Here is a 144179-nt window from a genome sequence, read left to right as displayed (position 1 = left end):
CACTCTAGGAGGTGGCTACAGAATCAATTTAATCATGGATGGAGACTGCATAACTCAGACAACAAGGTCAAAAGTCTTGTGTCCACAGCAAAAGTGCACTCGTTTGACTCCAGGCAGTTTTTAAATCAACATCATTAAAGCTTGGTTAAATGATTCGGTAAGTAGATAAATACCACTTCTAATTTAATTTAGAGCTAAGCTAATTTAAGACAAACTAATCACTGTTCTTTTATGCTGAAATTAATATATTCCCACAGGAGTTCTCACTGATTTCCCTAAATCAATTAAATTTATAACCTAGGACAAAGCAGTGCAGCTTCCCCATGTAACTAAGCCTTAAAAAGAGTTTTTAAAGTCAGCTCTCTCAGTTAAACACTTAGGCTGCAGTGTGAATCCTCTCAAAGTCAATGCTCTGTGCTGCTCCAAAGCTCCTCTGGGTAATAGCTCATCTCTTCCACCCTCAGTCCTGTGCCTGAGCTGGGTCCTTATCTTTCCACAAGCTCATAAGAATTGTATTTAAAACCAGAGCAGTACCACTGCTGCTCCCGGCAATCCTATTTGGGATTTTCACCTCTTCCCCACGACAGCAGGCCAGCTCTTGCTGGGTGTTTGGGAATTCTGGTGCCCAGCTCCTCCACAAAGCACTGACAAAATGTTTTCACCCACTGCAGGCCTCCTGGTCAGCCACTGAGAACTTTTTGTGTTCAAAAGGAGCAGGAAGGGTTGGGCGCTTTGGAAGTGGTGCTTAATTCATACAAACCCCACAGCTCTGGGTATAGGAATCAGACCTTGGCAGCCCAGAGGTGAAAAAGTAACTTTTTCTTTTTTCTATTTAGTGCAGGGAGAAGTACTCCAAACAGCATCAGGGACTGTCAAAGTGCAGATGAGCTTGTGGTGCCTTCACACCTGCAGCTCTTTACACTTCCCTGGGGAGTGAGGCCACTGCACAATGAGGAGAAATAGATTCCCTCACCAGCTGGATGGCAAATGTTGGAACCCTGGAAACTGGGAATTTCAGACTTTCTGTGCTGGCAGGCACTGACCCCCAGGAGAAAACCGCATTTCACCTGAGGCTGTGGAGAAGATTCCAAAATGGAATGACAGAACTCGGATTGTGGGTGTGCAGTTTGAATAGAAGTGTGTGATATCACAGGGTGGGAAACTCAGAGTTTAAGGGTTTAGAATATAGTAATATATATAAAGCAAGATGGAGGTTTTAGGGCAGTTGCTGGTCCTTCTTCTTCACCTTCTTCTCCTTGGGTTTGGGTGATGTTGTATGGTTGGATAAAAAAGTCCACACTGTGGGGCATGGGTGGTTGGTCATTGTGTTAAAAGGAAAAATAATTTAGTTGTCATTTCTTAATTGGACAGTTTATCCTTAAACGGCCTTGTAGAGAGAGAGATGGGGCTCCATTTTTATTTTGTCAGAGTGAAGTGCTGTAGAACTCAGGGTTTGTGAGACTGTAACAGATAAGAACTAACAAACCCCTGAGTCTGAACAAGAAATTCCATCTCGCGCATTTAACCCCAACCTTGGCGAAAAAGAAGCAACAAATCCACAGGCAAGCTGCTGGCAGGCTGCTGTGCCTGGGTGGCTGTGTCCGTGTGCATGGGCAGCTCTGCTCTGAGGCGCTGCTGAACCATTTTCCATCAGCTTTTTCTTGGTGCAGTGGCTGCTCCCAGGCAGGGGAGCCTGCAGGGATTTAGCCCTGCTCTCCTGCACCCTCTTGTCCACTTCTGCACTGTTTTGCCCAGGTTTGTGTGGGCTCCTCGTGTCTTGCTGCTTGCCAGGACTCAGGTAAATGTCACCTGGATCACTTTTAGCTGCACAAGACCTGAGCTCATCACACAGCACATTTCCAGAAATGTTTTTTTGTGTGTTCATAAAAATCAAAATCAGCTGTGTTTCAGTTCATTTGGATCACTCTCTGGGTGTTCCTTGGCAGAAATAGATATGAATTTTAAGCAAATACTGAAAATGTGCCAGGCTGTGATTTTTCAGTTGTTAAATGTGAGTTCTTGCATTGAAAACATGCTTCTGCTTTCAACTGTATTACTGGGGTTCTAGCAATCCCTCTTAAATTATGGATCTCAACTATCAGCAAAATACAGCTTACAAACAGTTTACTGGCTGCCCATCAAATCAAAGACAATAAAATCACAAAAGTAAGACAGAACTTGGTGAAGAAAGCAACAATGTGCAAATTATTCACCCAGCTCAAAATGACACAAACATTACCTTCTTTTGAACTGGGTATATTTATATTGGTGTAAAACAGTTATAGAAAACCTCACCATTAATGAAATAAACCTCTGCATGATTCAAAGGAATGGAGCTATGAAATGTAATCTGTAGCACATAAGTTTAGGTAACTCCTGGGGAGTGGACAAATAAATAAATTTATTTTCAATAAGAATGCAAAGTACAGACATAGCTGGCAATGAATTTGGTAAGATTATTCACTCTTTTGGGGAAAAAAATGATTCTTGAATCTGGTCTCCCTTGTACTCAGATTATCCAAGTGAGAACATGATTAGTCCCACCCATTCTGCCTTTTAAAAATTATTTATTTTGCTAGGACTAAATGCTGAAAGCAGCATACTGGGTGAGTTAGGGGTTTTTGCAGTGTAGGTGACAAGTTAAAAATGTGTAATGAGCATATATGTCCAGACGGTAGGAGAATACCTCTAATTCTATCCCAGGGAAGTCAAGCTATACCTAATCTGGTTTTCTGCAATGAAACTGAATTCCCAGTGATGGAATCTCCAGTTTCATGTACAGATCTCTCAATAATGTAAAGAAAAAAAATAAGAGGTTGTTTGTTTAAATTTCTAAAACCAGGCTTGGAGATCTTATTAATTTTTATTAATTAGTTTTTATTATTTTTTTTGGTCAAACATCTTTGCTTGTATCCACTACTCCTTAAGGCTTTGATCATCTCTTCAGAATGATGAACAATTCTACTTAGGCAAAATTAGATCTGGAGAAGGAAAAACCCTGAAGAGAGCTTTTCAGTACCCTAAGTATGGCACTTTATCTGCCAGAAATGTTGGCCCTGATGGCAAAATAAAATAAAGACCTTGCAGGTGGTATTGACACTTTCCCCCTTCAGGTTGCCAATATTTCATAGAGAATAAAAGATGAGGAAAGTTAAAAAATTCTCTGGGGTCAAAGCAAACTGACTGGGTTATGAAGGTAAATATGTGGGGAGACTAAAGGCAGGATGGGGAAATTTTGTCTTATAATTTCAAGGTTTTTTTTCTCATGGGAAAAGTAACACTTCACTTTAATAAAAGAAAATAACTGGTTACAAGCACAACCCATTTGCTGTTTGATGTAACAATGTTATCTGCTCTCTGGACTTTTGTTTTGTTGTTGTTTCTGTTCAAGGCATAAAATAATTATTGTAGAGGGCCATTTCATCTTGGTGGAGGAGAAAAGTCCCCTTGCTAATTGTCACATCAAATGACCAGGGTCCCCAATGGAAACCTTCAAATGACTGTGAAAAAATTCAGGCTGTCACTAAACGTTGGGCACTTGGGAGGTTTTTTTGGGTTTTTTTTTAAAGTTTTTTTTGTGTGTGTGTGATTTCCCATTGCAGATTAGGTTACTTGGGTGTGGGTTTATCACACAGGAAAGGCCCAGCACAGATTAGTTCTGCACCATTGCAGGGCTGTTATGCCAGCTCCATCCTTGACCAAAGCAGTGGCCAGCACCTTTATTGTATCTGGGGACACGGAAGAACACTGCCCTGTCCAGGCAACAAAGGCAGCAGCAGAAGGCCCACTGTGTCTCTAAAGTGTTACTTCTCCACTTTTTGTCATGCACCAGTGACATGAGTGCCAGGTCCCAGACTTCAACCCCACACAGAGGCAGAAAAAAGCTGTCAGTCTCGGCTTGTTCAAAGACAAACCCTTTGTGCACATCAGACTGAAGTGGCATGGTCCATATACTCACTAAAGCATGCCAAGGAGTCAGAAAGTCATAATCTGCCTTTGTACTTCTGGCCAGTCCCATTTTCCCCCCGTAGCTGGTGCCCAATTACCAGCTCTGTAATTTTTCCCCATTGTTAGGGAGCCATAAGGGTTTAGCTACCACTTATCCAATGGGGGTCGTGACCTCATGTATTTAGGCTCTGCAAATATAAGTAACAGTTCCCTTATCAGTGTCACCAGGACTCTTTAACACTTAGCAGGCAGAAAGATAAATATGCTTGGCAGATACAATTTGATCCATTGCTAAGCCTTCCATTTTACCACTGACCCATGGCACTCTGCTATTCAGGGGGATGCTAACTGGGATCACCCTATAACCCTCAGCCTGGCTCCCAAACCTCCTCACTTGGGCTTACAGGAAGGACTTACAGGTGACAGCTTGTCAGCCTGATCTAGAGCACTGGGAAACCTGGGATGTGTCTGACCTGGCTCCCACCAGTGCTGCTTTTAGAAGAATTAGGCTCTGTCTCTGTCCAGTTTGCTTGCAGGAAAAAAGCCAAAGCCAAACCTCATTTATGCATTACTATTGTTTGAAGCATTGCTTTTTACTCGTTGACTTTCTTTGTTTAACTGGCTAATTTAAATGTTGCTTTATATAATTTTACAATTCAAGTTTGTCCTGAAAAGTTCTGATTACTTTCCTTGCCTCTTTCAGATCCTTTCTAAGACCTCTGCCAGTCACAAGGTTGGCCAGCCAAGGGTCTGGCTTCAGAAGCTGCAGAGTGCAGATTGTCCTGTTCATCTCCCCCTCCAGCAGGCACTGAATTAAGTTTTCTGGGCAGGGTTATGTTTAACAGGCACTTATTTAAGAAGGGTTAAAGATGCAACATCAGATCTAGAGAAGCATCTCTTTCAAGTAGAATAGGGCAAGAATTCAAGTGTGAACCACAAGTGTGAAGATCCTATAATAAATAGGCTGGAGCTTTCTGCTATCTCAAAAATGCATCTTGATTGACTCGAGGTCTAAAACTTTGAGGCATTTGGTTGTTGCCTCTTCAACAGCACTGACTCCAATCATGAATAAATTCAATAAAGTGCTGTTGTCAGTGAGATTTGATTAGACATAGAACAACACTGGTGAATACCACGAGTACTTGCACTAACCATGGAGATTTTACACCTTAGATGCCCCTTTAAAAATTGCAAATTCACAAGCTGTTTTTATTTAATTCCACCATGTGGGAAAGTTTTATGACCACTACAAATATCTTCTGTCAAAGTATCCTACTCCATTAGTTGTGATCTTCTTTAATTCTCTGAAGTGTTTCAATGCTAGCTAACTGAGATAAGACAGAAGATAACTTCTTTTAGAACAACCTAGTACTTACAGGAGAATCTTATCCAATCTAGAAGGGCGATTAAGATGCATTATTATTAAAGTGGCTTGGTCAGAATTATTGGCCGGGTAGCAGCACCAGCTCCTTCCAGCGCAGAATCAGAGAATGGTTTGGGTTGGAAGGGACCTTAAGGATGATTTAATTCCAATCCCCTGCCATGGGCAGGAGCACCTTCCACCAGCCCAGGCTGCTCATGTTTGCAATTGGATCATGACTGTCATCATTTCAGACATGATTAAAACACAGAGCCTGACTTCCCACTTGAATACGTATCTGTGCACATAAACAAAATTTCCTTTAATCTCATTAGAGTTCATGTCTTTTGGAAGTGCTTTATGGAAACTTTCTTTTAAAGTGGCAGCTCTATGGGACTTTAAACAATGATATATTTCAGGCTATGAGCCTTATCTGATCTGAGACACCCAGGAGAGCAGGAGATTCTTTTTTGTTGTTGTTGTTTTTTAATGATGTGTCAGGGCATGGGGTTTCCTGAGCATTTAGCAAAGGGGTGTCAGGGTGAAACAGCTGCACATGTTAAACCAGCAGTGAAACCCAACTCCTTTTCATCTCCTGGGTTATACAGCTCTTTGTGAAATTATTCCACGGGGCAATGTGTGAATAACTGCTAACTAATGTATGAGCAGCTCCATGTTAAGGTGGTGCAAATGGGGCTGGCTGCATGGGGCTGAAGAAGCACTGAGAAAACACCTTGTTGTAAACTGATCCAGGTTAAACGGCCTGATTCTGGGCTAATTATTTTATAGTTCCTTGACATCCAGCAAATGTGAGAACTGCAGACCTTGCAGCCATGAGGTGCCATGAGAAGCTGTAAACAGAAGGGCTTTGATGAGACAAATGGCTTGTAGGGGCACTTCCATGCAGGCATCCCAACACAAAGGCTCCCTCGCAGGGCTGCTGCCAAAATAAAAAATAAATCAAGCCAGAACAGCTATTCCAATCCTGCCTGAAAAGCTCATGTGAAGGAATCTGAGGCACTGACCTTACCTTTCCGTCACCAGCTCCTTGTCTCCACTCTATTTACCCTTTACAAGGTGTTCCCAGAAAGCGTGAAAACTCTTCGTTTACATCAGCATAAAAGTTCAGCACTCCTGGAAACAGACATTGTAATCAAACATCACCTTTTCATTTAAAAGAAATATTAAAAACTTTCAAATGTCTTGCAGAAGCAAGAACACAGCTTGTTTATACACACACTTCATTCTCCTTCAGCAGCAGACCGGGTGTCCCAATTGGCAGCATACTAACAAGGTGGACTGATGATAACAGTTGATTTTAACGAGGTTTAAAATCAAAAGAAAGATTCTTCACCACATACAGAATTTGTATGAAAGACTCTGATCTTTTTTTTGTGTTTGTTCTTCATCGTTTTCCCGTTCAAAAAGGCTGTTCCCTCAATAAAGCCTCCTTCTCCTTTTTGTTTATCAGAAAGATTCCCTGTGTCTCAAAACATTTATTTCAATTTGCACTGCCTACTGTGTATTACTCATGCACTACTCAGGTCTATCAAGCTGCACTTAGATGAGATTTTGAAACCAAATAAAACACTCAATATTTTACCAAAATTCTTCTCTAAATACAAGTAAGAAAAAGACATTGTTTTACCAAGATAGGGTGTTGACAGATTCTCAGATAAAGAAGCACTTTATCTCTATGTTTTAAACTTAAGTGATTGGGTTTTGATCACTGTAGAGCAGAATTTGAGATTTATTATGTACCATTTCTCACAGTCTCACTTTATTCAGGGCTGGGAGTGGAAGACAAACTTCCAGCCCCTGAGGAGCTTCTGAAGTGAGAATCAAGTGGTCATTGTACCAGATTAATCAAATACACCTAGATGAAAAAGTTTAATGGTGCAACAAACTCTGTTTAAAGAAGCTCACCCAGCAACCAGGTCAAGGTTTTGGCTTTTGTTTGAAAGTCAGCAGCATTAATTCAGCTGCCAGAGAAGCTGACAAAATATCACAGTGCTGATCACTGATCAGAGGGCCTGATTGTGGAGATTTAAAAATATCAGGACCCATTTGTATTATTATTTTTATCAAAATCCAGTACAAGCCCAAGAATTTTATATCTTTCCTCCTACCAAGCGAGAACTGCTTGAGATTATTTTGTGATGTGGTTTAGAACTTCCTGAGGGTCAAGGTGTAGGAAATTCACCCACTGCCAGCACTTAAAAAACCCGTGAGTATGAAGTGGTTCACTGTTAGAGATTTCAAAATGTCAACCAGACATTTTTTTCTCTGGGACCACTGAGGTCTCTGCAGGCTCTTTTTGCTTTTTGGGCCACCCATAGAGGTCAGATCTGAGTTCCCACATCTCTGTTCACATTCACATCAGTGTGGTCACTCATATCTAGAACCTGGAGCAGAAATGGTGCTAAAAATGCATTAAATTGCCAATGATGATCATTCAAGCACAGTAATGGGGGAAAAGATTTCACATTTTGCTACAATGGTTAGGCCAGGATTGAATATCCACACGAAATGGGATTTGTTGAGGAATAAACATGTATTTCTTAGACAACTCCATGTGCCAAAACCCACTAGCAAATACAAAAAATTCCTAGATATTTCTCTTTTTTTGCTCCTTTTGTTTTCCTCAGTTTTTCCTTGCTGAAAAATTATGAAGTGTGAGAAAGAAGTGGAAAATGCTTACATTAAAGTGCAAAATTTTGGGAAAAGCCCAACACATCTTTACAGGATTTTCAGCCCTGTCTTCTAAACAAACCCCAAAAATGGTGAAAGGAAGTTGGGAAGGATGGAAGGAAATTTACTTTCCCCTGCTCCTGATTTGAGTTTCCTCATTTGCTTTGCAGCAAATCCACTTGGACTGAACACTATTTCAAAATTGAAGCTATCAGCTTTGTAAAAGGATTTGCCCAACCCATTTAGCCGAAAATATTTGTATTTGACTTGGTGAATGATGCTTTCCAACTAATAAAATAAAACCAGCTGTGCTAGAAATGTGTGTGCTGATTCTACTCCCAGCTCTGCTCATGGATAAATATTTCAGAGGTTCCTGTGTTTGAGTGCTTCATCTAAATTAACTTTCTGAGAACCCTGGTGGGTAACAGTATCAACACAGAGGGGCAATTAATTAGAATAATCTTTATTTCCCAGTATTAAAATGCTCATTATTGTAGGTCAACCACACATTTCTCTCTTATAAAGAAATCACTCAATCACTTAAAAGGAAGCTTCCTTGCTTCCTTTTAAAAACATATTAGCAATAAACAGATATCTGGAAATTATAAATAAATATTACTTGCTAGTCTTATGCTTGTTGGCCAAAAAAAAAAAAAAAACCAAAAACAAACAACCTAAAAATAATGTTTTAAGCAGAAAAGCAAGTGACAAAAATTAGTATTTGACTCTTAGTAACCTTCTTGCAAAATGAATATTCATTCCCACAGGTCATGAGTCAGTAGAAAACATTTCAGACTATTAAGGAGTGGGAAGTCAGTGTTGCTCTTGATCCCTTCAGTGGGGCACAGGTCTTACAGAATTTGGGCTGTCAGTCTATTGGCAAGAATTTGGCAGAGGAGCCCAGGCATCAGTCATGAAGGGCTTCTGCAGTTTAGATATAAATAGCTGAGGTGAAGCTTTAGGGTTGTTTATAAAGAATCCGTGAAATCTTCTTTTAATCTGTTACTGACAGATGGAAATACCACAGCCTGTTTTCAGGCCAAATTCAATGCATGCAGCCTGAGCCTCTTTGGAATATAAAGTGCCAGTTAACTGGCAAAAATACAGGAGAAGAGCACTTTTCCATGGTCCTGATGTGGGAGGGAAGTTGTTTGAGGACCTGGATGAGACAAACTTGGTTGAGGACCTGGGTGCCTGGAACACGGGCTCACTGAGCTGGGTCTCCCTGTGTAACTCTACAATATAAGCAGCTTCTGTGCCTCAGCTTCTGAATTACTTCAAAATTAACCAACTTTCCCTTTTGTCCACTTTATCACCTCATTTTCATGGGGAGTTCCTCAGAGCAAGAGGCTGTACTCTGTACATATGTGGTGGGCTGACTGGCCATTGTCCAGCTGCTCACCCTGCTCAGGGACATGGGGAGAGGGGAAAAATGGGATGGAATAGCTCGTGGGTTGAGATGGGGACAGGGAAATCACTCAGCCTTTCCCAGACTCAGCTCCACTCTGGCTCCTCTGCCTGCCCATCCTCAAATGTGTCCCCTCTGCACTGTGGTCACTTTGAGGGCAATCCCTGCTACAGCCAGCACCTGGAGCACCTCTTGTCCTCCTCCTTCTTCCCTGACCTGGGTGCTCCAGGGCTGTTCCTTGGCTTTTACCCTTTTCCCCTGCCTGTCCAGCATTTTTGCCCTTTACTGCACTCCTTTCCTGGAGGTGCTGCCAGCCCAGGCGAGGGGCTGAGCTGTGCCTGGGTGGCTGGAGCAGCCCTGTCCTGCTCAGGGCAGCCCCAGGCTCTCCTCACAGAGCCCCCCAGCAGACAGAGCCCCCCAAAATGTCTCCCTGTCCTTCTAAGTCCTTCTAAGCCTTCTGATGTTAACGTTCTTGTAACAACACATTCTCACGCGCTTTCCTCTAAATAATTATTGTTCAGCATTCTTTTATGGAGGAGGAGAAATTTGATGGGCTGCTGGTTTGTCCAGTGTCATTGGAGAGGTGGCACTGTCATCCTCCAATCCACTGTCACTTTTGCAAATCTATAAATGTTGGAGTTAGAAATTAAACGTCCTTCTTTTCACCTGGGAGATTCTGGTGTCCGTGTGGTTTTATTTCGTGTCCTATAGTGACACCAAAACAGGATTTGGCAATAAATGGGAAAGGGGACCCCACAGTAGCTGTTACCACCTAGGACAGGCAGCAGACAGGGAGCCCTGACCCCCAAGAGCAGCTCCATGAAGGGCTGGGGTGGCATCTTGAGCCTAAGGAAGGAATTTTACAGCAAGACAATTGATTTTCATCAGTTTCTTGCTGTGCCCTGTCGCTCCTAAGGCAGCTTTGAGGGATCTGGTAGGAATACAGGGTGAGGTCTGGGATTGTTCCAGTTTCAGAGGTGCCCTTATTTGCTGCAGATCACAGCAAATAAGGAGTCACACAGGTTCCCATGTCTTGGGGTTGCCATCAGTGCCAGGGCCAGGATGTGCCATGGTCCTGGGCAGAGTTATTCGTGGGAATAACTAGAATAGTAATTCTAGTTTTAGAATTTAGAATTTAGGTTTTATTCTAGGGAATAATAGCACAAGAGGGAGGCCTGGGCAGGGAGCCTTCCCGGGGGTCTGGGATGCCATTTTGGAAACCTCAATTGTATGTTTTGTTCAGCAGAATGTTGCTCTGTGCTAAAGGATTGGCCCCAAATAAAAACCCCACACAATGTTATCTCATTGGCAAATGCAGGGTATTTCATACTCCCAGTAATCACATGAATATTCTGTCACTATTGGTGGTACCTTGCTTGTTCTTCTGAAAGGCAGGAGTCAATTTTTTATTCAATTCAATTTATTCTGATAAAAAATTGACTCAAAATACTGCTTGGTAGATAACTTTCATGTTTGCATTTGACCTTTCCTGAACCTTTTTCCAAGCCCTTTTCTTCACACACATGATGAAGAAACTCACTTTGCAAAAGCCAGGAGAGCTGCCTTTCTATCTGACCCGTGCCAGCACAGAAACCTCAGTTTATGAAAAATAGCACTACAATTGTCATGCTGCTCTACTTTTACACCCAAACAATGGAAAATCAATTCCACTGGCACCCTCTGCCTGGCAGGGTGAGGCTGTGTGAGCTTTCTCAACAGTGCATGTGTTTCCTCAAAACCCAGTTCTGAAGCCTGCCACTTTAGCTAAGTAAATAAGTAAATAAATTCACAGATATTATGTCTTTATCTCCTCAGTTACAGCTCACAGATCATTGTGCATTTTATCACTGGGACACCTGCTAAATGCTGCACTAAAAGCACATATTCCTGGGGTCTGGGCCTTGAGGAAGTCCACAGATGGTGACACTTGCCAGCAACCTCTGCAGATCAAGGCTGCACAGAGTTAAAAATGTCTGCCCCATTCCTTTCCCCATCACCCTCTCCATTCTTCATTTTCACATCTTGAGAGAAATATGGTATTTGGTATTAGGGCTCACTTCTGTAAAGGATTTTAGCAGTCCCCATTTTTAGAGATGGAGTCTCCCAGGTCAGGGAAGGCCTTATTTTCTGAATGCCTAAGGCATAGTTAAAGGCTGATAATAGCATGGGATAGCTCCAAGAATGTTATATAACTTACTGAGTGTCTACTAAAAAATAGAGAGACTTTGTCATCTCAAAAAAAAAAAACAAAAAAAAAAAAAAAAAAAAAAAAAAAAAAAAAAAAAAAAACAGGAGCCTGTGAGATTCCCACCATCTGGATGGAGTCTTTTTTCTTCCCAGATGAATTAGTTGTCAGGGGAGGAATTATTTTAGGCATCAAGTAACCCCTGATTGTGAGTGACAGGCTAACACAGGAGCAGATGCAGGGTTAGTGCAGCCTGCCCATTATGTGGAAAGGAGAGCCCTGCATGTCCCACTCACTCTGCACAGGGCCCTGGGTTATTAAAGGGGTAACTGGAGGTGGGTCAGGCCTGGGAGATGTCTCACACTTCTCACACAAAGCCAACCTTTTCACTCAAACAGCCATCACTGTGAGAAGCTTCCTCAGAACCTGAATTCTACAGAAATCCAGTCCCCGTGTAACACCCTTATTTGAGAGTATGCTGACAACATCTTGGTGAATCCAGATAAACAGAGCCAACGAGGAACATTCTCAATACATCTTAAGATAAAATCAGTTGTCACCAGCTCCTGTTTCAGCTAATGGAAATGTCTTCTTTTTTTTTTTTTTTTTTTTTTTTTTTTTTTTTTTTTTTCCCAGAAATATAGATATCAGTAAATCCCTTGTTTTTGTAGACAGTACAAGTCAGATATGAGAACATTTACCTACTCAGCAATGTCATATTTATAAGTTTATGCAGCAAAACCTTATCCTGATGTCCAATCTAAAAAAAGCTTTACTGTAGTAGAAGTGTGTTAAATGCTGCCTAGAAACTTGTGTGCCTGAATTTCATTAGGAATTTAAAACTCAAAGCCTTCAAAGCCTTGACAGGACCCCCCAGATTTAGCAGAATATCTGGATTAGTCCTACATCTAAAACATTTTTCTTATTTAGTGGACCCAAAGTAAGCCTGATCTGGCTTGAGAATGAAAATTCAAAAGTGAAGTGGTGGGCTGTGAAACATTTTACAGTCTGAAAGGAAAAGAATATTTGCAATCAATAAACACTGAAAGCCAAAAAACCAGCAGATTTTCACATCTAGCATAAAGACAGCAGATGGTCAAAACAAACAGGTACACAAAATATTCGCGTTTGTGAGATCTGATCGTTTTCCATTTAGAGAGCATTGTGGAACTCAAGAGGACTGGACAGTGTCAGATGGGAGGAAAGAAATAAAAAACAGTGACATCTTGTGGTAAGGAAAACGCCTTGGAAAAAGAAACTCAAATTTCTTTACACCCTCAAAAATCTAGATGTTAGACTGCAGCTACTTAGAGCTTGCAGCGGTGACTTTGCAAGTCTGAGTTGTTTTTTGGGGTTTTTTTCTAGTTTTGGTGAGCCCCTAAGTGCTGCTGTTAGAGAAGGAGCTCTTTCCACCACGGAACAAGCAGCAGCTATATTGAACTTAAATAAAGACATTCATGTCTAGATATTCATGTCTATCTAAAAACAGATATTCATGTCTGTGTTTATCACAAATCACTGGTCTCTGCATCTGTGTTACTGAAGCAGAAGGTGAGTAATCCTTGGCCCCAATGTCTCCCTGCTGAAATATGGGGAATGTCATGACAAAGAAAAAGGGAGAATTTTCTTAGAAAAGACTCCTAAAGTGACCCATTCTGCCCAGGCAAGCATCTGCTGTGGGGAATGGAGATGGGAGTACCAGAAAAAGAACTCCTTGCTCTAATTTCTGATACCACAGTTTGATTAAAAATAAACCCAAAGCTTTATCAGGCAGATTGACTCCGGCAAAACAGTTCTTAAACCCCACCAAGACTACTGAAATCAGCAGGAATTCTTGTCTTTGACCTAATGGGAACAAGACTTCAACCTTTTATTATTATCCATCATTTTCTGTCTTACTCCAGAGTTTCGTCTTAAGTCATGTGATTTCTTTGCCAGGGCAAGTGGCAGTAATAATATAATAAAAGCTTGATAATTATTTTAGGTGCCATGGACTGTCTGGTACAGTATCTCCCAGTGAGTAATAAATGCTCTGAAGTTACTCCATTAGTTTGTTCCTTTTGATTGCTTTTGAGATAAGAGAAGAATGTTACGGGATTGGGTTTTTTGTAATTAAAAATTAATTTCGGGAAACCTGTAAATAAAAACTTTCAGATTTCTTGAGATCTGCCAACCTTATTTCTTGACAATAAAAGAATGATGTGAAGAAGGAGGCATTTTATGGGATATTTCAAAGATCTAATTAAGAATTCTTGGAAACTTAAAATGGACCTTAAGGTTAACACAATTCCTGGTTCTCATTCAAGGGTATTATTAGAATTAAAAATATTTGTGTGCCTTTATCTGCAGTGTGTTCTTCATCCTGAGCAATAAACACAAGCCTTTGCCGTAAATGGTAAGCCTACAGTATTCTGAATGTTGCCAAGAGGAAAGAGGAAAACCTTTTACATCAGGAAAAAGTTACAGGTAACTTCTGGCAAAACCATGACTAACCCGATATCCATTCAGATTCAAGTCTTAAATATACAAATATTTGCTTTATAGTAAAATTGAAACTCTTTATTTTTAACAAAAGCACATGTTTAAAACCAGCAGACTGTAATTTCTATTTTACTGCTTCTTTGTCACTGAAAATCTTGGCAGTACACAAATTCAACACCTGTCAATCATGTCCATGCTTGGACCTAAAAATAGAAGTTACACAAAATTATGATTTTTTTTCTGAAAACAAAGGGCAAAATATTTGTTATCTTCTGTTGTTATTCTACATAGAAAAACAAATATTCTACATAGAAAATCTTTTTTTTTTCTTTGTAGGTGACTGGGAGAGAAGCAGTTCAGTGTAACTCATAATATTCGTGTTTTCCTGTTTTTGCAGAGTCAATTCTTTTCTAATGCAGCCAGTGAAAAGCAACAGGTTGCAATTCCAGGCTTCTGTAAGACAGTGGCCACCTTGTGGAGAGGCTGCTGGATCCCTATAACATTTTGAATATTAAGGATCAGGCTTTGCATTTGACAAAGAGCGTTGGAGTTTATTGGAACCTGCACTGGAAATTTATTGGAACCTCCAATAAACTTTATTGTTTATTGTTTATTGTTGAAGTTCATTGGAACCTCCATCAATTCTGGTGCTCAGAACATCACAACAACCATTCCAGTGATGGAGAGAAGACCCCAAATCTCCCTCGTGTCCCTTCCTATGCACTCTCTTAGTGACTAACCAAGATCCAGCTGTGCTCCCCATCAGCTCCATAAAAACCCCCATGGTCAGCACTGCTGGAATTCAAAGTGTAGAGAATTCTCAGCCGTTTAAGCCTGTAAACCAAAGCTTAGAATGAAACATAAGATTTAATTTAAAACCTTAGAAAAAACTTCCAAACGTAAGTACTAGAAAGAAAAATATAAATTTATAGTTTAAAATCAAAACACATAAAGTTAAACAAAAGTTTAAAATATAAAATATAAAAGTGATAACAGAAATAAAAAATGTAAATACAATACTATAAGTTTATATATCATAACATAATTAACTAAAAAAGGACACTGTAACAGAAATCCATAAAACAAAATATTAAAAAATTAGATCAAAATCACTATTAGCAATATTTAATTAATCAATAAATCCTTAAAAAAATCTTATAACTAAAAACCTTATTACCTTCTAAATCACACAATAAAAATATAAACCAAACTCACCCTTCCTATCTATATAAAAATAAAAACAATAAATCACATCATCTAGCAAACTCATACATCCCATCTCTAAATCGTTCAACATTCCTTCAAAAATCTCCACTAAGCATGCGACCTCAGGGTGCATACAAACCTCCTAATGGAGGAGAAATGAGGAGTATGTTGAGGTGTGGCAATGCTCAGCAGCTCCTGGTCTTTATTCAGCAAGCGCTCCCCAAGTACTTGGGACTGCTTCAGGTGAAGATCAAATTGCTTTAATCTGGATTTTTGGGAAAGGTGCTGTTGTAGCCTCTGAAGGATGCAATAAATGATACAATAATCCAGTGCATAAAAATAAATGTACCAGTCTGTGTTTAAAAGCAGACCCTATTTCTTAGGATGATGTGCAAGTTTTAGTTTGGACTGAGTAGAAACATTAATTTTGTGTAGTGGTTTTGCTTTGCTAATTTCAGATTTTTTGGGCTGTGTACTAATGAGTGTGGTGGGTTTCAGTGTTGGTTAATTACTAGTGTGCTTACTTTTTGTTGTGAGGTAGGATTAGCAGAAAGGTAAAGTGGTTTAAAACTTTAAAAGGGTATAAAGAAAAATTTATTAACAGTAATTAAAAGAAGGAGTAATAAAAAATCAGAATAAAACATTTAGAACACTTCTCTTTTTCCTATAACTTTTTCTTCTTGCTGATAATGTAAAGAAACAAAATATAGCATTTTAGTCAGTTTACTACTTCTAAAACAGTTTTTCTTGAGTTTACTTAGGGACAGAAGTTCATCTTGCTAATGTCATGGAGACTTCCCAATAAGGAAAAAAATAATTCTTTAATGGTTTTCTTATGAATAGCAGCCACTCAGGAAAATCCGTGATTGTGAAATTTCTCTTATTTTCTGTAAGTTTTTCTTACAGGTTGGTAAAATGCTGTTTGGCCAGAAATTGTTCACCCCTTAAGCTGTTGCCTCTCTTGGCTGCCTGCTCTATGTTGAACGTGCCTTACACCATTAAAGGTGAGAGAACTGTTTAATTGTCTCATTGTAACCAACCTGCCTTTTCCTTGTCCTGTTAGGAACATGGTGGTGTTTCCCAAACAGCTAAAATGAGCCATGTTTTTCTCCTAAGCACTTCCCCAGGGACTGAAATAAGAAGATGTCATGCTCTTTGCTGATGGGAATAAAATCACACATCGAGAATCAGAGCTCAGCTGGAAGAGCATCAGGCTGCTAAAAGAGCAGAAATGAATCATTATTTTACTATTTCTAACCTTGGTGCTGGGAAAATATTCTTCAGGCCCAAACCACAGGGGCCTTTAGACTTTGGTGGATATTTATTCACTTGAACACCAGGAAATATTTGATCATGACATCACTAGGGGAACTGATGTCAGCCTGTGACCACAGCAGGTAAATGGGCATTTTACCAGTGTACACAGGCCACTGCAAAGATTAGCAGCATTTAAGTCACATTTAGGTCATAATTGTCCAGAAGGCAATGGTCTGAGTCACAGGAGCTTTCTTAGGAAAGCTAAAGTGACCTGTTTGCCTTCCAAACTGAGATTCTGCCCAAATCCATGTGCAAGGCGTGAAACAGACCTTTGTCACCTCTGACTGATTTAGTCTTGGTTTTATTTCTAAAAACAGAAAGCAAACCTTAAGGAAATGTTTCAAGTCAGGCTTGCACAAATCTGGGGACGTGTTCTCATAAAGTCTCCTGTAGGAAGTGCCAGGATCTGCAAACAAAATACAAAATCACGGGGGACAATTGAGGATCTATGAAGAGGTGAGAGATGCCTGGGACGAACGAGAGCAAATGGGCTCCCAGTGCAAGCACAAGCAGATTTATGGCTTCTCTAACCTGCTTTTGGAACCCAGAGCTCCACAGGGCACTATCCTGCAGGCTGCAGTTGCCAGATCACATCACACTTTGGCCCCAATCCCATTTTATAGCTGTAACAAGCACTGGGGAGGTGGGCAGTGGCCTCGCAGAGGATTTGCATTTCAGTGCTCTGTGAAACACTTGCAAGGAGGCTGAGGGTCAGTGACAGGCTGGAAGGACCATCCTCACTGTGGCAGCTGGGACACTTCCATACTGAAATGGGGTGTTAGCACAATGCCTGAGTGGATGGAAGACCTGGATTAGAGTTTTCCCTCTTTGAGGGATGCTCCAGGCCCTGTGGCTTGCTCTGTATGCTCTCTGTTTTCCACTAACATTATTCTATTCTTAAAAAAAACAACCCCTCAAGAACTGCCAAGCCAAGGAAACTGCTTTTGTGTGGTTGCTTCCTCTAGTTAGCAGACAGAAAAGGAGAGCCTTGAAAACTGTCCCTTCCTTGGCCTATTTTGCATTAGCCTTGTTAAATGCAAGCCCCCTCCCCCCATTTTTAAGCCCCCTTCCAACCCAAACCATTCAATGATTCTTTGATTCTATGAAAACATCCTGTCCACTGGTGGAGGGGAGACCAGAATCCGCATTTTTCACACCTTCAATGAGTTCCTTAACCATGATTTAACAGCACAGGACAACAATTCTCATCCTGAGAATTTTGAATTCTTTCCTGAATGCTGGCACAGCTTTACCCTTAGCTCTAGTAGATGGGGTACTTTACATGAAAACCAGACATGAGAGCTGATCTCTCCTGTGGTGACAAAAAAAAAAAAGCTAAAGTTGGGCTTTGTGTCCAGGATTCTCCTTCTTCCTTCCAAAGGTCTGAGAAAAGCTCTGAATTTTAACAAAGAAAAACAAAACAAAGACACAAAAAAACCCCAAACCACCCTTGCAGCCAGTTATCTACAATTTCTTGACTTTCATTTTGATCTGGAAGCTCAGAGGAGCCAGGTTCTCTGCAGATAAATTTGCAGCTGCTGTTGACAAGCTGAAGTAAACAATGCAGACTCTGCAGGTACATAAACTGACTTCCAAGTCAGTGGAAATTCTTCCAAGTTCCTCCATCTCAGAGGAGGGGCATGGCCCTCATGGATGAGCTTCATGCATGGACTGACAAGCCCATCAATTAGTTAAACTGGAAATATTTTATCAATCAAGTTTAAACAAATGGTGTTTCGGGGAGTTTTTTAGGTACAGTTGCTGTACATGCAGAATATGGACCACAGACAAGCAGCAGGTTATATCCTAAACACATTTCTTATCCCTGAATGTTGCAAGACTGGAATCAAGGTAGAACCTACCCTAGGAAAAGCAATCAAAAAGATGACCTTTTATGTAGGCAAGGAGTACAGAGTTGCGTGGGTTTTATTCCTTAATTGCTTTTTCTGGAACATTACCCAGGCACTGTGTTTTCCTAGGCATGTCTCCTTCAGCCTGTTAAGAAGAAGCAAAGTCATCCTGCTGACTTCCTGCTCATTAAAAGAGGAATTCCAACAGATAAGCCAGTCATAGAAAAAAAATAATTGTTCAAAACAAAACAATTGATGAAATAATCATCAATGATAAACTTCTAATTGTAGGGTTTATCTCCTCTCTGCCTTTCACCACCTGTTACAGATTTGATGGCTTATCATCCTTTTCCTTTTATTACTGATATCCCAGGTGAGTAATACGTGGGAGGGCGTATTCCAGGAGTACAATGCAGAGGAATTGTGTGAGCAACCATTTATTGGGATTAATGAGTGCAAGGACAGTAATAGCAGCATGGGAGGGTAGCAGCAGTGTTGGCAACACTCATGGAGAGAAGGACATCTGACACAATGATTTGATTAAGCAGAAAAAAATGATAATTTATAAATGTACATCCACATTTGGGGCTAAACATGATTGTCTCTGAGCCCCTCTCTCCCCTTGGTGTATGTGTCTCACACTTTGTAAAATCAGCAACAGTAGAATTTCCATTCATCCAAATTTGCTTGAAATGCAGCAATTATTAGCTAGTAAAAAATTCCCAGCTCCAGAGAGGAATAGCTCAATCAATCCAGGTAGTGAAGCTCTTCAGTGTAGTTTGGTTTTGTAAGTGTTTCTTAGGCAAAAAAATCCCCAAAACTAAAAAATCTCAAGTGTCTTTAGATTGTGTCTTTAGCACCTGTGAATTTCTATGTAGGTCAGGGGTGGATTCTGGATTTTTGCAGTGGTGAGGGATGGCTGAAAACCATCCAAGAATTTTTTTTTCACTGTGTGTATCTTTCTTGATCTCTAAAAAATCAGGAATCCTGTACTAAATGGTAAAATATCTTAATTCATACTAAATCACAAAAGATCTCAACTCTAAAATTAGCTGCTGACAGCCACACCAAAGCAAACAAAGTGATTTCAATACTCCAGACCATTTCTTCAGGAAAGTAAATCCTCCTAAATGTGTGTGGTCCAATATGTGATATTTTTAATGATTAAAGTTTTTAAAATATTTTCTTCCCTTGTAAATTCTTGTATCATTCCGTAGAATTACTCATAGATGGTTACATTATTATACATCTAGAGTGCTCATGTGACAACACTTCAATTTTAAATCACAAGTGACATCTTCTGGGAATTGAATGCCTCCTCCACAAGGACTTCTTTTAAGACCTAGCTTTTGTCTGTAAAAATGTGATTTCCAGTACTTTGCAAAGAGAGATACATAGCACATACAAGTTTTCTTTAATAAATAAACAAAAATTATATATAAAAAGCACCTATGACTCGAAATATTTGCCATGTGATGTTTCAAAAGACTTTCTGAAAGAGAAAATGAGCTTGCAGCTAAGACAGAATGCTTGTTCCCAGTCCCAGATTGCTGCCACTCTGGGTGCCTGGAAGAACCTGCTTCCATTCTCCAACAGCCAGACTTTCAGGCTGGGAAGTTCCCAGGGAGTTTTGACCCAGGGTGGAAGCAGATGAAAGCGTGGAAGTGAGGAACTGATATCTTGGCATCACACCAAAGCAGAGCACCAGCACAGCACAATTTGTGGAATGGCCTCAAAAATGTTGGCATTTTCTTCCTGCAATTGTTTCATTCTCTCTCGCTCTGGGCACCTTTCTCTGCAATCCAAACAAAAGTGCCAGGATTAGGCTAAATCCACTCGCTGCTAATATTTTAATCCTTTTGCAGCTCATTGCCCATAGCTGAACTAAGCGCTGGTCAAGTGCCATGTCAGTAGTTCAATGGAATTCAGACTTTGGCACTCTGAAAAAGGCAACAGATGTGCTTTAATGATTATCTAATAACTTGTATTTTGTTTTTCTTCAGTTTGCTGTGCTAATGAAATCTAATCTCGTTGACCCAACAGACAAAACCGTAACAGTAGGGACATTAATGGCAAGACAAGGGACGTGAACAATACCACACTTTGGAAAAGGTCCAAAATCCAAGCCCTGCAAAATGTACTGGGATCAACAGGCAGGTTGACTTCCATTTCCATGAGCTGCTGCAAAAATTACCTCTGCAATCTGTGAATTAAGGATGGGAAAATGAATTCAACACGCCTCCAAATAAATGTTCTGAAAAATCACCACTTTTCCTGGGATGGGGAAAGACCAGAGCAAAATTTCTATTAGGAATGAGTAATCATTTGAAATGTCCAGATCACAGGCTTAACCCTGGACTTCTTCACTAAAAGTTTCATTCTGTTCATGATACCTGGTTTTGGACATGAAATTAAAACACTGCAGGCAGTGGTGCATTTTGAGAGTCTTGACTTGTGGTCTCCAGTTCATGCTCAAAGACTGCCAGGCCGTGTGCTACACAGCCTAGAAAAGTAATTAACAAAATGTCATTTAAACAAAACTGGGGCTACTGTTGGAGGCATAAAGCTAGGGATTTGCAAATCAACTGGACTGAAAATTTGTTGTCCTTTCCCAGATGCAGCTGTAGCAGCAGGGTTCACTGTTTATCACCAGTGCTGCTCCAGTGGTGTGATTGGGAGCAAGTGCTGAACTCCTGCTGATTTCTTCAGGGATTTTAATGGGATGAAGCATCTAAATGTTTTTGTGGACCTGGTGTGTTTTTTTAAAAATACCAGGACTTGACAGGAAATATTTGCAGCAGCATATAGAACTGTAAACCAGCACTGATTCAGAATTGTCCCCTTAGCTCCTGCTGTCACTGCTGTGCTGGTCTTTGTACAATACAGTAAGTCTTGTTTATGAAAAGCTTAAAAAGGCCTTGAGAAGGGAGAAAACAAGCAGCACTCTAAAGTACAGCTTTTACTTGAGTGCTGATATTTGTAATATTTTAATATTGCTTTATGATTTCTTTTTTATTTCTAATGTTCTTTATTTGTCTCAAAATGTGCTGTAGAGCCTCTCTGTTCCCTCAGAGATTCCTGGTTTTCTTCAGATATGATATTGCACTTTTATAAATATGTTGCTAATCAAGGTGATGAAATGTTTTCTTCAGCCTTGTGCAGCTGGAGTGACTAAACTGTGGTGGACTGTGTGGCATTAAGGAATAACAACAAGCTGAGAATCAAATCTAAGCACACAGATCTGGCCTAAAGGATCAGAGGCCCTTTTCTGAATTAAAAAAAAAAAAAAAAAAAAAAAGTCTTTTGAGTTAAAGGGCTTGTTCTCTCTGTACATTTACTTCCACAAGGGCCATTTTCCTGGTGATCCCTCCCTTCTGGCTGTTTTCCTTTTGCCTTATCCAGGTTGAATTTGATCTGGCTATCTCTGTCTGCAAACCACCCTTCTGTAGGCATTGCAATATCCTATTTATATCAGTGGGACATTAATGGCAAATGGGGCACATTCATAGCATCACAGGAGAGTTGTCAGATGTTGAGGCCATGACTTCTCTTTATCTGTCCAGATGACAGCAAGTAAATATTTTGATGTAAGGGACTTAGATAGAAGTCTTTGATCTTCATGTGTGCCCTGAAGAAGCTTCTGGACTCCAGCAGACATCAGTCATGCTAATAGACAGCTGTCAGAAGAAGCTGTGGCACCTTTAATTGGCAAATTCTTTGACTGCTGAAATTTGGGTAGGAAGGTGGAAATTGTTGTTCTGTCTTCCGCAGGCTTCAAGCCCAGGAAAGGAATAGAGAGGGGGATTCAGCTCGCTTGCACCTCTGAGCCTTTTATCAACTGTGTGGCTGTCAAAGGGGACTGACCAAAAGATCAGAGATGTCCTGATTTACCAGATGCTGGATGTTTTAGTTTGAGCTCTAGTGAAACACATGTGCTTTTGGGAGCCACCAGAGATAAGAGGAGGAAAACACTCAAGAGGGAAATGACCTACCTTGCTGGACAATCCCTCTGGCAGGAAATTTTGATGTCAAGTTAAAACCTTTAGCCCCAAACTGCAAAGCTTTGGCCCATGGAATACCCAAAGACACAGGAAGCCTCAGTGAGAAGTGCTGCAAGCCAAGGTGTGTGATCCCCTTGCTGTCCTTCCTGTGACAAAGGCAGCATCCCAAGTGCCCTGCAATCCATCAGGGAGAGATTGTCCAGGGGAATGGTCTGACCCAGGGTGAGTTCACCCACACTGTCTGCAATCCACAACAATTCTGCTTGCACAAGTGAATTGAGCTGTGGGATTCAGCTCCAGGGTAGGACTGGGGATGCTTTAGTCTGGTCTTGGTATCATTGTTGGCCTGCTGTGAATGTAAACTTTGGCAAAAAATTTCACCTCTGAAAGCATCCCTTCAGCAAGCTGTGGGATTGCTGAAGTGCTTTCGACTGCTTTTTGTAGAGCTCCTTGCCAAACTTTATTTAGGTAAGGACCTGAGTTGTCCAGAACTTAAATCAAAATAGATATGAACAGCCATGTCAGTCTATTTTAACTACCCCTGTTCTCTGTGACTAAAGCTTCTCTCATCAGCAAGCAGCTCCAGACTTTAGAGCAAACACAAGGCTTTTCAAACTCCATTGCATTTTGCAGAGAAAATGTATTTACCATGCCAAAACTATCATGGTCTCAAAGCAATAAAACACTCTTTGCTCAAATTTGATGCTTGAGGGTATCGCTGGCTCTTGGAGTGTTTGGTTTATTTTAACAAATTCTCTTTATGTTTTTCTGTCAGCTTCTATTTTTCCTGTCAACCTCCAGTTTCCCATCTCTCCATCTCTGCGGCTTTGAAGCTTATCCCTGATAAAAGACAGCACTTATGTCAAAATACACTAATGTCACTTTGACACACAAGTGCACAGTCTGGAAGCTGTTTGTCTTGGCAGAATTATCTCCTTTGGCAGCCTGGCCACAGCTGGCTTGAGCTGCTGGACACTCGTGTGTTTGTCCCACTCTTTTTGTCTGAAGTAAACCCTTGGGACTTTCATCAGCTCACATGAAATAAACACCAGTGAAAATAGCTCTGAAAAAACACACCAGGCTGAGACTTTTTTCTGGGAAATAGTTTCTTGTTAGTTTTGGGGGTTTAATTCAGGGCACCAGGGTAATCCAGGGAAATGAGTAAAAATGTCAGACCCAACACTTGCTCCTGTCCTTCCTCTTCTTCTGCTAAAACAACGTTTTTAGTGAGTGAAGGCGATAAACTGTTCAGAACTACTACAGATCATATCATCGATGTTTCTGAAGAACTCTGTCATGCTCCTGACTGCAGATCATCTTTTCACTGATTACTTTACAAGTGACCTATATTAATGCCAGTTTTTATTCACATGCAGGAGAATGATCTTGTGACTTGGGTACTGGACTTTGGGTCTAGATCCTCCCTACCCAATCTGACAGGTGGAGCCAGAAATTCTCATACTGGCAGCTGCATGAACTGAAGGTCATAGGCCTGGCAGCTCAGTGTGAGTTTTGGGACTTACCCTGCTCTCAGTGCAGCTCTCTGGAACACAATGCTGTAAAATGACAGTGTAACATCACTTTTCACCTCACAAAGTCAAAAATACATGAATATTCCTGTTTGTGTTGCACTCAGCTGCTGTAGTGAGAAGCATCATAAAAATGTGTGAGGGATTTGCACCAGTCTGTGAAGAGTGGTGCAGTTCAGTGAGGCCTCAGTGAATGCCTCTGAGTTAGTTTTAGAGTGGAGAAAATTTTTTACATATTGAATGAATTAAACGTAGAGGAAATGGAATTGTGCAACAAAATAAAAAAAGAAGGAAGAATACTTTTGCTTAAATAGTTCAGATCTGAAGCAAGCAACTACAAGCAAATCCCAGCATTTAAAGCAGAGGAGTTGCTGTTTACTGCCCTGGAGTTCTAATTCTCTATTACAAATACAGAGTATGCACTGTGTGCCAGTGTTGCATGTTGTGATGTTCACACTAAACAAAGACAACCAGGACAGCAGGTCTTCACAAGAACACAGCATGGCTGAGGAAACCAGCAAATGAAATAAAGGCTTAAAATTTTCACTGAATAGCTTTCAATAGAAACATGAAATTACTTTTGTAATTAGAGCAAAAATCAGTAATCACGAAGATGTAACAGAATGTATTAACTCAGAGCTGTTCAAGGAACAGCTCTCTGACCACAGCACAGAGTGGTGATAGAGTTTTCCGTAAAAAGACTCTTTTCTGTTCGGATTTAGATCAGTGCTTTGTACAGTGACTCCTGATGTTTCATGCACCACAGTATCTCTAGAAAGAAGAAGATCCTTGTTTCTCTGAGAGCTGGAAACAAGAGATGGTATTAAGAAAACATTTGCAATATCTCAATTCCTCATTGTAATTAAGGAGAGTTATTTTAAAATATGACTTGGAAGACCACAAACATTTCATCATGTTCTCAAACCATGCCCTATGCCTGGCTCTCTGCCTTGTCTTCATCTGCATCAAATGATGTGTGATATTTTACTAGGAAATGGTTGGAGCAATGAATCAACACATTTACAGCACAGAAACAAAACCCTTCCCACATTTTCTGAGAAGTTTTTGCACACTGGAAATCATTCAAGAAGCTTTCCTAGATTTAATTGCTAACACAGACTTGGCAAACAGCCCTTTCGTAGACCCATGAAATTAGGCATGATCCAGTAACTTAGAAAATAGTGAATGCAGGGAAGGACCATAAAACCGGAAGTGTTATGAGTTCAACTTATTTTGGAGCCTACATAAGATTACAGCCAATGGCACTAAATGAACACATGAAGATCCTATTATAGATTAGGCTGAAGTAACCATATAAGGGATTTGATACTTCAAAGACACCAAAATCAAACTTTCAATTAGCAAACGTTTTCTCAGATGAATTGTGATTTCACAGATGGGAATGCTCAATATTGAAAAGATTCAAAACAAGGAGGAGACACTGAGGATGTTTATGCCTTCTTCAGGTTATCTTTGGTAAAACAAGTTGCAAAGAGAAACAGGGAAAACACTTTTAACCAGAATTCTGGATTGGGGGGGGGCACATTTCTCAGGAGTGAGAGGCTCCAGGGGAACTTTCACCAGAGGCACAGACACGGGGAGATCTGTGCTGGTGTCCCACCGGTTGCCACGACAGCTGGCAAAATTCAGCTGCCATCAGGGTGGGCAGCAGCAGTGGGGGGCCTTGCTTGTTGCCTGGCCACGGGGGACCACTACTATGAGCTGTCATCACTCATCTAATGAGGCTGAAACCGGAGCAAAGGCTCCCTGGGCTCGCTTTGCTATCTTTAGGAGGGGTGGCATGAACCCACGAGTGCTGTGTGTGGCAGGCCCAGTTGGAGGAGCTCTGGGTGCTGATGACAGAGTGTCAGCATCAGTTCACACACTTAATCCCGGGCTCAAGCAGGCAGGCTCTGTTGTCCTCAGAAGCACACATGTGCTTTTTCTCGTTCAAGCTTTAAAAGTTCTTGTGAGTCTCTGAAGCCATGGGGTTCAAAGTAAAGCATCCAACATCCTGATTTTGGAAACCTGTCCTTTGTGTGGCCAGTTTAATTAATTAATTAATTAATTAATTAATTTATTTATTTATTTATTTATTTACTGCTCCCTTTTATGGTGAGATAAACCCTGTGACTAAACAAAGCGTGTTTATAAATGCTGTGGGTTGACCTCAGTCACGTACGGCTCAAGGGGGAATGAACGCCGTGCAGTACCAACAATTGCATGATGATTTAAGAACATGAAGTCCTGAGCAATAAAAGCTCACTGAAAACACCAATATCTGCACCTCCAGTCACAGGTTTTTGATATATCAATCAGATTTTTGTTGCTAGAGGTTTTCATCCTGCAGTGAGAAGCTGTGCTTTTGGTGGGAACTGAGCTCAGGGTGGGGGCGCAGAGAGCTCCCTCCTTGCCATAAAACAAGACTTGTTGGCTTCACAAGTCCTGTGCTCACTTCTCAACCCTGCCAAGGGATGTGGCAAGAAAAACAGCAGGGGGCAAATACCTGTTTGTTATTCATATCTCAGCATATTCAGCCTCAGGCTCTCCCTGAGCTTCATAGTCAGCTATTACCTGCCTCAGGCTGGTTTGATTATCAGAGCATCTGATTAAAGGGAAGGAAATGAAAAAGAAAATTAGGACAATATTCCTGGAGAACCACCTGCATGAGTACCTGGAGCTCATTACACATTTCAAATCTTACAATTAGCTGTCTCAGATGCATCTCCTCCAAGTATCAAGGAATACTTTTCTTTCTGATACACTTTCCAGAAGTAGCATCCAAGGCCTGCAAGTGTTGATTTGATATCTCTAAAGTAAAAACAAACTCAATTTGAAATTGATCTGGGCATGAATTTCAGGAATTTAAAAAAAGAAATGCACTTGGCTACATAGATGTCTTCAGGATTATGTGTTTTAAACCAGAGATCCTGCACACATACTCTGGATATTCATGAACTGAGGGCTTTACTGTTATTTTCCACCTCAGACTCTTGTGTAAGTGGCATTTGCTGTGGGCTTCTGCCTTCTCATCCAAGGCCTAGGAAGCTTGGGGTAAGGGAAATCTCCTGTTAACATCTGGTAGCAGTAAATGAAGGAGGGTTGAGGCACCAAACTCAGGCTGAAGTTTCTAGTCCAGTAAACCAAATAATTTAAGTATATTCCAGACAAGAGGATTTGACCTAGTGTTATGAAACTAGCTCCAAAATTAGTATTTAGGTACCTGCTACTTCTAGAAACCTCACAGGAATTTGAGTCCCTAATTTCATCTCAAACATAACTTTCGTCTCTTTTTAGAAGTGACATGACTGTGATGGCAACAGCAGCAGTCAATGCTACACCTAATGTTTCCTTTGCTCTGCTTATAGACCAAGCTTCAGATCTCAAAAATTTTAATCTCTCATGGATTAAAATACTGGAGTTTTAAGCTAATATTTTTTCAGAATTTTTCACAAACAACAAGAAGGATAATGGACAACAGTTCTTTGGAGGAAAAAAAAAAGTCATCATGGAAAAGCTTATTCTGGTTTGAAGGTATTGGCATTTTCATGTAAAACTGGGGCAGGAGAGCAGGAGGGCACAGCCAGGAATTCAGTCTTGCAATCCTTGTATAGCTGAGCATTATTTGTTTATGATATTTGGGTCACCTTGCAGTGTAAATAAAAATTAAACTCCATGAATCAGGTAAGGGGATTTGGGCTCCTGCTCTTGAGCTTACCTTTTGTATGTTTGCCTAGGAAATCCTTTTGTAGCCCCAAATTCCATTGCAAATAAGAAGCAGAGATGCTGATTTTAAAGCAACAAATTGACTCTGGGCTGACTGGCTTCAGCTAGAAATGACTGCAGACCACTGAGATGGGGAGAAACTCAGGACACTGTGGAGAGCAAAGGAAAAACCTCAAAATGGAAATGCTGACTAAAGCCAACTTAAACTACACATAAGAAACCTGCATTTCACCGAAATATGTCAAGGCTGCCATCTGCTGACAGCAGGAAGAGTCTGGGTACCAAGTTATTTCAAATACTATTTGGAATAGTGTAGTTTCAAAGTTAACCTCTTTCAATTCTAGATAGAGACTTAATCTTTAGCTAGAACTGATAGTTTTCTTGTCTGACATGTAAAGCAATTTCTTTGAACATTTGCTTTGTTGTTTCAAACCAACATTTCAATGTAAACTTTCATTTCCTAAACTGACAAAAATGAAGAAAAGGACACAAAAAAGGTGTTTCACTTGGAAATAAAAGTTTGCAATTGAAACGTTTTTTTCTTGTTAGCATTTGGCAACTAGTCATACTATATTTGAAAATGAAAATTGACTGATTTATTGAAAAGCTTTTGAAGAAGGAAAATATTTATTTACAAATAGTGGAGTTTCTTACAGTCAGAAGAGATGGATTTCCATGTTGGATGGTCACACATCCCAATATTTGGGTTTTTTAGTAATATAAGCATAACTTTTATAAGTACACAGAGGACATGTTACAGGTATAACATTATTTTTTTATATGAGTGAACAATATTGAAATATTTCTACAGCTCGTTCTGTTGTCTGTTCCAACATATTGGTGTCTGGGGCCTGGAATAAATTCAGAGCAATGTTTAAAGAATTAAAATTGAAGGCATAGAAAAACAATTCTCTTTCTCATTCAAGATATTCTGCAGATTCATGATAAGGCTTCGCTTTGCCCTAAAATGAAACTACAGATTATTATTTTTAAGGAGAAACAAAGAAAGAAATCCAAAATCATAATATGCCCAGCATCCACTGCACTTGCTTCTCCCCATCAGGACAAGTGGGGAACTGAAATTCAATGCTATGAATATAAACATACCTGCAGTATTCTGATCTTGTCTTTTTTAATTAGAAATTTCATCTTTGTCCTGAGAAATCTCTCATAGAGAAAGTTTCTGCTGAACTGAAAGTTCCTGCTTCACTCAAAAGTAACTTCTAAAAAGTTGACTTGCAAGTTGCTTGTTTGTGTGCTTTTTTTGCTGCATTAGTTTCTTTTATTTAGAATTATTAATTTCTTTGTACAGCAGAATCCTTTTTTTTTTTTTCCTTTTTACAAGCTTTCCTCAAGGGAGATATTAGAAGGAGGATGACGTAGTTTTGTGGGGGTTTACAAGACAGCCTGGGAGGAAGCAGGCCACTGTAAAGTTTGAAAAAGTACCAAGTTTGCAGTGGAAGGCTGTTATCAGGGGTTGCTTAAAAGTCAGAGGTGATTAGAGCTGATGCTTTGGAACAGTTTCAGCCAAATGCATTTCCATCAAAGTATGTTTTCTTAACTGGAGTCAAACATCTCGCATCAGATTTAAAAATCCCCAAAAAAACAGAGTGAAACTTCCCAGGGAAAATTTGGCTGGGAAGTGTGGAGAAGATGCAGAGAGAGAGTGCAGGGACAGATTCTACTCCATCCCAATTCACAGGGAAGGGAATTTTTCAGTCTCCAATGTCCATGACGTTGCCTTTCCCTGCTATTTCAGCAGAGAACTGGGATAAGAAAGGTACAATTCTAGAAGGATTTCAAGGTGAAGACGAGTCCTCTTTGTTGGATACAGCAGAGATGTGGGATTGCTCACAGAGAGCAGGGCCATGGACAGGGCAGTAGGAAAATAGGAGGGAGCTTTGTGGCAATGCTCAGGAAGGGACAGGTGCCAAGGCAAAAGGGAAAACTGCTGGGGTAACTGCAGGGGAAAGGTTATGCACACTTAAATGTACCCAGCAGAGCAGTTTGTAAATTTAAAATATGCATCACCAACCAATACAGCCAAATGTAGAGTAGATTGAAATCCTGTCTGTGGTAAAATCCTGTCTGTGGTAAACCCTGTGATGTCTTACTGTATTAGGCAGAGCTGTCAGAATCCTTGTTTTTCAGGGGAAAGAAGAACAACAAGAAAAACCAAAGAACAAATAAAGAAGAATAAAGATTTTTGACTGTTTCTGTATTTTTTCTCTTATCACCCTGCATTTGTTTTGATGCGCTGTCAGGGTACATTAAAATATTCTTGAAGCCCATGCCCAGGTTAAAGATCCCCTTTGGGAGTGTGAGGACAAAGTACTGCAATTCTGTACTTAGAGGGGCAGGAGAGGAGGGGCTTTTCCCCAGTTATGTGTCTTCTCCCACTTCAGAAATAATAAGAGGTTGCCCCCAGCCCTCTGCTTCCTTATCAGATGACTTTAGGCCCAGATTCTCCAAATATTTTTGCCTCTATCTCACACAGATTTCTCTGAAGAAAAATGTCTGATCATGACAAGTTGGCAGGGCAAAATAAAGAGCATAAAGTTGTTTGGATACTGGAGCACTGTTGCTCCCCATATTTGACTCATGGCCTCTCTTCTTTCCAGAGTTATCAGTGCCTTAGGCTGCTCCAGGAAATACTAAAGGAGAATTTTGCTCTTAGTAAAGACAAATTATGTGATTTGCGATACCAACATTTCCCACTGAGCACTCTGAGAAAAATGACTGGAATACTGTCTCAGTGTTATGAAAGTACCAAAATATGCTTCTTTTATTTAGTTTCTTTCATTTTGACTATTTTGACTATTTAAGGGCCTGAGTATTAAACTCAAGAGTCCCAGTTGGTTAGCCCCATTTCCTTGAATGAGATTACCTCCATATTTACAGCTGATTAAAAGCTTCCAGGATGCTTAAGGCTGTCAGAGGCTGCCAGAGGCAAATCCTTTATGCATCAAATATTTTATATGACATTAATGAAGGCAGGTAAGGTGTTGCTCAACAGAGGAACAAGAAAAAAAGTAAAAGGCTGGAGTGTAAAATTGACATACAAAGTTACACCTTAGTAACTCACATTGTGTCTTACTCACTTTATGGCCTAGGGTGTTTCTGGAGGAGGGGATCTCTGTGGAAATCTCCCCCAAAAGAGTAACAAACAGTTGCATAAAAATATAAATGAAGAAAATTAATAGGGCAGTCAAGGACATCTCTGTAAGACAGAGCTCCACAGGTTGTCTGAGAAAAGTTGTCAGGCTCAGGTGCAAGAATCACTGGAGGAATTTCAGAGAGGGGTTTTGAGCAAGGCTGAAGGAGGAGGAAGAGTGGGGTTATGGAGTGACATGAGCAAGTCCAGGGCCATGACTTTGCCAAGGATTTTGGAACAGATTCAGGGTGACAGGAGAGCATTTGCCAAGAGCAGAGCTGGGCAAAATAGATTTAATTATTAGTGAGTTTTAGTTGAAATGAGTGTTTAAATCAAAACAGGAAGAGAAGTATAGGAAAAAAAAAATGAAACAAACCCAAACTGAAACACGAAAATGATAATATTTTCACAGTACTTTCAGTTGGCACTTTTGTTAATCTTCTATTGATGGTGTCATAAAATTACATTGCTGTTGTTCCTAAGCTTGAGAAAAGAAGACAAGGGGAGGTATTGTCAATGACCTTATGCCTTGGTATGGGATTTCCCAGAGAATAAAGATGATTGAAAAATAGCAGATACATTATTGATGTGGTCACCAGTATTTTTCAGGTGTGGTGAAACAAAACCAGTTATTTTCTAATTACTGCATCCATTGAAATTCACAGAGTGGGGACAGAAGGGCCAAGGACTGATCTTGGTGAGATTCCCCTCAAAAATTCCTGCCTCAGGAAGGAGGAAACAATTAACAAGAAGGGAAACTAGCCAGGAGAGGGCAGAGTCAGAAAAGCTAAGGGAGGAGAAGTTTGGCGTGTGGAGCTGATGGCCAACAGCACAAACCGCGGGAAAATGGGGAGGGGATTTGGATTTCCAGCTCCAGGCAGGATGAGCTCTGCAAAGTGCTCCAGCAGAAAGGGACCAGGGCAGGATCTCGGCCAGGTGAGCAGGAGTGTCCTGGTGGCAGCTGGAACTTGCACACCCCCCCAGCTGACTTCCACTGCAGATTAACAGGTCTTGCTCGACCTACTTTCCTCATCTTGGTACATGGAAGGCTTCAGCACAGTGGCTTTTTTGGAAACAGGATGCAATTTCAGGCAAGAATGTTCCCTCAAAATAAATAAACATGAAACGGATGGGATGTTATGTTCTATTAACACTAATCACAGACTTTTCTGATTGTTGAATTTTCTGAGCACCAGATTCCTGTCAAGGCTTTTCCTGCTCTCTCCTTCTTTTTCTTATTTTTTTGGCTCAATGAGATTAAAAATCTATGATGTTTCTTGTTCATCAGTCAGGAAGAAATGCACTTCTTCAAGCCTTTTATATCTTCAATATCTTGAAAGTAATTTGACTTTGTGTGATGTCCTATTACAGAAACCTTGCCTTTCTGTATTTGAGTTGACTGATTTTATTTTATCATGAATAGACAGAATTGTTATGGTGCCCATTTACTCAGTATGACTTTAGCATGATGTATTTTTATCTCTAGGTTATCAAAGGTCCCACCTGACATAAAAATTGTAGGTACAAGAAGCAGTTGCTCTTCTTCAAAATAATCATTGAATTTATTTCCAGTCTCTGAAATTTTACACTTAAAAGCAGGTAGAGTGTATATAAAAAGGCAGAGTATATATATAAATTATGAGTTTGAGGTAAATACTGATAGAAAAAAATCAATTTTGTATCCTTGCTTAAGGGATGAGATTAGTCTCTTTTTGCAGCCCACATTTGTTGTTCCCTGCTCCCTCATGCATGGCAGCCGAAGGGAGATCTCCCCTCCCTATTTAATCATTTGGGAACTATTTACAGGTATAAATTGTCCTCCTTGATACCACTGAAAAGTGACTTTCCACAGGTCAGGTGAGCACCACATGAAACAGAGCCCTACAAATATCTCTGGTTTTCTGCATGGTTATTGTGATTTATGCACAGCCCAGAACCTCATGCAGTGAAAGTCTTTTCTCCTATGCTCACATAACTCAGCAAATGTCACAAGAGTTTGAAAATATAGCTGATATTTAAATAAGATGGATCAACATAGAGTATAATGGAATTGGACAAAAATTCTACAAAGACAGTGAAATTGCCTGCTTGTTTCTTGTAGATAGACCCAAAACTCGGCGTGCTGAGTTACAAATTCAATTTAATGCCAGTAGATGGAGCTTTACACTTCTTGGCAAGATCCCATCCCATTAGTACAGCATGGGAATTCTTATTGAAAACAGAAAAGTAATTTTTATTCTTTTCCTTTCAGCTTAATTTGCCATTGTGGGTAAGATTTGTAATGAAAAATACTGTCCAAGTATTACCTGTTGAAAGGCAGGTTCAGATACTGTGACTGTGCAGAAATACAGAGGGAAGCTTATTAATGCTGTTTTAAAACCATCGTGCCTCTGAATCATTCTGGGCTGTGTTTTTTTGGCAGAACTTTTCACAGAGAGTCAACAGAAGTCTTGTGCTAATGTGAAACTGAGGGCAACAGGATTTAGTGTGGGGCTAAAGAAGGCAAGTTCTGAAAAGCTCCATTGCTTAAGGATAGAGTTAAGCAAAGCTTTACGTGCTTTACTGATCTTGGCCTTGGTTTGCCTAATTTCTTACTAACAAACACAGAATAACATAGGAATGTTTCTCTCTTGTGGACATGGAAAATTCAGCTCTTAGTCCACATGTTTTAAATAAATCCTAATCAGAAGGGTTGTCTGCCTGAAGGTTGCCTGTCTCATCGTTTTTGTCCTCAGAAACACCTCACAAAGTTTGTGAAGTGCAAACTAATAACACCCTTGCTCCCCCTCCAGAATTAGTAAGATAACATATAGGCTCTCCCAAGTAGAGCAAACTGTTCATTTTCAGTATTCCAGGTACTTTTATCCCAGAGGATGGCTACTTCATGCTATTTTCTGGGTACATAATCCTTCACAAAGAAGTAACTCAGTAGTGTTTAATCCTGTGGACAGCAGCAACTGATTCCAACCAGCGTGGCAGCCACAGCAGTGTGGGTTATCCCTTTGCCGTCCTGAAACCGCAGATATTCATCTGGAGTGACATGGGGAGAGGATTCATGCCAGGCCACAGATCCTCAATAAAACATGGATAAGAAATGATGAGAGCTGAGGGTTGCTGTGGGAAGCTGTATCTCATCTGGAGGCACAGCACACGCCATTGCAATTCCAGCAATGGCCGCAGGGACCAGGCCGCAGCAGGGACAGGGACAGGGACAGGGACAGGGACAGGGACAGGGACAGGGACAGGGACAGGGACAGGGACAGGAACTGGGATGTGGCAGGGACAGGGCCTCAGCAGGGACAGGGCCACAGCAGGGACAGGGACAGGTTCAGGGACAGGGACAGGAACAGGGACAGGGACAGGGACAGGGACAGGGACAGGGACAGGGACAGGGACAGGGACAGGGACAGGTTCAGGGACAGGGACAGGGACAGGACTGCAGCAGGGACAGGGACAGGGACAGGGACAGGGACAGGGACAGGTTCAGGGACAGGGACAGGGACAGGGACAGGTTCAGGGACAGGACAGGGACAGGGACAGGGACAGGACTGCAGCAGGGACAGGGACAGGGACAGGGACAGGGACAGGTTCAGGGACAGGACAGGGACAGGGACAGGGACAGGACTGCAGCAGGGACAGGGACAGGGACAGGGACAGGGACAGGGACAGGGACAGGGACAGGGACAGGTTCAGGGACAGGACAGGGACAGGGACAGGACAGGGACAGGACTGCAGCAGGGACAGGGACAGGGACAGGGACAGGGACAGGGACAGGTTCAGGGACAGGCACAGGGCCGCAGCAGGATGGTGACAGGCCGTGGCAGTGGGAGGGTGGCCACATTCTGCATGAGTCACGGCGAGCCTGCAGATAAAATGCAGTAAAACAGTTTGGCCAGGACAGTGTGAACAGCCACAAGGAGAGATAAAGTCAAGTGATGCTTTGAAGGTGGTCTGATCTTTAAATATGGTGCAGATTAGAGAGGCTGCCGGAGGGCTGAGGCCTTCTGAGCAGGGCCTGCATTGTTATTCCTGATTTGTCTCCGCATGAGGAAAATGGGGGAGCCGAGATCCTACAGATAATGCAGCAGATAATGCTGCCCTGGCCCTTGTGCCAAGGCTCGTCTGATGTCAGTCAGACAGCCCCATGTTACACAGGGACAGTCCTGACCTCAAACGATCCCACTGCAGCAGGACCAAAAATATTTTGGAAAAAATTCTTTCAACTAAACTTCTGTGAATAAGGATGAAACAACATGAAGAAATCCCGACCACTATTAAAGCTCACTTCATGATCTTGCTTAGGCTACTCAGCAAGTGGCACCAGTGGGTGTCCTCAATTAAGTTCTCTGCTTCATTTGTAAGCAAATCCACTTTCCCTTGTGCCTTGTCCTTCTCCCTTGGAAAAAATCACATTGGACTAAGCTCTGTCCTTTACCACTTCCCAATCCCTTCAGAGGTTATTTCCTTTCTTGGTTAGCACACAGGAAACAATCTTAATGCTACACACAATTATTCAGAAGTACATCTTTCTTTGAACAAACCAGTAGGAAATGCTCATTCAGACAGATTCAGTGACGTGGGATCATGGCCTTGCCCAGAAAACCCATTTTCTCATTGTTGTTTTGGTTATCTTTTTATGGTTAATCATTCTCCTCATTTTCTGTCTCTCACCCACTCGGTGCTACTACCTACCCTTCAATCTGGTGATGACAGGTTATATGTTTGGCAATGGGTTTCCTGCTTCTTTTCTGAAGCAGTTAGGATGTCTTCAGGCTCTGGAGCAAAAATAAATGCTGACTACTCCTTTTGATGCAGAGGAATGTTACAACATAGTCCATTACCAGATGATTAGGGGAGCAGAAATAAACCTTGAGCACGAAGCTGCAGTTCCCTGCTCAAATGACACTAACCCTATTTATAGACACAGAGTAGGCAGAAAGTAGATGAGGAACCAAAACATTAGGGAAATAATTTTCTCAGGCACTACCAGGCAATGACAGAATTATCTCAGTAGTATTTAGCTTTTGATATTGGACAGCAGGAAAGTGTGTGAAGGGCTCTGGGACACCCTCACCAGGCTCTGTGAGTTCCTGAGGAGGAGCACCACAGCCTGGAGGCAGCTGTGGAAAGGCTGAACAGGCTGAGATGGACAAAGGTCTGAACAGAATGTGCAGTGTCTGCCTTTCCAGGGAAGGGATTGAAATTAATGACATCCTTCATGCTATTTTTAGGCTTTCTCTAATCCCTTACTCTTGAGGGCCCAATGATGAGCAGAGTAGAAATGATCATGATGGGAGAGTGCCAACATCCACAGCTGGCAGATGCTAGAATTGGAAGCATTGAAAGGTTGATGGATGGTACAAGATTTTGAAATATTTGAAATTTTTGGATGAATGTATTAAAAGACAGACATATTGAAGGGGAAGCAAGGGATTTTATTTACTGTGATGCCTCAGGTTTTAGCTTTTATATTTTTCAAATTCTGTGCTGCTTTAGTGTGTAGTTCTGAGCTTCATATTAAGGGACGGTAATCTCTCTTCACAGAGCAGGGAGACAAAACAATTCCTTCTCTAGCTGGGGGCCAAGGACAAATGATCCAAATCTCAGGCCCAAGAGCACAAACAACTTGGGCTGAAGAGTGAAAAACAAGAAGGATGGGACTTCATGACCTAAAACTGTAATTGGACAGTTAACTCCAATATGCAAATGGAGCAGAACTTTTAAAAGTGAGAGACCTCGTGACTGGTTGTCCATTTTGTGACCATTTGGGTTTATCTTGGGTGCAGCCCTGGCTGGGCTCTTGTGCTGCCCAAGGTGGATCCGTTGAGGCCTTTTAACGAATCCCTACTTTATTCTTTAACTCCATCCAGCCTCCGTTCTAGGTCAGCCCTCACAAGGCATCAACTGATTCCATTCAAATGACACTGACACATAAAACACTATCCTTGGAGGAGACAAGAGCCCCACTTCCACTGTAGTCACAGACTTGCAGAATGGAAATTATATTAAAATTAATGGATTTACACCAAAGATGAAAATATTTTGTACAAAAATATTACATTCAGGGCTCAGAGGGACTGACTGGGATTTGTAGTGAATTGCCATCAAATGCTTTATCAGGAGAGGGCATGAGACATACAGCAGGTTATGCTATCACACAAGCCGAGCCAGTCTTCTGGGTTTTTGGTAAAGAGAGGGTTTTTACATGCTAGCTCAGACAATTTATCAGGCTGAACATGTTTTCCTATAAAAATGTTACAGTAAGTGCAAGAACACTTTAGAAGTTGGCCTCTTTTCTTCTGAAATTGCATGAAACTCATTGCTTGAAAAGTATAACATAGGATAGGTATTTGAAATTTATTTCCTTTGGTTTCAGTGGTATTGTTCAGGGTTTATGTAGACTTAAGGGACAATAATCTGCAGCCTGGACATAGCATCTGTTTCACACATCTTTAGAGGAATTAGCTTTTCCCAGGAATTCTCATTGCTACAAATCAGCCAAAGCCAGGGTCTACGCAGGGAAAAGGAAAAAAATTAAAGAGAGAAGGGGGGAAGAATCAGATAATTTATTTCAAGAAGAGAAATTAATTCACTGAAAGAAAGAGGTTTAGTTCTACAAGTAGTGAAAATGTGTAATGAATCATCATAAAACCGAACAGGAAAGCACTGTGAGAATGGCATATGCAGAATGAAGTTGGAAAATTAAGGCCAGACTGGGAATTCAAACTCTGAGCTCTCACCAAGGTAGTAAACATAGGAGTAATTTGCCAAAGTGAGGTTGTTAAGGAAGAAAACTTGGATAACTTGTGGGGAAGACAGATGTTCTGTACTTGAGAGAGTGGATTTAAGGTTTTACTGGCCCTTCAGGAGCACAGAGAAGAGATAAACCTAAAAGGCTTGTTGGACTTGGGATACTTTTCCTTTTCCTGTCCAGCTCCTGCCTCTGATGTGCTGCTCCAAAGACAAGCACAGGTCAGGGGAGGACAGTCCAGTCAGGTGGGGAGCACAGCCAAATGAGGTCTCAGTGTAAACCCACTGAAAGGAAGAGAAGAAAGCAAGCTGTGTCAGAGAGGAGTTGGAATTGATTTGTCATTGTTCTGCAGTCAGATAACACTCTCTGCAAATGAAGGACGTAGCATAGAAAAAATGTCAATAGCTAAAACCTGTCACCAGAGTTTCTTTCCAAGACCAGGGACAGGGGAAGGAGCTTCCCCCCCCCCCCCCTTCCTTTGACAGTTCCTAAAAATGTTTTTAATGAGTAATGAGGGGTTCAAATCGGTTATGGACAGAGTGAAAGGTGCTCAGGCAGATATTTACCTTCTCCATAAACCCATGAACTGAAAGTTGGAGGGAGGTGGAAGGTGGGTAACAGCAATGGCCATGTCCCATGACAGGTAGGGGAGGAAGAAGGCAGGGAATACCAAGTGGAATTATTGGCCAGAATAAACCCTGTGATCCTGTTGTGTGGGAATGTGCTGAATTCAGCACCAAGAACAAAGCATCAAAGGCAGTCCCAGCAGCTCTCTCTGCTGTGGGGAAAGGCAAAGAGCCCAGGGAGGTGCAAATCCTGTGGGGAAGCCAAGAGCATAGCTAAAGGAAGCTGATGAACCTGACAGTCAGGACAAGCCAGGTACCACAAGCTTTGAACCCTGCAGATCCTTTAAAGGTGGGAAACTCAGGGGTGGTCATGATGAACCATCACAAAAAGAGAGATTTAGGTCAAAGGGAACAGAAAAATAACTTCCTTTTTTTTTTATTTGCTTATTTTTGATTTTTAGGGAAATTTTGTGTATACAGTGGCTCCCCAGTGATAGAGAAAACTGAAGGGTTCTAGAACTCACCTGCACTGCCTGAGGAGGCAATCAACACTGTCCTCAAACTAGAAATTCAACCTGTTTCAGTTATTATTGGTCTCTCCACAGGAATATTTTGTGTCTGAAGCCCTAGAGAGCAGTCATCTCTAAAAAAACCCTAAAGAGCAGTTTCCATACTGCCCCGTAACCAGAAGCTGATATTTGACAATAGCTTTTGCCCAATTTTTATTTTCACTTCATAATTTTATTCCCCCTGACAGAGAAAACAATCATATCCTTTAGTCTCCCTACAGTCTTCTTTCTTCTGATTTTCTGGACTGCAGACCAGGACCAATTTTTCAGTTTGTATTTAATTTTTGGGGGGAAATTAACTGCAACTTTCAGTACTGATCACTTTGAGCCTGTGACCTCCTTCACACTTGTCCTGTGAAAAGGACACTTCTATGTTCATCTGGTTGTTTGGTGCAGAAGAAGCCATAAAAGGTGCAAACATTCTCTGAGATACCAAATTTCACGCTTTTCTTTTAGTTTTACCCTCATGGAACCTTGGACAGCAGGCTGGGGATTGCATTAGGCTGCCCCTTTTCCAGTTAAAGCTCTCACTACTTAGCAAATAAAACTTAAAGCTCCAGGGTTCTGGTTTTTCACAGATCCCCTCCCTACCTATTTTCTCATCCATCCCTAAATACTATGGGAAGAGTCATCATTATTTCTTACTGTCCTTGGTGTCTTATTCATATGCCTGCTTAGATTTCTCAGCCCACAAATCAATTTCAAATCTCCATCTCAAAGGACCAATAAATCTACTATTTTGTGCATTCTGGCTCTCATTTCTCCTCATGGGCTTTCTTGCTATTTTCACTCCATTTTATACTTCCCATCAAACCTGTTCCCATCCTGTCCTCTGTTTTGCCTCTTTTTCTCATTCTCTGCTTGTTTTAAAAAGATTTCTCCCTATAACAGACTTTCAGCAAAGCTTTCAGTGATGGTCCCACCCACATGCCTTAATCAAAGCCCCATTGAAGGCTGTGGAAAGGTTTTCATGGACTTTGGATCATGCATTAAAAGTGGTGCCTTTGTGTTCCAGTCTGAGGAATAAACTTGGGGAATATTTAGTGAACCCAAGTTAGTTTTCTTCCTGAAAACTAAATTTTTGGTGTGTTTAAAGTACACCTGCTATTTAACTCAATGTAACTGGATGTATTTGTTAATTTAATCTGAAAAGGAATTAATCTTGGATAATGTTCAAACCCAGAGATTGTCTAAATAAGGAAAGGATTGAAAAGAAAGGAAAACACCAGGAAAGTAATGGATTGAGAGCTTCCTGGAGACAAGAAGCAGGTATAGCCAAATGCTGGAGCTGAGAATTATTTAAAATTCCTTTGACCAGTGTACTTCTTTGTGAGATGGATCAAATACTGTTTCTATTAGATGACAGGGGTTCATTTCCTTTCCTTAGATAAACACTTTAAGGTGCCAGACTCCTCTGTGAGATGATAAATGACTTCCTAGACGTCATCATAAAGGAAGTTGTTCCTTATAACTGTTCTAAATCTGTTACATATCAAATTTCCTGTGCATGGCTGCCACTCTGCAACGCTTTCCAAACCGTATTTCACAAATGCACAGTGTGTCTTGTAACACCAAGACATTCATTTCCCAGCTCCATCTTTGGCCCTGTTCTCAAAACACAGGAGGTCATGGATTGGATTTAAAAGTCAGCATAACACATCCTGCCTACCTTGAATTACAAAAAATATACAATCTGGATGAGTGATTTATGAATTCTAATTACAGATAGGACTGCTCTGTTTCAGTTCAGCCTGGTGAAGCTGAGAGCAGCTGAAATCTGCTTATTTCAGTGATAGGAAATTCAGGAATAAGGTTATTGCCCTCTTTGTTTTGGAAAATGTGGACAGTGGTTTATATGTCTTACTGGAAACAACAATAGAATCCGAGATTGTGCTTGTACTCATGTACTTTTAGATTGCCTGATAGACCAATAAATATCCTGCCAGGCCTTTTGGTCTTCACCCATTTCCACTGGCAATTAATTGTTAAAATAAGCCTCTCTTTTTGTGGCACTTGACATTTGAAACAAAGTGCTCATTGTCAGAGCATGTATTGTTATCAAATTAATTTCTCCACTGTCATAAAATAAATTTGCAGAGTCATAGAAAAGTAGGGAAATTGTAGCAGCTGCATAGGCAGAGGTACAAATACCTGATGTTTGTCTCTGTGGTTGTTCATCACCAGATATTCTTTAGGTTGAGATTTGAAGCATGTGTCTGAAAAAACCCCTCTTTTTAATGCAATATTTTTATTTATTCCTAGTCTCAAGACACATGACAGACATTTGTTTCCTTTGAGCCCCAGCCAGTTTTTTTCCTGTCACTGGATCTGTGTGACAATGTCCTTTGGTGCTCCTTGGGCCAAGATCCAGGCGGACTTCAGGTGCCTAAAATTGCCATCACCAAAAAGTCCTGAAAGACAAACATCATTCATGTGACCTTTTCTTCCAACTCCCAAATTATTCCAGTTTTCATAGAGTCCTTCTCTTGGTCTGATTCTGTAATCCCCTCATTAAACAACACAGGTTTTTAAAACTGCTTTCTCAATTAACGAGTTCACATGCAATTAATTCAAAGCACTAAGACTTAAACATGTTAAAACTTAAACCTGAGGCACAGAGGCAATCCCATTCCAGAAACTGGAATTACTTGCATTACATAAATGTTGGGAGAATGTTTCAGAAGAGCTGGAACAGCAACAAATGTGTGTGGGATGGTGAAAGGAATGGTGAAAAAGCACAAGTCCTTGACATATGTATTTGTATTGCTGCTTTTGTTTTAGCTCTAGAGATGTTTGGAACATAACGTGGTCATTCCACTGCTTGGCCTTCCAGTGACAAATCTGAAGGTCTTAGAAAATAATAACTCAAGTTATTCCAGGCTGGTGTGTATTAAGCAACCTTTGAAACACTAAAGATATTAAATCCCAATCTGGTTTGGTCAGGAAAACCTGAGCAAAGAAAAATGTGAGCTAGCACAGAAAAACATTGAGCAGTACTGGGATCTACCCCAGGCTATTATGAAGTCATTGAACAGGAGGGCTGAGAACCACACTCTGAAATAAAACTGTGCAATCAAGGCACTTGTTCTATCATTTTAACATGAGGATACATGCAACAGCCCCTGATTTAGCACAACACAGAGGAAACCACCTCCAGCGCTTTCATGCATCTCCCAGCTCAAGGAGAAGCATGTATTATTTTTCTGCACATATTATTTCACTAAAGACTTCACCAGAGAGGAAAAGACAAATGTATGATTCATATTCTAAAGAGTGTTATCAAGCTTTTGATCTATTAGTGAGCTTTTGAGAGGTGAATTGCAATAACATCTATATAAATGCCAGCTTGTCTATTAGCAGGATAGGATTTTTAGTTGTTTTGGTGACTTCAGTGTCCCTAGCAGAGGAAAGAAAATGATCACTCAGTTCACATGGAAAATGGGCAGTTTCAATATTTCTTTAGTGGGAATTCAATCACCTGGATAGGTTCTTAGGCTCAGTATGTGTGGACTGTTTATAACACTGACTTAGCAAAGCTGTGCCTTCAAATCCATATTTTACTGGAGAGAATAAAATGCCCATGGCTCAGTATCAGATGCTGAGGGGGACAGCAGTTTGCAGTGAGTTTGCAACTCCTTTGTCCCTACAGTCTCTCCCAGTCTGCAGGACACTGCCAGGCATTGCAGTGTACATTCCTAGGCAGAATAAAGGTATTTGAATACAGATATTTGAGCTGAGCATTACAGTGTCCATCAAAGGCTCAGGGAAAGCCTCAATGCTTCAATCATCTGAAGAGATTGGTAGCTGTAAGATCTATTTTCTTGTGGAATCATCACTTGGATGATGATGATCAGGAGACTGTTGCAGGGATATGCAATATTTGTATTGATGCTACTGTAGCCAGTAATTATTTCCTACATTTATTTATTTTCCTGACAGCTTTCAGGGAGGTGATTAGTGTTGGTTTAGAAATCCTGGCCTCCTTTAGCTTTTACCAGTGAAAAATTCCATTTTTTTCCCGTCCTTTATGCTGTACCTCCATTCAATCCTTCAGCACGTCCCTGAGAAGATCCTGCTTTCCTCCTTCCAGATAATGGGGTTGCCACTGGCCTTGTTCTTCATGCTGAAGACATTCTCAACATCAATTTCCACTTAATCTTCATTTTCACATCACTTAGAGAGCCTAAAAATGTCAAGGTGTCTGAGAGTGGGGTCAGGACCCTGTGACTAAGATTGGCCCTGTATTTCTCCATTTTCACACTGAATGGGCAGTATTTTAGCATTGCCTTTTCTTTTCTATTTTGATTATAAGCCCCCTGTCAGAGGCAAATTTTCTGGGCAGGGGTAGAGAGTGACTTCTTATCTCTGCAGCTCCCAGTATGAAAGAGTATTAGATGAGGACCTTTTCTGACACCATAATAATTCCAAAATATTTACTTTGATTTGCATGTTTTGCAGATTCTGGCCATCCCCATCAAAGATCCCTCTGGTGATGAATTGTAGCCCTGGGTTCAGTGCAGAAAGTGCAGAAAATGCCTTTCCTCAAGAAGCTGTCAAGGAAAACTCTCCCTAATGTGACCTTGCCTGTGAGCCTGGATGTACTCCAGCACAGGGGAGCCCTTTGAATCTAAAATGTATATAAACACAAGTACACAAATCCAGCAGCAATACAGAGCTGAAAAAACGTCAGGACACTGTCTCTGCAATAACAGCTCCAGAGCAGGACAGCTTCTCTTGGCTGCTCTGCCTAAAATGGGAAGCAGTGAGCAAGAGCAGCCCTTGGAAGGAGGCACCAAGACTGGCTGGAGCCTTGGGCTGTGTGATGGAGCACCAGGGATGCTGACACCCATGGGCAAACTGAGAGGCTGCCGCCTGCTGCATCCCATCTGATAGGGCTGTGTTGAAAATATCCTTCATTTTCAGGGTTGCAGATAAGGCCTCTTATTTATGAGAGTGAAAACTCCTCTGGCATCCAGAGGAAGCACCTTGGTGTCTGCCCTGAAAGGCATCGAGGTCTCTCTCAATGCCCTGAGAGGGATTAAATACAAACATCTGCTAAACCTCTTACCATGAGATATCCGTCTGGGCTTGTACCTTCCCTTCTTGTGTGCCCACAGAGAAAATATACTCCACAATTAAGCAGTGCATTTACTCAACACCAACAGGATGTGAAATAATAACACTTAAAACGAAGAAAAAATGTCTGCATTTCCTGCTGGCTTTATTAACTGACAGATCTCCTGCACTGCAAAATGTATCAAACACTTCCCGTTTGAAAAATGATGTAGATAATGGCTGACTATTAGCACTAATTGTACCCTGTGATGTTTGGGAAAACTCAAAAGGACTGGAAGAACAGCCAAGAAAAGCTGAGGAATCACTTCAACAATTGATTTAATGAAGTGATAAGCTGTATATAATACTCTCTGCTTGCAAGTGAAAAGACACCTCTGCTGGTTTTGATTTGTTGCCAAGAGTAATAAAAGATACAACAACTAAGGAAACACAAAAGCAATCAAGAATGCAACCTATCTTTATGAACATTTTCCTGAAATAAAACACCTTGGAAAATACAGAAGCACCAGGCTCAAAGTGAAGAAAAACCAGCTTGTACATTGGTTTGGATATTGCAGCATGAAGAAAAAGGAATAGGAAATTATTTTTCCACACATGGTTATAAATTGCATAATTTAAAATCATTTAACTAAAATCATATGATGAAAATTAAAGATGGTGACAAAATTTGAGCACCAGACACTAAAAGGCAGCAACATTAACAGAAATTGATTGATTCATTTATTTCCCCATGGTAGAGATGAATTACCCCTGGAATTGCAGCTCTATTTCTTGCCTGTTGAGCTTCCCTGTTTTCAAGGCTCACTTTTATCTTTACCAAAATAAAAAACCACTTCAAGCCCCCAAAATTTTGATTATGCAAATATTTTTTCTAGCCTGGTTTTGGGGAGAGTGCCCTTTTGATTTAATATTATTTGTATTCCTTATTCTCTTTGACTTATTTCCCACAAAGAAGAATTCAGAGCATTTCTGGAAATAATTGTGCAACATTCAATTTGCAAATTCTGCCACATGAGCAATCACTTCTAATATGTTTTTACGTATCTTCCTTTGCTTCTTTCACACCAGGCCCTAAAATCTCACAACAGGCCCTGCCACTATGCCAGAAAAAGCAGATGTAGCATTTTTAGCCATTAATTCTTTTGGCTCAATAAAGTCCTTGTGTAAAACTCCTATTTCTAGGAATTGCATCCCAAAAGTGCATATGCCTGAAAGGTTATTAAATATTAATATTGGGAAAAGGAAGACTGTTCTCTCTTCTTCCTCTTCTAAAGTCCTCTTTTGATTTACTGCTTTCTGTAGACCCAAATGTAAATAGTGTCACAGCAAATAAGTGTTTAGTGTCTGTGAAGTTTATTCTATTTGAGTTCTTTAGTCTGAGTTATAATGTATATAAATTAGTGGCCAGTGAGTGTTGTTTAATTATCTGGAAGCCTTGTCATTGACAAAGTGACCTGCGCTGGCTTTCTTGCCAGAAGGAATTGAAGTTGTTATGCTAAAGTCTGGACAATTCGATGTAAATATTTACCCACTCAATAAAGAGGTGTTAAAGCTAATTCAGCTTTAGGATGTTAACTCCTGGAGATCACACAAGCCCCCTTGGGAAGCCGGCTTCAATTCCACAGGGAAGCTTCAGATCCTGCTTCAGGGAATTAAAAGATGCTCTAACAAGGTGAATAAGGGTAAGTTTGGGTTTGATCATGAGCATGCCTGGGAAAAATGATCTGCACACCGAGAAGGATCCTCCTCTCTGTCTGTGCTTCCCTCCCAGTGCCCATCACTGTGGATTTTGTCTGGATTTTTTAGTTCTGAGTGAAGGTCAGTGCAAAGACAACGATCTTGATGTCCCCACAGCCCATCTGAGATGGTCCAAAATATCCTGCCTGTCTTCTGCCTGGAGTGTGCCCCAGGCATGTCCTATAAGTCTTCCAGAATGTGGGTGTAGGGGGATAGAATACAAGAAAATAAAGATAGTGTAGAAAGTAATCTCACCCCTAAGGAGTTGCAGCTGGGCCAATTATCAAAGATCAGGAGCAGGCCTGACTTTACCAGGCCATGGCTGTAACCAGTGAGAAGAAGATGCTATAAAAGAGTGGGGTGGCTGGGTGTGAGGGGAACTGGAGTCTCTTGTCTGCTTTGTGAAGAAGGAGGAGTGAGTGCTCTGAGGAGATGGCCATGAGAAACACCAAGAAGGTGTGAAACTTTTGTGCTAAGGAGACAACAGTATGGAACCCCTGCAATAAGATGATAATGTGGGTGTCTTAGCAAGGCTGGGGTGGCCTGCAGGGTGTGAGACAGAGGTGTGTGAGCAGCTGAACCAGGTCCTCACCCTCAGCAAGTCAGAGGAATAACCACCAGCCCAAGGGGCTGTGGTTTTGGTCAGTTTGGAGAACTTCTGTCAAAATCAGGGTAGCACAGAGATGGTGATTTTTGCTTTAGAGATTTGGTTGTGTATCACTCCTCTGAGAGACAATCTGACACAGCATTTTATGGGATGAGTGATTTTTAGTACTTTCTTTTTTCTTCTGAGGGTTTCACAGGGTTTGATGCTCAGGACAGTACTGGATTTATTGGCTTCACACGGCTCAGAGTGTTTGGACAGCCATCACTTGTGACCACTGGAGCAACCAAATCTGTCCCACACTGCCACTGCTTAACCAGCAGTTAGTCAAACTTCTGGGTAGGAAAGGGCTTTGTAGCCTGTGGACAGTAGGGCATCTATTCCTGGGCTCCCAACCCAGGAGTCAGCCAGCTCTGCCCCTTGGACCTGCACCAGGCAGTTCCTAGGATCTGCAGCACAGCACTGAGCCCTCCTGCACTTGGAAGCCCAGGGGGCTGCTGCTGGAGGAGGTTTTTGAACTTCCACACCATGGATTGAGTCCCAGGGCCCCCCTCTGCATCGTCCTGGGTGGAGCTGCTCCCTCAGAGGCAGAAGAGTCATCCCTGTCCCCAAGGGAAAGGGGACAGCTGCTGCCTTTGGATCCCCTCTGCTCTTTGGCCTCTCTGGTCAGTGAACTCCACGGAGATGTGGCTGTTAAGCATGACCAGAAATTATTTCATGCAAACATAGGGTAAAGGATTTCTGCTTGCTCCACGTTGGCCCCCCGTGCCATCTCCACGTGCTGGTTGAACTTCATGTGCAGAATAAGAGCAGCACAGGGCTTGCCAGGAAAGGAGCTCCTGAGGAGATGTGTCAGGAAAAGCAGCACATCCCACCTGGCAGTGCTCAGAAAGGCTGCAGAGCCCCACATGGACAGGACTGACCTTGGCTAACTCCTCTGGGGACTCTCAGGGTGTCCCACAGGCAGGACAGAACAGAGCCAGGGCTCTCCTCTCCATAGCTGCCACTGGGAAAAGCCAAAGAGGACCCTGGAGAGTAACCCTCAATGTCATTAGATACTGAGCATGAACTCACACTCTCCTTTAGAAGCACAGGCTTGTCCTCAAAGCTCTTTTTTTTTTTTTCCAATAAAGAAAGTGGAGACGGAGAAATTAATTTCGCCTTCACTAGATTACAAAATTTATCTGTGTATTTGCCATCTGATGCAGATCAAGGACCAACACTGTCAAGATTATAAGGGAAAGGATATTTTCCCTTCATTTCCAGGACAAAACGTAGACAGAATTAAAGCAGATCTGCTGAGTTTAAGTTGTTTTCAACTTCTTCCAAGAGAGGAATACCCCAGTTTCCAATTTCATCTTCCTAAACCAATGATACTTGCAGAGAATTATAGTGAGCCTTTTCCTAGGGTTTTTGTAGGATTCAGTAGTAACTTGAGAAAGAAATGACCTGGCAATGCCTATGTATACACATATTTGGAATGCCAGAAACTGCTTCTCATGGGTTTCAAATAAGAAGGTGGCTGTTCCATACACCCCAGAACTGCCACTTGCTGCTCATACAACGCAGAAGTGTCTGATCAAATTCCAGGTAAACACAGCCACAAATGACAATAAAGGAGCAGGGACAGGTTTTTAGCCTATGTACACCAGCGCTGTTCTTGATTTGGTTCATGTTTGTCCTGAAGCGGAAGATGAATGTACTCAGTAGAAATTTGGGGTTAGGGGTTAATTTTGCTCCCTCGTTAATTTTATGACATAAAATGCACTTTTCACAAGATATCAAAATCGTAAATTGGCATAACCAGGGACAAGTTCATTTTGCTCCCAGAGACTCTAGCTCCACGTGTCCCAGACTGTGCACTCTGACACTCCTCTCTCCCCTTTCCCTTGCTCTTATCTCCCTTCTGTCTGTCGGCTGCAGAGGGGGAACCAAAGGCTCCGACCACCCACGGGGCCTCCTCAGCAGCTGTGAAACAAAGGTGCCAGGAGCCAAAAATGCCTTTTCTGCAGCAGTGCCATCTCCTGTGGCTGGGCCTTGGGTTGGCACGGGGGGCCAGCCCTGACGTCAGCCAGGGAGTTTCTTTGAAAAAGCAGAAGGAAAACATCTTTGCAGTGCTTCCCTCAGCCTGTTTCCTCTGGGGAATTTGCTACCCTGTTGGATGTACAAAACAGGATTTTTGGGGGGGCTGGGGGGTGTGGAGTTGTTCTCTGTTCAAGGTCCAAATGACTTGAGTTGAGCATTCTCAGCGCTTTATGGGAAAAGAGCCATGGCCCACCTTGGCTTTTATGGAAGAGGAAGAATGTGAATCAAAAATTAAATTCATGTAACTTTGTGGGTGGCCTCCCCTGCTATGCAGAGTATCTTTGTGTACACTCATGTCTGCCATGACTTTAGAAAAAGCCCTTTACTTGTATGGCAACAAACTTGTAAGGCAGAGTGTTTACGTTCCTGAGCTCTATATCATATTTCCTGACAGAGTTAATGAAACAAATTAGGCAAAAACTCCACACAGATTCCTGTGTTCCCAGAAAACTTTGCAGAATTCTTGCAGCTCCTGGTTGTGGTGGTAGCTGAGTGTGCTGAGCCTTATTTTCCATTTTCTAAAATATCATAAGCTGCCTGGCCTAGTCTTGACATTTTTATCTTGAGGAATGAAGGATCAGGTTAAAATACTCTTTAAAACTACATCCCACTTCCTTCAGAGGCTCCAAAGTCAGTTTTCAGAGTGACCCAAAGGATTGGTCAGCTTCATGGGGACCTGACATGTGTTTAAAGTTAAGAAAAAGACTGATGACAGGGTACTTTGAACACACATTTTCCTGACTTGGGTCATCAGGCAAATAAATCACTCAATTAATGCAATGAGAAGGCTGCAAAAGCATAAATATACAAGTGTTTGCCATGCTGGGTTTTTAATGTGGTGTCCTCCAAAGAGGTATTATCAGGTCTTTGGAGATGCCAGGGAACGGTGTACAGCAGAGCTCAGAGGAAACAGGGCTGCCCTTCTTCACTTATTTGATATTTCTGATCAGTTTTGAAACGTAAAAACAATGAAGTGTCCAGATTTGCAACTAAAGAAAAAGGTTTTTACAAAACACAAGTGGATTTTGGCTTTCAAGCTGGTTTTCCACACCCATTTAATGCCGCTTTAGACTGGTTATATTTTCACTTTTGGAGGTAAGGCACCACGGAAGGCATTTCAGCATATAAATGGAAAAATATTGCTCAGGAGAAATGTCCACATTTACCTAATCATCCTTCTGCAGCCAAAACTTTCTTCAGGAAGGGGCCTCAGGAAGTTCCTCACCCATGAAGTCCTGCTGACTGTAATGGAATGGGCAGGCATGAATGAGTAAGCACCCCCAGAGTGTAAAGCCGGCTCAGAAACCAGCCTTTTGCTACCAAAATTCTTTAGGTTTTCATTTAAGGGTTTCATATTCATTCAAATTTCCTATGGTATAAAAATTTTCAAGATTAAAACTGTGAATGTAAATTAAGATTAATGCCATCAATTGTATACAGAGAATATGATTAATATGCTATTCTTAAAAAATGTTTTAGATAAAATGGAAGTTGAATATTTGGATCTTAAAATATGGATTTTCAACTATGCCTTACCCCAGTTTTCTGTTGATTTCTTATATATATATATATATATATATATTCATGACTTAATTTACTTAACAAAACTTGAATTGGCCACATAGCTATTCTTACTCCAAATTCTCCAATCTTCATCTAACAAAAAGTTACCACTCTGCTGCAAATTTGTTGAAAACACTGACCAATATAAAATGACAGGAACATCATGTCTTTTAAAAATATCCCTCCAAAATCAACCTGCATCTCTCAAAAAAAGGAAACAATTGGATTCTAAACTATGCATAGTTCTAAAAGCTTACTCTCAAGCATCCATTTTTAGAAATACAGAATAATTCCTCCAGCTTTTTAAATAGCTGAGACTTAATATGCCATAAAAACATACTGTAAATATTTCTGTTGCTGGAATGGTGTCTCTGTTACCCCAAGGAGTTGCTAGGATATTATCTGTGTCAGGAAGTTTGTTGTGCCTTCATAAAGGAAAACTAACAGCCATTTTGATGCATTATGCAAATAATATCCTGTTTTCTCAACAGATTCCTTTGCAGCAATCAAAAAAATCCTCCCAGCCTTTGGGCAGATTTCTGTACTCTGCTGTCAGCTTCCCTGCAAGGAATAATTCCATTTTCCCTGCAGTGATTGCAGTAGTAAATAAACCTGTGCCTAACTGAATTTAGTGCTTGAGATCATACTGCAGACACATCTCAGCAAGCCTTTCGAACTCAGAAACAGGGAAAATGTTTAAAATGTTTAAAATAAATAATTTTTGTCACCAAAGTTATGTTTACCAACAACTGTTAAACTGATGCCTCTGTTTCACTGATGGTTATTAAGAATTATGTGTTTAACAGAGGAGTAAAGTCATGAAGTTGATCACTGTAAAAGAGAAGTTTGGGTGCAAAACTTTTCTGGCCCTCTTGTTTCTGATACTTTAGAAGAACCTGTGATAGAATGAAACATGATTAGAGTACTTATAATAAAAAGAGGAAGTTTTTTTCTCTTTAAGACACATAATTTATGCTTGACTTGTCTTTGACATTCCCAAGGTGGTTTAGGTTTTGTTGGGTTTTTTTTCAGTATCTGCAGGAGATCACTTCAGTCTAACTTAAAACAGCAAGCCACAACTTTGCTGTGCTGAGTTTGGACCTTGCTGCTTATTTAGGTGCTGTTTTAAAGGGTCATTTAATTCCTCCCTCATTCCTAGCTGTGATTTTTTTTCTTTGTTTGAACAAGGACTGAATGGAGGTTAAAGCCTCCAAATTATGGCTACAGTTCCTTGTTAGAGAAAGCAGCAGCAATGGTCTTTGATTAAATGTATGGGATATAAATTGTAGGTCCAAAATCCAACCAAATGTACTTAAATTTTTTGGAGCAGGCCTTTAAGTCTGTGTTAATTGCTTGCGTTGCTTGGTGGTGGTCAGAAGAGAAGGCTCAGAGCTGCACCAGGACATTTGGTGCCCTGTTTCTGACCCAGCAGGGCGAGGAAATGTCAATGTGATGAGAAGGTCTCGGGAGATCTGCAGTGTGAATTCCAGGCAAAAGTTATTCAAACAAGCACGAGGTGGATTTTGGGCAATCTATTTTCAGTTTGACTCCTTACTGGTTTGGGTTTTTGACCACCATTGAGAAATTGAAAGGATGAAAGGAAGTGTTTTCCTGAGAAAATCAAAATGGAACCAATGGTAAACCTGGTTTCATCCAGCACTGGATTTAAGGTTGAGCAATAGCACAGTGGACTCATTATATTTGTTCTTTAGACAAAGGGAGCTATGAAGAAGAATTAGACACATTCATAAGATTTTTTTTCTGAACAATGCAACAGCAAGCCAGGAAGAAAAATTCCTGTATCTAAATATATGGGTTTTTGTTTAATGTCAGGTGTAAAAAATAATTTCCTTGTTTTGGCAATATATGACTAATAATGATTGCTAAATCAGAATTATTTGGGTTTTAAAGCCACTGCATGGGACCCCCTTTAGCAATGGAATAAAGTTAAGGATTAAAAGAGAGAGATTAATTATCATTTCATCAAAAGAAAAACATTCTAAATGTATTTAGCATTTATATTGCTGATATATTTGCAAAAAAAGTTAAGTATGAAGTATTTATTTTAAAAAATACATAGTAATAAGAATGGAACTCTGAAGCCCTCACATAAAGCTATTTTTCTTCTATTCAGCTTTAAAATGTTGGTGGGGTGGTAGCAGGACTGGATAAAATATAATACTGCTGTATTTAAGCAAGATATTAAATCATAGACAGGGAAATTAAGTATAAAAATAGATATTTACTATGATTCAGATGGAAAAGCAGTTCACATTTGCAAAGCAGTTTGAACAGTACATATGACAACACCATTATTGTAGCAGGGTTCACACAGCGGGTAACTAATTTTAGCTGAGAATATTACAGACAACTATGATTTTCTAAGCCCAAAAGTTTTTAAATGAAATGAAATCATTTAACTTGAAGAGTTTGAGAACAGGATGTATTTTGAAGGATTGAAGTGGGGCAATAATAACATCATGCTGCTGATGATTTTCAGGGAGTCTAAGCATTTCATCACTGCTAATTCCCACACAGTACCACCCATTACTTTTAAATAAATGGCTTTTCATGATGTAAAGAATTAAAAATTGAGAAATAACCTGGGATTTTCTTCAGGTCTCCTGACAAATAGAGGTGCATTTCAGCTGTTTACCATTTAACTGCTCTCAGCAATTACTAAATACCAGCCCCAGCTCTGTTTGCCTGACATTCTCCTTCTACCAAGATTGCTCAGCACATTTATTTTACTTTAAAATGTGTGAAATCTTAATCTGAATCCTCTCATTTCTCTAAATGGCTGAAACAAGTGTCCCAGTTTCTGGTGATACCAATTCCCATTAAAATAAAAAGCAAAAAAACCAAATCTCAGGTATCTGCTATGGGGTAGAGGGACCTCACTGATTTTTCTGTAGTGGAAAAGGTGTTGATCCTTTCTGAAAATGAGAATCCACTTGGAAAGCAAAGAGTGTCAGCAAAAACTCAGTTTGTTTTGGGAGAGCGTCTGCAGCATGGTGAGAGGGACTGCAGCTCATCACCAGATCAGAACATTTCCAAAACACAGTTCTGTGCAGCCTTTTTAAATTAAGTAGATACCCATTCTCATTTCCTTGGGGAAATGCACTTGGAAGGAGGTCTCTGCAGTGGGAAGAGAAGGGCATTTTCTAAGGCTCAGAAGAAGGAGAGGAGGGAATAAGAAGTGCCACCTAAGCTTCAAATGGAATTTTCCTGTGAAATGGAGTTTTCCTGTGTGGCCGTTTGCTGTTAGATTTGTTGAATCCTGAGTTTCTGCTTTTGAGCAAAAGGATTACCTGTGGGGTAAAAACTCTTGTATTTATGGGGTGATTTGAAAACAGACTCAATGCCAGAATCTCCTTCTGCCCCCCACCAGTATGTGTGTAACAATATCCAGGAATCCATACCTGGACAACAGTTCTGGCAACAATTTAACTTCAGTAAGAAATCCAGATTGGTAATTTTGTCTGTCATGGAAGTAAAGTGGAAATCTGACCTGTGTAAAATTCTGATAGCAAAATACAAAAAGGAATTATGTTTATCTAATTTCACATTTTCTCACTGTCTAAAAAGGCAGACTTACCAAAAAAAAAAGAAACAAAAACAACAACAACAAAAAACAAAAACAAAAACCCAAACAAACCGGAAAAAAAAACAACAACAACAAAAAAAAAAAAAAAAAAAAAAAGAAAAAGAAAAAAGAAAAGACAAACCAACAAGTTTAGAAACATTGGTGAACCTGAATGAGGTTTTGAATTCCAAAGCTGGCTTGTCTCCCAGGCTTGGGGAAAAAAGGTGCAAATCAGTGTGCAAGCCTTCAACCCTGGGCAAAACTCAGTCCTACCCAGTAGATATGAAACTGCCTCGTGCCAGAGACTCTGCCTGATCTCCCCCTGTTCCAGGTCCTGCATGTAGATAAATATACTTTGTTAGGGGTCTGTGCACCACAGAACTCCAGATCCAACTAGGCAAGACACAGAAATTAAGTAAAACTCCTTGTTTTACTAATGGGAAGGGGAAGTCCAGCTAAATACCTGGTGAAGTTCATGGAGGAACCTTGTGCTTCCCCTGAGAAGCAAACTTCATTTTCCCGAGTTCTTATCCAAAGTACCTACCTAGTGACCAACTCCCTTTTCAAAATTAAGGACAGTTTTATTGAAAGATGGCACTGATGATGCCCAAGTATGATTGGTGTTTCTGAGAAGGTTCAGTCTAAGCAGACCAAGAATAAAGAAACAGGCACAGAGAGATAATAAAGTGAATCATGCATTACGTGAATAACAGGAATTAGGTCCTCTGAGTACAACTACCCTGCTGTGCTTTTATTTCCCTACAGCTTTTGCTGTACTTTTGGGATTCCTTGGAGAATCAAGACCTGGGAACTCCCATGGACCAGCACTTTGAGGAGAGCATAAGAATCTTGAGTAGCCTGAGTACAAAAAAGGCCAGGTTTCTTACAGTTTCATTCTGAATACTGACCATATTTTATACCCAATTCCTACAGATTTGATTACTTTTATTCGGCCCATTTATACTGTAAAACAGCTCCTCTATTGATTTATTTCAGCCCATTTATACTGTAAAGCAGCTCCTTCATGTGCATTGTTTTCTGGAACCTGGGTGTTCCCAAAGCACAGCTCATCTTATGTGACAGAAGTCGTAAAAGCTTTTATTTTAACTCCCTTGGTTACAGGTCTTACAACTGGTGAGTCAAGCCTACAGGTTGCCTTGGCTTCAGAAATGCTCCTGGGCTTTCAAGAGCAACCCTCAATCATCAGCTGCTGTCAATAACAGAAGAAACATCTTTTTCCATGCAGGGTGATTCAGGGTCCTCCCCTGTGGTAGAGCTCTACAATGAGGGTAAAATTCACGTCCTTGAACAACTCCCCGTGTCCTGGTGATCTCCCAGGCAGCTGGAGACCATCCTAAATGTCACAGCCCTCCAGACAAAGCTCAGGGAGCATGTCTGGGATGTTGATCTTCCTCTAATTTATATGCAGAGCTCTGAGTGTCTTTGTGCACACGTTGGTGGGGAGGGTGTGTTATGAAACACACTCCACTGTTCCCACTTCTCCTGCTGGCAAGGAGATGAGGGAGCAGGCACATGGCAGTCCTGTTGTTAAACACTGCTGAAGGCATCTGGGTGAAGTAGTAGTAAATGGGGTACAGAAATCCATGGAAAAGTGTTGGAACCCTGGAAAACGAGAATTTCAGACTTTCTGTGCTAAGAGGAACTGACCCCCAAGGGAACACTGCATTTGACCTGAAGCTGTGGAGAAGGCTTCCAAAACAGAATGACAGAACTGGGATTGTAGATGTGCAGTTTGAAGAGAAATGTGTGATATCACATGGTGGAAAACTTACAGTTTAAGGGTTTAGAATATAGTAATACATATAAAGCAAGATGGAGGTTTTAGGGCAGAGGCTGGTCCTTCTTCACCTTCATCTTCATGGGTTTGAGTGGTTTTGTGTAATTGGATAAAAAGTCCACATTGCAGGACACAGGTGGTTCGTTATTGGGTCAAAAGTAAAAATAATTTAGGTGTCATTTCTTAATTGGACAGTTTATCCTTAAAATACCTTGAAGAGAAAGAGATGGGGCTCCATTTTTAGTTTGTTAGAGTGAAGTGCTGTAGAACTCAGGGTTCGTGAGACTGTAACATAGATAAGAACTAACAAATCTCTGAGTCCAAACAAGAAATACAGTCTTGTGCATTTAGTCCTGACCTTGGAAGAAGAAAAAAGAAAGAAAAGAATTGGCAGAAAAACTCTATTTCTACCTCGGAGTCTGCCCCGATGAATCCTGCTCCTGCCACTGACTCACACACCCAGGCAGAGGCTCTGCAGTCAGAAAATGAGAAAGAAGAGACCTCAGAAGGAAATGTCAGGGTAGTCATTTTCTCACAGGACTCTTCCTGGCAGCTGGAGCTGGTGGCTCTGGGACAACACGTTGGAGTTTTGCAGGGGGATTCCTGCGGAACGGAAACGTCCTCACAAGGATCATTCCCCTGGCTGTGCTCAGTCCTGTGGGAAACTCTTACCCTATGACGAGTTCTTCTAAACTAGATGGGATTTATATTTATTCTTAAGTTGTCTTTTATTTTTGGCAACTCCCCCACTGCTGGCTTGACATCTCAGAAACGAGACCCTTCAGATTCTCAGAAGCCAGAAATGCCGCTGACAAAACTAATTCAGTGCTGTCCTCATCAGCTCTACTCCCTTTTCTTTCCATTCACTTATTCCCTCCTCTGCTAATTCTGGAACAGTTTTGGTGCACATTAAAAGTAATCAAGACCATGTTGCTGGACATACATAATCCAAATTAAGAGAAGAAAAGACCTATCTGCTCAACCTGATTCTACTTCTAGTTCATGAGGTTTGGATTTTGCATGGTAAGACTTAGAGACAGGTGCTGGACAAACCTTGTAAAACAACCAAAATTAGGGGCCATAATTCTGAATGAATTTTGCATTTTTTGGGGGCATCTTAGATTTGTATCTAGAAGATTTTATTCACTCCCCTAAATTTCAGTCATAATTTATCTCAGCTATGGTTGTAAGGGCTCATGGGGCATTGAGTTGTTTGTTATAGGCTTCTCTTATATATGTTTCTCTTTTTTTTTCCCTTCCCCTGCAGGTGCTGCAATCTCAGTCTGAGACCTAAGAATGAGCCTGGATTCATTTCTAATTGCACAGCTTCATGAGAAAGAAGAGACTTGCCAGCTTGCCCAGCGTCTCCAGTGATATTTCTTACTCTCATTAATCCCTGGAACTCTATTAATGTGATGTGTACTCATGCACAAGACCATTCTGCTCATTATGTGCAGCATATGGAGAGATTTTACATCAATATTTTCATTTTTCTGGCTGTTGCCTTTTGGCAGGAACAACAAAGGGTAAAATCTGCCTCTCCTATATGGAGTGATTCCACACACTGACACTTCTCCAGACTTTCCAAACAGAAGCACAACCGAATATTTTGCTGTATTGAGTTCTCCAGTTTCCACCCAAGGGTGAGAATTTGGTGACTCCAGGTGTTAAAATCCCCACCAGACTCTTCAGTTGCATTCAGTACCAGCTAGAGAAAAATTAAAGGACTCTTTTAAAATATGAAGTTTAATTCTATCCAGAGTGATAAAGAGTGGGTTAGGAGCTCAGAATTTGGAGTTCAAATTTATTCCAGTAGTGGTCTGGACTTTTATGCCAGAGATGTGTTTTCTCATGCCTGTGAGTAGAACAATTAAAACAAGTTAAAATCATTGAACTCTCTTTCCTACTGCAGTTGACCTTGGAAAAACAATGCACAGTTTTGAATTTTTAAAAAGTTAAAGATTATTTCTGTTTAAATTTTAAAGTTGTTGGATGGGTTTTTTTGTAACAATATTTAATTACTTGCCTGGTCTTGTCAGGCACTTACAGAGCCATGTAATGTCTAGAATTAAAAACCTCTTGGTAGATTTGATCCCATACCCCCAAAAAACACCCAAAAGTGAGAGTTTTAAGGGAAAAGACAGCCTTTCACTTGGTCAGAGCTTGCCAGAATGTCTCTGTTTGAGGTGATCCCAGACCATCTGTGAGGGGAAACAAAGGGAGTAAATTCCAGTGCCTTTCTGCAGGGGTCTGAAAACTGTGAATTTTCTCCTTTCACAGTGAATTTACACAGGCAGACCCTCCAGCCTTATTTTGTGCTGTGAAAATGCAGTTGGATTGTCCCAGCCCCTCTGCTGTAACAGAGGCACAGCGCATTCTGCCTCGGACGGAGCCTGGGTGAGCAGAGGCTCTTTGGGCAAATCATCTCTCCTCCATCTCCCACAAGCCTTTTGTCTGTGTTCCACTTTCACATCTGAAACATTTAGGACAGTCTCATCCAAAGACATTCCTGCTTTTTGATAATTGAGCACCTCTTGGAAGCAGAACCCAGCTTGAGGGCAAGCAGTGGCACAGTGGAGTGAGGACAACTCCTTCCTCCTGAATAAATGCCATTAATGTGTGGGACAGTGAGGTGGTGATTCATGACTGAGCACTGTGGGCAAGCACAAAGCCTTTAAATGCTAAGTTTAGGCTAAGATTGCTACAGATAACCAACCTGGAAGATGGGATGCAGAGCAATGTGGGAATTCTGACACCACAGACTAGACTTCCAGTCACTGGATATTGCATAACCTGAGATAAACAGAAATCTTTGTTGTGAAGATTAAAAAAAACCTCCTCAGGATGGAATGCTTGTTGAACATAATGCTGCCTAATTTTGACTCTGTCAGCTGTCAAATTCATCTCCTCATTTAAAAGAAAAAAAAGTTAAATAAACCAAAGTTTATGAAACATATGTTTGCATTTAAAACTGTTTTGCTGTTCACTCTGAGAGGACTTTGGAGACATGGCCTGTGTTATAATACCACTTCCATTAAACATTGGAAGCTCAACTTTTCTTACAAAAAAATTCACACAAACATTCTGCTCTTAATCCAAACAGAGGGGTTATGAACTGAACCTTCAAACAGAAACTTTCAATATTTGGCTTCTCAGCTCAGTAGCACCAATCTGGGATGCCAACCAGCATGCCCTGTCATTAATAATTGTTGTTAAAAAAGGTCCTAAAGGCAGAATACCCAGTGCATATAGCTTGTCTGCTTTTTTAACCAAATAAGGGAACAGGGCATTTCACTGTTTATAATAGCAACATGAAATACGATGTTTCAAACTGTTAAAGAAAACACTTTTAAACTTTTCCTGCCCATTTCCAAGTTTCTTCAGCTTCTAAAAAAAATAAATTTAAAAAAAAATAACAAAACTGGCTACAACCCTCTGGCAGATTTATAGAAACCTCAGTTTTTCACTTTTCAAAACATTTTAACAAAGCTCCAGAGATGAACAACATATCACCCAAGTTCTGGCAGCTATGCCAGGATTGTACACACAGTTCCCAAAGAGTAAACACACAAAAATCAATTCCAGGCAATGACAGAAAGCGGAACTAATTAAAGACTCCAAAGCAAAACAGATCATTTTCTAAGACAAACATGTCAATATTTATCACACAAGTAAAGCTGGTCCTACAGTCAGTCTGGTGGTATTTATAAACATACAGCTGGCACAACAACATCTTGGTAATTATCAAATGAATGTTAATAAAATACACATAAATACTTAAACCCTACACTAGGCAACTCTTAAGCTGCTGCTTTAGCCTCTTACCAAAACTTAAACTTTAGATTGTCTGACAGCATCCTGAAGTTTTTTAATGATTTGTTACTATCCCCTCTTACCATTAAAACTCTTGACTTAGCCAGAGTTCCTTTTGATCACCCCAGTGCAAGGAGGCAGATTCAAACCACAAAATCCTCATCACACAGTGAAAGGAGGCAGATTCAAACCACAAAATCCTCATCACACATCTCTCTTCCCACGTTTTCATCCCCTTGCGAGCCCAGGAGCTGCTGAGCGGAGCTCCCCTGGGCTCTCCTGCTGGTGGTGCCATTCCTGCCCTGTGCTGGCCACCCCTCCATCCTGCTGGAGGCTCTCTTGGCGCCAGAGCCAGGCCACAGCAGCTGAAATACATAAAATACAGGGTTTTATTCCCTGCTTCCAGTCTGGGTTATGATTGAACTGGGACTTTGGGCCAGCAGGTGCTCACTGCCCAGAAGCGAGGGCAATGCTGCGCAGGTAGGAGGAAAGGAAGTTTTCCTCCACCCTGACCAAAACCAAGAGAGCTATCAGCATTTCTCCAGCTTCGCAGGGCTCAGTGTGATGGTGGTACAGCTCTGCCAGATGAGGTTTTTCTCATCAGCTGAGTGTTTGATTTTCAAATCAGCCATGCACCCCCAGAGTGCTGAAACCGCTGCTGCACCTCCCTTTTTCACAGCCAGGTTCCTTTAAGGCAAGGAGTGTGTGTTTATCAGGGCTTGGTGCTGTTTCTAGCACAGTGTGCCACTGAAGCAGAGCCACCTGAGCAGGAGGCAGCTCTTCCTTCCCTCTGTCACTGGAAATGGTCTGTGTGCTGGTGCCAGGTGGTAGGAGGTGGGACAAAGGGATGGATGTGGCAATGGGTGTGAGTTTCATGAGCTCTGTGCACCTCTCCACCCAAGTTAGCTGCACTTCCAACTCCCTGGTGGGTATTATTCTCCAGTATGCCCAAGACTTCTACCTCCTTCTTCGTTTTGCCTGCATCAAATGCATTCAGGAAGCACCAATTCCTTTTAAAGGACAGCTCCAGAGCTGATGGATGGGAGCCAGCTTTGCAGATCAAAGTTCCTTTTGCTCCTCAATACAAACAGAGTATTGCAAAATGAAGGGAAAATCTGCAGCACACCTGCACAGCACAGAAAAGAAACAGCACCATGGCTCAAAAGCTTTACTTTTCAGCTTGAGTTTTGCAGTTTGGAGAGGCTAAGGCACAATTTCTTCCTATTTTTTTTAATATTATCTTGGGTGGAAATTTAAATGTAACAGCAAGAAAGCCAGGTTGTATTCATCATTTGACTTTATTTCTACTTGGTTGGTTAGTAAGAGAATTTCCTGTCTGCAGGAAAGGTTTGTGCTTTGGAAAGAACTATTTATTTCAGCTTGATTGAAACACTATATGCTGGATTTGACAGAGTGAATGAAATAAAGTTCAGGAAGTTTTCGTTGCTGCCTGAAAGGAAATTTTATCAAACCTGACATTCATGCTGTTAAAAGTTTCAGTACTCACAAAGGGCCATGTTTTAACTTTTCCAACTGATTCCAGTTCAGGCTGTAGTGCCACATCCAGCAGCATGGTTATTTATGATTTTATAAGAAATTATTTGCCTTTTTCTGAGCTGCCTCCTGCTCTGGGCCATCACTAAAATGTGTGTTGTCATTGAGAGATTGTTTGAGGAACTGGCTCAGCTGAACAAAACCTCAAATCTCCCTTCCTTCCTTCCTTCCTTCCTTCCTTCCTTCCTTCCTTCCTTCCTTCCTTCCTTCCTTCCTTCCTTCCTTCCTTCCTTCCTTCCTTCCTTCCTTCCTTCCTTCCTTCCTTCCTTCCTTCCTTCCTTCCTTCCTTCCTTCCTTCCTTCCTTCCTTCCTTCCTTCCTTCCTTCCTTCCTTCCTTCCTTCCTTCCTTCCTTCCTTCCTTCCTTCCTTCCTTCCTTCCTTCCTTCCTTCCTTCCTTCCTTCCTTCCTTCCTTCCTTCCTTCCGTTATCTGGGTTGTTCCTCAAGGGCTTCCAGAGCCACAGTTCAGAGGAGGGAGTGAGTGCAGCAATAAATGGCCCAGCATGTACAGGGAGAGGGAGGGATTGAGCCAGAGCTGGCACCAGAAGTTGTTCCTGTGGAGCCATAATCTCTGTCTGATTTCATTATCAAGTATGGACTACCTTGTTTCATTAAATCAGTGATCCCAAATCTCCAGAGAGGGAGATAAATTAAGTATATATCAGTATATATACAGCTCTGCTTTGATTTAAGGTTATATTAAGTATTCTGGGTGGATAAGAAACAGACATTTGGTGGGAAGACTAAAAATCAGTTTGGGTAATGCCAGAGGCTGCTCTGGTGTCCTTGGAGAGCTTCCCTGGGGCTGTGCCTGGTTTGGATACTCTTCAGGCAGGGATGCTGAAGTCATGGTTAACGTAAGGCACCAAGCAAAGGCATCTCAGCACTTTTGGGCAAATATCTGCAACTAAAAGAGGCGACAAATGAAAGGAAGGCAAAAAGAATAAAACACATTTATGTGAGGGGAAAAAGAGAAGACAAACCCAAACACAACTGCAGGAATAATGACTCCCAGTAAGTCAGCAAAGCACACTGAAGACCTGAACAAAAGCATCAGGTGATGGTGCTGAGTTTCAGTGAGGGAGCTGATTGCTGAATATCCCAGCAGTGTCAGACAGGAGCAGCTCTGCCTGAGGAGAAGTTGTGCAGCTCAGCACAAGCGAAACTCCTGCTCTGGAACATGCAGGGATTAATGCTGCAACCAACACACACACAGAGAGAAATGCTTGGGGCATAATGCAAGCGCAACCTCGAGTATTTTTGTAATTGAGCAAAAAGAGAGAAAAATTTGGATTAGGCAACCATTGGACACTCCTAAACTCGCCTGCTCCTCGCCTCTACTCCATCCCAACATTGAATAAAAAACCCCTCACACACTTACAGACTTCATTAAGTCCCAGAGTCCCCTGATTCCGAGGGCTGGAAGTGCAGTGGAAGCCCTGATGCCAAGGTTGGACAATCCAGGCTTTGGTACCAAGTTTGCAGAAGTGATGGGGTTTGTCAGAGCTGGGTCTGCTGTCAGTAATGCACAAGGGAAACGTTTATTTACACATTTATGTGAATACAGCACAGTCAAGTTCACTGACTCATATTCACAAGAAAGGTAATGGTGTGTAAAGGATTCATGTCTTATGATCCCTTCTCCTGTGTTTTATCCATAAATCCATTTTTGAGACAGGAGATCCTGCTGTGTTTGTGATGAATATAAAGAACATATCATGTCTTCACCATATATATTTATATTTATATTTATATTTATATTTATATTTATATTTATATTTATATTTATATTTATATTTATATTTATATCTATATCTATATCTATATCTATATCTATATCTATATCTATTTATATAGTTATATATTTATATAGTTATATATTTATAATTTTTAATATATATTTTTGTATATATATTTACAAAGCCCAAAGAGTTTTCTCATTTTGGAAACCACTGACAAACAGTTTTACCTCCAATAAGCAGGTTAACAAACACAGCAGCGAACAGGCAGCTCATAACCTAGATGAACACAGAGAATGGGAAAAGCATCCCTGTGCAGGTCCAAACACAGGCAGTTATCAGGAAGATCTCAACCATGAGATCTCTGTCACTGCAGAACCATTTTCCCAAGCAGAATTACAGGAGCTTGAAACCTTCATACCTGGACCATCATCTCATGGATGGAATAATCCACCTCTGTGTGTTCTGACTACACAGAAAAGGCATTTTAACTCCATGCAGGGCTCACCTGGGATTTTAAATGAGTTAAAACAGTTTAACACTCACCAAAAAAAAAAAAAAAATTTTCCTCCTTGTGATTGCTACCTGCTGACTTAAGGAATCCAATCACTAAATGAGCTCTCAGTGAGGGATGTCTTCCTCAAGACCTCATGTTGACCTGGAAAGTGTTAATTCCTTTGAAAACTCGTTGTACCAATGTTTGTTTAGGCTGGGAAGAGATGGATAATTACATTGAGAGTTAGGAGGACATAAAAAAATCCAGGGAGAATGAGAGTTCACCTAAGAAAGCAGGAAACTCCTCGGGAGGAAACCTTCAGTATCTGAAGCTTTCAAGGAGAAAAAAAGGAAAAGTTAGGAAGAAAAACACTCTGCCAAAGCCATTCCTTGAAGCCCAGAGGAGCCTTGCTTTCATTCAGTGCTCTTAATGGTGGCATTCCTTGGAATTCTGCTCCCCTTTCTGAGCAGCAGTGGGAGGAGGAGCAGCAGAGATCTGTCACCCAGCGAACCCCACAGCTTGTGTGGGGCTGGAACAGCCCAGCAGAGCCACAGAGGGGATGGAGCAGGGCTCAGGTGGCCCTTTCCTCACAGCACAGCTTTGCTATCAGGGTTTGCACCGTGCTGGGGCTCCTGCTCTCCCCCAGCACTGGGAAAATCCCCTTGGTTTTGCTGTGCAGACACCCAGATTTTAATATGGGATCATGATCCATTCAGAACTTTCATATCTTAGTCTAAATGTCAAAACTCCCTTTCTAGTCAGCTTAATCATTGATTGAAAAAGGGCTGGAAATTTTAGTAACACAAGCATAACTGATGTTTCTAGAGTAAAAAAAGAATAAAAAAAAATCAAACGGTCCTTTGTCTCAACTTTGTATTTTAGGGGCTGTTTGGCATCTTTTAGCTTCAAGGCTGAATTCCTCCTTTATAAGACCATGGACACAGGATTCCTCCTTCCTCAAGAACCATGTGTGGTGGGAAATAATCCAGATGCTAGCTAGTAAAAGAAATGAGGCAGCAAGAGATGCGCATGGCAGGGATTACTTTCCCAGTCCTTTCAGATGAAGGGATGATAAAACATTGATAAAACATTGCATTGCTTTCCTTTCTTTTTCCTTCAAAATCTGTCTCACTTGACAAGGCTATCAAAAGTTATAACAAGTTGGTTTGTTGGGGTTTTTTGTTTTGTTTTGGGGGTTTTTTTTCTGATTTATTGTATGGGAAACGTTTTTATCTTGTTCCTCTGGCTTTTTGGTGCCCCCTCGTGTTTAAAAGAATGTGATAAAGATCAATTGCATCTGTGTGTCTTTTAAGATGCAGGATTCATGGAGAACTTAAATAACACTGCCCGAGAAAGGTGTGAGAACTAGGGCATAGGGAAAAAAAGATACTTTAAAAGCTTTTTTCCAGAATTGAAAACAGAGTTTTATCTTGTAATTTTTCAGGATTGTTGTTACATATGTCCAGGTGCTCTCAAAGCCACTGATAAATTAAAGTTACTTATAAGTTTGTAAAAAGTGCATTTTTAAAAGTATTTTAAAATATTCAGAAAGAACACTGAGATTTCTTCTCTTTATTCTGTTCAGGTTTATTGTCCATATTCAATCACGAAATAATACTCTTTGTGATCTGATGATGAAAGATATCTGAGGACTTGTTTTCAGGTAAAAATATTTTAAGGTGTGTGAATTGTTGGGTGTGCAGGCTTTACGTGGGAAGAAGGAGAGAATGAGCCACTGGAAATTCTCCTGTGTCACTGGTCCCTTTCAGACCTTCTGCCAAGTCCCTCACCTCATAACTGCTGATATCCTCATCCTCAGAGTATGTGCTGGCATCTTCCCAGAGGAATTCAACCTGCTGCTAAGATAAAAGAATTTGTATATATTTAAAAAAAAAATTATATATATATATATATATATATATATATATGTGTGTGTGTGTGTGTGTATGTGTGTGTATGTATATATGAAGTATATATATAAAAATAAATATAACAGTATATATATATGTGTATTTATATATATAAATATATATATATAAGAACTTGGTTTTTATCATTGGAATAGCTGATAACATAGGCCATAGAAATATTACATCTGTTGAAAACCCTGTGTTTTGAGAGGGAGCATTCAAGAGCTGCTCTTGAAAAGAAATTGCCAGAATCAGCAGAAATTTGTGTGCATTTTGGTGTCTGTTTCTCACCTTGAGCTACATAAATGATGCACACAGAACTTCCTGAACCCACTCAAATCCAGTTTTCATCTGTGGGCAGCCAGAGGCTGCGGTGGTGGGAGTTCACCTCTGAGACAGAAAACTCCTCCCTGCGCTCCTGGATCGCAGTCCTGACAGAAATAGCAGTGGAACACCCTTTCTTCTCCTCTTGACAGTCTGGAGGGGAGCTACCAAAACATTCTCCCATGACAGATTCACTCCTGAGCGGTGCAATTAAAAAGATTTATTAGGATTCCAAGGAGAAGGTGGCACTAGAGCTGAAGGAACGGCCTGGATGTCACAGGAGCCAACGGCTCTTCAGAGGGGGTTTGACTTTGGGTAAGTCACGCTGAATAAGACACAAACTTTTTTATCATATTTTTCACACAAACTTTTTTATCACATTTTTTTTATCCCTTCTTGTCCAGCCCTACCCTCTTATTACTAAACCTAGCCCAGGGCTCTGGGCTTTTGTGTCACCTTGGTTTTGTCAGCCCCTCTGGCTTTGTTTGCCTTCCCACCCTGATTTTTCCTGGAGCTGTTGGGATCACACAGGAGCCAGTGCTGGCTGCTTGCTTTTCAAACTCCAGTGTTTGCTGCAAGTGCTGCATTTTTATGGCACCTTTGTGTACAGTAACAAATGGCCTGGCTTTGTTAATCCTGATTACCCATCTGGATATAGACAGGCTACTTATATTTAGAGATATAATGCAGGAAGTTATGCAGGGCTCAGCCTCACCAGGAAACAATCACTGCTGCATTATTTTATTTATATGGATCAGTACAGTATAAAAAAGGTCTATATTCTTTCCTGGAACCATTTGATATTCAAACACGTGCATGTGAGGACACAGCCATACCTGATCACCTCACCAGGACTCAGCTGCTGCAGGTGATGCTCTCTCTTGCTAAGATCAGTCTCAGGGGTGTGATTTCATATTGAAACATCCTTCAATTTTGTCTCTGCTTTTTCTTTTCAATACCTGTCCTGCAGAAACACAGAGGTCTGAGGCTGAAAAATGAACACAGCTGCTCCTTTAACCAGCTCACCACTCTTACAGTTTCTCAAGCAGGCCATAGGTATCTCTGCTTTGGAAAATATTGGTGAATGTCTCTGAACCTGCCTCTGACTCAGCCCTGGGCTGGATTCTCAGCTCATTGTCCTCTTGTTTCCAGGGAGTCTTCACTGAGATCCTGACTCAGTTCATGATTCAGGTGTTTAGACCACAAACACCTTGGAGATTAACTGTGGATATTAAAAAAAAAAAAACAAAAACCAAAAAAAAAAAACCAAAAAAAACCAAACAATGAAACATACAAAAAGATGTAACCCACAGTTGCAACTGAATATATGAAAGTAACAAACTTAAACCTACATTTCAGTGACAGTCTTAGGTGGAATTTCATTGGTGATGTCTCAGGGACAGGCCTTACAATATTTGTAGGCAATTGCTGTATGCAGACCACCGAGAGCTGCACTGAGTAATTCAAATCAGAAAAAGCAGATATATGAGTGAAATATTATCCAAATACTAGAGCAACAGGTTCTTTGTAGTTATACCACAATCTGGCGCTGTTGTAGCTTCAGGTCTGCACTTATTTACAGAAGCACAAATTTGCTGCTTTCTGTGACGTTTTCAGGAGAGATCAGTCCTGGCTCTGAGGAGGTGGAATGGACAAGGAGCAAAACCCCATGGGCTGTGTCTCTGGGGGTGATCTCTGCCATCCTGGTGAGCAGATGGCCTCATGGATGGGCTGAAGAACCAGCACCTCCTTTGGCAAGTGCTGTCAAAACTCTGAGCTTTACAGAGTCTCTAATCTCCACTGGACAGCAAATCTTGAGCAGGTTTAGTGGATATCTGCTGATAAGGAAGGAGAATATGAAATATTTAGTTCCTGGCATGTGAAAGCCATCACTGCTGATGGCAAAACTCCCTTCACAGTTAATGAAGTGTTAAAACCTTGTCTCTCTGTGGGCTGCAGTGCGTGCAGGATGCTGAATCTGCTGCAGAATTACTGCAGCACATGGGGCTGCAGCCTCCCAGCACCCAAGCCACTTAAAGTATTAACCTGACTCACTGTCAGTCCCTCTTTGTATTTTACAACAAAAGGATTTGCTGCCTCAATTACAAATGGTGAAACCATTGCAGGCTCAAAATGAAGTTGCAGTAAACACCTGGACTAAATGTGCATTGAGGGAGATGATGCCTCCTATAAATGCAAAGAGTGGCAGGTGAAGTCACAAGTAAATGCTTCACCCTTTCTTCCTCCTTGTGATTCCAGTGGCTAAAGCTCTAAAGCTCTACAGGTAACTTCTGCTAAGTTTTGTATAATTTTTTTTTTACTTTCATTGCTGAAGACCAAAGACACAGAAGTAGGTTGTAGCGTGCTGGAAGATGGAAACACTTGTGGGCTGATTTTTGCTTTGGACTGTACAACCTAAGAAAATAACAAAACAAAACAAAACAAACAAACCCACAAAAAGGGAAGGGAAGGGAAGGGAAGGGAAGGGAAGGGAAGGGAAGGGAAGGGAAGGGAAGGGAAGGGAAGGGAAGGGAAGGGAAGGGAAGGGAAGGGAAGGGAAGGGAAGGGAAGGGAAGGGAAGGGAAGGGAAGGGAAGGGAAGGGAAGGGAAGGGAAAAGGAAAAGGAAAAGGAAGGAAAGGAGAAAAGATTAAGAACCGTTCTGATTTTTTCTCTCATGGTTACCTGAAGATTCAGTTCGAGAAGGGAATCAATTTGTGCTGCTGTTAGTCACAAAGATCAAAGAGCAGGGAACACACACTGCTATGTCTGATGGAAATGGCCACGGACCAATTGCCTTGCCTATAGCAAGAAGTGCTTGGGATTAGGGAAAAATTTTCTCAGTGCATGGATAATTTTAAGCACAGCAACAGAATCCCACAGGAGATGGAGATGGATGATGGCAATCTCACCCAAAGGAAACTCCCATCAGTTTGGCTCGGGTTCAATCAGCCTTGGGACTGAGAGGGCGGCTCAGTCCCATGGCAGAGGGGCTAAAGGAGCCGGGAACGGGCCCCGTTTCCCCGCTGGCCGGCGCAGCTGGGGCTCGGCTGTCAGACTTTCCTTCCCCAGCAGCCGTGACTCAGCCGGGCTGGGTCAGAGCCGCTTCCCAGCTCGCAGCATCTCCCAAAGCCATCCCAGAGCCGCCGGGCTCTCGGCTGCGCTCCCTTCATCTGCAAATGCACAGGCGAGAGTGGGAGGTGCCTCCAGCTACGTGTGCGAAACGACGCTCGGAAACTTCGGCAGCACCGATGGGAAAACCCGCGGTGTTTCCCAGATTCGTGGCTGACAGCAGCTGGTGAAAGCATTTAGCAGGGATCCAAGGAAGGGAATAGTCCTGCTCCTCCTGGACATTACTATTTACAAGCAGTAACATGTTTCTCACCGAGCTTTGCAAAATGTTAAATCATACGAAAAAAAGAATTTTTTAAAAACAGCAGAGACTGCTCACAGAAGTCACAGACCTAAGTAAGTTCACAACAAACAGAATCGTCTGTGCTTTAGGTACTTGAGCTCTACATAAATGCTGAGTGCTATAGAGCCAAAAGAACTTGCCATAATCTGAGGTCCACATCACACTGTCTGTCAGGGGTAAGCAGCATGGAAGGATTAGAAACAGAACATCCCCACAAATGTCTCTCCAACCATCAGAGCTTTGAGACCATATTAAGCTGAAAATTACAGCCAGACTCCTTTGTACAGTAGATGTCTTCAGAGCATTTTTTGGTAAATATTTCTCATCCTTTTTCAAAAAAAAAAAAAAAAAAAAAAGCTTTTGGCTTAACTTGTATCTCATGACAATGCAACAGTGTTCTGTATTCTGTGTACAGTTTTGTTCTATTCGCTAGTATATAGTAATTTACTTAATAATCCTATGGTTTCAGTGCATTACATGGCAAAAACACTCATCCTATTTATTTAATCTTGCCACCTGCTAATTCCTCTGGGCATGCCTTAGCTTCCATACTGTGACTTATCACTCTCTGTTTACCTTTCCTGCGTTGCCTGTGGTTTTAGGGCTCCCTGGAGCCTGATTCTATACAACAAATCCTCTTTAATTTCTGCCTGTGAGGTCAGGGCAGGCAGGGAGCATGCTGTGTGCGGCAGGGAAGGTGAGGGGCAGGGGCTGTGCTGCTGTCACAGCCAGGGCTGTTTCACCATCATGTGATTGTGTTCACGCTGCTCCCCGTGCCTGCCAGGGATTTGGGCTCTTATCTCTGGCTGCCCCAGCTGAGAGCAGAGCTGCACTGGATCCCTGCCTGCTCAAAAGTGTAAAAGACTTCAGAAAACTAGTAAAATAGTCCAGAAGCAACTCCAAGGCAGAGGGGTGGGTGGTTGGTTTGCCATTTGGGCTGGTGGGGCAGGTGCCACACACAGGCATTTCCCCAGAGCACACAGAGCCTCCCCTCCAGAGCACAGGAGCCCAGAGCTGCATTATTGTTGTTCAGAAGGCACACAATCCATCTCACAGACTGTAAATATTTCCAGCAGGAGCACTGGCTGTGGGTGTGGGTGCCAAGCCCCACTGTCGCCTTCCTCGCTGCTGGGAGAGCATTTTTGTTTTATTGTGCAGACAGAGGGTTCTCCATCCCCTCACCATCCCTCTCACAAGTATGTGTTGAGATGGCATGCTGGGTTTATCACAGGCTGAGGAAGAAAACTGGAGCTGGAGCCTCTGCTTCCTGTCATCCCAGCAGCCTATTTTAGCTCGTGGGGCTCTTGAGAAGACAAATCCTCTGCGCCTGTTGGAGCCTGAGCAGTCCCACAGAGCAGCCCTGTCGCCTCAGGTGAGTGGTCCAGCCCTTGTTAGCCCAATCACAAAGCCCTTGTGTCCATGCAGAGGAGGGAATATTGACAGGAAGGGTCAGGGGAATATTGGCAGGTAAAAGGAATGGTGTGGGGAAGCAGCAGAGGGGGATGGAGCTCAGGCAGGCTCCGTCCAGACTCATGGTTTCCCTGTTATCTTTACAGCAGTTCCCAACAACGGGCTCCTCCAGAGAAGTTAAAGGATCTGCCAGAGCTCATCTAGGGCTCTGAGATGGGAATCTGTTGTCCTGCCTCTCAGCACTACAGGGTGGAGCACAGGTTCCACACTGCGCTGAGAATTTTCCAATTCCACTCAAATCTGGGCAATATCAGCCCAGCACCTTACAAAAAAATACCAGGTAATTAAAGTATTTTAATTTTCAGGACGCTAAGATAAATTATTGCTCATTAAGACTTAAACACCTCAAATGAGGCAGTAATGTCAGCTTTATTTTTTTTTCAGGTGTGAAGCTGGAATACACACCTGAAAACACATTTTAATTCTCAAAATCTGACTTATCAGACAAAAACTTCCTAAAACCTGCTACAAAATGATGTCATCAATCAGCTGATCCACCTCTGGCTGGGCTTTGAGTAGGGAAAGCCTACTTTGCACCAGGAAAGGTGGCACTTCAATGATGAAGGCCCTGTGCATGCATCCAGGCTGAATTCCCACCCCAGCTCTATCCAGCAGATGCTCACGGAGCTTGTGGTCATGATGAGATGGGATGCTGGAATCCAGCACGATTCCCAGATCTCTCTTTGTGTCTCACATTTGTAAAACAAATATATGTGTTGGTCCCGTGCCCACATTTGGGTCTGTGGCAGATCTCCATCCAAAATAAATTAGTTACAGGCAGAGGGAAAAGAGCACGTTCCCAAGTGCCTTTGATCTGGGGGTTAAGTGAGCTGCTGAGTGAGGCTTCGGTGCAACACAATCTGCTCACCCCTTCCCCTGCCAAAATTAAACCCACCGATGTGCACTTCAAAACTAGTCCCACCCAAACTGTCCCAAAACCAGCCCAAAAGTTAAAATGGAGGAAAAAAGATGGCAGATGTAGCCTGAAACCATCCTGACTCAGGGCCTCTAGGGCTCATATTCCATGAAGGGAAACTCCATATGCATGGATTCCCTTGTTCATGGATTTACCACAGTTTTCCACACTGTTCAGGTATTCACCACACTGTGTTTTCTGCCTCTGCTGTCAAACCCCCAGCCAACTCAGGAAAGGTGTTTTTACAGTTTTCCAAATAAGCAGCCCCACAGAGATACCCAAGCCATAACCCGCTGCGTTTTCAGTAGCAAAGGGGAATTCAGAGTGGAATTAGAACCATGATGTGTAGCTTAGGGGTGAGTGCCACCAGCAAGATGCCACCTTGCAATTTCCCTGGATGCCAGGGGAGCAGGAAGGGCCTGGGCACAGCAGGAGCACGACAGTGAGAGGAACTTGCAATGTGGGACACTTGGGGGCTGCCTGCCAGGAGTTGGGAAGCCTGCTGAGCCTCTTTGCTGGTCACAGAGCCCTTGCACACCCCTGGCTTTGCATTTTTGAGGGTTAAGTGCTGGTCTGAGATTACAAATAAAATTAAAAAAAAAAAAAAGAAAAGAGAGAGAAAGCAGTCAGAGAATGGTGCAGATAAATCTGCGTGAGGTTTGTCTGAGTGGGTTTCTGCAGCACAGCACGGGCTCAGGCTGTAACTTTGGAGACGACCAGGGAATCCCTGTGGGGTGCTGAAAATGGGAATAGCCTGAAATCCTACTCAAACCCCTGTACAAACACTGCAGCCACCCAGCAGGAGGTGTAAAAAGTGAGTGCCAGCTATTTTATGCCTCACATTTCTAGATAAAAAGTTTACAAAATTTGTTCTTTGAGGGCCCGAGCTTGTTGGTGTCTAGGGCTACACTCAGAGCATCCCTCCTGGACCAGACCTGGGAGAAGCAGCTTTCCCGGGAGTCGGGACGGAGAACTTTAACCCCGCTCTCCCAGCTGGCAATCTCGTCACCTTTCCCACCGCGGCTGTGACAAACACGGGCAGCGTCCAGCCCGCACTTTGTGCAAGAGAAGAGCGAACCCGGGGCTTCAACAGCAGACCCGGCCTCGCTTTTCCTTTTCACCGCGGCAAAAACGGGGAAGTGCGGGGGAAATAAAGAGAAACCCAGGCCGAGGAAGCGGCGCGGGGGTTCCTCGGTGCGGGGCGCGCTGACCTTTCCGCGCTGTCCCCGCCCGCAGCTGCCGCCGTCGCTCCGGCGCCGCCGCCCCGCGCCCAAGGTCAGCGCCGCCGCCGCCGCCGCCGCCGCCGCAGGTACGCGCGGGGATTGCGCGGGGATTGCGCGGGGGCGGCCGGGCGGGGAGCGCCGCGGCGTCACCGGCAGGGCAGGGAAGGGAAGGGAAGGGAAGGGAAAGGAGAGGGAGGGAGGGAAGGACAGGGCGGAGGGAGGAGGACCAGCTCCCCGCAGAGGGCCGCGCTCCGGCGGGCCCGGCGCTCGTATTTAAAGTGTGCCCGGGGGCGGCGGGGCGCTGCGCGGAGCCGCTCCCGGAGCAGCCAGGGGGGAACGGGGAGGGAGGAGGAGGAGGAGGAGGAGGAGGAGCGGCGGGGAGGAGGGATCCTGGCAAGTTCACTTTGGTACCAAGTGGCAGGCGGGCTGCGGAGCTCGGACGGGCGATGGAGAAGGATGAGATCCACCTGCGCAGGCTGCCGGCCGCCGCGCCCTGGGGACCGCGTAAGTCTCGGCCGCCGCTGCGCTGGGGAAGGTGCGGGATGGGGGCGCGCTCCTGCCCGGCCGGGGACGGGCTCAGCGCCCCGGCCGCCCCGATAAGGGATTTATTATTAGCGTTTCATCGACTATTTTTAAAAATCCCGAAATAATCGCCGCGGAGTAGCGGTGAAATGAAATAGCTCGTCTCCCACCTCTCGCTTTCCCCCCTCCCGCCCCCCGAAGCGTAAAGCGGTGTAAAGTCCTTTTAACCTATATTAATATCATAATTAAAAGCTCGTCTAACGGCGAGAAGCCAATCTAATTATGAAAAATTGCCGGAGTACGAAGTATATGTGACAAATCCTTGAGTTGATGATTGCTGTTAATTCACACCGTGCTGCGGAAGACGAGCTAAAAAAAAAAAAAAAAAAAAAAAACAAACAAAAGCAACTTGCTAAATGAAATGGATCTGTCTGAGATTGTCAGTAATGTTTTTACAGAACTGACTAAATCATGTAGCTCGCTATCATTAACTAATGTGCTCAGCAAAATAAATTATCTATATTGGAAGGGGAAAATACATTCCTTGGCTGAGAAGTTGCAGAATGTTTGGAGCCAAAGAGCAGATCGTTTAAATGGTAGGGGGTGGGAATTTCCTTGGCTTCCCTCTAGAAATAAATCACGGCTGGGTGTCTGTGTGCATGCATGTGCACCCACACGAGCATTTATATAAAATCTCTGTATAGAAAACCTCCTGCACGCACTGGGACACAAATTTTGCAAGCACTATTTACTGCGCGCATTTTTCCTACCAGCTTGGAGACAATAAAACCAGAACTGAGATGCTAACCAGGAACGTGCTGGAACACTTCTGATTATCCGGCTGAATTGTATACAAATGAAGTAAATTTAGCATGGCACCATTTATAAATTCCATGCTTTACAATCAAAATTCCAAATCTAGCTGTTTGCAGCTAAGAATAGCGCGGGGAGCCCTTTTCTTTACTCCCACTTTTTGGATTCCCACGAAAACTGTTATCCTAGAGCCTGCTCATTAAATAGCCAAATATTTCACTGGAGTTCAGCCCATTTGTAGAAGAAATGCTGTTTACTCATCAAATCTGGGCCAGAATTTAAACTTTTTTCTTTAATGTCTGGCAGAAATTTAAACTTTTTTCTTTAATGTCTGGCAGAAAACAGGTGGGATTTATATCTGAGGAGCAGGGGACAGGGTTTCTGCATGACACTGTTTGTCCCACCTTAACTTTTTCCTGGAAATAGGGAGCTCCATCTTTGCACAACAGCAGTGGAAGGCAGGCAGATCATGGGAAGCTGAAGCATTGTGGCAGTACATAACAGAGATATCAGTAAGAGGACTAAATGATAAAATGGTACTGGGAACTACCATTACTCATGGGGCAGGTGGCAATTTATCACAAGGTAATCACAGTGGTAGGGTGGTGAGAGTCCTGAGAAATCCTTTGAGTGACTTGCTATCTTTGAGAAGCACATTTTTTTACAGTGACATTATTTAATTTACTGAATCACCCCTTAGCAGCATGAACAGGTTCATTGATGAGTTCAAGGAGCAGTGTTGTTCTCGGCAGCGTGTGTTTGTATTTCTGTTGATAACTTACCCAAAAGAGCTTGTTTGTAAAAGCTGTTTCTCAAACAAAGCTCCTGTCTATTGACATGGCAGCATTTGTGGCACAAATTCACTTTGGGACTTGCTGGAGAGACATGTGAAGACCCATCCTTGAAGTTTTTGCACTCAAAAAAATCCTCCTGCAGACAGCAAAGGAAACTTGCTTGTTGCAAGGAGTTAGGAAAAAATTGGGCACAGTGAAGGGATGATGGAAGACAGGAAATTCAAAGGGAAGCTCTGCTCCCCTGGGCTCTGGGTCGATACTATTTGTTGCCCGAATCCAAAGTACTGTTTCAGTTATCACTACCAAGGAGAAAAGTGAGCTCAGCACATTATTTTTGGCCCTGTCGGTGGCATGAAAGGACAGGTGTCCCGAGATACATCTGTGCCCTGAGGAGCCACAGCTGATGCCTGCCAGCTTATTATGGTGCCCACTCCTTCTCTGTGCATGGGGGAATTAATGAGTGCATCTGGTGAGGGTCACCACTGGGGTGGGCTCTGGGGCAAGGCAGGGCCGTGTTGGCTCCTTAAAGGACCGTGGTGATATCCTGTCACTGCACAGAAAAGCTTGGAGGCTCCAGGACAAGTGCTTGGGACTAAGCCCAGCTTTAGAAGTCAAGTCTTTACCCCTTAACCTTTCAGCAGTCAAAAATCCCCTGAGCAAACATCTGCCCCCTTTGAAAACAACTTTAAATGCTGTCAGACGAGTGCCCCCAAAAGTGAAATGTTTCTTCCTCTCTTCTCTGAAAGACCTTGATCAGCCCAGAGCTGGGAGTTCTGGTGTGCACAGCCCCGCTTCCCCTGGTAGCGCTGCAGCTCTTTCCATTAACGGTGAAAATGATGGAGCATATTAAGCTAATAATTAATCAGAGATGACAAGGGACTAATAACTGTATTGATTTAATTAGGACTTCTTTTCCAGCTCTGTAACTTGCAGTCATGCACATCATTAACTTAATATTTTAATTTGTCGTAATAACTTATTAATTCCTGGGGTGAGTGCGTGCGCGGCCAGGGCAGCGGCTCTGGCTTGGTGCAGGCATGTGCCAGGGGAAGCATTCCCTGTCCTGCCCCAGGCTGGCAGCCCCTGGGAGCTCTGACAGGGCACCAGGGTGTGGGGAATGGGGCACGGTGGAGCCAGGTGTGGTGGATGCGCTGGCAGGAGGGTGGGGAGCTCTGGGGCCGCACACTGAGGCCGCACGCGTGTGTGATGTGAAATATGGGGGAGAGCACTGTGCCAAAACAGAAGGCTGGCAGCAGAGTAACCCTGGGAAGCAGCAGTGTTTGTTGGCATGGGGAAGGGAAAAATGTCCCTTCTGACTCAAATTGCACCCTTTGGGTTCTGGCAGTTTTGAGAAAAGGAAACGCTTGGGGATGTGCTGTGGTTGGAAAATAAGGCTCACTTTTAATTAGGGTCACTTTGGGCAGAGGAAGAAAGGAAGGGGCTGTGATAGGCATGAAAAGCTTGAGGACTTTACTGTGTGAAAGGCTGATGAAAGCCAGGTTTGGCCCTACTCCTGTTTTATTGGGGATACTTGGCACTAACTGGGCCTGGTTTGGCATCTTACACAGCTGGGTCCTGGGTGAGATCCCCTGGGATCTCAGCCCTGAGCAGAAACCTCTCCAGCAGGAAGGAGCTGTTCTCACCAAGATCATAGTGCTGAATTGCTGCTTGTATCACACTGTACAGCAAGGTCTGTGGCTCCTGGGGAAAGAGACACAGGGCTCAGCAGCCTGCTCCCTCTCGTCCAGGTACTCGGGAATCTCTGCCCTGTGCCTTCGGAAGGCTGATTCCTCTGCTAATATCCTCGTTTGCCACAGAGGGCAGTCAGCACAGGGATGAGATCTGGGAAGCCTGTCCAAAGTCCTTAGCAGTGTCCTCAAGCAACATGGTTGGGAATTGGAGGTATCCACACTAACAGAACTTGCGTTTCATGTAGAATTGTTGGGTCACGGCGTAGGTGCGCCACTGGCTCAGTGAGCTCCAGGAGCAGAAGTCACCACTCTCCTTATTTCTTGTGAGTGTTTTCAGGGATTCTGACAAAGCCCTTCTGCTCACAGCCTTGCATTTTATTACACAAAAGCCAAGTCAGCAGAGTGGGATGAAAGAGCTGTGTGTGATTTCTGAGACTGCAGAAGGTGTTCAGCTGGCACAGTGTTATTCACCTCCCTGACCTCACCCATGTTTGCAGCCAAGCTGGAGATCAGGACAAGACTTGTGGTTCTGTCATAGATACAAATCCCAAGGGGAGGGGGCTTTACAAATGACAAATTTTCAGGGGTTGGCAGCTTTGCTGGGGCCCTGTCACGGGGTTATTTTCAGTGGTGCTAAGTCATCTTATGCCAGCTGCTAGATGTGAGCAATGCCACTAACACTGCGCCACTTTGTTCTGGTGCTTTGAGAAGAGCACAGAGATAGTGGTGTCTCCATTGTTCCTGCGAGGTAATTTATGGTCAGTGTGGGCCTTTTAGCAACAACCACAATGTCTGTGAGGCTCGGGGATGTGCAGGAAGCAGAGCTCCTCTGCTGGCCTGCTTTAGTCACCAGGCTGCGTCCTGGGCTAGCCCGCATGCCCTCGGGGAAATAGACTCTTGTTTATTTGGTTTAGCCTTTGATTTGTATCCCTCATCCCTCTATTTCTGAAAGTAGCATTACATCCTGGTGGGAGGGCCAGCCCTTCTCCCTGCCCCCTAACCTCCCTGCATCCTCCAGCCTTTCTCTGCAGCAGCTGAACCGTGTCCTGCTCCGTGTCCTGCTCCGTCCTCACCTCGCCTTTGTTCCGTGCCCTTTGTGCTGCTCCGTGTGCTCCATGTTCCAGCTTCCTTTGCTCTTTCCAGTGCCTTGTCCCTGCTCTCCTCTGTGGCTGGCCCACATGCCAGTGTTTGCTGTCTTCTTCTGACTCCCACAGTTCACATTTTTTGGACCTTCTGCTGGTAGTCTGTCCTTCCAGCCATTAGAGAAACTCTTTCCAGATTTGAACTGATGGAAAGATAGCAGTAACACCAGACCCGGTGCCATTCCTCTTTAATATCTTTGCCCGCTTACCTTATCTACATATCTGATTTATTCTTGGCAGCTCTTTATCTGTGCAAGGACCTGGATGTACATTCTGGTTCCTATCAGTGGTATATTAATAATGTATACAATTACTGAGATGGCCTTCCAGACTGTAGCTCTGAAAGGCAGAACCTTTTCTTTTTTCAAACTGACACAAGCACCTATGACTTTTTCCACAAAACTCTAAGTGCTGTGAGGGAGTTTTAAAACCTGAACTCTGTTATGAAAAGCCTAAGTGGTTAGCAGGCATTAACTGCTCTTTTCATATCCTATAAATTTTTGGACTTCTATTGTGACATTAGTGGTACACAACAATCTGAGTTATGTATTCCTGGCTCCCTGTCCTGCTGGTTTACCTCTCCCTCTATTTGTATCCTGATGAGTACAGACTAAAACAAGAAAAATCTCTTGTTTTCTAAATGTTTTCTAAACATGTTGCAAAATATTTGGTGCCCCTTGTACATTTTCACTGACGTCAGCTGATATCCTGCTTGCAGAACAAGCTTGCAATGTGCAATAGGGATCTGTGTGTTGATAAGTAAGGTTTACTAAGAGAAAATGTGCCAGGGAGAGAGAAATACATTTCACAGCATTCAATTAGTGAAAAAAGGGAAAAGTCTAGCTACTAAATTACATTTTCAGCGCAGATTCAGGACACACTGTTAAAAATTGAATAGAAAAAGTGAGCAGATAGTGACTTCAGTGACATCATGGAGGTAAAATAATGAACTCTGAATACATTTTAAAACTCTACTTTTCAACATGATACTGTAGGAGTTCTATAATTTTTCTTCAGAAGTGGAAAGGGAGCCAAAGTGGAAGTTTCAGGACTAAACATCATTCAAAGTTGTAGGGTTTTTACTACTTTGAAGTAGGGGTGGTTAAAGACACTTGTCCAGAGCAGCTCTAACAGTCAGAGAAAAACCCCCTGAGTATTTGTGTCTGACCACTAGCACTTTGGCATCTTGGCTGCCCACGCACCACACGACATGTCAGTGAGCGTGCCTTGCAATTCTTCCCGGATTTTGGAAGGCAAAGATTCAAAATATGGTGTGACTTTATGATTGTGGTATGACTGCCCAGAAAAGAAATAACTTCTGCAGGCCGCAAGAGATGGAAGCTTTTATGCAAATCCCGTTAAATTCAGCCACGAGTGCGGCACAGCGCTGTTGGCCCCAAAAGGTTTTCCACTGCTGGATTGGTGCTGTTTTGGCAAACCAGCAAGAGGAGGGGAAGCAAGGGGTGTATGGGTGTCCTGAGTTCATGCAGTGTTTGGGAGTTGAGCATCCAGATTTAATCACCTCCTTGGTTTTGATTAGCACTGCCATGGTCACAGAATCCTAGGGTGGTGTGGGTTGTAAAGGGCATTAAAGATCATCTTGTTCCACCCCCTGCCATGGGCAGGGACATCTTCCACTATCCCAGGGTGCTCCAAGCCCTGTCCAGCCTGGTCTTGGACACTTCCAGGGATGAAGCAGCCATAGATTCTCTGGGAAATCTGTTTCAGGGCCTCACCACCCTCACAGAGAGCAATTCCTTCCCACCTGAACCTGCCCTCCCTTTTTGAAGCCATTCCCCCTTGTCTTGGCACTCCGGACCCTTGTCCAAAGTTCCTCTCCAGCTCTCCTGGATCCCCTTTGGGCAGTGGAAGAAGCTCTGAGGTCTCTCCAAAGCCTTCTCTTCTCCAGGCTGAGCAGCCCCAGCTCTCCCAGCCTGGCACCATGGATGGCTCCAGCCCTTGGGGAGTCTCCATGGCCTCCTCTGGAATTGTTCCAGCACGTCCACATCCTTTCCATGTAGGGGCCCCAGGGCAGAGGAGAAGCATCCCCTCCCTCACCCTGCTTGCCACGCTGCTTTTGGGGCACCCCAGGACACGTTTGGCTCTCTGGGCTGCCAGCACACCTTGACACCCCAAGCTGGGTTTCCCTTGAGCCAGCAGCCCCCGTCCCCTCCTCAGGGCTGCTCTCAGTCCATTCCCTGCACCTGGGCATTGCCCCAGCTGGGTGCAGGACCTTGGGCTGTCCACCTGGACCTTGGGATGTTTTCCTTGGTGTTTGACCTGCTGTGGGCACTGCTGATGGGAGCTGTGTGGACAGCACTTGCCCTCCTATCCATTTCCTATTTGTGATGGACCAGCTGGTGCCAAGATGCATCTGGAGGGAGGGATCCACTGCAGGAGCACTGGGAGGGGAGAGCAAGCAGCTGTAGGCTGTGTGGTGACAGCCCCCTGTCCTGCTAGTGGAAACTACTCCATTACTGTCTGTATCCTCTGCTCCTGGCACGGAGTCTGGGACTGGCCTAAAGAAGGCAAATGCTTCCCTGTGAGCAGTCTGAACGCTGGTATGTGGTCAGCAAACCCCATCCAGATGCTTGTATCTCACTGCAAAACTTTTGGATGTTCTTCTTCTGATGAATGGCAAGAACAGGTTTCTAAAAATAAATTAATGGTTTTCCCTTTTTACTTCCTGTGACTTAATATACTTTATTTATCTATATAGCTACTAGTCATCATCATTCTTCAGCTCACAAGAGTATAAACAGAAATGAGCCTGAGTCACAGAGCGAGGATGTGGAGCCAGGCTTTTTCCAGGATTTTCGCCAGGTGTGGGAGCTGCAGCTCTGGGGTCAGTGAGGGAAAGGGCTGGCTCTGGGGCTGTGCCTCAGGGTCCCACATGTGGCATGGGCAGCATGCAGGGGAAAGCTGCTCTCTGCATCTGCCTCCAGTGTGGTCAGACCTTGTGGCTCTGTGCAAAGAGTTAAAAAAATATAAATCATCAGAAGTGGAATTCTTAAGGTTAATTGATCACTAAAGTAATAAAAGACTTTGAGATTCCATAAATAATAAATAATAAAAGTGTGCGATTCCAGTCAATTATTCCTCTCACACTATCCCTAAGGTTCGTCAGCCCAACATCCAAAGCACCATTTACTCTTCTTTAATCAGCTCAAGCAATGTGTGCTCCCAAATTTATTCTCCTAGGGCCTGCAGTCAGTTCATCATGCTTCTGCCCCAAACCAACCATAAATTTGAATTAAACAGATCTGAAAATAAATTCCTGTTATCAGGAATTTTAGGTAGAGGTCTCCTTTGGGTGAAATTTAAGGCTGCCTCTGTACAACAGTAGCAGGAGATGCTGTGATTTTGTTCACTCATTAAAAATGGTGAGTAATCTAAGTTAAAAGATGCTGAGCATCATTTCCTTTGCCAGGGTATATCTTGGGAGTACCTTTCTAAGTGGCAAACAGAATAATGAAGAGTGAGTGTCCACATAGTCAATTTTTTTTTAATCAGCATAACTGATTGTACAGAGGGTGTGAGTTGAGAAATCCTTAATTTTCATTTCAAGGTTTCTGGGGTTTTGGGACTCAGCACTGTATCAGCAGGGCTTTGTTTGCAGGCTGCCACAATTTGTCTTTTAGGGTATAGCATGGGCACTGACAGGGGCATAGATTTGAGATGTTATTTCATCTTTGAATCTTTATTGCTGTCAATAATCCATTTGCCAGGAAGCTGAGGCCAGCTAAAGGCAGGAGAGAGCAGCTTGAGGTGCCTTGCCAGGACACACTTCAGCTAACAGAGACAACTCTTCCTGTGCCACGGATTTCACATTCCGGCATTTTGGAGAAATATTTGACTTTGTGTGCTCTGAGGTGTTAAATGATGTTTGGACTTTTGGAATAGGAACAGATCCTGTTTCTGAACACTTGTACTCAAGGATACACAGGAGATCCTCCTTTGACTCCCAGGTTAAGAGGCTGGACACCAAAATCGTGTCCCAGCCCTTTTGTGTATGCTTTAGAAGGTATTTCTGTATCCACAGGTCTTGGGGGACTTCACAAACTTTAGGGAGACATCATGATAGCCCATCACTCCATTTGCATTGCATTCAAGTTTCAGAACTTCTGGCCTATGTCAAGAATGAAAATGTTGAATTTATGGGTTTGACAGGCAACAGAGAACAAGAACTGTCATTTCAGTTTCCTTGAAATGGGTCCAGCTGAGAGAAGAGAACATTTGTCCAGGGTGAGACCCTGTGCACTGTGTAGGTGAGGGAGAAGCAGAGTGCTCTGTGTCTGGCCCAGATCACACAGGGTGAAACTGTTCTAGGTGCTCCTTTCTTCAGAAATGGAGTTTGAACTGTCAAACTTATTCACTCTGCTGCTTACTTTGTAGGGGACTGAGGAGTGCCATCACACTGTAAAATTTAAATATCTCAAAATAAATTAAATATGAAATAAATATAAAATTAAATAACTCAACATTAAATAGCTTATTTTGTAAATTTGCAGCTGATTATTTTCTTTTGAGAATGAATCTGCTCTCTCAAACATGCTGAAAATAAAGACAAGTCATTGGCAGCAAGAGAAATTGTGCTCTGTTCTTACAGTGCCATAATGACTTGTCTTTTGTGTGTTGTGATAAAGTATTTTTGAATAATCTTAACCATTTAAGCTCATCTGACAATATAAATGAATAGTTGGATAATGAAAACCAGAGACCGTCTACTAATTATCAGAGGAAGAGCAGAAACAGGTTTTGGTTTAGATTTTAAACATGGTTACATACCAGAGGCATAGAAATCAAATCTAAGCCTTTTAAAGCTAATAGTTCCTAAATGGCAGATGAAATAATTTAATTTTTAAAGCTTCTCTTTGTAGCATCTTGCTAAGAAGCTCTCAGTTAAAAGAACCAGATTGTCAATTCCAAAACAAGATCTCTGTTGTCTTGATAGTACAAATTAACGAAAACTTGCCTTTTTCTCCCTCTTCAGTAGATTTTCTCAGAATAGCTCCTGAGGGCTGTGTCCTGCAATTCCCTGTGCCCTCTGGCCCTCATCCAGACAAACACTTAAGTGCACAAACAGCCCTGGTTTTGGTGGCAGGTGGGCAGCTGGGCAGAGACCCTCGCGCGTGCCTTGTGTCCATGCCCCTGTGCCCAAGGGAATCTGCAGCAGCTTCCCACCCTCCACAGAGCTTTCTCCACCTGGCAGGAGCAGCATTTGACACCCCAGCCCTGCCCCTTCACTCTCTGTGCCTCTGTGTCAGGGTTTTTAAGGATTCTTTGGTGGAAGATCTCTGCCTTTCGGGGAGCTTCTCGTCAGCTCTGCTCCGGCGGAGGCTTTGCCATCCAGTTTGGAAGCAATGTCTAATGGTGGCTGAGGATTTCAGCTTCCCATCAGTCACAGCAGTGAGTCTTTAAAGCAAAACCCAGCTGAAGCAGTTCCTGGGAGCTTGTGATTGATTTCAGTCCAGCAATTACTGGGTATTGACTGACTCGGGTGGGTTTTCCGCCAGGAGCAGAGTTGTTTGCGGGAAGTTTTATGTTTTTCCTGCGGCAGATAAACTCAGGGACCCTATAAACATATTTCAACCTCAATGTGAATGATCTGATGCTAAAAGGCAAAAAAAAAAAGCTTTTAAATCCCATGGATTGTATGTGTGTAGTCATTTAATAACATTAGTAGGCAAATAAATACTTTTCATGACCAGATTATTACAGGGGAGTGTCTTTCCTCTGAAGTATGGGGTTGCTGTCAGAGCAAAACAGGGAGCTAATTCCAGCTTTCACCTTTTTTTGAGTGCTCTTTCTGTTTCTTTGCACCACATTTTTCTTGCCACTGCTTTCTTTGTTACTTTGTTACTTTTTTTTAAAATAATTTTTAAGATTTAAAGGTAGGAGAAAAGAGGATATTAGAGAAACAAAGACCAAACTGGGTAGATAAAATGTTTCAGCTATCCACAGGCAGGAAATCTGAGCTCCTCTGGAACCTGAATGAGTCCTGGAGCAGCCCTGTTATTTTTATATATATATATATATATATAATTTCCCTGTTTAACTGTTCTGCCTGCTTTTCCCACGTTTTCATCAAAGCGGCCCCAGAAGGGACAGTTGTGAAACAGAAACTCTCTGTGAGCAGAGGAACAAAAACAGAGCTTTTGTTAAGCTTGGTTTTAGCAAAAACAAACAGCTTTAATTGCCACAAGTGTTTGCAAATGTTGCTGTTCTCTCCTAAGTGTGTTTTAATATGGGAGGGAAAATCGGGAAAGGCAAGGAGAGATGTTGGTGGCAGCTCCATCTCATTGAAACTTGGATTGAGCCAGTGATGGTGGTCTCTGCCTCTTCCTACCCTGTGCCCTGGCCAGGCTGCAGATAGGTTTGCAGCACTGAAGGAAAAAATAGTTCCTTCCCCTGGTTCACATGAACTACTTTGAACTGGAGCAGATGTGGATGTACAGAACTGTCTGCTCACAGCGACTGTTCCATTTATAACCACGGCTTTTCTATTCATGTCCCTTTATCATTTTAACTTATTTTCTGTTTCCACGTGCTTTTCCACAATAAAATATTCTTAACTAAATGGGTTTTCAGCTCAAATCCAAAGCCTTTGCCAGTACTATTCCTTGCTTGGACTTGCAGTGCCAGCATTATTGATCCGTGACTTTTTGCTGATAGTGATGCCCAGTGGAGGAAAGGTTGAGTTTGGGCTTGTGGGATTTGTAAGATGGGGTTCAGAATATCACTTTATTCCCAAATCAGGGCAAAATCCAGAATCTGATGGTATTAAAATCTTGCAAGAGGTGTTTGTAATATCCAGCTTCCAAATGGTGTTTTTGTTGATTTTCTGCTTTGTTGAACTGTGTTTGACTCTGGTGTACAAAATAAGTTTGTGTGCAGCCCAGACCAGAATGGTTCCAGTGAGTACAGATAAGAGATTTGGATTCAACCACAAAAATCCAGTTGATGATGTTGGGTTTGCTTTGTGTTTGCCATGAACTCGTACTCCAGGGTATGTTCATTCACTGTTTGATTTAATTAAATGCTCAATAATTAATTCCGCCAATGCTCTGCTGAGTAAGAGGCGAGTCCTGCAGTTTGCACAGGAATGTCCTGGGATGAAGAGGAGATGAAGTAAGAGATGAAATCAGTATTGGTGTTTGGGTAAAACCGATCAGTTTTGCCCCTCCAGTTCTGCACTCATTTGAACAGACCATGTGGCCTTTATTACAATACCCGGAATTCATTTTTTTTAGAGTTATTTCAGTTTGTTCTCTGGTTTTTCTATGGAAACAGCCAGTTGTTTGTACATTGGAGACATGTATGTGTGTCAAGTTCTTTGTTTTAGTTCACTGCTTTCGGCTGACACGGAAAACAAGACTTTCATCAAAGCTGTGGAGACAGATAGGATTTTAATCTAAACCATATTAAAAGGCAAAACCCTCTGTGACCAGGGTTTTCTCAAGGTTCAGCTTTGAGCTGCCCCCTGCACTTCCTTCTGGGAAGAAGATGGATTTTTCTTCACTTCATATTTGAAGGCACTTTTCTTTTCTGGTTGACTCAATAGCACTGGGTGATGGAATCCCATGAAGCAGTGCTGTGTTGGTGTTGGGATGCTCTGAGGAACAGTTCAGGAAGGCAGGAAATTCTGGTACCCTGGCCTATGGATTCCTCACAGCATTGGGAAAAAAACATTTTGATGTTGTTGTGTTACCATGACATCACTCAGGCTGCATTGAGGCAAAAGCAAATAAAAGTAGATATTCATGGTGTGGAAAAGAGAGTTTCAGTTGCTCCCCAAGAGGAGGTAATGAAGAAACAGAATGGATCTTTGTGCTGAATCTGGTCTCAGCAATGTTAACAGGTAAGATCTCTCTCTCTATCTGTCCAGCTGATGTGGTGTAGACTGGTTTCTGACACACAGTTTGCTCTTGCTCAGGCTCCATCTCCTGTGTACTTGCCCTCCTGGGTTCACCTTCCAGTGTGAAGCATTTCTCCTGCTCTTTTCCCCTTCCCATGATCCGTACACTTTCTATTTCAATAGCTCTAGCCTGCTTTATTTGCTCAGTTTAATTTTCATTTAAAGTTTCTCCTCAGAAAAAAAAGTACAGCTATTCATCTGCAAACAGTTTTTAAATCCCTCTGAATGTTTTTGGTTCCACTGCAGAGGAAACCCTTTCCAGACTGCCCCCAGAGCAGCACTTCTCTCCTGAGCCCTCCTGGTGTCCTTGCTCCTCCCTCCCGCAGTTTTAACAAGAATTGAAACTTCATGGGAACGTACCCAGTGCAGAGCCACATCAAAGCTGTGGTCAGAGCCCAGGTTTCAGGCAGAGCTGGGCGAGCCTGGTGCTCAGCTCTGATGTGAGATGTTCTGCAGGGGCCCTACGTGCAGGGCTGGACACCAGACACCGAGTTCCCAAAAGCTAATTGCTGTCTGGGCTGAGGCCCCATCTCCTTCTCCCCTTTCTGTAACTCATCCACATGAGTTGTTCCATCCCCTCTCTCACCAAAACACCACATCATTTGTCTGCTTTTAATACTGACCAGTAGTAATTCCTCAATGTGAAGAATGTGCACTGGAGGAAAATTTGTTTACAGTTCTTTGATAGATCAGTTCCAGTTTTGTTCATATTTGCCAGTTTTATTGACTTTATTTTTAAGGCAAAATAATTACACGGAGTCTGGTTTTAGTCGAGGACTCCTCTGGTTTATGTGAGGAACAGACAAAGACCTGTCACATCAGAAGGGTGAAATCAGGTGGGGGAAAGAAATGTTCTTTCCCTGCAACAAATAAATCAAGAGCTCCCACCCTGCGAGAGTATGCAGTAATGTAACACGTGTGGGCACTCAGGATAAGCAGACACATCAACAGAGGGAAGTCTTTGACAAGTTTTAGGTGTGTCACTTGGTCATGGGATGTGTCTCAGTAGACAGTCTGTCACTTTTATTCCCTAATAACTTTTTGACAAGAGACAGATAATACCACAGAGTTTATTTTAAGGTAGATTGTTTAATTTTGTGTCTGTTCTTTTTCTTTCTTGGTTCCTTTATTTTTTTTCCTTTTTTCTTTTCTTTTACTTTCTCATTTTCATGAAAATTTTTTTTTTTTTTTTTTTTTGGTGAAGTTTGGGGATATGGAGTAAATAGCTGGTTATGTTTGGGAAGGAAGCAATGGATGCTGTTGGAGGGTCAGTTCCTTGGATGCAGGAGATGTACCCCATCCCTGTGCCATGTGCTGTGCCCAGGAATGTAAAAATCCTCTTGGACCCATGTGGGAGCATCTGGGTGGCCCAGAGAGGCTGCTTCTGGGGGGAAAAGGATCTTTTTTAAAAAGTTCTTGGAAGAGGGCAGATCTGGGTGATCTCTCTCTTTTCCAGCTTCTCATCTTGCACAGCTTGATTGTTTTACATCCATGGCACGATCCACAGGTAATTTTTATTTAGGGAATATTTACTCACCCCGTTTGGAGGGCACAGAAATTCACTGTGGGGAATCAGTGCATTCCTCCAGGCTGGATCTCCAGGCTGCCTCCAGGTGTGACTGAGGAGAGAGCAAGGAGTCTGACCCAAGCAGAGGGAGGATTGCCTAGCCCCGAAGAGTTTTCTTTCATATCCATAACTTCTGGGTTCCACACTGGTTGGTAAAGTGAGGCTTGAGAGGCTGGTTTGTAAAACATGAGCCAAAGTGAATGCAGCACACTCTGCTCCAGCTGGTGTCTTGCACTGAGGGTTTGTCAAAATTTCTGTGAACAAGTGTTTCACTTTGCATTTTCAGCGTTTTAGTGGTGGTGCACAGCAGTGTGAGATAGGGTGAAAAAATTCTGTGGAAAGAAGAGGATAAGAGCCACCTTGCTTCACTGAATTTATACAGTAAAAGGATGAACTTGGCCCATGAGGGTGATAACTGCAGCATTTCTGAGCCCTTGCTTTGCTTTCCACTGTGTGTAGTTTCAGGAGCAGGGACCTTGAGCAATACCTGCTTTAGCTCATTAGGAGATCTTGCCCCACTCCTCAGCATTCTCTTGCTTCAACTCTTGATCAATCACTCATTGATTGAGTCTGCTTCATGCAGTCTTTACCTTTCCTTGGACTTGGCAGTGCTGTTTCATTCCACCCTAATTTACTCTGCAATCATACACCTTAAAACTTCAATCCTGTCGTTCCTTCGTCTATCCATGTAAAACTTTAACCCATCAAAAACTCCAGATAAAAGGGAACCTGGATGACGAAAACCTGCTAAATCTTTCTGAAAGCACTTAGCCTTTAAATGCTTTATTCTTTATGAGGGGATAACTCACAGCCCCACCAGGAAAAAAAATAAATTCTGCCATCAAGTAAAAATCAGTGTGGAGTAAGTGAAACTGATAGTTGACCAAAGTATGTCTTGTAGTTTGGAAATGCCTGTGAGAGGCTGTCACTGAGAACAGGCCAAAAATGGAACCTGGGGGAAAAATTAGAAAGGAGGTGGAATGTTATTAAAGCTATAATTATAAACATAGGGCACTCTGATATTGTTGCTCTTCTTTAACATTTCCATGTGAACAGAGCTTGCTGCCTGGGAGTTTGCTGCAGGGGCTCCAGGAACCCTTTTTAGGGCAGAGGAGAAGGTGCACGTTGTCTCAGCAGATTTAGGTGTTCAAATAATGAATTTGGACCTTAAGAATTATGAACTGTAGGATTTCTAATATTTCTGTAGGCAGTAATTGATTGAAAGAATTACAGGCTGCAAAAATATTTGACTCCCAACTGCTTCAGAAATGTGAAATCCCTGAAATCTGCTGCTGGAATCACACAGTGTGTGGACATGGTCCATCATCCAGCATGCAGATGGCAAGTGTTTTTTGAAAGGGCTTTAGAAAGGTATTCCTGCCTCTGTTTTCCTTGGTGCTGCCTGCTGTTGCACCCTGAAAATAAAATGAGAGCTGTTTCCTTTGCCTCTTAAGGGAAGGAAACCGATGTTTGCGGTGCTGCATGTTCAGATTTCACGTGCTGCGTGTTTGGTTGGCTCCAGAAGCACTGCAGGGGATGGACTCCAGCAGGAGATGAATGGTGTGGGCGCCAGGAAGGAGCCACCCTGCAGGTGACGCCTGCACCCTGTCGCCCTGCTGTGTCACCTGGGGGGACAGGAGCCCAGCGTGGGAGCTGGAGCAGCACTGGGCCCTCAGTGCTTGTTCCATGTAATCAAACACTCCAGCAGCACCCATGGGCAGCAGCTGTTTTGAAAATGACATGATGGACACATGTCAGGACACTCTGGTGGCAGCAAGCCCATGCATGCCTGCAACTGAGAGCACCCCTGTCCCCTCTGGAGCCCCACTCCGTGCCCTGGGTCAGATGTCCTTAAGGTTGGCTGGGTTAGTGAGGACCACTGGTTAATCTGGTTAAATTTGAAAAGCTCTACTTCCTAGAGTGTGGATGTAACAGGGAACATGAGCAGCTTCATCCAAGGCTGTTCTCATGTGCTGTGCTCATCCCTGGGGCTGTCACACACACTCTTAACCCCCCTTCAGCAAAATATTAAAACCTGCGAGCCATGGGCTCTTCTCCGTCCTCCAAAGTGTTTAAATTTAATGGCCAATTTCATAACAGTCCAAAAGGTGCTGGCACACATTGTTCCTGAAGGGTAATCCTGGCAGCATGTGCTGTCTTGTAGTTTATATAGAGAGAGTGCTCTAAAAATTTATCTTTATGTTAATTTTTCAGTGGACCTCTTCCAGTTGTGTTCTCCATGCCCCCAGATGGGACTTTCATAGGAATTTTAAACTTCAGAGTACAGGAAATATAAATGGGAAATATTGGAGGGGGAAACACTTTTTGTTGTTAATAGCATTTCTGAATTTTCATGGTATTTGGAAGATTATTGTGTGTTTTTTGATGCCCAGCAAAAGTCACATCATGATACTGAGAAAATCCACATCCCATGGCTTGGCTGTAGAGAGTGAAAATGAAGTGTATCACATGGACATTATTTCTTGTGTAAATGGATGGATTGATGGTGCTGTTGGCATGGTTCTTTCCTGCCCTGTGGTGGCTTTTGTCTTCACATATTTCATTCAGCTGCAGTCTTGGAAAAACCTTACCTGTCTTTTTAGTTGTGCTTTTAGCTGTCTTTTTAGTTCTTTATGTTGTTTCAGGTGACTTTCTGGTGAAGGGTGTTACAGGAGAATATTTTACTGCTAAATGGAAACGTAAGGAAGTATGTTTAGAGAAGCTTGAAAGTCTCCAAATTTCTGTCCTTTGGCTTTGTGTTCCTCATCCTGTCCCCACTTATGCTTTTGGGAACACCTTTTCAGCTTGGTCCCACAGCTTAGGCAGTAATGAACCAGACCTGCCCATCCTAGGAAATCTTCCTAGCATCAGCAAGACAAAGGGCCTGCTGAGATACCCACAGGTTTATGCTCTCCCCCATCAGGACTGACACGTCCTGCCCTCGGTGTTGTGCCTGCTGGTGGGAGCAGGAGCTGGCAGTGTCACCCAGGCTGTGCCTGTGACTCAAATTGCACTGAGTCAACAGGCACCCCAGCCAATCCAGCCTGAAAACTGAATTATTAATTCAGTAATTCAGATTTCAGTCAAATCTGGCATTTGGGTTTAGCTTGTGTGAAGGAGAAGTGATTTTAAAGCCTCTTCAACACTGGAGATTTAACTGAAGAGCAGAGGTTTGGGTTTGCTTTTTTTTTTATTTTAATCCATGTTTGTGTTCTGCTCCACTGTGTGTTTATTTTAAAATCTACTTGTGCATCAACACATTCTCAATCTGAAATGTAGATCTCAGACTGACATGTTTTAAATGTTTGAACTGCATCCAATTTTAAAGTACCACAGTTATCTAAGAAGTACATCAAAGTTTCCTGCCGTGTTCATTTCTCATTATTATCTGTTCTGGAGCACTGATTGTTTTTCAGTATAATTAGTGTAAGTTCTCCTTTTGATCTCCATGTCAGATGTGCTCTCATGTTTATAGAGAAGAATCTCCTCCAGGTTTACTCCTCCTAAGTTTTACTGTGTAAAACCCAAACTTCTGCCCTGATTCCACAGTTTTAGGTATTGGATCTGTGCAGTGTCAGGCCACTCAGGAGCACTGGTTTCATTTGCTTTGAGTACGGTCACATATGGTTTGTATTTCCATCAAATTCCTCCAAAAAAAAAAGCACCCAGAGGGGTTAATGCCAGCTCTGTTCCTCTGTGCCAACTTTGGGCTGGACATGGCAGGACAGTTGATAATAGATCTAAAATAAAGCCTGCTGATGACAGATTGCCCCACCAAAACTTTTCTGAAACTTGAACCAGCGAGGTTGGTGCCTCCCCCTTCGGTTTTTTGTGTCTGTGGAGGTTTGGATCCCATACCAGCAGCCCTAAATCTTGCATTGTTAACACAGACTTGTTGTTGCTTATCTTCCTGGAAAAGGATGTGCTCCCAGGACTGGAGATGAGAACCAGACAAGTGCAAAGTCTCCATCTGGGCAGGGATAGTTCCATGGCAGCTCCTCAGAGAAGGGTCTTGGACTCATAAACGAAACATAAATCCACAGTATCTCTGTGCAGGGAACATGTAGTAATGCTGCTCAGGGCTGGAAAAGCCTGACCTGGAGTACTTTATCCTGTTTCAAGCATCTTTGCACAAGAAAAACGTGTAGCATACAGCCTAAAGCAACAAAAATGAAAAGAAATCCAGAGAAACATGTCTTGGAAGAAAGTAGAGGAAGAGAGGCATCTGTCCAGTGGGGTTTGCAAAGTTCCCTTTGGGTTTCTGGATGGAGTTGTTGGTTTTGGGGCAATATTTATCCTTCTTGTCTGAGTGTGAGGTGCCTTATGCTGATGCTGAATTCTGTTTGTAACTCAGAGGGAAAAGCCCATCCTGAGAGGAGAGGGGAGGGCACAGTGGGAAACCCTCTGTTCACCCTCTGTGCCAGCTGCTCTCAGCAACTCCTAGGGTCACCATGTCCAAATCTTGGCTATTTCGGGCAACCACATCACAGAATCCCATTCATAAATTTCTCAAGTACCATTACAAAAATAGTTTTCTTTTACTTTATTTATATATATAATTTTTTTTTTTTTTTGCCACTATTGCCCTGGCATGAACCTCTGCTTTGGAACCTCATCTCCAATGACTGCTTTTGAGTGTTTTAAATGTTAATTAATCCCTTGTGCACTTTATTTGTCCTTCATTACCCTTCGTCTTCTTGACTATCCAGTGTAGGAAGGGGAAAGTGAGTAATGAGGGGATAAATTTTTAGTTCTTTTATTGTGTCCTAGGTAGAGCAGCTCCTTCCTCCATCACTGCCACAGCCCTCTCTGTCATTTTGCATCTGTTTAAATTTGAGTTCCTGTGTCTGACAGAGTGGGTGGTGTGTGCTGCAGGCAGTATCCCCAAAAAAAAGCTGCTGTTGCTTGTTCATCTTCGCTGGACACACCCTAAATAGTAATTTTCCTTTTTCTGAGCTGTTTCTCACAGAGGGACAGTTGTAGTGACACAGACTGAAGGAATCCCGAGGCACCTGCAGTGCCAGATGGCGCTGGCAGGTGACAGCCCTGGAGGAGATTAGGAGCAGCCTGCCTTGAGCAGAGCCCTTCACACCCTGCTGGGAGCTCTGACGGGCTCCTGGAGGCTCTACAGTCATGGCAAAGATATTTCTGTGGGTGTTCCTTGGAGCAGAGGAGCCGTGCTGTGTTTGGGCACAGGGCGCGCAGTTTGCCCTTAAGGTGTTGGCTTCCTCTTGGCTGGACGCTGCTTTCTGCACTCTGCTCTGGGAGCTCCTCTGCTGCCACTGGTGGATGGAAGTTCTCCACACCAAGTCTCCACTGGGACATCAGCCGAAACAGATTTCATTTTGGCATCTAAAAATTAAGGAGAGAGCAGAACTGTCAGTAAATGGTGCAACCAATTATATCCTTTTCCAAACCAGAAGAGCCTCCAGCTCAAGGGCAGGATGGGCAGAATTTGTAAATCTTCCAGCTGTGTGGTGTTCCCCAGTGGTGTTGGTGGATTAATGAGAGATAAATGGCTGTCTTCACCAAGATATCCCTTTTCCCTGCCCCCTTTTTCCCCCAGGCACAGCAGCAGCACAGCCAGTGCTGCTACAAAGTGTTTCCATATTTAAACAGTGCTCCAGATTGTTTATTGACGTGGGTAAGTGATAGAGCATCCGAACCTCTGGGAATCACACCACAAATTTCCCAAATAAATAGGCATCAAGGAGAGAAGCCAAACAGGATATAGGTACTCAAAGGACTCAGGATCAGCAAGAAGTGTGCCTTTCTGTCAAACCAGCAAGACATTGTTTTACCATGAAAAGTAGCGTTTCAGACACAGATTTTTCTGCAAATGACCGATTTTTACTGCCTGGCTTTTAAAATCTTGTTTCAAAGGTCGTGGGCTGAGTCCTTTCTAAGAGCCTGATGGCTGATTAGCAAGTGTAAGGCTGAGCAGAGAAAGCACCCGATGTTTTGTAGCCTGGTGAGATCCCGATGGAGGCTCTGGGAATTGTTAGGTGGCTGCAATAGGTGTGATGATGTTATCCCACTGGAACATCATGTTCAGGGTGACAGAACAAACCTTGGTCTGTAGATATTTCCTCTGGTGAGAACTGGCACTCCAAAAGCTTTGGGCAGAGTCAGCTCATTCCTGCATTGACACTTGCTCCAGTTTGCAGTACCCTTGGAGCATCCAGCCTTTCGCAAAAGACAGATTTGTGCTGTACCACTGTGGGATGTTTACCAGGAAGAATTGTCTCTGTGCTCTGAGGTTTCCTTACAGGATCTTGTTGGACTGCCTGGAGGTGTGCTGTGGTGGCATTCCCTGTCCTGCCTGTCCCTGGTCCCAAGGACAGGCAGAAACCAGCCTGCAAGGAGAAAAGGCATGAAGAACTCAAACTGTTGGTCTGAGTTACAAATATTGCCTGAAGGAATGCAGTTAAGAGCTGAGAGCCAAGTGTCTGTTGGCTCAGGGGGTGCTGTGGTGAGGTGCCCATCCCTCTGTCCATCCCTACCCTCATGGAAAGGTGCCTTCATCCTGAATTGGGCTGGATCTGACAGCATGAAAACAAATATTTACCCCCTCAAACATCTTTTTTCCACTCTCTGCAACTGGTTCAAATATTTTAAATAATGTCAGTCCCTCAAACACAAAAAATACAGTATCGTAACAAAAACCAGCCCCTGCTGCAGGCCACAGACACCCAATGGTCAGTAAAGCAAAGGGCCCAAGGATGTTGCTAGCATTATCTCAGTCAGGTTTGAAATCAATCAGAACTGCAATACCTTTGTTTTTATTAAGCTAGTTGCCCTCTCTTCCTTAAAAATACCAATACTGACATCATTGCTGCAGTCAGAACTTTCCTTTCTCTCCACCAGCAATACATTTATTGCACGTTTCAAAGCTACCACTTCAAGATAATTTGCAAAGAGCTTGAATGTTAAAAAACCCCCCAAACCTAAAATTGAAGAGACTGTTCATGAGACTAGAAACCTAGCTGACAAAAATGTGTTTTGTAAACTGATTTAACAGACCCACCAGCACACAGTATGTGCTATTAAAAAGCAATCAACTTTGTAAATAGCCATTTACAGCATAATTTGAACAAGTTTATGGAATAACAGATACTGTCCTTTAGTGTATCCAAAACAATTACTTTCCTAAACATATTGGTAAAACACAAGGCTTTTTTCTTCATGCAGAGTATTGTTTTTCTAAATGTTTCAGTGCTTGTAGATAACCAATATATTAAAGTTTAATTCCATTTTATTCTATTGTTTAGGGATTTTTAACACAGAATGGATAAACATTTACCAGATAAATGAACAGCACATTTTCTTTTTTTAAAAAAAAGAGAAGACAGAAAGTGAAATATTATTCTGCTAACCAAAACAGAAAAAATACAAAATCAAAACTTCTCTTAGACTTATAAACTTAATCGCACTTTAGGGGAAAATAAATTCCTTTCCTAAATTCTAGGATGAAACCTTGACCCTGCATAAATAATAAGGTTACATCCTCAATGTCTTTCTCAGGAAATATGAAAACAAATAATGTTTTTCTCTCTTTCTCTCTGGGTTGATGTCAAATGCTTGCTCTTGGGAGGAGCTGCTGTTTCCTTTCTTACCCAGAATATCTTTGGGCAGCCCATCACTGACCATGTGCCTGTGATGAACTTTGGGCTCTTCCATGGTGGAACAGCTGCAGTTTGGGAATTTAAAGAAGATTTGGCTCCAGAAAAGATATGATGTTTGAAAATCTATAATTTCTAGTTTTGCTTGTTTGGGCCATAATTTTGTGGTGCTCAGAGGTGTTTCTTCAGTGGAGGAGGATTCATTTCTAGTAGTAAGGAGAGAGCGCTGAGGGTTTGTCATGGGGAGAATGATGCCCCTCTGGTGACACTTGTGATTGTCTGGTGATGCTCTTTCTGGGAGTGATTTCTCAAAGAATAGTGAACAGAAAGATGGAGAGAACAGGAGACTCCTATCTCACAATTTTGGAAATAAAATACTGGACTAGAGTTGCCTTTCATTATTTCTGTTTTCATTAGTGTTTTACATGGTCATCATAATTACAAAAAAGGTCTTTAGGTCTTTTTTTTTAGGACATCTCTTTGAGTTTGCCAAGACGTCCTTGTTTCTACAGAGGTTGAGCACAATCATCTTTCAAAATAAGTCTGTCTTGGGTTCTTGTGATATGAACTCCTTGGGTTTGTTGTTTGTTTTTTGGGGGGAGCAGTGTTAGGCACCTACTCCCTGATGTAGAAATCTGCCTCTTCAAGGTCCACACCTTTGGATGGATTCTATTCTGAGCTCCTTTTGGAAAAGTGCTGCTGCAGAACAATCAGGAACAAGTTGGGAATGAAACTGAGATATTTGGATAGAGATTTTGGGCCAGCTGCCTCTGAGCAGCTGTGCCCTCCACGCTCTGCTTCTTTCCATTGTACAGGTGACAGCAATTTCATGGCAATTGCCTCTCCTTTGTTTTTGGGCAGGAAATGTACCAGAGTACCTTTGGATAATCCAGGTTTATTAGTAAGCCTGACTCCTGTTACAAAACCCACCGGGCAGCTGTTTATACCTAGACTGGATCTTGACTGCTCCTTTGATACATTATTAGATAATAGTTGTTGTCAAAAGCTCCTTAAGGAGGAGGTTTGGTGAGCCTGGGCTGTCCTTCTCAGCTTCCCAAACTGCAAAGAATGTCCATCCTCAACCATTCCAAGGATGCCTTTCACCTGAGGGCTGTCAAGGACCCTTACAAAGGCACTGGCCCACTCCTTCCCCTTGCTGGCCCCAAGGGAAGCTGTCTTTGCTCGTCAGCTTTCTGCTCCAAGAATTCTGCCACTCTGGGAATCCTGAGCAGGAGTGTCCTGTTTTTCTCCACAGGGAGAGCTGCCTAGCTGGGACATGGCACCCTCTCAGATCTCGGCTCTTTTCTAAAAACCAAGAAGAAGAGTGCCTGCTTGCTTGACACTTCTTAGGGCTTCTGCCTCTGGTGTGCCTCAGCTTGGTTCCTTAGCACTGGGGAGCACAGGGAATGGCATTCCCCTGGATAGGCAGGATCTAACAGAGCTTTTCCCATCACTGATTTGCATTCCCTTGCTCAGGGAGGGAGACTCTTCCAGCTTACTGCCCCTTTATTCTCTTATATTGGTGTTGTTCCAAGTTCAAACTGCAGGGCCATGAAGAAAACTCAGGAGAGTCAGGCACAGAGCTGGGATCTCAGCTGGATATCTCCCACCTCATCACCCCACCACATCAGCTCCACCTGCCTGGGCACACCCCAAAAATATATAGAAATAGGGTGGAGCTCTGCCCTGTAAACCCCAGCCCCAGTGACTGCCTCTCAGCTCAGATGTGGAAAAGCAGCTCCTGAGTGTGGTGCCTGTGGCCCAAACCCTCTTTATCAGACGAGCAAAGCCTTCCAGGGCATCCATGGCTGGGTTTATGCAGCCCAAACCTCCTCGTGACTTTGCATGGAAATGTAAACACCAGTGCAAATGTCTCAAGATTAGGAGTTTAAATGGGAAAGCTGAGGGATAAAGAGCAGCTCTCCCAGTCAGCACATGTGCCATGGCCTCAGCCCCAGGCTGCAGTCCATGACTGAGATTTTTAGAGTAAAACTGGTAATTTTTGGATCCTTATTTCCACATGTGTGGTATAAAGAGGCTTTTGTTACAGCCTGGTAAAGGAATATATACATCATATTTTAAATGTATCTAGACATCTTTTATATTTAGACTCTGGTGAGAGTTTAGGTATCCACTGTCCCAATAAATACCAATTCTCTCACCATAATCTGCTTTTTAGTTGTTTTTTTTTTTTCCTTTCATCTTATTGCTCCCATTGATAAAAACTGCCTTCCCTTGGAACATACAAACAAAAATAATGAGAATCATAACCCTGGAAAACATATTTAAAACATGGATTCAGTGGCTCTCCCATATCTGGTTTTGTTTTCACCATAACCTTGAGCATAGTTTTAGTGCTGATCTTTGTGCAATAGCAACAGAAGCAAATAATCTTTTTCTGGTGCCTGGCAGAAGAAGAGTGCTTAACTTAGGTGTATAAGAAATAAGTCTGAAAACAGATTGACTTAATAGACCATTAAATAGTTGTTGGTAGTTGTGGAGAGAAAAAAGTGAAATTTGTCTTAGGATGGGAAGAGGCTTTAGGTGTTTTCATAAAATGTGAGATTTGACAGGGTCTAGAGAAACAGGCAGTAGTGTTATGGTAGAATTTGTATTTTCTTTTACATGCTGTTCTTCATTTACATACTGTTGAAAATGCCATTTCAATCAAAATGTTCGTTATCTTTTTAGGTTTTAGGTGGTTTTGCTCTTTGCTTTTACATTTCACAAGGTTTATGTCAGATCAGGCATGTGTTCAAGCCCAGGACTGCATCCCGCAAATGGTGTAAATAAATCTTTAAAAACAAAAATAGACAGGCATAAATAAAAAAATGATGTCATATCTGTGTGTCCTTCTAGCCTGCGTGGAATACGTTGCTGACAATAATAGATCAATAACTTGAAAGCTGCAGCCAGCCTTCCAGGAAAGCTGCAGCCCCACTCCAGAGCCCCAGCATTCTCAGTAGTGAGGAACAGAGCTAAGCCAGCTGATCATCCAGGCAATCCTGCCAGGAGCTGAAGTTTTTCCACCCGTGTGACTCCTGAGCACTGCACACAAAGTGTCTGAATGCGCTCTGCCCTTCAATGTGGGCTGTCAGCATCAGGTACATCAAGGTCACTCTGCTTTGGAAGTATTCCTCCTCTGCAAAGGAAACTGTCCATGGAATCCAGGATTTATTTCACTGTTTGAGCTTTTTTTTTTGTTAATTGATTGGGTCATAACATCGTACTTGATTCATTAAGGTAATAGCCAGCACAGATGTAGGCTACAAGTTTTAAAATAAATGGAAAGGCGAAGGAGATGGGTGAGTTCCAAAGTGTCCTACTTAGAGAGGATGAAAGAGGCAGGGTTCACCTTTCTGCAGGTGGAAGGGCAGGAAGCATCAATAGCCCTGCATCCCTGAAAGTATGGGCAGGAGGTAGCAACATCCCTAAAAGGTGGGCAGGAGGTGTCAACATCCCTAAAAGGATGGATTGGAGGTGTCAACATTAAGTTTGCCCCAGGGGAGGTGGGCTCCCTTTTCCTGCCGGGTGGTACCAGTGAAAGCTGCTGCCTCTCCACCAGCAGCACAGCTCGGGGCAACATCTGGCTGCTCACAGCTGGAGGGGCGAGGGGGAATTTACATCCGATTCTGGCTGATGCGGCGCTAATGAGCGCCTGCTGCCAGGATTTGGGCAGAGCAGAGTCCGGGACGTGTGCGGTGTCCCTGGGAGAGCACGGCGACTCCGTTGGCCCGGGGCCAGCGCCTCGTAAACAGGTGTCAGCATCCCAAAAAAAGAGCTGCCCTCCCTGCCAGCAGCGGGTATCCTCGCTGGCATTGCAGCCTGCCGGCTGGCACGGCTGGCATTCCCGGGCACGGCTCCCCGGCCGCAGGGCTGAGCCGGGCCGGGCCGGGCTGGGCTGGGCCGGGCCGGGCTGGGCCGGGCCGGGCTGGGCTGGGCTGACCCGGGCCGGGCCGGGCTGAGTCGAACCGAGCCGAGCCGGGCCGGGCTGAGTCGAGCCGAGCCGAGCCGGGCTGGGCCGGGCTGAGCTGAGCCGAGCCGAGCCGAGCCGGGCCGGGCCGGTCTTGCTCTCCCAGGGCTTTGGCTTCCGAAACTGACAGCCTTGGAGAGTATCAGGAGAAGGAAAAGGGGCAGAGATAGAAGAGTCACTTGTGAGGATTACGTTATTTTCTTTTTAGGATTAACCTCTGAGTTGGAATTTGGGAAATCCAGGCGGTAAAGAGCTGGGTGAGGATGTGCTGAAGGAGAATCTTGCTGCTAGGGGGCAATATGTAGCAAGCAAAACCCCACTAAGGGAGTTTTCTCTCAATATCTTGTCTTTTCCTCAAGAAAAGAGCTTAAATCCAAAAGTTATCCAATGTATTGCACAAGCTAACATTTTTTTTCCCATAGAAAGAGTATACTATATTTGTTTACTTATTTACAACATTTACTTATAGGTTGTGTTTGTTTCTTTTACCATACGTATATATGCGTGTGTGTGTGTGTGGCTTTCTTAATATGCTTCCTTGTTACCTCCATGATTCTTAATTTTCATTCTGAATTCTATCATGGTTTATATAAAGCAAAAAGATAAGGACATGGACATTTAAAAGCCTCGAATCACATGGTCTTGTAACTCTCCTGCTGCTTTCCCTTTTTAACTCAGAGGTCTTTGTGACTTTTTTGTTCTACCACTTTCTTAAACATACTCTCTGAAAGTGAAAACAAGAGGAGACCAGGAAAAAAATAAAAAGAAAAGAAGAGAAGGCAGTTTCAGGGACATTATTGGTTTCAGGTTGAGCAGGGAAATGTTGTTCATTTGTTTAGATGTATTCATGCTGACTTGATGATGCTTATTTTAGAACTGGTGTGGGGTATTTCTTTAAGAGCTGCATTGCATGAATGCAATTTTAAAATTCATTTTAATGACAAAAATACTTTTTGCCAGGGACTATTCAGTGGCTATGCATGGTTATGACTATAATGTTAATGGTTGATTGAATAATGGAGAAAATGCAGTGGTTTCTACAGCAGGTTTTTGGTCCTGGTTCAGTTGGTCATGAGTGAAGCATTGTCTGAATGAGGAAAGGTTACAGCACAATGTGCCAAATTTCAGTGCTGGAAAAGTGATCATTAATTAATTTTAGTGTCAATTTTTGCAAGATGAAGTTGGGAATTTTAACAGCTGCGACTGAAATTTGAACAGAGGAGGAAGTGGTTTTGAGTTTGAGGGACTTTTTTATTAGTTCAGTCTTGTTTCCCATATGGTTCAGAGTGAGAGACTCAAGCATGGGTTTGACTCTATGCCCCAGAATATTTGGGGACTTCTGCTGACTCAGAATCCACAGGGTTTTGGGATTGGTTTTATGACTGTGTTGAAATATATTGAGTGCTTCTTCAAGTCTTTGTTGTAGTCTTTTCTGCTTAATAAATAGAAGAGAGTGGGTTAGTCAGCATCAGAAGGCAGCAAAGCCAGCAGTTTTCATAATGCTCACCTCTTTCAGCTCCCAACAAAGAGATTACAGTGCCAGTCTAGCTGAATTAGGACATTATTGTTCTTTTTGCTCCTCACCTTTCCTCTTCTATCCTGCCATAAATAATTCTGAACGTGAATTTATTTTGAAATTAAATTATTGTCCAGGTTTAATGTGATTAACATAAAATATTCATGGTTTTAAGTCTTTGAAATGCTCTACTCCATCCATGCAAAAAAAAAAAAAAAAGAAAAAAGGTTTTGTGTTCTGCAACAGAAGGCTTTGACCTGTGCCAAATCAGCACAAGTGAACTGCTTGTAATCCCTGGGTGTTTGTAATTGCCAAAGTGGTTTGGATGGTTTTACTTAGGATTAAATCCTGACATCATCCTTAAGTGCAGAAATCAAACTTATTGTAATTAAGATTATATCAAGAAAGCTCTCACAGTTCACATATTTTCCAGTAGTCATAATAAACCAAAATTCTATGATTCATTGTCTACCTAAAGCACTTGTTCTTTCCAATATTGCCAGGCTACTGATGTGTAAACAGGAATGTAAATATCTCCTTGTGTCGGGGGGATTGTTTGGGCTTGCACAATGGTGCTGAATCATCTGAGCAGGTCTCCTTGCTCCGTGCTGGGGCTTAACAAACCCTGCTTGGAAGTGCAGCTTCAGAGCACAGGGAGGTCGTTTGGGCTCAGTGAAGCTTGTGATTTTCTCCTCTGAGCCTATTCTGTCCCAGTGGTGATTCCTAAACTGGCACTTTTCAGTCCACAGCTCCATTATTCAGATTCACAGTCAGTAAAAGATGTTTCTCTTCTAATACCTTCTGCAAAATTCTGAAATAACTTGGTTTTACTTAGTACATGTGTGAAAAGAAGGAAAAGAAGAGAGGACTTTCACTGCACTTAATCCACTGTTTTTACAAAGTTGTTTCCAGCATCCTTCCAGATAAAAATGCAGGTTGTTGCAGTTATGAAGTTCCAAAAGTTGTATTATTTTGTGAGTATTTTGCTGCCACAGAATAAAGCCTTGAGTACACAGGATTCTGCAGCTGCCCACACTTGTTTCAATTCCCATTGTTCAGGGAGCCTGCCCGTATGTGCCTGTGAGTGTTGGGAAAAAGAGACCATGCACATGTAGGGAATTGTTGCAGACATTCCAGCTGCTCCCATGAGCCAGCAGACTTGTGGCTGCATCTCTAGATTACCCCCCTAAAAAAAAAAAAAAAAAAAAAAAAACAAAAAAAAAAAAAACAAAAAAACAAAATCTCTTTGAGTTGTTACAACTTGCTGTTCAGGGGCTCTCTGAGTTTGGTGATGCTGCCCTGAGATGTCACGCGTGGTGTCTGTTCTGGGACAACTACTGGGGAGTGTTAGACAAGAGCCAGGAGCAGCAGCCCAGGTCTGTGAAGGTGTTAGAGGCTGTGCACATGAATATGCCCAGGTGTTGTGCTGATGTTGATGAGCACTGGTGTTCCTGGGAAAGCAGCTTGGGGCAGCAGATTGCCCAGAACTGAAATGAACATCCACAAACTCGCGGTGTTGCCAAGCTCCAGAGGAGCACAACTGGGAATTCCACGGAAGCATGGCTTTCATAACAGCAATGTTTACCTTGCTCTGGTAAGCTCAGGACAGGTGCCAAGGCTTTGGTTGCATCCTTCTCCTCTGCCTGTTGCAGGTTGTTGTCCTTGCTGGCTCCTGCCTTGTTCCCAGCAAGAGCCTGATCAGAAGTGTAGTGATTATTGCTGTGCCTTCCCAACATTCAGATTTGGCCAGGTGTGGTCAAGCTCTGACCTTCTCCAGGGATGGATGGAGATTTGTAGCTTCACTGGTTCCTTCCCCATTGTGTGATCACTCTTGTTAGCGAATTGGGATTTTTTTTTAATGTATTTCCTTTGTTGCAACTTGTGTCTGTAGCCTCTCACCCTTTTCTCATTCTCCACCTGTGAGAGGAATCTGGCCCTGCTGTGTCTGTACCTGCTCAGTTGGCTGAAGGGAGGAATGGGACCCGTCATTTGCCTTCCCTCCTTTGGGCTGCATAAGTGGGGGACTTCTTTGGCTTTCCATTTTTCCAGCCGGTCAAGACCCCTGGAAGTGGCAGCCTAACCCTCCAGCTTATCAATCCTGCTCCTCAGTTTCACATCATCTGCAAATTTGCTGGGGAGTGGGATTCTCTTTGTCTATTCCCTTAACATTATCCCTGAAGTTCAACCACACCCAGACAGGGTAATTCAGTTTCATGTTTTTTGTTGTTTGGGAAAGCTAATTTAGTATCCATAAATTCTAAAATTCTTGCTTTATCTTCACTCTTTAGACAAGCAACCCCTCCTCCTACATGGTTCCATAAAAACAAAGCTACAATGCTGCAGTATTTTATTTCACTGTCAAAATTAATAAAATCTTGGAACACTTTGCCTTGTATTGCTTGCAGAAGTGCCCATATGCAAACACCAGTTTGCAGTCTGTTACTTGTCTGGTTGCCCAGTTTGAAGTGAAATTTTTATTTAAAATCCTTTAGCCTATCTATATACTTAAACAGGGAATGGAAATAGTTCTGATGACTTCATCAGAAGCAGGTTGAGACTGAGAAACCCTCAGATTTTCAAGACTATTTAAATAAGAGTGGTTCAGTAAATGAGATGCAGGATGTAGGTACTTGAGGGAAAACCCTTGACTTAGTTTTTCATCATGAACAAGTAAAAGGAAAAAATGCCTCCTGAAAAGGGAAAGGCACCATGGCACCTATCCTCACCAGCAGTTTTTCCCTTCCTGCCCCCCCTTTTTCCTTCTCTTGCCAAGAAATACAATCATTCCTTGAGCCCACAGAGTAAAAACATCCTGAGACACCCATGTGGGATAAAAGGTAACTGAGCTCTCTTGCTCTGCAGGAGGAGGAGACCCAGGTAGGGCTGAAGAGGGCTGAGGAAAGCTGAGAAGGGAGGAAGGGAGAAGGGGTGGGGGCCCTGTCCAAGGGCTCATTGGCAGGAGAGGGCAGGAACAGGATACGTTTCAGCTTTTGGGTGGCTCTGGGAGGAGCAAGCTGGGATTAAAGTGTCTTGATAAAATTGTTCCCTTCCTTCTCAGACGGAGACAGCGAGTTTCATGGGGTGGATTTTCTGCCAGAGGATCTCAGTGAGGCTCCAGAGGAGACAGGAATGAGGGTGAACAAGAAGTACTCCTGTCTGCCTGCTGAGGAGAAGGGCATCCACATCATCAACATCCGAGCCATCGAGGACATCGGCTACGACCAGCACGAGAGCACGGTGAGTGACCACAGCCTGCTGCGTCACCTCAGCTTCTTTCTCGTCCTTCCCACCCCCAGGATGCTCTGAAATCCCCTCCCTCTATTTTCCCAAGGTGCTGGGAAGGATTGCCAGCAGGCACAGCCCATGCTGGTGTGGTGGAGGTGTTCTTGGATGTGTGAGAAAGGGAAGCTGGTTTAACCTGTAGCATAAAAAGGGGCTAAATCTTCTCAGGGTAAGGAATCTGGCAATGAGGCTGAGGAACCTTTACATCTTCTTGCCAGTGCAGAGAAGAACAGAAGAGAATGTCTAAAATTTCATGCAAAAGCCATTGTTAACATAGAAAACATTAAACTGATCTTCTCCAGCACACAACAGAAATTAATTAATTTCTAATTGCCATTAATTGCTCCTCAGTTAAATTCCTTAACAGAGATTTTAAAGGAAGTTAGTAATATGAATACCCAGCATGATTAGGGCTCGGTTATGTAATTGGAACATAAAAAGAAGTTTATTAAGGTGGAGTGGGCTATACAACAGATTCACTAGGGAAAGAGGTACCAGAAAAAGCAACATGGGATTTATTGTGCTTGTGCTTAAAATTAGGATGGAGCATGGAGGAATGGCTCTGTCAGGCTGTTAAAATCCTCCTGCTGTGGTGAAACTGAAATGTCTTTTCTCTGTCTCACTCACAGCTGAAGAGACATGAGCTTTACATGGTCTAAGTCAATGCAACTCGATTTAAGCACAGCAGCACTGCAAGAGAATATCTGGCCCATGAGTATCTTTCAGCATTTATACCCCATCCTTAAAATAATCTGACCATTAATTTCTTTAAAACAGAACCAAGTTTTTTGGCTGCTTCCTGTTTGCTGTGGGATATAGCTGTTCTCACATATAAGTGAATTTGTTGAGGCTTTAATGGCAACAGTGGTGGCTCAGCCAGATTTTTCAGCAACTGCTGTTCAATTAATTAGTAAGATCAACACATCTTTTAAAAAAATTAAACACTATCCAGTTAGTTCTCATTTGTTAATATTTTGTTTCTGTAGAAATTTGCATAAGTAAGTTGCCTGCCACAAGCAGACTATCAGCTTGCTTTAAAAAAATGTTCTGAATTCACAGGTGCATGCCATTAGCCATAAAGCAATTGAACAGTAATAGTTATTAATGGTCTTTTATATCAAAATTATGCTTATGAACTAAATGAGAATATCTGGGTAGGGCATAAACATTAACAGACTGCCCTGAAGAGTTTGACATGGCAAAATTCCTGTTTTCATGGAATGGGGAATAGAGGCAAGAGGACAATGAGTGAACTCTGTGGTGGCTCCAAATGCTGTATTATTTTATTATAAATTTATTAACTTGATGTAAAGGGTTTAGGTTAAATGGGAAAGAGGGATGAGATCCTAAAGGAGAGAGAAGCAGATAGCAAAGGCTATCTAAAATAACTTACATTTGGTGGTTTATGTATGAAATAAGCAGGTGTGCAATCCCAAACAGATTTTAGCATTTTGCAACTGATGACCAATTGCTCTCTTTTGGAGCACAATTCCTTTTCCCTCGATGGGGGATGGACATTCTTCTATAAACTTAGAAGCTAGAAAAGTTCCCTGATCACTGAAAAGCCACTCCTGTGTTGGGTATTTTTTGTGAAAACAAATTCCAGTTACTAGTGAATTTTCTTCCTTTTTTTTTTAATATTTTCTGAATCTCCAAGGGTAGAATTGTGAATTATGCATGAGAACTGTTATAAAAGTAGAAATAAATTAGTTGTTAGTACTTTTTGTTTGTTTGTTTGTTTCTACAGTTGCCCTGTGCAGTTTTCAGATAAATGCTTGGAAATGAAATTTTGTTTTGATCTGTACCTTTCATGTATCTTGCAACACTTACCCAGCATTAACCCAGGCTGGGAATAAAGCCATTGCCACCATCAGATTGCATAGTGACATAGGTTTTATAAGTGGGTAAAAGAAGTGATGAACTCAATAAGCAGTGACCCTGCTTCCCTGGCCACTTTCCATGGCGTTTTTGGCCGTGCCGCAGGAGCAGCTGGCTCCCTTCAGTCTGTATCTAAGATGATCTCTTTCTCAGATGATATGGACTTGCAATGATAGATAAGAGAAGTGAGAAATGTTTCCACATGATATTAATCTATTTGTCAGAATTGCAGCATTGCAGATGTCACGGGTGGAAAAGGACAGACGATCTTAGTGGCGATTAACCCCCAAAGGAGAAAACCAAACCCAGCAAGTAGCTGACTTATGAACCAGTGTGCTGGTGATTAGATTAAATCCCAGTCATGCAATCTATTTATTTCTGACCAATAAAATCCCAGCTGGCTATCAGTAAAATTAAAGGTGTTAACTTGCAAAAATTTTTGGAGTAAGTAGCATGGGGGGAACTCCTCTCATCTGCTGGCTGTCTGGAGAGAGGGCATCGTGTGCTCCAGGCAAAAGGAGCCTTCAGAGGAGAGGATGGTCTGTCCGGTGCTTGTGCTGGGCTGTACATTCATTATTCTTCTCTCTTCTTCTCTCCACATACAGTTATTAAATTCCCTATCCAAAAACCCAGATGCTGATTGCAAGTATGGGCTGTACTTCAGAGATGGCAAGAGGAAGGTGGACTACATCCTGGTTTACCACTACAAGAAGTCCTCAGCCGGGAGGACTCTGGCCAGGAGACCTCAGCAGAACGATGCCAGTGTCCGAAGCAGCAGGCAGGACCAGCCCCTGCCCGGGAAGGGGGTGCAGCTGGAGATGGGGGACCCTGAGCCTCACATGGATTACCACGAGGACGACAAGAGGTTCCGCAGGGAGGAGTACGAGGGGAACCTCGTGGAGGCAGGGCTGGAGCTGGAGCGGGATGAAGATGTAAGGATCCCTTTAGAAGGGTTAGAGGGGGTGGCTGGTGGCCAGGTCCTGGGGGATGCTGAGCTGTCCCTGTGAGCCTGGCTCTGATCAAGGCTGCACAAGCTCAGCCCTTGCAGGATTTGGTTCAGTTAGTGCCATCCTCACCCACTGATTTAGCTGGCTGCACAGGAGTGTGCCATGGTGCTGTAAATGCCCTGAGGAGGTGAAGCTTCCTGACTTTTTTTGACCAGGATTTGTGGTACATGCACCATTGCAACTCGGCTGTGTTGTGCTATCTGGAACTGAGGTTTAAACTGCTCTGAACACTAATCCCAGTTTGGTGGGTTTACAGTATGCAGTGGTTTGGATCCTCTGCTAGTTCCAGCTATGAGGGGGGAAAAAAAATCAGATACAGGCAGTGTCATTTATTCCTCAATATAGGCTTGAGGAAAATTAAATTAGTTCAGGAGGCTCTGGTCCACGCTCCTGCTGGAGCACATGGGTCTGTGTTACAGTTTGCTCTTTCCATTCTTAGACATGAACAGTACAGCTTGTAACATCTTCCACCTGCACCCTGAAAACAGGATATTCTATTAAAAGCCCATTAGACTGTGTAAAAAAATGATGTATGTGAAGTGCTGCCAGTGTGTGATTAGTAGAAATAGACACAGCAGTATTAATTTCAAAGAAAGCTGCTACAATTATCTGACCCAACCAATGTGCCCCAGACTCCTGAGAGAGACGGTAAACATTTATGCTGGTTTTATTTACAAGATCTAAAAGTTGAGATCAGCATTTCAACCTGGGAACAGACTGCATAAAAATTAATCTGTCACCTATTACTCACAAATTACAGACATTTATATCTTTTATATATTATGTAAATGTAATATATATACTTAACATGGTACAATGCAAGAAAACCCCAAAACCTTTCTCCTTTCTGTCTAACAGTAAAAATCAGACTTGCTTTCTGTCCAGCTTGCAGGTTCCTGTAGCACAGAGGGAGCTTGCCTGTCATAGATATTGACATCCTTTTTCAGATGGGAGGTGCCACCTATGACACGTAATATGATTTCAAATGATGCAGAAGGGCTCAGGGGTCAAGACAGGACACAGTAAAAGAAAGGGAACCCTGTCCTTTCAGTGCAAAACACCAAACCACATGAGATGAAAGTGTAAAGATGAAAGCAAGATGTGCGGATTTACATCAGCTTCCACAGCCAGCACATCCACATAGAGGGAAAGATCTGCAATCACTTGGGCCTGAAAAGCCACAAAGCTGCATTGGAGACCTCACTGATTCCAAAAGAGCAAAGGCTTCTTAAACAGATGGTGTTTAATAAACCACTTAAGCTCTCTTCAATGAAATGGCTGGATGGTCACACACAGAGAGTTGTGGTCAGTGGCTCGATGTCCACAAATAATTGATTAAAACAAGGCCAGGTTGGACAGAGCTTGGGGCAGCCTGGCCTTTCCATGGCAGGAGTGATGGAACTAGGTGACTCCTGAGCTCCCTTCCAACCCAAACCATTCCATGGTGCTCTGAGTACCCAGTTTCTAGAAAGCCAGGGGGAATACAGCTGTGTGAAAGCTAGTTATTGTAATAACTGAGTTGGTGCAGCAGTAGGGTTAAAAAGATAATTGAAGTTCATTTCTCTTCTGTTTGCTGAATGCCTCCTAGTTGGGTATCATTTGTCCAGTGCCTTTGAAATGGCTGCTCCAGGGGGAGCAAACATGGATGGATGTGGGAGTGCCAGGAGCAAACATCCGTGTCCAGCCCTCTAGGACACAGCTCAGAGAATTACTGGGCTACAGGCAAACCACTAATATTGCCATTAACTTCTGTCCTCCTTTTGCTTTGTTTGGTGGAGTTCCTCCTACTGGTTTTCCTAACTACGATGCCTTAATGGAGATATTCACATTTGAGTCTAAGGTGTGAGCAGCAGGGATTCTCTCAGCCCCAGCAATTACAGCACACTCACCAAATCACACCATTTTGGCTGGATGCCTCTGCTTCAAATTTAACTGGCTCGGCCTGTATTTGTGTCCACAGTCATTAGCTTTTATTTCCCAAGCAGTTTTTATCTGTTTAACCTTGTGGTAATTGCTCGGGGAGACAATAGCAATTTTTGAGTCACATTCTATAGCAGCTCAGCACAGGGAGGTGTTCAGTGTTTGTCCTGTTGTTAGAAACCAACTCCCTCAAACAAATGAGATTTATCATGTTGGCCCTAATGGACTGTTTGTTCCTTAAATATGTATGAATCACAAGGGGTAATGTATTTAATTTCCTCTCATCAGTAACATTTTCCCCTGCTTTTTTTTTTTTTTTTTTGCCTTTATTTTTTTAAGACCAAAATCCATGGGATTGGATTTGTAAAAATACATGCACCGTGGAATGTATTGTGTCGAGAGGCAGAATTCCTTAAGCTCAAGATGCCCACAAAAAAGGTGAGTCTTGATTTTCTTGTTTTCCTCATGAAGGCATAGTTTAAACATATGTTCCTCTCAGAGCACCTTATAAATGCAGGCTTCTCTTTCCATGAGTATTTTCAAAGCAATTAACTGATGTGCACCAGAAATGAAAGTCACAAATGTACTTGCTTGGGGCAGCAGAGGGAAAAAGTGGAAGGAAGAATGGAAATTAAGAATTTCCATCTGCTACCACTGTCTGTACATGATGAGAGTGATTTCATCCTCAGTGTTTTAAAAGAAGAGGTTTCAATTGATGGTGAAATTTCTGTGTGCCTTTTGGACATTTTTTTCTCACCTGAAGACTGCTAAAACTGAACACCAGGATAGGAATTTGGCTTGCTGGGTTTAGTGACTATTCATATACACAGTCAGTCATGTTTGCAGGAGCTGGGGCCACTCAACCACAAAATAAATTACCTTTCAGAATATTTGAAACATCATTAAAGGAATGACAGTGTATTTTCATCAATTCTAAATCACCTGTGATAGATGGATAGATAGCTACCTGCTCAATGAGCACAGCTCAGAGATGGATTAATATTTAAACACAGACTAAGTGCAGGTCCCAGACTGCACAAAGAAGTCTATAATGGAGCCAGAGACAGTCTCCAAGCCCAGCATCATTTATTACAACACTAAAACCACACTTTTGGTTTAGATTTCATATTAGTTCCCATTATTGCCTCACTTACCAGGGATTTTAATCAGAAGCACAATTATATCAAAAAGTATTTTGTGATCCTGTGGTTCCCTAACCCTTGCTTTGACTTTCCCATCCCTTTATTTCTGATGATTTCAAGAATGTAAACTTCACTCCTCAATAGTTTATTGTGATATATTTATCTGCTTGCTGGTTGATTCCTCACAGTTCACTCTGACCTATGGATAACCAAAAAGCAGTAAAGTTTCACTGATTGGTTTTTTTTCTCCTTGCCCCCTCAGATGTATCAGATCAACCAGACCCACGGACTCCTGAAAAAGATAAATTCTGTGATTCAAAAAATAACGGAGCCCATCCAGCCCAAAGTAGCAGAGCACAAACCTCAGACAGTGAAACGCCTCTCCTACCCCTTCTCCAGAGAGAAGCAGCACTTGTGAGTGATACCTTCCCTGAATATCCACAGGTTCCAGTCTCTGACAGCAGCTCAGGCACCAGAGGGTGAATGGGAACATGAACACCAACACTTTGGTGGGCATTGCTGTGAAGAATATTTCCATTTTGCAGTAAATTTACTTTCTGGGGGATGTTTTTTTGGCTCTGTGTGTTTTAGCTGCTGTTGTAGCACATAATGCGCATCTGTATAACCGTACCTGCATAACTTCAACTGCCAGGCTGCCAAAAGGGGATTTATAACGTGATTTATAACAGTCTCTTCTCCACATTAAATAAATTGCTCAGTAAAACTTGTAGCCAGAGATGTGGGTTGATAAATTTCAGAATAATTTAATCTATCTGGTGTGGGCAGCTGACACAGGTAGTGCCAAGCAGGCCTTGCCTTTGAAGTGCTGTGAAGTCAGAGGTGGCTTTGCCACCCGTCCCAGATCAGCAAGAACAGCTGTAAATGTGGGTGTAGGGAAAAAATCACGGGGTAGAGCCCAGCCAAAGCTTCTCCTGCCCTGGATTGCTCTGCTGCTGCTCTTCCCTGGCCAGCATCCCAGAGGAGTCACTTTGAAGGCCGTGTTTATGGATGTGCCAGCTGGAACAAACAGTAGTCCTAGGGCAGGATCTCTTCCCTGCACCCCCAGGGCTTTGAGGGTTTCATCCAGAGATGCAGAGCAGTGTGTGTGACATCTTGGGCTTGCTGGAAATGTCTTTGTGTGTTGGCTGCGTGTAGGGCATTCCTGGAAGTTCAGGGAAGGTCCAGAATATGCTCCTCATGGGTCTCACACTGTTTGCAGGTGGCTTTTCCAGGAACAGCACCTGTGTCTCTGCTGGGTGAGGGGAGGAAACAGAGGCCTCACAGGGAAAATTAAAGATTATGAGGGGAAATTCAAGGCCAGCAGTGGTCAGGGATTCAACTTAAATGAGTGTTAACACTCTCTTTTGTGCTGAAAAACCTATAGAGACATAAAACCAGTGAAATGTATAAGCAGCCTCTTTAAATTGTGGGAGTTGGGTTGGACTTGCTTTTTAGCAGGGTTTCTTCTATAAGCTGTTCTTTGATTTGAGCTCTGAGAGATCCCCAGGAGAAATGAAAATATTGAAGGGGTCAACAAGAACAGGAAATTACTGACTTTTTTTTTTTTTTAACCTAATGGGCTTCCTTCTAATCTTTTAACAGATTTGATTTGTCTGACAAAGATTCCTTCTTCGACAGTAAAACCAGAAGCACTATAGTAAGTACTGCCTATAAATAATTTATGGTGGATATTGCCTCAGTCGTGGTGTTAACAGCTTTAGTGCAATGCCTGTTCAAGTTTATCTTTCTTAACCAAATGCCAAGGATCTCCTGTGCCATCAGGTACTGAAATGATTCCAGATTTAGTGCTGAGTACTGTTTGATGCCAACAGGTTGCTGCCTTTTGGAAAATAATTTGGATCTTCTTTCTAGGTCATGGTTAATTTTCTTAGTAGAGATATCACCAGGGAATGTTTAGATTTTACCACTCCTTCTGCCCACCAGCTGCCTGCACCCACGAGGGGTTTAACTTCTTGTAAATACACATTGCTCTTTTTGCAAAATGCTGCTAAATACCCCGAGACAAATTCTAACGAAACAGCCAGGTGTTTTCAGGGAATATTATTTATAGTTTCTGGGGGGACATTCTCTATAATGGTGGTATTGAAAGTGTTGAGGTTGATGGCTTTTATCTGACTTACAGAACGCAAAATAGAGCTGGGGAAGAAGGTGTAGCCTCATTTATAGCCACCAAAGGAGGAATTGAAAGGCCAACTCGTGTGACATCCAGGGCAGCTGGAAAGGGCAGTGCCAAGCTGCCCTGGCTGCAGCACATTTCAGAGGATAACAGGGACTCTTTGCCCCATTCCACTGCTCCTAACTGGTGCCTTGGAATGTGACTGCCAGCATGCTTTTATCTTATATTTAACTTCAGCCTTTTGGGATGCCAAGTGGTTTCCAAAAGAGCTTATATCCCAGTCATAGCTGCCTTTAATTGCTGTGGTGATAAGGGGTGTAAGATATCCAACTTCCCTTTCCTGCTCTGAAATTCCAGCTTATTTCACAGTGTAGTTCCCCACCAGCCTGAAGAGCAGGGGTTTGATGTGAGCACTGGTTATGGGGGTGAGGTGAGCTGGACCGGGGGAGGCAGATGCAGGAGCACAGAAATGGGGAAGAAAAAATAATATTGATTTGGTGTATTTGCAAATAAAACATTTAACTTGAGATTGGGGGATAAAAAAAAGCCTGGCTTTTGTTTGTAGGCTTTTTTTTTATGTGTCCAGATGTATAGGGAAAAAATCTTGGAAGTACAAAGAACTCAACAAATGAAGAGTTCAAATTCATGACAGGATGAGCAAGGCAGCAAGACAAAATGGCTCCATGGAACAAGAGGGTGAGCAAGACTGACTGGAAAATGGGGCTGAAGCAGGAGCTCAGAGCAGAGGCTGAGAGGAAAAGGAGGGACAAGGGTTTTTTAAACAACTGAAGGAACACTGGGCATATAAGAATTATGCTGCTGCTGTGCTGCTTTGTGTGAAATCCCTGCAAATCACCCAGTAATGAAGAACATATTGAATGTTTCCCAACATCATTTTATTCTGTGTGCATTGCTGTTTGTATTCTTCTTTCTTAAAGTTCTCCCCTGCCTTTCTCAAATGTATTTTTGAACCGCAGTGCAAATATTGACCCTTCCACCTACTGCGAAATGAACAAGAATCTAGTCACTACCCATGAGTCTTTGATGAATAGAAACTAAGCCAAAGACCTTTCAGTTATTAAAAAAGAAAATAAAAAAAATGTATTATATAACTGGAAATCTCTCTGTGACAGCCCTTTAATTCACCGGGGTTACAAGACGACAGACTCATATGTAGACTTGGGATGAGTTGTGGGACTTGCCCCGGATGCCCTCACTTGCTTCCTCCAGTGAATTGGGCAAGAGTCAAGTTAGCACATAGATTAGGGAGCTGGGAAACAGTCCCCACCTCTGCTGAGAGGCCAGGCAGTGGGCAGGAGGTGTCTTTGCTCCAGGTTTCCCTGTGCTGCCTGCTTGCTCTGCCAGAGAAATGGGAACAGCCAAAAGCCGAACCTCGCGGGCAGCCTGCTGAGCTGTGCAAAGGTTACTCGACAATAAGTGCAGTAAATCCCAAAATAAATACATCTGTTTTGCCACTGAGGTCAGGCAGGCTCAGAGATGTTAAGGTCAGCCTGTGTTAGTCCAGTTTGATAAACGGCTGCGTGCTGTGTACACGCCATGAGCCCAGAGCTCTGTGTGGCTCCTTGGGATGGAGCCAGCCTGTGCCCTGGAGGCCAGGGAAGAGCTGCTCCAGGTGGAAGAACACCCCTGAGCTCCAATCGATGGCTAACATGAGCAAAACTTGCATTTCTGTTGTGCCAGGGGTAGATGTAACCTTGTTTGCCCCCATCAGTTCTCCTGGTAGCTGACTATTTAGCTAAGCTTTTCTCTCCTGTACACAGAGAGCTCTGAGCCCCACTCTCCTGAACACCATGACTTTTATTAAAGAGTGATGACTTCATCCACATCTTGGCTTGGCCAATATTTGAGCTGTACACAAAAAGATTGTGCTTGTCACTGGCGGTGTCTGAAGTAACCCTGCCTTTTCTTTTGCTTCTGTAGGTTTATGAAATATTGAAAAGAACGACGTGTACCAAAGCAAAATATAGCATGGGTAAGGAACTTTATTTAGCTTTAAGATCAATATCTTTTTCAGGTATTGAAAATAATTGTATGTTGTAAATGGCTGTGGAGTTTAGGTTTTCCCCCTGGTCTCTAATTCGATGTATGAGGATGTAATTGTTTTATTTGGAAATCTGATTCAATTTATGCAGCTGTTTGACATTTTCTCAAATGTGAATTCATAGATTAAATTAAATGGTAAGTGAGCATGTAGGCTCTGCAGATGTGACTTAGGATGGATGGTGACATAAACCAGCAGATGAGATGTGCTCTGTGTTCTACACTCCCTGAAATGGATTGAGGGTATTTCTGTGAAATTAAATCCAATACCTGCAGTGAAAATCTGTGGCTTGGCCCATTTCATTCAAGTAGGAGCCCCACATTTTATAGTGGGATGGTTTTCCAGTGACTTGAGGGGAATGGTCTTGACCGTCCTGAGGGGAACTGAGATGAGCCCTCTGGAGCAGCCAGGGCTTGCACTGGAACTGGGCACCTCAGCCCTCAGAGCAGATGCTGCAAGTCAGGGGATGAGAAGTTTGTGCTACCACAACCAAGAGTTTCAGGATTTCAGCCCTGGGGTTTGTGCTGTAAAAATTAAACTCATAATAGAGATGAATTGCAAATCAGGCCACCTTGAAGATTTGGTGGCAGCTGATCCTGCTCAGCTGTTATATACTTTATTTTACATGATACTTGACTGTGGAACCAAAGTTAACAAATAGTTAATGGTAAATCCAAACAAAGTGAGAAAAGTGTGTAAACATGGAAGAAAATGTTTGGTAACTGATGAAATCTGTTATGGCATGTATTTGCCTACAAAAATGTTAAATAAAACAATAGGAACTTGAATTACAGGTAGTTCTGTTCAATATTGACCCATCAGCTGCCTAGAAAGACATCAAATAATAGAAGAACAATTACGCCACAAATTATTTCCATGCTTTGACTTTTGTGTTGAAGTAACAACATACAACGCACAATTGTTGACTCCTAATATACACTAAAATTTGGTGTCCAGCCAGTATTAACAGAAGTGCGGTTCTCTGTAGCATGGGAAATTCAAATTATTCTGTGACTTTCGAGACCCTTTTTGAGTCTGGTGCTGGATCGTTTTCACTGGAAATTACATCTTTGGACTCTTGAAAGAGGAAGGTCACAGAGCTCAGTTTGAATTCTTGCCTTGGAGTTGACTTTTTTTTTTTTTTGGTTCAGTAAATGGGAAGCACAGCAGGGATTAGTTGAATAGGGAAGACACTCATGTATGTTAGAGTGTTAGGATTCCTGGATGGTTCTTCTACCTGAGACTGGCAAGGCCACACAATATCGGTAATAAAAATGCCACCAGGCCCGCCCTGCATAACTCAATCAGCTCCTTTGTGTTCCAGTGCTGGAATGCTGGGTTACAACCCAGCAGAGGTGGCAAACAGATTTAAACAAACACTGATAATGCTGCAGCACCGCTGCCCAGCAGGAAAAAAGCAGCTGCCCAGGGGAACACAGTGGCCTTTGTTATTTATTGGGAAAATTTTGTGAAAATGTGGATCTGGCTTCACTTTTGAATCCAGATCTGTAGTACAGGGGGACTATGTAGCTCTTCTCACAGCCCTAGAAAAATCATTTATCTGCTCACCAGTTGTGTCTGCCAGGAGTGTGGAAACATTTGCAGACAATTCATAGACCTGTATAATCTTAAATAGGGCTTTGAAAATTAATATCAGTATCTGCAAGATACTGAGCACTCCTGGAGCTGCTCTTCCAGCAGGTGATTAGTATCTCAAAAATGTTAATGAACTTGAACAACCCTCATTTCAAGAGCAATCAAAAATTACTCTACAGTGAGCTGGTTCCTGGTTCATAGTCACTGTTCCTTCACACCCAGTCCCACACTCTTTTCTTAGCCATGAGCTGATGGGCAGCATGTAGCTCACCAGAACACCTCATTTTTCTTTTCTTTTTTTAAGTCTTTTCAAATTGTTCCCAATGCTAGTGGCCAGATTTATATATATTAATTTTTTTTTCAGTTGGCATTAATCACCATTGCCCTGCACAAAGACAAGTGCTTGACTTAGCTCTGACTAGTTCACTCCAACCCCAAATGTATGTTCATGGGCAATGTGATGCTTCCAGACATGGTGAACAGAATTGGAAGTAGCTCTATTAAAGCCAGCAGCTGCAGGAGGAAAGAACATTAGAGAATTAATGAGCTACAGCCCTCCAAAGGCCCAGGTCCAGCCACCTTTGGGGATGGTGCAGCATTCCTCCAAACTTTCACACCAACTCCTCCCTCTGCCCCCCGTTAAGGAGTGACACCACCCCTGGGAAAGGCAGGACTCCTCCCAGTCCCTTGTGCCACAGGCATTTAATAGATGAAGCACTAATTGCTTTCAGCCTCATGCATGTCACTAATAAACGGCTGTGTAAACAGGGAAAGGAGAGGGAAGAAAGAAGGAAACTGCCCTTTTAAATAAAAGACGAAAATGTGGTAAATATGGTAAGTATTACGCCAAGGTCTTCGCAAAGGCTTTCCCTACAATTTCTCTGATCAATCTGACACCTGAATTCAACACTTTGCGTGGGTGACGTGTGTGGATGTGGGTTTCCCTGTGCCATCAATTCCAGCCATATTCTTCTTGTGATCCAGCCTTCTGCTACACTTTCAAATCTTCAGGCTTGCCCTTAAATCAAACTGACTTTTCAGAAAATGTAATTTATTTTAATGACTAATTCCAAGTCATTGGCTTCTAATTCTCGATTCTCAAATATATATGACTTCCTCTTGCTCTCTGCAGTTTTCCATTTCATAAAATGAGTCACGTATAATAACCTGTATGATTAAAAATGAAACTACATGGAAAGGAATAAGATGGCAGCAAAATCATTATCTGATCAAATGGCTGTTATTTTGAGGGAGATCTCCTGGAAGGATGATGAAGTGAGGCTGTCTAACCTTGAAATTATAAATAACTATTATGTCTTTATTTTTCAAGGGATCACCAGCCTGCTTGCCAATGGGGTTTACAGTGCTGCATATCCTCTGCATGACGTAAGTGATCTCACAATATATTTTACACACGTCTGCTGTCTGTCACCAAGAAATCCCTCATGTGTGACGTGTTGGTGGCATCATACCAAACATGACTGACTTTTTTCTCCCTTGTGTCATGACTGCAGTAACTTCTGCATGTTGTTTCCATCCTTCTGCTGCTTTTAAGGAATTCCCCACCTCGGTTCTGCCGCCGATGATCATAAATTTGAACATAACATTAGAAGAGTTGTTACAGCGTTTTAGCAAATTAAATTCTCCTGTTGTTTCCTGACCTTCTGCCCCCAAGATCTCTGGCACCGGTGCCAGAAACACATTTATTACCGGGGCACCAAGTAGCTGGTTCCCTTGGCCACATCTCCCTGTGGAGGTGTCAGTAGCTGTGTGTCCATGCAACCAGGTAAGACCATAAGCAAGGATCCGATGTCATGTATTCCATGGGGCTGGATGTGACTGGAGACCTTCCTGCTGATGAAGTTTGCTTCTGAGCAGTTCAGTGAGATGTCAAGAGTGTGTTCAGCTATGGTGCTCATCAGTGAGAGCTCAGGAATTCTGGTGGCATTCAAGACAAGCCAGGGACCCCCATGCTGTCAGAGGTGCACAGAGCTGGCTGCTGGTGCCCTTCTGATTTAGAGGCTCAAGGTGCAACTAGAACTGACAAGCACACACTCTTAGCCTGCAGAAAAGCTTGGCAGATGTCACAGGGGCTGCCTGTCACACCGCTCACGCCTGAGCTGAGTGTGAGTGCCCAAGGGCTGTGGAGCCCAGTGCTGGTTTTTTGGCCTAGGATTTGAGGGTGAAGTGTGTCTTCCTGGTTTTCTGTTCCCCACACTCACACTGGTTTTACATGGGACTGTGAGAGCTTTATCTTGGAGCACCCCAGAGCAGAGCGTCTTTGTCTGCCTGATGTTTGTCATACATGTCAGGGCTCTCAAACTACAGCAGTGCTGTGTGGAAATCGAGAAAGTAAGGTTAAATAAACTTCTCTTCCTGTTCTAGCCTCACATCTTTGGACAGCTGCTGATAATCTTGTAAAGAAGTTATTTATTGTCTTAGTTTGCTCAAAAAATAGCTCCAAATTAAAACCTCAAATCTAATCAGCCCTGAGTGTTTGGAGAGTCTGGAGAGGGAGCAGCTCTCTCAGCTGGTTCCTTCTCTTCCCAGTGGACTGAGCTGAACCCCAAATACCATGGCAATACCGCATCCTTTCCCTGGACATTTTTAGGCCACCTTTATCACTTATTCATTCCTTTTCCCCCCATGACAGACACTATTGCTCTCTCCTAATGTGCCCAATGACAGAAGACAAAGTGTGCCTTGACAAATGGGCTCCTAAAATACAGCATTATTTTACAGATTGCTTTTTCTGGTTTTGATGCATTAAGTGAGTGGGAGACGTGGGCATGCAGGATCAGAGCAGTTCTTGGCACAAGCCGCTGGATGACGCAGATTTTTCTCTCTCTTTAAAGGGTGACTATGAAGGTGAAAACGTGGAGCCCAATGACAGAAAAGTAAGTTGATGCACAGGGGGGTTTAACATATTCACAAGAATCCCAGCCTGAAGAGTCACCTGTTGGAATCTGGATGTTTTTGCCAAAATCCCACAGAAAATGCTGCAAAAAGGCACTAAATGCCAAGCAGCTTAAGGAAAAAAGTGCTTTGCAGCATTTAAATTTGCCCAAATGTGGAATGTAGTGTGGATATGTATGAAGTACTCAGCTCAGTAATGATACATTTCATACCATATTGGTAAGAATATTGACATATGTTCAGATAATGTTATTTCAGGCCAGCTCTGATGAGAGTATGCTCAGTCATATTCTGCTGTCTGTACTGGGCATAAATCCTGCTTCATTCCATGGCATGAGGATCAGAATTGGAGGAGTGGGAGGCAGAGGCAGTTTATGCACATAAGCATGAAAGTGATTGGGAAAGATAAATATTGAATATTTTTTAGAATAAGAGGTCCTCAACAATGTTTTAATGTAGCTCTGCAGCTAGAAGCTGTCCTGTGGGTGTACACTGAGGCATTGCATCACTTTTTGCTGAAGTTAATGCTTTAAATTGTGATTTTATTGTCTGTATATGAAAAACATTTGTTCATTGTGGTAAAACAAGTAGAAATCCTAAGGAAGTACTTTTCCTAAGGAACTAGGAAGTAGTACTTTATAGTAAGGAAGTATGAGCAAAAACCAAAATTTTCCACTCTTTGTGGAAATGCTGATTTCTTAAATTCAAAGCTCGGTGACTTCATCCTCCCTATCACATTTCCCCAAAGAAGGGGTGGCTTTTGTCTGTGCATCAGACAAAAACTGAAGTGGAGAGGTGACAACCAGTTCTCTCAGGAGGAGCTACTAAATTTGGGTGCTGAATGTGCTGGGGTTTCAGTCCCGAAACTTTGCTTTTCCTGTTTGTGTCATGATTTTTATTTTTATTTTCTCCAAAGATATGCTCTGAACAGTCAGGTCATAGGAAAAGCAGATTTAAAGATCTTCAGGATTTATGCATAAAAATAGGTTCTAAAAATTGATAGTGTGCTGGTCCTTCAGGTGCAAATGGCTCATCAAAAGGCAGTGAATGTTATTTCCCTCCCTCTATTGATTTGTGTTAAAAATACCACACATTTGTCTTTTCATTATTAAGCAACACATCACTCAACTAAAAATAGAATGGAAGTCCATGTTTTCTGGAAGTGTCCAGATTATCTTCTGCATTACTAACATCTCAAAGTTCACAAATTCACTAATTTCACAAGTTCATTGTGTGTTTGGAAGTGTTTACCTTGGCTTTTGACTTTAAGTTCCATCAAATAATCTTTTGGTGTGTTTTGGCATGTCTCTTCTGGTTTCTTGAAGCTTTCTTTAATCTTATCCAACACTAGGCTGGGCCTGTGCCTTTTTTAACAAGAAAATTAAAGATTTGAGGCCTAGAAATGAAGTAAATATTTAGGTCTAGTGTGCTGATCTCCTCTAATCATGTCTTTGAAGCTGTGCTTTGAATATCAGGCTGATAAATGTCAGGATAAATGAGATAATTCATTTGTACTTTAGGCACAAATCTGGTTTCAAGTTGCACAAAACTAAAACATGGCACTGATGCAAAATCTTCTCAGCTTAGTGTTTTCCTGATATGGCTGACCAGCTTGTATCACAGAACAGGAATCTAATTTTCAGCATAAACTCAGTTTTAAAGATTAAATTTTAAAAAGTATATATAGAAGGAAGTGGTTTAGCTAGTGCTGCTTGTGGATGTTGAGGTGTGTCCCAAATCATTGCTTCCCAGACATAGGCAGTTGGCCTTAAACCTTTGGAAAATGTGGTTGAAATAAACCTAAAGCAGAATAAAAAAAAAATTTGCAAGAATGTTGCTGTTTAATAAAGGCCTGCTGTTAAGTTTCAGTTCCTTCCCTTACTGCTGTAAGGAAATTAATAATGATTCATGATTTTTGGTTGCAGAGGGGAAAACCTACATCCCATTTACATTTTTGACGTCATATTTCTGTAAAAGCTGAGAAGTTGCTTTGTTGGTTTTTTAATGAGTCAAGCCATTTGTATAAGTACAGCAGTTCAGCTTGGAAAAATTCTCTGTTAATGGTTTGGCAAGGGAATTCCAAAATTGCTGTAGGAACATGGTTTGCACTGGGACTTCTCTGTGATCAAGTGTGAGCAGCAGGAATGGGCATGGGCAGTGGCCAGGCTCTGGTGTGCCCTTTTCTGTTTGCTGCATGTCACTGGAGACGTGTAGGAGTTTGACAACTGTCAAGTTTCCCATGATAAAATAGCCTGGAGTTTAGGGAATAACATCCTGTTTGGTCAAGGAACAAGATCCATCCTGTTGCCCTCCCTGCACTGGTACTGGTTTCAGTCTTTGCTCCCCATTGAGTTTCATTTCTTGGTCACTCTGTTGGCTGAATTGAATGAGGGACGAAAGTGAGGGTTGAGAAACACTATTTATATATTTTACAAAATAGGGGGTGAGTTGAAGGTCTCAGAGGAACCTATTTTTGTGAGGCATTCAGTTTTGCAAATCAGTAACGGGGATCATTGTTTTCCTTGGCCCACATCCTGACAAAAAGGAAGAGTAGAAATTGTTGGCTTCTTGTGGTTTAAAGCTGAAGAAAAATTTTAAATTGAGGCACCTCAGCCCAGCACCTCTTTCTGGATGCTGAATTATAGTGAAATGGCCTGAGGTTGTGTCTGGGGAGGTTGAGGTTGGATGTCAGAAGGTTCTTCCCCCAGAGGGTGGCTGGGCCCACGGACCACAAAACCAGCACTGCTGTCCCTGTCTCTGCTTAGGTGTCCATCAGTCCAGCTGCTGAAGAGCCTTTCAATGTGCTGGAATCCATCTCTCTGTTGTAGCATGCCAAACCATCTCATTTACTTTTAATATTTAATTCAGGCTGCGCGTGTTGGGCCGCAACCCCGGTGTGGTGAGGCCTGCGGGGCCTGCAGCGTCCAAAGCAGAACCTGGTGGTGCTTTAGCTCTCACCTTTCTCGTGCTTTTCTGTCTTCCAGCTCCTGTGTGAGGAGTGGGCGAGCTATGGAGTGTTTTATAAATACCAGCCCATCGACTTGGTGAGGTGAGAGTTCAACCCTGGGCAGAGATGAAGCTCTGCAGGGATGCTCGTGCCCCATTCCCCTGGGTGGATGCTGCCCTCAGTACACCCTCACCCCGGGGGATTCCAGAGAATGGGAAATTCACTGGGAGAAAAGGAGTTTTCTGTGAGTTTAGAACATGCTGATATATCCCACACTGAGTGAAAGCTTGCGGGGGATATATTTTTAATTAATTTTGTTTGCTCGTGATAAGACTCTCTGAGGAAAGCGAGGTGCCTTTTTAAGAGGATTCACTCACTGAAGGTCCAGAGATACCAATTTGCACAACAGAAACACAGTGGGGGGAAAGAAATGACCAGTGGGACAAACTTGTTTTCAGGGTGCCTGTATCTCTGGATGGACTCCAAGCATCATGAGAAAGAGAGTCCTCTGAGAAAAAAAAAAATTCCCACAGGTCATCTTACTTTCTCCATGCCTAATCCAGATGTGATTCATAATTTTAGCCACGTTATATTTTAAGAAATAGGAAACATGTCTCTCTCATTCCTTTCTCTTTTTTTCTAAATGTATTTCAGAAAATACTTTGGAGAGAAGATTGGGCTATATTTTGCCTGGCTGGGAGTTTATACACAAATGCTCATTCCAGCTTCAATTGTAGGGATTATCGTTTTCCTCTATGGCTGTGCAACTGTGGATGAGAATATACCCAGGTAAAATAGATGAATAAATAAATTCTGCTGTTAGAGGGCACTTCAAGCTCAAAGTTGCCTTGCTTTACAAATGTTTTATCAGTAATATCTAGGCCAAGCACAGCTGAAATTGGGGTTTCTTGTTGCTGGGTCTTGTCCTGTGCCACCCACATCCCTTCACCCCAGTCCCCATTCCCATCTGTCCCAGCTGGCTGTTGCAGCAGGATGGTGTGCTCCTAAAACTCTCTATCCTCACGCTTCATCATTTGGAAGCTGTGCTTCAAATTAATCCACCTCCACAGCTCCCCTGATCTCAGCTTCCAGTAAAGCACAGAGCTCTCCCAAGGGCACAGAGCAGCCCATTTCTATCTCATTAGCATTCATTGTTACTATTACTTGGGCAGTTTGCATTGATGTCCTAAAAATAATTCTTGGCCGGTTGCTCAGGTGGTTGGGATTTTTCCCAAGCTCAGATCATTATGTTAAAACAAACCAGCAAAATTCTGCTAATGAGGGGGTTTGGTGCTTCCCAGCACAGAGTGCTGAGGAGGGCATTGTGTGACAGAGAGATGCATCAAGAATATATATCTCTCAAATAAGCTACTGTGATCACGTCAACAAAATCTGGATGTCCTCCTACTTTTAATCTTTCAGCAAGTTTTGTATTAAAACATTTTTAAAGGCCTCTGATTTTGCATTATTCGCCCTGCATGCATCATCAGCTGGAGATGCAAATTACATGGTTTGTACAACAAGCACCAGTCTTGAATAACAGAGCAGATAATGGGTACCAAAAAATAGATTTAATTTTTTTTGTTGTTCATTAAGACTGCTTTGTAGTGCTTCCAACAGTTGAAGAAAGTCAAAGGGAGGGTCACTGTTGCTATTTCACAGATGGAATACAGAGGAGATTAATTGGTTGAACTCCAGTCTCTTGATGTTCAGCACTTCCCCTGTACCTTATCTATCACTGTAGATAAAACAAGAGTGTTTTATTTTATTTTTATTTATTTTATTCTGTAAGATCTTAGAGTAGAAAGCATAGAGCCTTATGGCTCTGGGGCAGGAAGGAGGGAGGGAGACAGCCTTAGATGAGGATTTCAGCCCCTGCAATGGTGTAGGATCGTATCCAATGATCCTACAGAAGCAGCTGCTGTCTAGAGGAGAAAAGATCACCAGAGCACAAAACTGGAGCCATCCTGACCCCGCTTTTCCCTTCTCTTGTGGCTTTGTTGCAGTATGGAGATGTGTGACCAGAGAAACAACATCACCATGTGTCCCCTGTGTGACAAAACGTGCAGTTACTGGAAGATGAGCTCTGCTTGTGCCACTGCCCGTGCAAGTCATCTGTTTGATAACCCTGCAACTGTCTTCTTCTCAGTCTTCATGGCTCTCTGGGGTAAGGAGATCTATGCCTTAATGTTAAGCTTTTAATTATTAAAACTACAACGGAAGAAACAGAGGAGATAAAGCAGTATATTTATACACAGGCAGTAAATGATAGAAAGAATTTATCTTTTTTTTCTTCTTCCTTTTTTTTTTTTTTTTTTTCTTTCCCATGAAACTGTCACACCCAAATTTATATTCTGGACTGGAGACTAAAATTCAAAAAGTTGCTGAAGCTGAATAGCAAATGAAATTGTTAAGCATCTGTCATAAAACTGCTGCGTGGTTTGTCAAAATTTCATTAATGGGATTGCACAGCTTGCCAAAAAAAAAAAAATCTCTTTGCAGAGCCAGCTTCCACTTTAGAACATTACAGAAGAAATGTATTAATGTACTCTGGGGTTGAGGGGAGGGCTCTGGGGGGAAGTGTAATGGCCTTTAGCGTCTTCAGGACAAACCAACATTGATTCCTGAGTGTGGTCTGAGATGCAATTAGGGTTATCAGCAGGCAGACATCATGCAAGGAGGCTGGGAAGAGGGAACAGTGGTGCAGAGGGATTTTTCCTGGTCGTGATGCTGCCCTCATGCTTTGAGACCTTTCTGGGCATGTCTCTGGCACTAGAGTCAAAATATGAACCCTCTCATGACATCTTTGTCAGGATGCCTTCAGAAATGGTTATGGAGGGCTTCTCCTGTCCCTCCTGGGGGAGGGATGGGGAACCTCCTTACTCCAGGAATGGGCTCTGGGGGAGAGGAGCTTTCATGGCTACATATTCCCAGCAGCAGTGAGAGCAGCACAAGCCCCCCTGTACACCTCACTGTGAATTAATATAACCTGTTCTGGATTATATTTCAGAACAGGTTATATTAATTCACAGTGAGGTGATAATAATAATAATTATCTCTTTCAGTGCATAGGGAACTGTTTGTACATTACCATTCATCTAAACTGATATATGTACATGTCAGCATAATTTAATTTTAATTTTTGCCCAGGATCTGTGTTTGGGGTAGCATTGTTTTAGATGCAGCACTGTCAGGTACCACAAAGGAAAGTCAAGTGTCAGCTTTGGTCTCCCTGATTTACCATTAGTGGGAGCCCCACATGGATCTTGGCATGTTATCTTCTTGTCCAAAAAGTAAAAGTTTGCCTCCCTTTCCACAGCAGGCAACTATGGGTCTCTTCATCCAGTTTTTACACTCTTGTGCAAAGTAAGGCAGATTGGCAGAAGCCAGGTTCTGGGCCCTGCACAAAATCTGAGAGGGTTTTGGAGTGGGATGTCAAACTTCTCAAGCTCTTTGGAGTCAACACAAAGTTTTATTGTGGTACAATCCCATATAAACCAAACATTGTTTCAAAAATTTCTTTTTCAACTGGAAAACTGAGAACTTTCTCCACACAGTTTTGAGTTAGTGACATTAAATTCATGTATGGTTGAAATAGGGAAGTGCAGATGCTCGTGGCAGAGCAGGGTTGCAGCTGCCTGGCACTTCCCCCAGGGCGCCCAGAACAAGGCAGCATTCCAGACACTGTCCTCTCCTCTTGTCCTGCTGTAAGCAGTGCCATGGGAGGATTTCCAGCAGCATCTCGGTCATGTTCCACATCTCTGGCTGTAAATGGAAGCTGCAGCCCCCAACCAGCGTGAGAACTGTGAGGAGAGGAGAGGCAGTTCCAGGTCCCTGAGACAAGGACCCTCTCAAGACACAGCTCTGGCCACCCTGATTCACAGGAAGCCTGTGGCTTGTGAAGGGGCTCAGCTGTAGCTTATCCACATGAAAGTTTTGCTTGGAAGGCAAATGAATGTCATGGCCCCAGCCTGGCTCCAGTCAAGAGGGTGTCCTTTCCTCTCTGTTCAACTTTGTTACCCTCTCCCTGCCTCTGTTTTTTCTGGATACAAATGTTTCTGAGCACATCTGTTAATACTCACTGTGGGAAGCTCCCCTGGGAACACCATTTCTTGGTAGACTTGCCTCTTTCATAATCACTTATTTATTATACAACACTGGTGTATTCCCAGCATCTAAATATGTCCTCTGAGAACTCGCTCGGTCTCAGGGGCAGATAGACTGATATAGACTGGGATCATTCATGGGGAATCAGGAATTGCTTTAACAAGGTTTTTTTTCTCTGACCCTTCTCCATCAAAAAGAAAATGGCTGGGTTTCTAATGATTAAAACTAAAAGGCTTCCTCTTTCACACTTTCACAAGAGTGTTTGGGTTTGAGTGTGATGATTAGAGCCAACCACTCTATTGTGACCACAGGTGGATGTAATTATATAAAAATGCTTTATCTTTATATCCTTGAGGGAATAACTCTGCCATCAGTGCAAGTGAAATAATTCCTATTTTGTACAGATAAGATTCAGGTTTTTTGGATTCACAAATGAAACAATACACAGTTGAAGACCAATAATATTATTAGTCACTCTTACAAATATTTAAATAAGTTTGGCTGCCTGGGTTTCCTAGACCCCTTAAAAATTGCAGGCATCTTCCTACATGGAGCTGTGGATGTAACAAATGCCCTTTTTTCAGCTCACCTGGATAAAACATTGAACAAATGAAACAATACACAATTGAAGACCAATAATATTATTAGTCACACATACTAATTGTGATAAAATATTTAAATAAGTTTGGCTGACTGGCTTTCTTAGACCCCTTAAAAATTGCAGGCATCTTCCTACATGAAGCTGTGGATGTAACAAATGCCCTTTCTTCAGTTCACCTGGATAAAACATTTGGCTCCTGGCACATGAGTGTTTCCCAGCCAGACCTGACTGTTGAAGAAAAAGAAGCAGAAATGAAGTTCTGTGGTAATCTGTGTTACGTGTTAAACTGTTGTTTCAGCTGCCACCTTTATGGAGCACTGGAAGAGAAAACAGATGCGCCTCAACTACAGGTGGGACCTGACTGGGTTTGAAGAGGAGGAGGTTTGTCCCTTCAGTTCTGACTCTTTGCTTTCCACCCTGCTGTTGCCCTGACCTTACAGACTTTGCCTCATGTTCCTGGGAGGGTTCCATCCTACAGGAGGAAGGAAAATCCCTATACATGAAGCGTTTGAGGTTTCTGTAGCAAAGGCATGACTAGTCCGGTCCTGTTGCCATGGGAACATAATTGTATAGCCACAAAATGTGACTATTTTTTTTTCCTTTTTGAAGTGTGGGGTCACACCTAGCAGTGTAGGCATGGAATATCCAGCTCAGACCTTCTGCTGAAGTCAGGGTGCCAAGAGCCAAGGACCTCATTCATCACACACTGCTGTAAATCAGAAATGAGTGCATTGAAGCTGATAAAGTTACAGTGCTGTAAAAAAAGCACTGAAAAATTCCTGTTAACTTTAACGATGCAGGATCAAGCCCTGACTTGGAAAATACCTCAGAAAGCATTGCCAGACATGTGGGCTTGAGGCATGGGGAGGGACACGGTGTGGAGGTGGTGGAGTTTTTTGCAGTGGCTAAAAAAAAAGCAATACCTCTGGCCAGGTTTATTCTAAATCTGCTGAAGAAAATAAAGGAGAAAAGGCCCAGATCTGTATGAAGAAAAGACCTTCAAAATCAATGAAGTTTTGGAAAGAGAGGAGAGAAAATCCTCAGTCAGCTAAGAAACTGTTTTCCACCTTTTTGGCTTTGATTTTGCCACTTTACAGAAAATAAAGGGGACACCTTCCCAGAGCAGAGCACAGTTCCAGCCCCCAGCCTTGCCCTGCTGCTGTTATTAAAAGAAGTATGACCTCCCTTGTCATGTCTCTAGATGTCCTAAATAGATACACAACAAATACTGCTCACGTGAAACACAAGCCTCAGCAGCCCTTCCTGGCTTTGACACCCTGCAGCTTGCTGAGCCTGGCACAGCCATGGCTCCCCTCGCCCCCAGAGCCTTTCTGTAGGAATTATCTCCCCTTAATATGTTTATCTCCTCCAAAATAGATTTAGGTGCCCTGTGCCAGCAGCCTCTGCACTGGTCCATACCTATTTACTGGGGGAGAATATAGAGATTTATTTCCTGGACACTATATGCTCCTTTATTTTTGGTAACTTGTTAGCATCCATGAAAGTGAAGAGGATTAAGTGTATCTTTTCAATGGCAGCTTCATGTCTGAGTCCAGAGCTCTGCACAGCCAAACCAGCACCTGTCAATTCCATATATTTTATTCTGTGTTTTTGGTGGTCACTGATAAATAATACAGTCATGGGTTTTTCACAGGATTTTAGGTTCTCCTGTTGCCGATTTGGGGGAAACTTAAGCTAGAATCACATTGAACAGTCTGGGTTTTAAGTGAAATGCTAAAGCACAAAGTATCTCATTTTCTGGTGTTTTTAGAGATGCCAGGTTCACACAATACTTGCAGTAATGTTAATTAATATAGAACATGAATAGACTGGATTTTCTCCAATAGTGTCTAACCATCCACTGTATCTATCTTTGTTTCATGTAACTTTTAATATATAAAAACAATATGACCTGGAACAGTTCAGTAATCAAATTTTTATTTATTTGTTTTTTGTTTTTTCTTGTTTTTCGTGGTTTTTTTCTGGTTTCCTGAAGGAGGCAGTCAAGGTTTGGAAAACATTTTTTTTTTCAAATCGCTCCTACCTTTTTTATTCCATGTCTACTGATGAATGCCATCTTTTGATCTCCATTTCTCCTTTTTCAAGCATCAGATTTGCTTTGGAACCCCCACTGATTGCTTTGCCTTTACACCCTTCCCCTCTCCACTTGTTCAGACTTTTTTCAGCTCCGTTCTGTTTCCCATCCAATGCATAATTTTGAATTCTGACTCTTTTATGAATGCGTAATTGTCGGGAATTCTGAACCCATGAATCTTCCTCAGTCTTTTGGCTGTCTCTTACTTCCAAGCGTTTCCTACACCTTCTCCTGCAATGCAGATAGAGAATCTGTGGATGCTGTCCTGGACAGAATTAGGGGAACACCCCAACTGACAATTTTATGGGATCCCAAAGACATGTATTTTGCATACTTACAGCGGAAAATTAATCCTCTCATGAGCTGAGGATCACTGAAATTGGTTAATGACGTTCAACTTTTTTAAAAAATAGATGTAACTAAAATCCAAGCATCATGAGCTGTGCTGTCTGCAGGTTGTGCTGCATATCTCATATATTAAATGTAATCTACACAGCACTGCACATTGCTGTCCAAATTATTCTGCAGCTGCTCCTGTATTCACAGGACTTAACATTTTTTAATTATAATCAACTATCAATTCACATGAATGACATACCAAGTGAATTGGAATTCAGTTAGAAAACTCAGAAATTATCAGGAAATCAACCTGCAGAGAGTTCATCTGTAGCTGATAGAGAAAATAAGTAATCTTGCTTTTTTTATTAAATATGACTTCTTTCACAGGATCATCCAAGAGCAGAATATGAAGCAAAAGTTTTAGAAAAATCATTGAGAAAAGAACACAAACATAAAGAGGTAAGGTAAAAATATTAATTTGTTTCCCTTATGAAAAAGACGGTTGTTACAGCAGGCAGTGACCCAAAACTAATAAATAGGCAAAAAGTAGTCAATACTCACTGTGTTTAAGTTCCAGGTGTCTTCTTCCACACATGAGATGCTCGGGGTCTGCCAGGCACAAGACCTGATTAAATCTAGAAATTACTTAACTAATTAGATTCAGGAGTGTGGCTCAGGGAAACTAACAGAGCCTCATCAAAGAGGTGCTCCTCTAACACTAATAAATCAAGTTTGAGAAAACTATAACAAACCATCTTGTTCTATGCAGTAAAAGTACCTAAAGCCTCTCAGGAGAAGTTCTCTGTCTTGCTGGACTTTCTCTGCAAATAAAGATATTAATGAAGAGTACTAACTCCAATTTCCACGCCAAATTCCAGCTTTGGCATTAACTTTCTGCCTTTTAAAACCACAGCTTCCCCTTTTATCCCACTGAACAAGGCAGTGCTCACTTATGCTCTGTACTTACTCTATGTCACTGTGAGAAAGGTGCTGCCTGTCACCCCAGGAGCACCTGCCTCTTGCCAAGGGATGCCACAATCCCTACAAGCAGCTTCCCTGCCCTTTCACTGGAGCTGGAATTCCTTTCCTGTCAGGAGCAGAACAATTTGGGAAAGCTCCTTTTCTCCCCTGCCCACTGATGCCCCCATCCTACCTGAGGTTATTCCCCCTTCACTACAAGGAGTGAGCCATTTGTGTGCTGTGGTTTTATTGAGAAAAGTAAAAACTCCAACATAAAATTTGGCAGAATTTCCTCTCTTGTGTCTGTTGCCAGTGGCACTACAACGTGGAACTGTTCCCTAAATTTGGATTTTATGGCAACCCTGTGAAAATACAACTGCAATAACATTTACACTCTTTAGGAGAGCACATATAGATGAATGTTAAAGTAAATTTATACTTGAGTACCACTGGGCCCCTCTTAACAGATGCTACAGAGCTGCTGGTGGTGTGTTCCCATTAATCTATAGGATGCTGTATGTAAGTGGTTCAGGGCCATAAGCAAATCAAATCCCTTTTAAAATCCCTTGCAGAAGAGAAACAATTTGGGTTGCTGCACTATGATAGACTAGGTAAAGGATTTTGGATACAGACTTTACTGTATTCCATTAAAAACCTGTAACTTGCTCTACTTTTGAGTATAATCAGAATTCAGATCTTAAATGTGGAAGGCTAATCAGACAACTAATGAATGGTGGCCCTCTAATATTGGAAAATGAAAGTTGAGCAATTAAGAAAGGATTTTTTTTTTAACCAGACTATTTATAAGTTTTTGAGCTGTGTTCAATTTGGATGTTACTAATTTGGGAAACGTGAGAAAAAGAGGGCTTTTTTTCTGAAAGACTTGGTGGTTATCTTTTATTGGGATCTAGTGTGTTAAAGTTCAAATTCGACAGTTGTAACACTTGAAAACCTTCTTAAAGAAAAAATATCTAAAGCTAAACCAAAATTGCTTGTAGTTTTTCAAGAGAAACTTAATTAAAAAAAAAAAAACAACAAAAATTAAAGGAAAAAAATCTGCACATTCTTTACACCTCATAAAATATAAAGCAGAGCACAATCCTATATTAAAAAGGGAATATCATTTGCAGGATTGCCTGATGTTCCCTAGGATTTGGGGCAAGCATTTATCTTTTCTTGCTGTTATATTTTATTAACTTAAAGCTGAAACACAAAGCCTTAACCAAGCTAACAGAGCATTCACTTGTGCTAAAGTGGTGTGTCAGTAGAGAATATGGAATTAATTACTGGAATTATTCTAGCAGTGCTTTGTAATTCCATATTTCCCAATCCTTTTCTGTTTCCTTTGACTGCTCATCAGAAGCACCGATATTTTCCAGAAGAGACAGCAAACAAATGGAGACAAAGAGTTAAGAAAGTCATGGCTGGGGTGAAATTGGTTCTTTTTATACAAACTTATGAAGAAACTCAAATTATGAGTAATTATGGAAGACACAAATCAATTTGGTTTTGGCTGTTGAACTTTTGTTTAATATTCACATTCAGTTCTGGGTTTCTTCCCCTTCCTTGCCTCATTCCTTCAGCATTTTTTGGGACACTGCTCCATGAGTTGGGAATGGCACTGCATGGCTAATCTTAGATTTCCCATCCTGGATGTTATGTTTTGCAGAGGAGCATGGGCCATGTGCTGAAAGAGCCGCTTGCACTTCCCTGAGACAGCGTGCATGTCATAAAAATAGAATTTGAGCAATATTTTTACGTGCATTACAACGTGTGCATCATCCTCTGAGATGTTCCTTTTGCTGTTGATTTTCTGTGTTTCAAAACAATTCCCGGCATCCAAGTTTGTGAAGGACTCCAGAGGAGCAAAGCTCTTCTAAATTAATATTTTGTAGCCAAAATTCAGGCAGTGGCTGATTGACTGGGTTTAGGGAATACAGAGAATATACAGAGTTGTTATATAGAAAATGACAAAATGGTTTGGGTTGGAAAGGACCTTAAAGACCACCTCATTCCAGCCCCCCCTTCTATAATTCCTATTATTGTAGTCCATTGAATATCATAGGAATAGCCAGGTAAAATTAAAAGTCACTCATATCAAAAGGAACTTTAAGTCTTGCCACACATCAAAACCTAATCTTCCCTGTCAACTGAGTGTTCACCTTGGAGCTACTCTGTAGCATTAATTCATTTAATGCTTAAATCTGTATTTCAGTGGAGCCAGTGGTGCAACAGCAGAGCTGCAAATATTAACTGTGGAAGGGGGAAGGAAGGAGGAGGATTTTTGTAGGGAAAGCAAAAGAAAATATTTAACAGCAAGAGAGACCTTACTTTATGGTTTATGACAACCTATTTGCATGTTTCCTTCAAAAAGTACACAGAAAAATCTGGTTTATTTATACTCCTAGCACAGGCACTTGACCAGTCTGAACCTGGATACGGAGTAAACAATTTGCCTGTGTGGAATTGTGCCTATAAACACTGTGTCTGCATCTTCTAACTGGTTGTGGTTTTGCCAGCCTTTTCTTCCCCCTCTCTGTTCTCATCACATGTGCAGAATCACACTCTCCTTCTTTATCAAATGTACCTTTTTCTTTTTCCCACCAAAAAAAACTTTAGACGGATAAAGAGAAGCTGACATGGAAGGATCGTTTTCCAGCCTATTTAACCAATTTTGTTGGCATCATCTTCATGGTAAGCATCACCTGGCAAAACCTGAAATTTTTTGTTACTGAAACATTGTATGGAAGAGAAGTGATAGGAAACTTTATCAGGTGGGTGTAGTTCAAAATGGCTTTTTTCCAGTGAAAAAATTCAAGCATTTTATTGGTTCATGATCTGAAATCTTTGCAAGAGCTTGAATTTCTACTTTGCTGTCTTTTTCCAATAAACATAAAAGATTACTAAACTAGGGGAGGGGAAAGTGAGGACATAGAAATGGAAATTCCCACACCATTGATGGGATGAAGCTTAAAAAGTACAGAGAGCCCTCTCAGAAAGTAGAGACCAACATCATTTTTATAGTCAAACTTTAGGAAATAACTGATCTTGCCAGTTGGAATCATAATTGCAATGATTTTTAATAAATCAGTCAAATTTGGAGCTATACCATCCAACAAGAGAATTGCAAACAGAGCACTTAATTCAAGGAAAATGTAAAATAATGATGAGAACAGCCTTCTTCCATTTGCTGATAAAGCATCAGCATTTAAAACAAATGTTGACAGAAACAATAATAATTCAAGTCATGGAACAGATTGGCAGATATAGTGAAAAAAGCCTAAACCCTTTCCAAAGGTAGAATTTCCCAGACTAAGTCAATTATTTTGGTTTTTTGCTGTAGGTATTTTGGTTTAAGGTTAAGTTTTTTAAATATTTGTATTTTCAGGGAACAGAAATGCAACAAATCTCTTATGCTCAGCTGAAGAATCCAGTATCTTTTGAGAACCATGTTTTAAACTCATTCCTTTATTTAAGCAATGAAAAATTGAGAGAGATTTTACTGAGCCAGGAAGTGTGTTGATTTAATCAGATTTAATTTCACTTAGTGATTATGAGAGCACAGTGAGCCTGTCTAAGGGATTTGAAGGCTGGCATGTAGAGTGAAGCTGAAATACTCCATTGTTTAAAATGGAGTATTTGTTTCAAATTTGGAATATTTGTTTCAATTAAACAATATTTTTTGTTTCTCACAAAGGAAATACCATGTGTATATACTGCTGAAATATACTTTTCATATTAGTATTTATTAATTACAATCATTACTTATATTCATTAGTAATATAAAGTATTTTAGAATTTATTTCTTAGTAATATGTAGTATTTTTTAATGCTGATAAGCGTGGAGTTTACATTTTGGTGCCTTTTAAAAAAAAAGCCTTTTGCCTGTGATTGTGGCATCCCAGTGCCATTCTTTTTCCTGTGATTTTTAAGTAAAAAAGGGGACTCCTTTCCCACAGTTCATCAAGGCCTTAATGCAGTATTGGGTGGACTTGGGTGTGGCCCACAGATCCCATTTTTAAGGTTATTTCTAAATCCCAAACAAAGAATTGGAAGGCAAACCTTTGGTAAGGTTTTGGGCGATTCTTCCTGGCAGGTTGGGCTGACGTTCGCCATCGTGTTCGGGGTGATCATCTACAGGATCTCCACGGCCGCCGCCCTGGCCATCAGCTCCACGCCCTCGGGGCGCTCCAGCGTGCGCGTCACCGTCACCGCCACCGCTGTCATCATCAACCTGGTGGTCATCATCATCCTGGATGAGGTGTACGGCTGCATCGCCAGGTGGCTCACGCAGATCGGTGCGTTGGAACCTCAGCTCGCCACAAGGGGGTCAAATCTGAGCACTCAGATCACTGGGGATCTTGAGTAGGCACATTTGTGCCTAAAATTCCACTGTGGAACTTTTATTATTATTATTATTATTATTATTATTATTATTATTATTATTATTATTATTTCCAAGAAATTGTCAGTAACCAAAGGTCCAGGAATCTTTTCAGGTCAAGTTTTTCGCACCTACAAATGATTGTCATGAAGGTCAGGCAAGTGTGGAACTAAATTGGAATTCCCATTACAACGTGTCTGACTGGTGGGATCCTCAGCAGATTGACCACTGACCTCAGTGCAGCCATACTGCTTTTATATATATACATATATATAGCACTGTACATATATATCCCTTTGTTTAAAAGGGGGCTTTTAAACAAATGATGTGATGATGTTCTCCAAAACCCACATTTATAAGATCTTGAAATTATTCCAGGTAGGATAATTCCTTAACGTTTCTCATCCATGTCCCATTGGTTCCAGAGGTACCAAAGACCGACAAGAACTTCGAGGAGCGGCTGATTTTCAAGGCTTTCCTGCTGAAATTTGTCAATGCCTACACCCCCATTTTCTACGTGGCTTTCTTCAAGGGCCGGTGAGTGATGAAAAGGCTATTCAGTTTCAGCTTCTTGGAGGCCTTTTCAGGACTAAACATCAGGTGGTCCCACTCAGAGGCATGGAGTATGGCATAAATTATTCTAGGAATCAAATATTGAAAGTATAAAATCCGTCTGATGTTTTTAACTCGTTGTGCCCTAGATTTGTTGGACGTCCAGGCGACTACGTCTACATTTTCCATTCCTTCCGAATGGAAGAGGTAATTGAATTTCTATCCTCTTTGGGATCATATTGGATGGATGGGGTAGAGGAGATGTTCTGACTGACCTCTCTTTTGTTCACCCCAGTGTGCCCCAGGAGGTTGCCTAATGGAGTTGTGTATCCAGCTCAGTATTATCATGTTGGGCAAGCAGCTGATCCAGAACAATTTGTTTGAGATTGGCATCCCGTAAGTAGCAACTTCTGTACTTTCCTGTTTTAATTATTGTGCCTGGCAATGCAGAACAACTGAGAAATGAGCACTGAGTGAGCAGAATGGAGTGCTCAGCGAATTGTCTCCATTTCCCTCAGAAAAATGAAGAAGTTTATACGATACTTGAAATTGAAGCGTCGGCGTTCTCTAGACCATGAAGAGCACATGAAGAAAAAGCAGCGCTATGAAGTGGACTATAACCTGGAGCCCTTTGCTGGACTCACCCCTGAGTACATGGAAATGAGTGAGTGAGGTGGAAAGAAGGCATTTTAAACTGTAATTATTGTGACTAATTGGGATGGAGAGCTGAGCTTTTTGAACTGTACATTCAGCAGACAGTGGATATGAGATAACTGAATTATTAACGTGTTCAGTTGGACTGGAGCATGTTTCAGCCAACCCTGGCTGCTGGAGGGCTGAATTGTGCTCTCTGCCGTTTGCAAGCCCCTTACTGTAGAATGATATTTTAGATCTTTTCTTTCAAGCCATGTAACATATCACTGTCAAGTTTCAAATGCAAATGATTAAGTGGCATCTACTTGAGATTGTGAGGCATATTTTACCATCAGTTGAACCCTTCACTGGAAGTAAGTTAGTTCAGATTTGATTATTTCCACACCAGGGTCTTTTATCTGATATCTGAACTAAATCTTCTGAGAGCAGTGCTTGTCTGTAGACCTGGTTGTACTTGACAGATCGCATAGAATTTTTTTTTCAAGTAGTATGTCATGTTGAGTGAGATAAATTAGAATATCTGGTGACCTTGATGTTCAGAGTACTTGAAGCAGATGGGAATTCAGTGGGACAAACTGAATGGCCATGCTGCCAGTTCCTAAAAATAAGAAAAGATGCTGTTACTGAGATCAGCATTTGGAAGTAACAGGAGAAAGATGGGCACTGGCAGTACCAGGATGACCATGACATCCATACAAAAAGCAAATATGATCCCAGGTTATAGGAAGCAAGTTATTCCTGGAAGAGGCAGGAATCAGCCATGTCCTTTCCATAGCTTCCAGTGAAGGCCAAAAACCTGCCAGGTGGAACATGGCAAGCGTAGGTAGAGCCAGCATGGTCACTGCCATAATCCCACTCCTTCAGGTGACTCCTGTGCCAGCTTTGCCCACGGAAAAATTGTTTTAGGAGCTTCCCCATCCTTCTGGTTACTATTGCCTTGCCTTTTACAAGGTGGCAACTGGGCCTTCCATACCCAAATAGAGCAGCCATCATGCAAACTGTGCCTGTTTGCACACAGAAAATGGGATTGAGTCTCCCAGAAGTCATCACCTCATCAGAATTTAGGGACTGGCACTGATGTGGTGATGGGTGCATTTGGTAAATACTGACAACAGGCACTGAAATGTTTTCTTTTTCTTTCCAGTTATCCAGTTTGGGTTTGTAACTTTGTTTGTTGCCTCCTTCCCTCTGGCACCTTTGTTTGCTTTATTGAACAACATCATTGAAATCCGTCTGGATGCCAAAAAATTTGTTACTGAGCTGAGGAGACCGGTAGCAGTGAGAGCAAAGGATATAGGTAAGTGGATATTGTTATTGTATCCCTGTTTGTTTATTCCTGGATTGATGGCAGGATATTGTTATGCTCAGCTAGTTTCAATAACAGGGAGATATTTATAGGAAAAGTCAAAACATTCAGCTGTGGCCTACCTCTGAATTGTCATAATTTATTGAGGCTTTACCTTTAAAATGGGAAGACCAAAGCTTTAAATTCAGATGAATATTTCATTAAGTAAATATTACCACTTTTTAAATCAAAATGATCAATGCAATAGCAAAATATCTCACACAGTTCTGACATCAACAGCCCTTCTTGGCAATGCAGTTTTCGTGCAGAAGCAAAAATTTCCGCATTTAACAACTCTGCACTGGCCTCAGAAATACTCTTGGGAATGAGAGGAGACTCAAAAGCCTGTGGGTAGATGGATCCCTCTGTCCGTACTCAGCAGGAAGGTCAGAAGGGTGCAAACTGCAGTGGATGGAGCTGGAGCTGGGCTCTGCGGCTGTGTGGGGACAAGAGCCCAGTCCTGCCCTTAAAGGGGGCTCACACCTATGAGTGTTTGTAATGAGGTGCTGCTTCTTCCAAATGGTGCTTCCTTATGAATCAAAAGCTCATTACAATAAAAATAAAAGTAGAAATAAAATAACTGTCCTTGTTACAGAGCCAAGCAGCAAGAGCAGAAGTTTATCTGTTATTAAACTCTAAGTTCATTCTGCTGCAGTACAGGCAGAGTTTTTCTTTGGGCTCATCCTTGTGCCCTAGGGATCATCCCAGACTTGAAGGACACATCATGTTTTGCCATGACTTTGCTTTAGGGGTGTTTTGTTGTGCCTCCCTGATTTATGCTGCAGGTTCAGATTGCTGGTGGAATTGATTGGGAGAGTGATGTTGACTTTTTTGATTGTGGTGGGGTTTTGATTATTTTTTGTTTCTGAGGATGTGTTAATTGCAACTCATTGCAGTTCAACCCCATTCTTCAAAACCTGAAAAAAATAGGTTCCAAAACACAGTTGGACTCCTTTTGCTTACAAGCCATTGAATTAACTTTTTATAATTTGTTCTTTTTCTATTTAAAATATAACTAGCTCAGCACAATCATACATGCTCCCAACTCTGTTAACTGCAGATGTAATTAATCTCATTTTAAGGACTAGAACAGCATTTACATGTTTGTCTCCTTCCTCAGGAATCTGGTATAATATCCTCAGAGGTATTGGAAAGCTTGCTGTCATCATAAACGTAAGTAAATCAGCATGACTTAAATTTGAATTCAATAGGCTGGCTTTTCCATTCTGCTCCATTAGTTTTATTTCAGTACAAAATCCCTTCAATCAAGTGAAAGTATATGATTGAGAAATTTTTGGAAATATTTGAGGATGAGTTGCTGTGTTTATTTTCAAGCTGTGATGGCAGGAGCAATAATATAAAGTAGTAAGTAGTCACTGCTGCTTTTTTCCAGAATGTTTTTGTAAAACAGTTCTGTCCTTCAAACAAATATGACCACAGCTGCTTACTTTTACTCTTTTGAAATACTCTCAGTAGCAAAAGATGTATTTTTTCATTTCAATGCTATTTTGGGTAAGGTGAGAACAAGTTCAGCTCCTCAGAGTGCAGAATCCCTCCATTGATCTGCCCTCAAGCTTCTACTCAGAGAGCTTGGATAATCCTGAAAAAAAAAGTTTATTTCAACATTTCACAAAAATTTAGCAGGTCTTAATATATTAATGCATGTACTTCTGCACTATTCTATATGAATAGACATCAACAATGATCATCCTCTTTGCACCTCAGCTGAGGGAAAGATGAAAACAAAGGCCAGCTGAAATTCAACATGTTTGCAGTGCAGCAAAGCAGGGGCTCTTTAGGGCTTATGGCCACATGGCTATGGACTCCCTTGGGGTTTTTTTTACATTATCCAGACTTGAAATCCCTTCATTTTGTCCCCAGGGTTCTGTTGTGCTATGGCAAACCCATTCTTTTGGTGTGCTGCCTTAGTTTGTCCTTCCCATTTCTCCTCTTTTCCTTTGGAAATAATTTCTCTGCTTTTCTCTTTTGTTCTGTGTAGTCGTGTAGTCTTTCCTCGCCAATACTCAGTGTTAGTTTTCCCTCTTTGATCAATGTACCGCTTCTCTTTACCATAAAATAAGTAAAACATTTTGTACTGTTTGTTCCACATGTACATGAGATTTATGCCAGTGGCAATGTTTCATAATGATAATAAATGAGGAAGGCTAAAGTCATGAGGAACTCAGCCCAATTGACTGCTGTGCCTTTTCCCCACGATATTTTCAGAAAATTTTAAATAACTGGATGGAATGCAACTTCTGTGGCCATAAAAATAAAACTGGGCTCAGTCTCTCATCCTTTTATCCTGATGAAGTTAAGCACCACACACAATTAACATTTTTCAATGCAATGAGACTTTGAAGAGTCAAATCACCGTGGGTTGTTTGCAGGACGGAAAAGCAGCTGGAAATCAATCAATTGGGCCTTGTCCAAGGCAACAGGGAGAAGCTGTGACGGGGACACAGGGAAGCAGAGCTGTGGTAGCTCTCCCCTGGTGCTGGGGGGTGCAGCTGCTCCATTTTTGGGGGCCCAGGTTGTCGCCCACACGGACACCTCAGCTGGCGTAGCACTGCTCCAGGGAATACGCTGCACCTCAGGAGAGCGGGCAGTGAGCAATCCCTTGCTGGTGCAGTGAATGCTCCACTCTCAGGGCCCTTGGGCTCCCCTGAGTGTGGTGTGAGTGGTTTGGGCAAGTCATGGTTGAGGATGTGATGAAGTGAAGCTCTGCCTGGGCACCGCGCTCACTCTCTACTCTTGTGGCTCAGGCATTTGTGATCTCATTCACATCCGACTTCATTCCACGCCTCGTGTACCTGTACATGTACAGTGAGAATGGCACCATGCATGGCTTCGTCAACCATACACTATCCTCTTTTAATGTCAGCGATTTCCAAGCAGGAACAGCTCCCAACGACCCCCTGGATCTTGGCTACGAGGTTCAGATATGCAGGTACTCTCTTGAATGATCACTAATGCCAAGTGTTTTCACAGCTGGCTGAGAATGTGGCAAATTCTTACATTCCTGGGGCAGAGTCTTTGTATTTTCAATACCTTTTTAGCACCTTGCTAGCCTTTTATATAAGGTGGATCCATTGCCTTGAACATCTTGCTTTGCCTTGAACATCTTGCTTACATATTAAGTAACCACAGACCTGAATATTATTTAATGCTTATTTTGGGAAATGGAGATTATTGTTAATTAAATTCAGAGCTTGTCCATGCAAAGATTTTTATTATTATGGATTCCTTTTTCCAGGAAAGGAGACAGATAATGATAAACAGCACAATGGTGCTTTAAGGGAAGAAAATTATGTCCCTCTGATGTCATGTCATGATATAATGACCAAGGCCTCCTTTTTTTGTCCAGTTCCCAATTCCTGATGACAGCAGTAGCATCCTTATCTGCACTGGAACTTAAGACTTATTTATAGTGTCATCACACAGGAGAAATTTGCATGCCTGTGACAATTCATATCTATTTTCATGTTTGAAGGAAAATTGTGTTTACCAATTTCAGCTAATACATTCTTAGAATTGACAGTTCTAATCTGACAGTGAAAGCACTTAGACCAGCAAAACTGAAAAGGGGACAACAGAGGGAGGAAGGGGAAGAGGAGAGTAAGGAAGGAAGAGATATTCAAGGGGAGAAAGAAACAAAAAGGACTTTAATACATGCATAGTACAAATATCACCATAACTGACCAAGTAAAAAACCTTGCCTTTGAATCGTATTATTTTATATTAAATTCTTTATGCATTTGAATAGTGCAAGTTAATATGGTGAAATTACCTCTAAACAGAAAATTTGCTCAGAGATGAAAGCAAAACCAACCCAAGCTGCATTTACAGTAGCTTTGCTTGCTTTTACTTTCTCCTGGTTTCCTCCTGCTGCTCTCTGGGCAGAGGTTAAGCAAGGCTGGCAAACATGTTTCAGCACAGAACGGAAGTGTTGGCATCATGGTCCAAAGGCAAAATGCCAGATTTATTTGCTTTCCACTCCCAGCCTCTGTCTTCTTTCAATCCCATCCTTATCCCAAGGATTTTAAAATAATTTGAAAATGCAGAGCCCTAATTCTTTCAAAATATTGACAGGATGCTGTGGTTTTGAATTTAATGTATTTTTCTTGGTCTTGTTTATCAACACATAGATTTTCTATAAGCCATAGCTAAGGAAAAATTCTCTTCTCTCCACTGGGCAAAATTTAGCTTCAACCTTTTGCTAATCACATGTTAAACATGTTCTATGAATCTGAGACCAGTATTTTTGTCTTTAAAATTAGTTTGAAAAATATATGTTGCCTTTTTACCTATCCTAAAATAAATCACCTGAGCTGTGTAGTTTACTCTGTGTTATGCAAAATTGATATTATATGTAGTAATCAGAGGGTATTAAGATGAATTAACCTTTAATTTTAAGGCTAATTTGAAGGCTGTGGGAGAGTTTCATCTGTGTCTTGTTTCTGAGAGATTAACACAGTGAACTTTGTTTTAAACAGTTCCATTTATTGTTTGTTAATAACCCCTTCCTGTGCCAACATTTCTGAATTGCACCCCTGATTTGCTGAGTCTTGTTTTGCAGGTACAAAGATTATAGAGAACCCCCCTGGTCTGAAAACAAATATGACATTTCAAAGGATTTCTGGGCTGTCCTAGCAGCAAGATTGGCATTTGTGATAGTTTTCCAGGTAGGTGACACTGCAGGCACTTGGAAATAAGTTATTGGGCCAAAGAAATATCTTCTTTCTCAGTTGTTTCATGGAAAAGCCAAAGAAATTTGCCCATCTTCATCACCCTCTTTGTCCCACCCACCCAGGCATTGGTATATCCTCAGTGGAAAAATTCATCCCCAGGGATTCCTTGAGCTGGTTTGATGCAGAACAATTTAATGACCTTAGAGACCAGCAAAGCACAAGGCTGATACTAATTAGGTTCCACCAATTTCTCCTGTAGGACATCAACAATTTCACTGAAGCAGCATAAATTTAACCTAAAATCATTTTTAGAGCTAGCCAAGAAATGAGATTTTCAAAATTTTCCAAGTTCAGGTTCACTGTGTATCTGAATAAGAGGCCAAAATCTTGTGATTTGTTCTTAAAAGACATTATTTAATCACAGCTAAAAAAGACATTATTTAATTAAGTGATGCTACTTATTGTGACACAGATGTTTTAAGTCTGCCTTATCTGAATAACTTGTTTCAAAACTTTTATTGGGTTTTTTTGATAAAAAAATATCTTTTTGGGAAAGACCACCCTTTCCTTGAATCAAAGTTTTTCAATTAGAAAAATTTTCAATTGGAATGTATTTTACCAACTTTTACCATTTTAACCACTTGTATTTGTGTCTGCCTTCCTGATGTAAATCTCACAAGCCACTCACCAATTGCAAATTCCTTTCGATTTCTAAGTGGCTGCAGTGTCAGGATTGGTACAGAAATCATAGAGGTCAATCAATACCTGATGTATTTCTCTACTTCTAGCATGCACAAAGCAGTTGAAGGGAATTTGGTCTCATAGTCCAACTCAAATGCTGTCCTCTCTTCATTTTTCCTTCCTAAGTGCCCTCTCCTTTCCCTACAGCCACCCTTTAATTTGGCCCCACTGACACTTTCTCACAACTTCATTTTCAGAACTTGGTCATGTTCATGAGTGAATTTGTTGACTGGATTATCCCAGACATTCCCAAGGACATTAGTCAGCAGATTCACAAGGAGAAAGTTCTCATGGTGGAGGTCTTCATGAGGGAAGAGCAAGGCAAGCTGCAGATGCTGGAAACCTGGAAAGACAAGGACAAGAGAAAAGGGGAAAACTGCAACAACCACAGCCCCAGGCTCTCGAGGAGCCGCAGTGGGAGCTTGTCCTCCTGCCATTCCTATCCTCTGGACGTTTAGGAGAGAGGGAGCTGAGGCTGTCGGGGCATTCCAGAGACAAAAGCCATGGCGCCAAGGGCAGGACTCCGGTACGGACACCCCGGTGCATGTTGAAGGATGTGCTGCCATTTCGCTCCCATCTTTGTGAGAAATGCCCTTCTTGCAAACATGGAGGACCACGTTCTATTTCTGACAATGTTGGGGTTTTGTTTTGTTTTGTTTTTTCTTTTGCACAAGCAGTAATGCAGGGAGTTTCTGTATTTCATCCTGAGGTAGCACTATCGACGTTGGCGTGCATTAAGAAATGCAGGTACTTAGGACAATCTTGCTAGAGATATTCTCTGAGAATCTGATCTTAGCCTATCAATTAGCTAATGAAATAAAGGTAAATTTGAATTCATTATAATAATAATAATGCTAGTTGGAACTATTTTTGGAAAGCCAGGTTTGATGGTCCATGGGGTAGCTTGCTAAATGATATGCAAAATCAGTATTCCCTAGTATTCCATAAAGCCTTCCAGACTGACTTGCTTCCCAAGGCTGGGTTTAGCTTTGTGAGTCTGAGCTTTGGAGTCCCAAAGATGTGGGGGGGACTTGTGGCAGCCTCCAGACCCTCCCTGAGGCACCACTGCCTCTGGAAACATCAGCACAGGGATTCTGGGCAGTGCTTTCTTGGCAGCAGCAGCAGCAGCACAATTGCAGAGATCCTCCCAGCAGGCCCATGGTCACGGAGCATTTATTAAATGCCCTGAGCTAATGAGCACACAGAGAGCTCCAATGACTCTCACTGCCCTGCCAAGCACTCACAAGCTGCTGTTGCTGAGGAAATTCCCTTTTCCCTGGTGTTTCAGCACATCCCTGCCCCAGCCTGGCTTTTCCCTGTAGCCCTCTGGAGCAGGAGAAGGGAGTGCTTGCCCCCGTGTTTCACAGCCAGCTTTTCCCACAGATTTCCTGCTGTTGGCTGGCACTTCCCAGAGGCTGTGCCAGAGGAGGAAATCCCAAATGCATCCCACTTGCTGTCTTTGGTGGAAGCTTTGCCTGCACTGGGGCGACAGGACCAGACCTTCAGCTAGTTACAGGACTTTTCTTTTGTCTTAAAATCCTCTGTCTTTTGTACAAGGAGCTTTTCCCTGAAGCATAAGTCTGAAATCCTTACTTACCATGACTAGCTAAATCCCATCAGTACAGCTCTTTTTAAGCATAATATGTTTTTGTTTTGCTTTGTTGACCGATAAACTGCACTTCCAAATAATATTGGTGCAATTAACCTAATTTCTTTTATTGCTTTGTCTTGTCCATGGCACTTGCATTATAAAACTGAAGAAGAAAATAAAAAGGAAAGATTTCTTTAAAGTCTAACTACTGTATGGTTTGTTACAAAACCAAACTCTTTTCAAGAGGTTAGTTATTTCTTTTTTTCTTTCTTTTTTTTTCTTTGCCAAACTAATTTAAAGATTAATGCTAGAACTCTAAAAAGAATGCCATATATAGCTTTTGATATATTTATTTGTTTTAAAGTATGTGATAAACTTGATATTTTTCTGTAGTCTGTCCAAAGAAGGTACCAAAAGAGAAATTATGTGGAAGAAAGAAAATGGTATTAACCAAATATTCTTGATGCTTATTTAAAATACTGATCCAACCAAAGATTTTTATTAATAAAGGGCTTATATTTTGTTAACTCTTGTTTCTGTTGTATTTTGACTTGCAGGAATGTCACTATTTTTAAAATTTGTAACTTATGATAGCATGTTGCTGTAGGGCCAAATCCTGCCTGGTTTATACCCACATAAATGTAATGCCTGGTTAGTAAATGTTTACCAGATCAGGTCCACTGACTGCAATAGGATTGGGGAGAAATCAAGCAGAATTCTGTCCACACATTTTGTTGCAAACCTGTTTTTCCTCTCATTCCTTGGTAGCCCAAAAGATCCAGGAGAAAGCCAAACTACCTATTCTGAGGAGAAATGTTAGGGATCGTCCTCGAAGGGGATTTAATCTGTAAATACTGACCTGAAAGTGTTCCCAACTTAATACTGACATTCCTGTAAATGGTGGAACTATATCCTGAACACATACTTATCTGAATTTTTCATTATTTACTGAAATCATGGAATAGTAACAGTTGCTTATACTTTCTTTTGTACAGTAAATTGTTTGAAATGGAATTTTGTATATAAAAATCTGTATTACTACTCAGATATCTATAAAATTATTTCATTGAATCATTTTTTAAGAAAAGCAAATATATACTAAATCTGTTTTATTTTGTTTTTTTTTTCTTTTTCTTTGAACACTTATTTGAAATAAACTTAAATATCCAAGAGTTTCTCCTGTGGGACAGGTTCTGTTCCCAGCCCTCCTTGTACTCTGAGTGTACAGACATCTCCCTAAAAATGTCCCAGGCAGGTCTGGTGTTTGAGCAGCTTTAGAGACCCACTTGGAGATGAGTGAGTCCCACCAGAAATCCATCTCCAGGAGTACAAAGGGAGTTTTTGGCTGCAGAATGGCTCACACTGTGACTGTCACATTTCCACTGCCCTGAGGGACCTGTCCAAGCAAGGCTGGCCTCAGAACCTCACTTGGTGATTGCAATTTTTCCCTCCCTTTCCCATTTAACTGTTGTGTGAGAAGGCAAAGCACGAGGCTTTACACCAGCCCTCCTTTCCTGGATGGAGAGTATTAATGCTCCAAGTCAGGAAATTTAGTTTGGAAGGGTGGGAATTGTGTCCTGAGAGAATGGATATGGACACCAGAAACAGATAAACCACAGTCTGGCTG

General features: G+C 42.2%; 1 protein-coding gene across 1 annotated transcript; it reads left to right on the top strand.

Moving 5' to 3' along the window:
* The first annotated feature begins 72482 nt into the window (after positions 1-72482).
* On the top strand, positions 72483-143510 carry ANO1 (anoctamin 1). Its single transcript, XM_058025920.1, has 27 exons — positions 72483-72551; positions 102664-102842; positions 105371-105697; positions 108032-108130; positions 109097-109248; positions 110437-110491; positions 112913-112964; positions 115398-115463; positions 115960-116015; positions 117485-117526; positions 120530-120594; positions 121147-121281; positions 122499-122659; positions 125499-125581; positions 128022-128093; positions 129955-130002; positions 131214-131288; positions 132691-132892; positions 133404-133515; positions 133680-133737; positions 133826-133926; positions 134049-134194; positions 135329-135481; positions 136650-136702; positions 138295-138479; positions 140109-140214; positions 141159-143510. Exons 1-27 carry the CDS (start codon positions 72494-72496, stop codon positions 141417-141419), a joined length of 3102 nt encoding a protein of 1033 aa, XP_057881903.1. The 5' UTR covers positions 72483-72493; the 3' UTR covers positions 141420-143510.
* Positions 143511-144179: the final 669 nt, after the last annotated feature.

Source organism: Melospiza georgiana, chromosome 6 (genome assembly GCF_028018845.1).
Source record: "Melospiza georgiana isolate bMelGeo1 chromosome 6, bMelGeo1.pri, whole genome shotgun sequence".
Lineage (NCBI taxonomy): Eukaryota > Metazoa > Chordata > Aves > Passeriformes > Passerellidae > Melospiza > Melospiza georgiana.
The sequence above is the reverse complement of the archived record's forward strand: the minus strand, read 5'-3'. Positions and strand labels throughout refer to the sequence as shown.

Bases quoted from the DNA above. Each gene is read 5' to 3' on its own strand.
- ANO1 (XM_058025920.1), top strand. From the start codon at position 72,494: ATGGAGAAGGATGAGATCCACCTGCGCAGGCTGCCGGCCGCCGCGCCC. The intron at 120,595-121,146 runs GTGAGAGTTCAA...AATGTATTTCAG, and splicing joins CAGCCCATCGACTTGGTGAG to AAAATACTTTGGAGAGAAGA. The intron at 134,195-135,328 runs GTGAGTGAGGTG...TTTTCTTTCCAG, and splicing joins CCCTGAGTACATGGAAATGA to TTATCCAGTTTGGGTTTGTA.